We start from the raw sequence: 123519 nt of genomic DNA, 5'->3' as shown, positions 1-123519 counted from the left end.
CCCACACGTCTTTATGCATTCATCTGTCAATGGATAGTTTGCTTCTGTGTCTTGATTCCGTGTCTTGGTTGCATAGGTTGCTTCCATGTCTTGGCAGTTGTAAACAGTGCTGCAATGAACATTGGAGTTCATGTATCTTTTCAAATTACGGTTTCCTCTGGACATATGCCCAGGAGTGGGATTGCAAGATCGTATGGTAGCTCTATTTTCAGTTTTTCAATGAACCTCTATATTGTCCTACATAGTGGCCACATCAATTTACATTCCCACCAACACTGCAGGATGGTTCTTTTTCCTCCACACCCCCTCCAGCATTTATTATCTGTAGACTTTTAATGATGACCATTCTGGCTGGCAAGAGGTAATAACCTCATTATAGTTTTGATTTGCATTTCTCTAATAATTAGTGATGCATTTTTTCATGTGCCCACTGGTCATCTGTACGTCTTCTTTGGAAAAATGTCTGTTTAGATCTGTGCACATTTTTCTTAGGTTGGTTGGTTTTTGACATTGAGCTCCATGAGCTGCACACTTTAGAAAGTGAGCCCTCGTTGGCTGCATTGTTTGCAGATATTTTCTTCCCATCCATAGATCGTCTTTTCATTCTGTTCACAGTCTCCTTTGCTGTGTAAAAACTTTTTAATTCGGCCCCATTTGGTTATTTTTGTTTGTATCCCATTGCTGTAGATGACAGACCCAAAAAGATCTTGCTGTGATTTATGTCAGAGTGTCCTGCCTGCTTTCTAGGAGTTTTATAGTATCCGCTCTTCCCTTTAGTCTTTAATTCATTTTGAGCTTATTTTTGTGTATGGAGTTAGAGAATGTTCTAGCTTCAGTCTTTTACATGTAGCTCTCCTGTTTTCCCAGCGCCAGGCAAGAATTTTAATGTTGCCCTTACCTTCGGAGGTGGATAAGAGCTGAGGCAAGCAACAGATAACCAAAAGCTTAAAAAGAAAATCTAGGGGAAGAGATGTCCATAAGAGTTTTGAAAAGAAATCTAAAATGACACACACACACACACGAACCTGTGTGCCTTCTTGTATAAGACCGAGGCTACCCTGAATGCTTCAGTTCAGTTCAGTTCAGTTCAGTTCAGTCGCTCAGTCGTGTCCGACTCTCCGCGACCCCATGAATCACAGCATGCCAGGCCTCCCTGTCCATCAGCAACTCCCGGAGTTCACTCAAACTCATGTCCACAGAGTCGGTGATGCCATCCAGCCATCTCATTCTCGGTCATCCCCTTCTCCTCCCGCCCCCAACCTTTCCCAGCATCAGAGTCTTTTCCAGTGAGTCAACTCTTCGCATGAGGTGGCCAAAGTATTGGAGTTTCAGCTTTAGCATCAGTCCTTCCAATGAACACCCAAGATCGATCTCCCTTAAAATGGACTGGTTGGATCTCCTTTCAGTCCAAGGACCTATCAAGAGTCTTCTCCAGCACCACAGTTCAAAAGCATCAATTCTTCGGTGATCAGCTTTCTTCACAGTCCAACTCTCACATCCATACATGACCACGGGAAAAACCATAGCCTTGACTAGACGGACCTTGGTTGGCAAAGTAATGTCTCTGCTTTTTAATATATTATCTAGGTTGGTCATAACTTTCCTTCCAAGGAGTAAGCGTCTTTTAATTTCATGGCTGCAGTCAGCATCTGCAGTGATTTTGGAGCCCAAAAAATAAAGTCCGACACTGTTTCCACTGTTTTTCCATCCATTTCCCATGAAGTGATGGGACCAGATGCCATGATCTTTGTTTTCTGAATGTTGAGCTTCAAGCCAACCTTTTCACTCTCCTCGTTCACTTTCATCAAGAGGCTTTTGAGTTCCTCTTCACTTTCTGCCATAAGGGTGGTGTCATCTGCATATCTGAGATTATTGATATTTCTCCCAGCAATCTTGATTCCAGCTTGTGCTTCTTCCAGCCCAGCGTTCCTCATCATGTACACTGCATATAAGTTAAATAAGCAAGGTGACAATATACAGCCTTGACGTACTCCTTTTCCTATTTGAAACCAGTCTGTTGTTTCATGTACAGTTCTGACTGTTGCTTCCTGACCTGCATACAGGTTTCTCAAGAGGCAGGTCAGGTGGTCTGGGATTCCCATCTCTTTCAGAATGTTCCACAGTTTATTGTGATCCACACCGTCAAAGGCTTTGGCATAGTCAATGAAGCAGAAATAGATGCTCTTCTGGAACTCTCTTGCTTTCTCCATGATCCAGCGGATGTTGGCAATTTGATCTCTGGTGCCTCTGCCTTTTCTAAAACCTGCTTGAACATCTGGGAGTTCACGGTTCACATATTGCTGAAGCCTGGCTTGGAGAAGTTTGAGCATGACTTTACTAGCGTGTGAGATGAGTGCAATTGTGCAGTAGTTTGAGCATTCTTTGGCATTGCCTTTCTTTGGGATTGGAATGAAGACTGACCTTTTCCAGTCCTGTGGCCACGGCTGAGTTTTCCAAATTTGCTGGCATATTGAGTGCAGCACTTTCACAGCATCATCTTTCAAGATTTGAAATAGCTCAACTGGAATTCCATCACCACCACTAGCTTTGTTCGTAGTGATGCTTTCTAAGGCCCACTTGACTTCACATTCCAAGATGTCTGGCTCTAGGTCACTGATCACGTTATCGTGACTATATTGGTAGTGAAGATCTTTTTTGTACAGTTCTTCTGTGTATTCTTGCCACCTCTTCTTAATATCTTCTGCTTCTGTTAGGTCCATACCATTTCTGTCCTTTATCGAGCCCATCTTTACATGAAATGTTTCCTTGGAGTCCCTAATTTTCTTGAAGAGATCTCTTGTTTTTCCTTTTCTGTTGTTTTCCTCTATTTCTTTGCATTGATCACTGAGGAAGTCTTTCTTATCTCTCCTTGCTATTCTTTGGAACTCTGCATTCAGATGCTTATAATCTTTGCTTTTCTCCTTTGCTTTTCGCTTCTCTTCTTTTCACAGCTATTTGTAAGGCCTCCTCAGACAGCCATTTTGTTTTTTGCATTTCTTTTCCATGGGGATGGTCTTGGTCCCTGTCTCCCCTGAATTCTTACCTGTACCTAATTTTGAGGCTCTGCACAAACAGGAAGGGAAAGTCAATTTTCAACTGCCAAGCTGCATTTTGAAGATGTGCCCTTATATACACAGCCCTTTGGCCAAGACCGGGGAATTCTTTTGGTCCCAGATGTTTAAAGAAACCTCTGTCCAATTATTAGCTGACTGCTAAGCTAGATGAGTAGAGACTTCACTGGCCACAATGGCAAAAAACACAGACTTTACAGAGCATGTTCAGAAAAGTCACTAAACAACTGGAACAAGCAGCAGTAACAACAGACGGGAGGGGGTGAGTCTGATTTCCAGAATTGCCATGTCGTAATTTTAAAAGCCCAGTTTTCAACAAAAGGTTGAGATATGCCAAGAAACAACATAATACCCCTACCCAAGAAAAATAATCAATAGAAACGATCCTTGAAGAAGCTGAGACATTGGGTTCACTAGACAAAGAAGCTAAATCATTTATTTTAAACATGTTCAAGGAGCTAAAGAAAACCATGTCTGAAGAATTTAAAGGAAGTTTTTTTAAAAAATACCTCACTAAAGAGAGAATAGAGACAATATTTTTAAAAGCAGATGGAATTCTGTATATGGAAATTACAGTAACTTGAATAGAGGGATTCAATGTTGGATTTCAGTAGACAGTAGAATCAGTGAGTGTGACGATAGGTCAGTTCCTAGTCTTGAGGAGAAAAGGGGTAAAAATGAAAAGTGATCATAACCTCAGAGACCTGTGAGATCCCAATAAACACAGCAACAGGCATGCAAGGGAAGTCCCAGAAAGAGAAGAGAAAGAAAAGGAGGCAGAATATTGGAAGAAATAATGGCTGAAACGTAATTTCAAAACTGCTAATCTGCAAACTCAAAAAGCTCAAAGAACCCCAAGAAGAACATAAACTCAAAGAGATCCAGCCTACAGACATTATAATCAAACTGTCTAAAGACAAAACAAGAATCCTGAAAGCAGAAAGAGAGAAGCAATCCATCATGTACAAGAAATCCTAACTAATAACATTAACAGCTGGTTTCTCACCAGAGCTGATGGAGTCAGAAGGCAGGGATGTGGTAGTCAAGGTGCTGAAAGAAAAGTACTGTCCATCAGGAGCATTATATCCAGCACAACTGTCTTTCAGAAATGAAGGACAGATTAAGGTGTTCTATTTATTATTACCTATTTGTTATTAAGAAAAACGAAAACATAAAGAGCAACAGTAATGATAACAGGAAACTAAACTTCAAAAACAGTAATCTACTTTTCGTGAATTTTTATTTCTCATTTAAAAGTCAACTATATAAAGCTATGATTACAAATCTCTGTTGATGGGCACATAATGTGTGAAAATGTGAATTTGTGACAATAATACAAAGGAACAGGGGGAAAGGACCTCCCAGGAGAAAAGATTCCTTATAGTACAGGCAGACCTTGTTTTATTGGGACCTGCTTTATTGCACTTCACAGATACTGCATTTTTTTTTTACAAATTGAAGGTTTGTGGCAATCCTGAATTGGGTAAGTCTATAGGCAGCATATTTCTAACAACATATCCTCACTTTGTATCTGTCGCATTTTGGTATTTGTTTCAAAAATTTCCAATTTCATCATTATATTTGTTACGGTGATCAGTGATCATTGATGTTGCTACTGTAATTATTTGGGGGTGCCACAAACCACACCTATTTAAGATGGCCAGTTTAATATGTGTGTGTTCTGACTGTCCACCATTTATTTCCTCATCTTTTTTCCCTGGGGCCTCCTTCTTCCTGGAAACACAACAATACTGAAATTAGATCAGTTCCTAGCCCTAAAGTGGCCTCTAAGTGTTCAAGTGAAAGGAAGAGTCACACACCTGTTACTTTAAATCAAAAGCTAGAAATGATTCCTCTCAGTGAGGAGGGCATAACAATAGCCCAGAGCAGGCCCACAGCTAGGTCTGTTGATCAAACAGCCAAGCTGTAAATGAATGCAAAAGGAAAGTTTTCAAAGGAGATGAAAAGTGCTGCCCCAGTGAACACATGAATGGTAAGAAAGCAAAAGAGCCCTCTTGCTGATACAGACAAAGTCTGAGTGGTCCAGATAGATGAAAGCGGCCACCACATGCCCTTAAGGCAAAGCCTGATCCAGAGCAAGCCCTTAGCTCTCTTCAGTTTTATGAAGGCTGAGAGAAGTGAGGAAGCTGCAGAAGAAAAGCGGAAGCCAGCAGAGGTTGCTTCCTGAGGTTTAAGGAAAGAAGTCGTCTCTCTGACTCCAAGTGCAAGGCGAAGCAGCATGTGCAGATGTAGAAACCGCAGCAGGTTATCCAGACAATCTAGCTAAGATGGAGTCAGCTATGCTAAACGACAGATTTTCAGTGTAGCTGGGACTGCCTTCTGTTGGAAGGTGATGCCACCTAGGACTTTAATAGCTAGAGAGAAGAACTCAATGCCTGGCTTCAAAGCTTCAAAAAACAGGCTGACTCTAATGTTAGGGGCTAATGCAGCCATGAAATAAAAAGGCACTTACTCCTTGGAAGGAAAATTATGACCAACCTAGACAGGCTATTTAAAAGCAGAGACATTATTTTGCCAACCAAGGTCCATCTAGTCAAGGCTATGGTTTTTCCAGTGGTCATGTATGGCTGTGAGAGTTGGACTATAAAGAAAGCTGAGCACCAAAGAATTGATGCTTTTGAACTGTGGTGTTAGAGAAGACTCTTTGAGAGTCCCTTGGACTGCAAGGAGATCCAACCAACCCATCCTAAAAAGAAATCAGTCCTGAATGTTCATTGGAAGGACTGATGCTGAAGCTGAAACTCCAATCCTTTGGCCACCTGATGCAAAGAACTGACTCATTTGAAAAGACCCTGATGCTGGGAAAGATTGAAGGCAGGAGGAGAAGGGGATGACAGAGGATGAGATGGTTGGTTGGCATCACCAACTCAATGGACATGAGTTTGAGTAAACTCTGGGACTTGGTGATGGACAGGGAGGCTTAGAGTGCTGCAGTCCCTGGCGTCATAAAGAGTTGGACACGACTGAGCAACTGAACTGACTGAATGCAGCTAATGTTGAAGCCAATACTCAGATTCTGAAAACCCTGGGGCCTTTAAAATACGCTATCTACTCTGCCCGTCCTACAGAAATAGAACAAAAAGTCTGGATAACAGCACACTTGTTGATAACATGGCTTACTGAATATTTTAAGCCAACTGTTGAAACCCACTTCTCAGAAGAAGAGTCCTTTTGCGATGAATGCTCACTGACAGGGCACATGGTTGCCCAAGACCTCAGAGGGAAATGTACACTGAGATCCATGCTGCTCCACACTTGCCGACACAACATCCATACTTCAGCACATGGACTAAGGAGTAAATTCAACTTTCGAGACATTATTTAAGAAATACATTTCCTATGGCTATAACTCCCATTAGGAAGCTTCTACAAGCCTCTTATCCTTATCCATTAGAAGGCAGACAGAATGAAAATCACAATCACAGAAAATTAACCAAACTGATCACATGGATAACAGCCTTGTAACTCAATGAAACTATAAGCCATGCCATGTAGGGCCACCCAAGATGGACAGGTCATGGTGGAGAGTTCTGACAAAACGTGGTCCTTTGAAGAAGGGAATGGCAAACCACTTCAGTATTCTTGCCTTGATAACCCCATGACCAGCATGAAAATACAAAAATACAGGACACTGAAAGATGAACTCCCCAGGTCAGTAGGTGCCCAATATGCTACTGGAGAAGAGTGGAGAAATAACTCCAGAAAGAATGAAGGGATGGAGCCAAAGTGAAAACAATACCCAGTTGTGGATGTGACTGGTGATAGAAGCAAGGTCCGATGCTGTAACGAGCAATATTGCATAGGAACCTGGAATGTTAGGTCCATGAATCAAGGTAAATTGGAAGTGGTCAAACAGGAGATGGCAAGAGTGAACATCGACATTTTAGGAATCAGTGAAATAAAATGGACCAAAATGGGTGTATTTAACTCAGATGACCATTATTTCTAATTCTATGGGCAAGAACCCCATTAAAAGAAATGGAGTAGCCATCATAGTTAACAAAAGAGTCCAAAATGCAGTACTTGGGTGCAGTCTCAAACACAACAGAATGATCTCTGCTTGTTTCCAAGGAAACCCATTCAATATCACAGTAATCCAAGTCTATGCCCCAACCAAAAAAAGTTGAAGTTCAATGGTTCTAAGAAGACCTAGAAGACCTTCTAGAACTAACACCAAAAAAAGATGTCCTTTTCATCATAGGGGTCTAGAATGCAAAAGTAAAGAGATACCTGGAGTAACAGGCAAGTTTGGCCTTGAAATACAAAATGAAGCAGGGCAAAGGCTAACAGAGTTTTGCAAAGAGAATGCACTGGTCATAGCAAACACCCTCTTCCAACAACACAAGAGACAACTCCACACATGAACATCACCAGATGGTCAATACCGAAATCAGATAGATGATATTCTTTGCAGCCAAAGATGGAGCCGCTCTATACAGTCAACAAAAACAAGACCTGGAGCTGACTGTGATCAGATCATGACCTCTTTATTACAAAATTCAGACTTAAATGAAGAAAGTAGAGAAAACCACTAGACCATTCAGGTATGACCTAAATCAAACCCCTTACGATTATACAGTGGAAGTGACAAACAGATTCAAGGGATTGACCTGATAGACAGAGTGCCTGAAGAACTATGGAGGGAAGTTCATGACATTGTACAAGAGGCGGTGATCAAAACCATCCCAAGAAAAAGAAATGCAAGAAGGCAAAATGGCTGTCTGAGGAGGCCTTACAAATAGCTGTTAAAACAAGTGAAAGGGAAAGGAGAAAAGGAAAGATATACCCATCTGAATGCAGAGTTCCAAAGGATAGCAAGGAGAGATAAGGAAGCCTTCCTCAGTGATCAATGGAACGAAATAGAGGAAAACAATAGAATGGGAAAGACTAGAGCTCTCTTCAAGAAAATTAGAGACACCAAGGGAACATTTCATGTAAAGATGGGCTCGATAAAGGACAGAAACGGTAGGGACCTAACAGAAACAGAAGATGTTAAGAAAAGGTGGCAAGAATACACAGAAGAACTGTACAAAAAAGATCTTCATGACCCAGATAATCACGATGGTGTGATCACTCACCTGGAGCCAGACATCCTAAATGTGAAGTCAAGTGGGCCTTAGGAAGCATCACTCCGAACAAAGTTAGTGGAGGTGATGGAATTCCAGCTAAGCTATTTCAAATCCTAAAAGATGATGCTGTGAAAGTGCTACACTCAATATGCCAGCAAATTTGGAAAGCTCAGAAGTGGCCACAGGACTGGAAAAGGTGAGTTTTCATTCCAATCCCAATGAAAGGCAAAGCCAAAGAATACTCAAACTACCACACAATTGCACTCATCTCACATGCTAGCAAAGTGATGCTCAAAATTCTCCAAACTAGGCTCCAACAGTATGTAAACCAAGAACTTGCAGATGTTCAAGCTGGATTTAGAAAAGGTAGAGGAACCAGAGATCAAATTGCCAACATCTGTTGGACCATAGAAAAAGCAAAATAGTTTTAGAAAAACATCTGCTTTACTGACTATGCCAAAGCCTTTGACTGTGTGGGTCACAACAAACTCTGGAAAATTCTTCAAGAGATGGGAATACCAGACCACCTTACCTGCCTCCTGAGAAATCTGTATGTAGGTCAGGAAGCAACAGTTAGAACCAGACATGAAACAATGGACTAGTTCCAAATTGGGAAACGAGTACATCAAGGCTGTATAGTGTCACCCTGCTTATTTAACTTATATGCAGAGGACATCATGTAAAATGCCAGGCTGGATGAAGCACAAGCTGGAATCAAGATTGTCAGGAGAAATAGCAATAACCTCAGATATGGAGATGACACCACCCTTATGGCAGAAAATGAAGAGGAACTAAAGAGCCTCTTGATGAAAGTGAAAGAGGAGAGTGGAAAAAGCTGGCTTACAACTCAACATACAAAAAACTCAGATCATGGCATCTGGTCCCATCACTTCATGGCAAATAGATGGGGAAACAATGGAAACAGTGACAGACTAAAATCATGGTCCCTTCAGTGTTGGGATTGGATGGATGCCATGATTTTAGTCTTTTGAATGACGAGTTTCAAGCCAGGTTTTTCACTCTCCTGTTTTACCTTCATCAAGAAGTTCTTTAGCTCCCATTTGCTTTCTGCCATTAGGGTGGTGTCATCTGCATATCTGAGGTTATTGGTATTTCTCCCTGCAATCTTGATTCCAGCCCGTGATTCATCCAGCCTGGCATTTCACATGATGTACTCTGCATATAAGTTAAATAAGCAGGGTGACAATATACAGCCTTGACGTATTCCTTTCCCAGTTTTGAACCAGTCCCTTGTTCCATGTCCGGTTTTAACTGTTGCTTTTTGACCTGCATACAGGTTTCTGAGGAGGCAGGTAGGGTGGTCTGGTATTCCCATCTCTTTAAGAACTTTCCACAGTTTGTTGTTATCCACACAGTCAAAGGCGTAATCAATGTTTTTCTGGAATACTCTTGCTTTTTTGATGATCCAACGGATGTTGGCAATTTGATCTCTGGTTCCTCTGCCTTTTCTAAACTCAGCTTGTACATCTGGAATTTTTTGGTTCCCGTACTGTTGAAGCCTAGCTTGAAGGATTTTGAAGACTAACTTGCTTCCAAGTGAAATGAGTGCAATTGTGTGGTAGTTTGAACATTCTTTGGCATTGCCCTTCTTTTGGATTTGAATGAAAGCTGACTTTTTCCAGTCATGTGGCCAGTGCTGTGTTTTCCAAATTTGATGGCATATTGATTAATGAAAGCAAAAATATAACATTTCATTTCACTGTGGTGAAAGCAGTGCTTAGAAGGAAATTTAGCTGAAAACATAGTAAAAAGGGAGAAAGGTCTCAAATCTATAATCTTCCAGTTTAAGATATTAGACAAAAGGAGTGCAGACAGAACCCAAAGCAGGCAGAAGAAAACAGTAGAAGTTAGGGCAAAAATAAATGTAGGCATTCAAGAAAAAAGAAAAACCAACAAAACAATCCCTTTACAGAAATCTGAAAAAGCTGACAAACGTGTAGCTAGATCGATCCAGAAAAAAAGATAGAAAGTGGGGAATGAAGAAGGGGAGTTCTAATAACCTCACAGAAAGAAAATGAAGTTATAAGAGAGCACTACGAATAATTACATACCAACAAACCTACTAATCGAAATGAACAAATTCCTAGGAAGATAAACTATCAAAGCTGTTTCAAGAGGCAGTAGTACAGAAAAGTCTGAGTAGGCTTATGCTATATAAAGACATTGAATTTGTTAAAAAAAAAAAACTCCCCATGAAGAAAAGCTCAGGACCAGGTGACTTCACTGGTGAATTCTACAAAACGTTTCAAGAAGTAACACCAGTCTTTCACAAACTCTTTTAAAAAACAGAAGAGAGGAAAACATTTCCACCTCGCTCTCCGAGGTATTAACCTCACACCAAAACCAGACAAAGGCATCTTAAGACCACTACAGAACTATTATCTTTCATGAACACAGAGGATAAAGTTATCAACAAAATAGCATCAAACCAAATCCATCACCATCTAGAAACCCTTATACACCATGAATATCCCTTATGAATACAGACTCAAAAAGGCATCAAAAAAAAAAAAATACTGTCAACTCAAATATATCAATGCTGAAAAAGTATCATATAGGAACTTCCCTGGCGGTCTAATGGTAAACAATCTGCCTGCCAATTCAGAGGACACAGGGCAATCCCTGGTCTGGGAATTAAGATCCCACAATTTGCTGGGCAACCAAGCCCATGCACCCAGATCCCATGCTCTGGAACAAGAGAACCCACCCCAGTGAGAAGCCCGCTCACTGCAAGGAGAGCAGCCCCACTCACCACAACTAGAGACAGCCCGCGGGCAGCAGCAAAGACCCCGCGCAGCCAACAATAAACGTTACACACTGTGATGAAGTGGGGTTTATCCCGGGGACGCAAGCTGTTTCCAACATATAAAAACAAGTCCATGTAATACTCTATAACAATAAAAGCGGTAAACAATTATCACTGTTAATGGAGAAAAAGAATTTTGATGATAAAAACACTAAACACTAGGAGTAGAATTCTGGAAGCTTCAACTGTGAAAAGCCCACAGCTGACATACTTAACGATGAATGAATGAAAGCTTTACCCTAAGATCAGAAATGAGGCAAGGATGTTCAGCCTCACCTCATCAACTCAACATTGTACTAGAGATTCCAGACAAAACAATTAGGTGGGAGGAAAAAAAAAAGGTATTTATACAAAAGGAAAAAGTTAGTCTATTTGTAGATGATATGATCTTGTTTATTTCAGTTGCTCAGTTATGTCGACTCTTTGCGACCCCATGGACTGCAGCACGCCAGGCCTCCCTGTCCATCACCGTCTCCCGGAGCTCGCTCAAACTCATGTCCATTGAGTCGGTGAGGCCATCCAACCATCTCATCTTCTGTCGTCCCCTTCTCCTCCTGCCTTCAATCTTTCCCAGCATCAGGGGCTTTTCTAATGTCAGTTGTCGGCAAAGTAATGTCTCTGCTTTTTAATATGCTGTCTAGGTTTGTCATAGCTTTTCTTCCAAGAAGCAAGTGTCTTTTGATAGAGAAAACCCTAAAAACTCCACCAGAAAATTATTAGTGCTGTGAAGTTCAGCAAGGTTGCTAGATTCAAGATCAATATAAAAAATCAATTATTTTTATACGCTTGCAATTAACGATTTAAAATGAATTTAAAAGAACAATTCCATTTATTATAGCATCCTCCAAAATACTTGGGAATAAAAATAAAAGGAATATAAAATTTGTACACTAAAAATGACTAACCCTGTGTTCATGAATTGGAAAACAATATTATTAAAATGGCATCACTCCCCAAATTATAGATTTAATGCAATATCTATCAAAATTCCACTGATTTAGTGACAAAAATCGACAAGGTGACCCCAAAAAGTTCATAAAGAACTTGAAAGGATCCAAAATGGCCAAAACAATTTTAAGGAAGAACAGAGAGGGCTCCTGCTCCCCAGTCTAAAACCTCACTGCGACGGCGGTGGAATAAGGTCAAGTGTGGGGCCCACTTAAGAACAGACACACAGATCCGGGGAGCTGCACCGAGTCTGGAAATAATCCTGTTCATTGACGGTCAGTAGACTTCAGTAATGGAGAAGGCAATGGCAAGCCACTCCAGTACTATTGCCTAGAAAATCCCATGGATGGAGGAGCCTGGTAGGCTGCAGTCCTTGGGGTCGCTAAGGGTCGGACACGACTGAGCGACTTCACTTTCACTTTTCACTTTCACACATTGGAGAAGGAAATGGCAACCCACTCCAGTGTTCTTGCCTGGAGAATCCCAGGGACGGGGGAGCCTGGTGGGCTTCCGTCTGTGGGGTCACACAGAGTCGGACACGACTGAAGTGACTCAGCAGCAGCAGCAGACTTCAGTAAAGGCACCAAGATAATGCAAAGGGTAAAAAGCAACCTCTTTCAACAAACGGTGCTGGGACAGCTGGATGCTCACTTGCCAAAGAATGAGTTTGGAGCCCTGCCTCACAACATACACAAAAACTAACTTCCGTGGATCACAGATCTAAATATAAGAGCTTACGCTATAAAACATTTAGAAGAGAACAGCTCTACGTCTGCGCCCTTGGATTAGGGATGACACCTAAAGCGCCAGCAACAAGAAAAAAGCAGGTAAGTTAGATTTCACCTTAAAAATTTCATCACCAAATTAAAAACTTTTGTATACCGAAACCAACATCAAAAAGTGAAAAGACAGCCAACAAACGGAGAAAATATTTGCAGATCACTTAACTGGTAAGGGTCTAGTATTCAAAACAGAGAACTCCTACAACTAAATAATAAAAAGAAAATTCAGTTTTTTAAGTGGGCATAAGATTTTATCTTTTTCAGACTTCTTATTTTGCACTGGGGTAGAGCCGGTTAACACTGATGTGTCAGCTTCAAGGGAACAGCGAAGGAATTCAGCCACACTCACACGGGAATGAAATGACGCCATGCGCCGCGACACAGGTGGACCTGGAGGCTGTCACACTGCGTGCAGCCAGTCAGACAGGGGAGAACTGTTATAGGACATCCCTTACATGTGGAATCTGAAAAGAAAAGATATGAACGAACCTACAAAACAGGAAGAGACTCACCAACGTAGAGAACAAACTTATAGTTGCCAGCAAGGAGGGGGAGAAGGGGTAGTTTGGGAGTGTGGGATGGACATGTACACACGGCTGAATTTAAAACGGACCATCACAAGGGCCTACTGTACAGCACGGGAGCTCTGCTCAGTGTTACGTGGTAGCCTGGATGGGAGGGGAGTTTGGGGGAGAATGGAGGCATACAATTTTAATCATTTCTTCCAAGAAGATATGTAAGGGGCTGATGAGCACTTGGAAAAATCTTCAGGGCTTCCCTGGTGGCTCAGTGGTGAGGAGTCCACCTGCCGGGGCAGGAAGCACACGTTGGACCCCTGGTCCGGGAGGATCCCACATGCCGCAGAGCAACGAGGCCCGAGCGCCACCCGGAACCGCGGCTTCTGAGCCCACGCTCTGCAGCTCCTGAGGGCAGAGAGCTCACGGCTCTGCAATGAGAGAAGCCGCTGCAGCAGCTCACACACTGCAACGAGGAGCAGCCCCCGCTCGTTGCAGCTAGAGTGAAGCCCAGGCAACATCGAAGACCCGGCACAGCCACAAACCAATACATAAAACTATTCATCAAGAAAAGAAAGGTACGTATCATTATTTGCCACGAGAGAAACAAAATCACACCCACAATGAGAAACCACAGCCATTGGGACGGCTGTGATTTTAACAGACAATAACAAGCACGGGCAAGAATGTGAAATGAATACTCAAAAACTGCTAATAGGGCAGTAAAATGATGGAGTCCCTTTGGAAAACACTCTTGCTGCTGCTGCAGCTAAGTCGCTTCAGTCATGTCCGACTCTGTGCGACCCCATAGACGGCAGCCCACCAGGCTCTGCCGTCCCTGGGATTCTCCAGGCAAGAACACTGGAGGGGGTTGCCATTTCCTTCTCCAATGTGTGAAAGTGAAAAGTGAAAGTGAAGTCGCTCAGTCGTGTCCTACTCTTCACGACCCCATGGACTGCAGCCCACCAGGCTCCTCCGTCCATGGGATTTTCCAGGCAAGAGTACTGGAGTGGGGTGCCATTGCCTTCTCCGGAACAGTCTTGACAGTTCCTGAAATATTAAACACCACCATATGACCCAGCAATTCCTCTCCTAGGAGTATACACAAGGAGCTGAAAACACATGTGCGCAAATATAAACTTGTGCATGAATGTTCATAGCAGCATTATTCCTAATAGCCAAAAGTGGAAGCCACCTGAAGTCCACTTACTTATGAACAAATGTGATGTATCTCTTCAGTGAAATGTGATTCAACCATAAAAAGGAAGACCTTGCACGTGGGGACACAAGCATAAACCTTGAAAACAATACACCAGGGGGAGGAAGGCAGGAACAAAAGGCCACCTAGTGTATGATTCCATTTATAGAAAATGTTCAGAATGGACAAATCCGCAGAGGTAGGGAGTGTGTTAGTGACTGCCGTGGGGGGTGGGCGTGACTGCTGGTGGGCACAGCGTCTCATTCAGGGGTGAGAGTGCTGAGTGGGCTGCCTCTGGGTCCCAGGTGGGGCTCTCTCAGCGGGGTGGTGGGCAGGCCCTCCTCTTGAGAGGCCAAGGCGGGCGCTGGGACAGACAGGCTGCCAGGAGGCCGTGGCTGTGCCTTCCCTAAGACGGGACTTCTTCAGTTCAGTGCTGCCTCTCACTTCCTCTTGGAGGAAAACCGCAGACAGGCCCAGCTGCACCTCCCTGAGAAATCGCACGGACTGGCCACTTCCCCCGAGCCCGATTCCACCAGAAGTACCCCTGGGGCATCCCGCCTCTGCTGTGGTCCAGATCGCTGTTTGCTTCCTGAGTTTCAGGATCGCAGTTCACAAAAGCACGTCACAACCATGAGTCACGACTGCATTTGTTTCTTTTTTATCTTGAAAATGATTTACTCTGCTCATTTCCCCTACCCTCCGCTTTGCTCTGCCATCTGGCAACTGCTTTTCATCGTGGAAGTCCCCCCTCATTTCTGCTTTGTTTGCAATTCGTCCTGAATCCTCGGTAGATAGTAGCTCGGGAAAAGTTCTCGGTGCTCTGCTCACAGGAGCAGAAGGTGCATCCAGCAGGTGCCTCAGAAACGTCTACTGGTGAAGGAGCTGCACCACGCCTGCATGTAGGCCTGGCCTGTCTCTCTCGGGCTGATCTGAATCATCTTGGCAAGAAGCAAGATATGCATTTCTGAGATGATTTCTACTTCCCTGGGGCAGCGGCCGTGGCCACATCCGGAGCCACGAGGCACCGCCAGCTCACCCCTCCCGGGTCTGCGCCAGCATCTGGTGGGAGAGGTCCCCGTTCCATTCCAGGGGGACCTCCCAGGTTTCCTCGGGAATCCTGATTTGTGTCTGCAAATTCCCTGAAGGCCGGCCTGACTCATTCCAGGCCTTTGCAAGCAGGCAGTGAGTCAGTGGGTCTTCGCTTCTTTCCCACGTGAATGATTCAACACACATTCCACACATAAGAAAACCGGTGCAACAAGTTCAAATAAATAGGCGAGGTCTGCTTGGGGGAGAGTAAACCAGGAGGCCAAGAAAGCAACGGCCAGTCTGACTCTAGGATCTGTGCTCTTTATTATCCTGCCTGAAAGCCAGAGAAGGGTCCGGAAGGCCACACTTTGGGAGATGGGCAAAGAATCTCATTTTTTGCTTTGAATGATTATAACAACAATTAGTTGTATATTATATGTATATATCCATATACTGCTTTAAAACACCTAATTTATCACGGAGATGAAACCAGCTACACATTGAAGAGGCAAATCACAGAAAGCTAACTATCCGTTTTCTTTTAAAAAAAAAACAAACATCCATTTTCCACTTTAAAAATGATCTGAGATCATTACTAGGCATAGAGTCGAAAATGCTGGACGCAAGGAAGACCGAAAAAAGCTGCCTGAAAACCGTCTGCACACACTGCATACGGTCTTGCATCTGCAGTTCACTCTGTGGGGGGCCCTGCTCTGTCTGTGGTGGGCTCTCCAAAGACACCTGTCCGGTGAGTGGACAGTCTGCACGCACCAGCCCCAGGCCTCCCTGGCCACCCGTCTGCAAGGAGAAGGCCCTGCCCTGGACTGGGGATAAGTTCACAGCGTTGCTCCATCCCTCACAGCTGGGCAGCCAGAAGGCGCTCGTCCAGAGCCCGCGTGATTTATTGACGTGCCTGGAATCCCTGATGAGACACGCCGTGCCCAGGAATCCTATTACTCATCTGTTCCCATCGCTGCCCGCTCTTCGGCACTTTTTCCAGCCTCTCTCTCTCCGGGGCATGGCCCTCTGTCTTTCCAGTTATGCTGAGGCCTGCCTGACACATTCCAATCACTGGAAGAAAGGCAGATTTGAGAAAAGCTTCCCCTCTGTTTTTAAAAGCTGCTTCAGGCTCCACATTGCTGAGGCCGCTGGTGGCTCTGGCATGGTCAAAATTCTGGCCACCAGCAGGGAACAGCCCCCATGGCAGCCAGTCTAGGGCAGCTTTTGCTTTGAGTGTTCCTACCCTCGATAATGTTTGAGGCTTGTGAAATACCCGTATATCCTGGGTGTCACTTGATCAACAAGAAACACACGCAACATAGAGAACTAGCCGTCCTGTGGACACGTGAGATTTGAACTGACATTTATTTTTGTTTGAGCTCTTAGAACAATTGTGTGATGAAAGATCTGCTGGAGGAAGAAATGGCTTGAAACATAGAAACGAGAGCATAAAATGCCAGAAAATATCTCACCAATTTCCACCTAAGAGGGAAAGACCCTGGCGCAACCTGTCTCCCTACCTCCTCCCATGCCTCCCAGGATGGGCTCTGGGGCAAAGAGGTGGTCCCACTGCTGTGAGCTTCAGCCTGTGCCAGTGTGTATATGTGGCGGGGGCGTTTCCCACAGCCCCGAGTCCTTCTCATACAACCGCCCATAGAGAGCTGCCGTCACCAGCCCAGACGACAGGCCCCTCTTCTTCAGGAAATAATGATCACTCTCCCAGCCCAGCTGGTCAGGGGTTTCCAGGGTCATCCCCGAGGTCAGAAGCATTGGGAAGATATAAGGAGTACTGAAGTTCCCCCACAGGCGAAACTCGAACATGCCCGTGGCCTCTGTGATCTCCTGCCCACACGTGTCAAAGCTGAGACCCCCACACTTGACCAAGGCACAGACCTGGACATAGTAGGTGCCATGCACGGTGTGAAGACCATCGAAGACCCCCAGGGCATACAGCTCCTGGGACACGGTGGGCCTCTGATAAAGCAAATGACAGCACAGGCCATTTGCACAGACGCGGAGGTGGCCTTCCCTCCCCAACACAGGAACCAGGGTGAAATTGTCATACATCATCTCAGAGTTAAACGTGGGAGAGGCATTCGTGGTTGATTTGGGGGCTCTATCACAATGGACATCCTGGGCATCCTTCTCAGAATAGGGATCCCCTGCCAAGAGTTCTAAAAACTTCCTATGGGATGGGTCCGTTTTCCCTGTGGTGTTCCCTGTACTGATGAGACCCAGTGGATTTTTGGCTACCTCGGCAATTATGAGGTGACCTTCAGGGCTTTCCATGTTGTGGTGCCAAAAGGACTTCAGAGGGGTGTGTATGCCACTTCCCGTCATCCCCAGAGATGGGTGGTGGATGTTCGCAGCCAGAAAGTTGATGCCAAAGGCGATGGCGAAAGCTCTCTGAATCTGAATGGCTGCCAAGAGTGGGAGCTGGTTCATCCAGGCAGTCGGATACACAACATGCTTCACCTCAGAATCTCTGAGGAGCCGGACGGCAGGGTCAAAGAATAATATGTCAAAGCAAGTGAAGACGCCGAACTTGCCCGCGAAGGGGGTGTCGAAGACGATGTGATCCACCTCCAGAGGGGTGTCGAACGCTGCCTCAAAATAGAGGTTATGTTTGCGGTAGCGGTCAACCAGGGTTCCATTACTGCTGAACACAACGTTCGTGTTAAACTGGTATCTACCATCACTCGGGCACCCTGGGTCACTGCTATGACAAGGCTGCTTTGTCCCAAGATTGGCCACCAGGAACATCTCTCCCGTCCTAGCCATACAACTCAGGCGCTGGAGGACCTAAGGGGGAAATAAAAGTGTGAGCAAAGGAAGTTTTAAACCCTGCCTTCTTCTTATAATTTTAGAATAGTACCTGTATTATGTCCATAATATAGAAGCAGCTATCATAAATCAACAAGAGTAACCACCAGTGAAAGCACGCAGAGAACATGAACAGGTGGGTTAGAGATGAACAAATGTAAATGGCCAACAGACGTCTGAGGAGACGCTCGGCCTCTTTAGCAGTGAGGACACACATTAAAATGATAATGAGGTGCCATTTCTCACCTCCACAAGACTGGCAAAAATTAAAGACTATTCTGTCTCTCACTGACCAAAGGATGGGCAAACAGACACTCACTCATGTGCTATTACTGGGGATGCAAAGTGCAACAAAATCCTTTAAAGGGAAAACACAGTGCTCTTGAAAAAATTATTTTAAAAGTGTTTATCCTGGGGGGTGGAAGGGTCCAATCAATGTGGTAGAATAAGGGGATGTGGAGTTCACCTCCTCCCACATACACATCAAAATACACCTCCATCTGGAATAATTCTCACAAAATACCCGCTGGATGCTGGCAGACCATCTCAAACACCCAAAATCGTAAGAGAAACCTCCACACACCGGGTAGAACGAAAGAAAAAAAAAAAAAGTGGCAGGGAGGATTGGGACAGGACTTGCACCCCTGAGAAGTAGCTGTGAAAGAGGAAAGGGTCCCGCACCCTGGGCAGCCCCTTCACCAGCAGGGAGCTCAGTCGAAGACAGAAAGGGAGCTTCAGGGGCCCAGAGGCGAGCCGAGCCACCAGCCTGGGCAGACAGAGCAGAGAGGCCTGCATGGACGGTCCAGCCACCAGCCTGCGCTAGAGACGCGTCCACCGATGTCTGCAGCGGGGCTGGGTGCTGAAACTCAGGCTTCAGAGGACAGCCTGAGGGGCAGGACTGTGGTGGGCTGCACGCAGACAGCCTGAGGGGGCTGAGCACGGTGAGGGGGCAGGGGTGTGCGCGGAAGAAGCCCGGGCCGCCACAGAAGTGAAGAGCCTTTGTTAACCAGCGTGCAAGGCGAGGGCGGGCCTGCCGCAGGAGCCTCAGTCTTGGCACACCATGGCAGGCTTGCACCGCCATGGAAACCCCACTGTTAATGCACATGGCCCAAACAGAGGGGTGGGTCCACCACAGCAAGCTCTGTTTCCACGGGCGCTGATGACAGCACTGCCTCTGCGAGTGCTGGGGGAGCACCCGTGGGTTGCCCGCGTGCAGAGGCAGGAATCTGAGCCCTCCCCCTGCCACTGTGCAGGGCCACCCCACCACTGCCCACTCTGCAAGCTCAGCGCCCCTGGGACATCCAGTGGGCAGCTCCCGGGCCTGGGACAGGTCTGGCTTTAGGGTTAGGGTTAGGGTTAGCTGTGTGCTTGTGGGGACATGCACATGGGGGCCACACAGGGTGCGGCTTTTCCGCAGGTCCCACAGCAGATCCAGGTGTGCGACTACTGTGCTCGGGATGCCTGACTTCAGCGAAGCTGCGCTGGCCTTGTGAAAATGCCACCCGAGGGACACCAGAGCAGGCTGCCGCTGTTCCCGTGGTTGAGAAGGGACCGAGAGCAGTGCCAAGAGCAGAAGGCTTTGTACGCCTGCGCGACAGGTGACACCACAGAGCACACTCCGGGGAGGACGGTGCTGGCAGAGGAACACTTAGTGGCTCTCTCCCAGCAGGAGTGCTCCAACCCCACCTCAGCTCCCTCACACCCCAGCTCAGAAATGGGTCTGGGGGCTTCTGCTCCAACAGTTCGGGAGCAGATCTGGCCCCCAGTGGGCAGTGACAACCACTGAGCAAAGAGGAGGCCCTGCTCAACGTCCAGTGCAGGCTCTGGTCACCACGACACCTGTCATACCTCCTATCCAGGGGATAATGACCAATATAGACCGAAGAAGGAGCATCAGACATCTATCCTAAAGACAGCCCTCAATCAAAAATACTAAACCCACACAGGCGACCCAGGGATGCTACCCCATAAAGCTAAACTGGACCTCCAAGACTTCAGTAGATCACTGTTTCTCCTAAACTCACAGAGTTTACGAGAAATGTAAGTGAAAGACAGCGGAGGAACCATTCCCAATTAAAAGATCAAGAGAATCCCCCTAAAAGAACAAACAATGAAACAGACTTCATCAGCCTAATACACACTGGATTCAAGAAGGAGATAATGAAAATACAGAAGGAATTAAGAAGAGCGATTGATAAAAATGCAAATTACCATAAAAAGGAACTAGAAGCTATAAAGAGGAGCCAAGAAAAATTAGAAAACTCACTTGTCCAGACAAAAGCTGAGCTAAAGGCAATGAACAGCAGATTAAATAATGCAGAAGAATGAACAAATACCTGGAAGATAGAATAATGGAAACCACCCAATCAGAAGGGCAGACAGAAAGTCAAATGAAAAGAAAACAGAAAGCAATGTAAGAGAGTATGGGATCATATGGGCTTCCCAGGCGGCGCGAGTGGTAAAGAGCAATGCTGGAGACACGAGAGCCATGGGCTCAATCCCTGGTTGACAAGATCCCCTGGAGGAGGGCCTGGCAGCCCACTCCAGTATTCCTGCCTGTAGAATCCCATGGACAGAGGAGCCTGGCGGGCTACAGTCCACGGGGTTGCAAAGAGTCAGACACGACTGAGCGACTTAGCACATGTGTACACATGGGATAATATAAAGTGTGCCCATCAAAACACAACAGAGATTCCAGATGGAGCAGAAAGACAAAACGGGATCAAAAATTCCTCTGAAGAAATTATGGCTGAAAACTTCCAAAAACGAAAGAAACAAATACCCAGATACAGGAAGCAGAGAGAGTCCCAAACAAGGTGAACGGAAACAGACCTACACCAAGACATTCTATAATTAAAATGACAAAAGTTAAAGATAAAGAGAGGATTCTAAAGGCAGCAAGGGAAAAAAAAGAATTAATTACAAGGGAACCCCCTAAGGCTATCAGCTGATTTCTCTACAGAAATGGGCTTCCCTGGTGGCTTAGAGGGTAAAGCGTCTGCCTGCAATGCGGGAGACCTGGGTTCGATCCCTGGGTTGGGAAGATCCCCTGGACAAGGGATAGGGATAGGCTACTACCCTTATGGCAGAAAGTGAAGAGGAACTCAAAAGCCTCTTGATGAAAGTGAAAGAGGAGAGTGAAAAGTTTGGCTTGAAGCTCAACATTCAGAAAACAAAGATCATGGCATCTGGTCCCATCACTTCATGGGAAATAGATGGAAAAACAGTGGAAACAGTGTCAGACTTTATTTTTTTGGGCTCCAAAATCACTGCAGATGGTGATTGCAGCCATGAAATTAAAAGACGGTTACTCCTTGGAAGGAAAGTTATGACCAACCTTGATAATATATTAAAAAGCAGAGACATTACTTTGCCAACCAAGGTCCGTCTAGTCAAGGCTATGGTTTTTCCCGTGGTCATGTATGGATGTGAGAGTTGGACTGTGAAGAAAGCTGGTCGCCGAAGAATTGATGCTTTTGAACTGTGGTGTTGGAGAAGACTCCTGAGAGTCCCTTGTACCGCAAGGAGATCCAATCAGTCCATTCTAAGGGAGATCGATCCTGGGTATTCATTGGAAGGACTGATGCTGAAGCTGAAACTGCAATACTTTGGCCACCTCATGCGACGAGTTGACTCACTGGAAAAGACTCTGATGCTGGGAAAGGTTGGGGGCGGGAGGAGAAGGGGACGACCGAGAATGAGATGGCTGGATGGCATCACCGACTCTGTGGACATGAGTTTGAGTGAACTCCGGGAGTTGGTGATGGACAGGGAGGCCTGGCGTGCTGTGATTCATGGGGTCGCGGAGAGTCGGACACGACTGAGCGACTTTCACTTTCACTTTTCACTGGATAGTCTACCCAGCAAGATTATCATTTAGAATAGGAGAGATAAAGAATCTCTCAGACAAGCAAAAAACTAAGAGAATACAGCAATACTAAACCTACCCTAAAGGAAATATTGAAAGGTCTTCCGTAGATAGAAAAGAAGCAACAATCTATGGGAAAGAGACAATCAAATTGGAAAGCAAATCACTTCAATAAACTATTACACAGATTTTTTTTAAAACATCAAAAATTTTGTGAAGGCAACGAACAGCAAAAGAATAAACGTGAAGATGTAAAAGAGGACATGAAAATCATAAAATGTTGGGGAGGAGAGTAAGAAAAAGCAGATTTTTTTTCTCTGAATGTGTCTCAGCCTATGTGACTGTGAGTCTAATGCAAGTAAATGCAGGAAGGGGTTAACATACTTAACAGGGTGACCACAAATCACAAACATACAACAGAGTCACAGAAAAACAAAAGGAGAACAGAGTATAAGACAAAAAGAACACCACCACATCACAAGAAGAAGAAAAAGGAACAAAAAGGAAATTAAAAAGTCAACTAGAAAACAAAGTCTACAATGGCCATGAATACATATCTATCAATAATTACCTTAAATGTCAACGGACTAAATGCTCCAATCAAAAGAAAGAGTGGCAGATTGGGTTTTTTAGAAAGTGCTTACAATATGCTGCCTACTAGAGACTCACTTCAGGACGAAGGACATATACAGATTGAAAGTGGGGGGTGGGGACTTGCCTGGTGGTCCCAGTGGCTAAGACTCCATGCTCCCAGTGCAGGGGCCCCAGGTTTGGTCAATGGTCAGGGAGCTAGATCCTGCATGCTGTAACTTAGACCCAGCACAGCCAAATAAAGATAAATTAAAAAAAAAAAAAACTGAGGGGATGGAAAAATATATTTTACACATATGGAAATGACAAGAAAATGAGGGTCACAACATTCATAGCAGACAAAATAGATTTTAAAACAAGGACCATAAAGAAAGATAAAGAAGGACACTATATAATGAGAAAACAAATCAGTACAAGAAGAGGATATTACACTCGTCAATATATATGTACCCAATATAGGATCACCCAAATGTTTAATACATAAAACAAATACACACATAAAAGGAGAAATTGACAGGAATCCAATAGTAGTAGGATGCTAACACCTCACTCACATCAATGACAGATCTTCCAGACAGAAAGTCAATAAGGCACAGACATCCCAAATGATACAGTAGAACAGCTAAACTTAATTGATATGTTTAGGACCTTACATTTTTAAAAAAAATTCTTCCTAAATGCACATTGAACATTCTCTAGGATTGACCACATACTAGGGCACAAAATAAGCCTCAAGAAATGTAAGAAGACATAAATTATTTCAAGCGTCTTTTCTGACCACAACAGCATGAGATTAGAAATCAACCACAGAAAAAGAAATGAGGAAAAAAAGTGGTTATGTGGAGACTAAACAACATGCTATTATAAACCAAAGGGTCAATCAATTATGAAATCAAGGAAGAATCTTAAAAAATACCTTGAAGCAAATGACAATGAAAACACAGCCACAGAAAACCTATGGGATGCGGCAGAAGCAGTCCTCAGAGGGAAGTTCATAGTGATACAGGCCTTCCTCAAAAAACAAGAACAAGCTCAAATAAACAATATAACCCATCACCTAAAAGAACGGAAAAAGAACAAACACCTAAAGTCAGAGGCTCCCCTGGTGGCTCAGGGATAGGGAGTTCACCTCCCTGGTTCAGAGAGGATCCCACATCCGTGGAGCAACTGGGCCTGTGGGCCACAACGATTAAGCCTGCACCCCAGAGCCTGAGAACCGCAACGACTGAGCCATGCACCACAGCTGCTGAAGGCTGCACACCCTAGAGCGCAGGCTCCACAGTGAGAGAAGTCTCTGCAGTGAGAAGCCTGCACACTGCAGTCAGAGAGGAGCCCCTGCTCACGACAACTAGAGAAAAACCCACAGCAATGGGACCCAGCACACCAAAAATAAATAAATAAAATTATATATATATATATATGCCCTAAAGTCATTCAGTTCAGCTCAGTTCAGTCGCTCAGTCATGTCCAACTCTCTGCGACCCCATGAATCACAGCACGCCAGGCCTCCCTGTCTATCACCAACTCCCAGAGTTCACTCAAACTCATGTCCGTTGAGTCAGTGATGCCATCCAGCCATCTCATCCTCTGTCGTCCCCTTCTCCTCCCACCCCCAATCCCTCCCAGCATCAGAGTCTTTTCCAGTGAGTCAACTCTTCACAGAGGTGGCCAAAGTATTGGAGTTTCAGCTTCAGCATCAGTCCTTCCAAAGAACATTCAGGACTGATTTCCTTTAGGATGGACTGGTTGGATCTCCTTGCAGTCCAAGGGACTCTCAAGAGTCTTCTCTAGCACCACAGTTCAAAAGCATCAATTCTTCGGCGCTCAGCTTTCTTCACAGTCCAACTCTCACATCCATACATGACCACTGGAAAAACCATAGCCTTGACTAGACAGACCTTTGTTGGCAAAGTAATGTCGCTACTAAAGTCATTAGAAGGAAGGAAATAATAAAGATGAGAGAGGAAATAAATAAAGATTAAAACAACAACAGAAAAAAATCAATAAAACCGAGAGCTGGTCTTTTGAAAGGCCGAACAAAATCAACAAATCTCAGGCTCAACAAAAAAAAGAGAGAGTAAGAGAGGACCCCAAACAAACAAAAGGAGGGAAAAGAAGAGATAACAACTGATACCACAGAAATATAAAAGACCGTGAGAAAATACTATGAACAATTACGTGCTAACCATTTAGACAACTTAGATGAAACGGACGAGTTTCTGGAAACATACAGCCCACCACAACCGAAGCTAAAAGAAATAGATAATTGGAACAGACCAATAACAACAAGTGAAATAGAATCTATCATTTAAAAAAAGGAACTTCCTACAAACAAAAGCCCAGGACCAGATGGTTTCACTGGGGAATTCTCCCAAACACATGAAGAATAACTTATACCGACCCTCCTCAAGTTATTCTGACAGACTGAAGAGGAGGGGCCACTGCCAAAGACACTCTAGGAAGTCACCATCACCCTGATACGAAAACCAAAGACGCCACCGAAAAACAAAAGCACACGCCAATAAATCTGATGAATATAGACGGAAAAGTTTTCAACAAAATATTAGCAAAGATCATATACCACAACTGGGCTACTCATCCTAGGGTCACACCCCAGGTCACAAGGATGGTTCAGCGTATGCAAATCAACACGTGATCAGTTCAGTTCAGTCGCTCAGTCGTGTCCGACTCTCCGCGACCCCATGAATCACAGCACACCAGGCCTCCCTGTCCATCACCAACTCCCGGAGTTCACTCAAACTCATGTCCACAGAGTCGGTGATGCCATCCAGCCATCTCATTCTCTGTCGTCCCCTTCTCCTCCCGCCCCCAACCTTTCCCAGCATCAGAGTCTTTTCCAGTGAGTCAACTCGTCTCATGAGGTGGCCAAAGTATTGCAGTTTCAGCTTCAGCATCAGTCCTTCCAATGAACACCCAGGATCGATCTCCTTTAGAATGGACTGGTTGGATCTCCTTGCGTTACAAGGGACTCTCAAGAGTCTTCTCCAACACCACAGTTCAAAAGCATCAATTCTTCGGCGATCAGCTTTCTTCACAGTCCAACTCTCACATCCATACATGACCATGGGAAAAACCATAGCCTTGACTAGATGGGCCTTGGTTGGCAAAATAATGTCTCTGCTTTTTAATATATTATCAAGGTTGGTCATAACTTTCCTTCCAAGGAGTAAGTGTCTTTTAATTTCATGGCTGCAGTCAGCATCTGCAGTGATTTTGGAGCCCAAAAAAATAAAGTCTGACACTGTTTCCACTGTTTTTCCATCTATTTCCCATGAAGTGATGGGACCAGATGCCATGATCTTTGTTTTCTGAATGTTGAGCTTCAAGCCAACCTTCTCACTCTCCTCTTTCACTTTCATCAAGAGGCTTTTTAGTTCCTCTTCACTTTCTGCCATAAGGGTAGTGTCATCTGCATATCTGAGGTTATTGATATTTCTCCCAGCAATCTTGATTCCAGCTTCTGCTTCTTCCAGCCCAGCGTTCCTCATGATGTACTCTGCATAGAAGTTAAATAAGCAAGGTGACAATATACAGCCTTGACGCACTCCTTTTCCTATTTGGAACCAGTCTGTTGTTCCATGTCCAGTTCTGACTGTTGCTTCCTGACCTGCATACAGGTTTCTCAAGAGGCAAGTCAGGTGGTCTGGGATTCCCATCTCTTTCAGAATTTTCCACAGTTTATTGTGATCCACACAGTCAAAGGCTTTGGCATAGTCAATGAAGAAGAAATAGATGGTCTTCTGGAACTCTCTTGTTTTCTCCATGATCCAGCGGATGTTGGCAATTTGATCTCTGGTTCCTCTGCCTTTTCTAAAACCTGCTTGAACATCTGGGAGTTCACGGTTCACATATTGCTGAAGCCTGGCTTGGAGAATTTTGAGCATCACTTTACTAGCGTGTGAGATGAGTGCAATTGTGCGGTAGTTTGAGCATTCTTTGGCATTGCCTTTCTTTGGGATTGGAATGAAGACTGACCTTTTCCAGTCCTGTGGCCACGGCTGAGTTTTCCAAATTTGCTGGCATATTGAGTGCAGCACTTTCACAGCATCATCTTTCAAGATTTGAAATAGCTCAACTGGAATTCCATCACCACCACTAGCTTTGTTCATAGTGATGCTTTCTAAAGCCCACTTGACTTCACATTCTAAGATATCTGGCTCTAGATCAGTGATCACATTATCGTGACTATCTTGGTCATGAAGATCTTTTTTGTACAGTTCTTCTGTGTATTCTTGCCACCTCTTCTTAATATCTTCTGCTTCTGTTAGGTCCATACCATTTCTGTCCTTTATCGAGCCCAATCTCTTGGAATCTCTAATTTTCTTGAAAAGATCTCTTGTTTTTCCTATTCTGTTGTTTTCGTCTATTTCTTTGCATTGATCACTGAGGAAGGCTTTCTTATCTCTCCTTCCTATTCTTTGGAACTCTGCATTCAGATGCTTATATCTTTCCTTTTCTCCTTTGCTTTTCGCTTCTCTTCTTTTCACAGCTATTTGTAAGGCCTCCTCAGACAGCCATTTTGCTTTTTTGCATTTCTTTTCCATGGGGATGGTCTTGGTCCCTGTCTCCTGTACAATGTCACGAACCTCCGTCCAGAGTTCATCAGCCACTCTATCTATCAGATCTAGTCCCTTAAATCTATTCCTCACTTCCACTGTATAATCATAAGGGATTTGATTTTGATACTGTCACACCAAGCAGAGACAGAAACCACACGATCATCCTGATAGACGCAGAAAGAGCTTGTGATAAAATCCAACATCCATCCATGAAGAAAAGCTCTCACCAAAGTGGGTAGAAAGGGAACACATCTCCACATAATAGAAGCTACTTATGACAAACCCACGGCCCATGTAACACTCAACTGAGTGTGAAGAGCTGACAGCCTTCTCGCTAAAATCTGGAACAAGACAAGAATGCCCACTCTCACCACTTGTATTCAACATAGTACTGGAAAGTCCTAGTCCCAGCAATGACAAGGGAAACAAACACGAGGCATCCACATTGGAAGGGAAGAGGTGAAACTGTAACTATACGCAGAAGACACGACACTGGACACGGGAGTGGGCAGCCATTCTCCGCCCAGGGGTCTTCCCGGCCCAGGAATCAAACCTAGGTCTCCTGTGTTGCAGGCAGATTCTTTACCTCTGGGCCACCAGGGACGCCCAATACTATATAAAAAAAACGCTAAAGATCCACACAAAAACTGCTAGAACTGATAAGTGACTTCAGTCTGTTAGCAGGAAACAAGATTAACATACAGAACTCAGTCGCATTTCTCTACACTGAAAGTAAATCATCAAAAAGGGAATGTGGAAAAAAAAACGCTTTTAAAATTGTTTCAATAAAATAAAAATACTTAGGAATAAGCCTGACCAAGGAGGTGAAAGACTTATATACTGAGAATTATAAAACATTAAGAAAGAAAACTGGAGATGATTTAAAGAAATGGAAAGATACTCCATGCACTTAGATTAGAAGAATTAATGTTGTTAAAATGCCCATACTACCCAAAGCACTCTACAGATTTAATGTGATCCCTATCAAATTATTCACGACATTTTTCACAGAACTTGGACAAATAATCCTAAAATTTATATAGAACCATAAAAGACCTAGAATTGTCGAAGCAACGCTGAAGAAAAAGAATAAAGCAGGAGGCATAACCCTCCCACACTTTAGACAAGACTACAAAGTTACAGTAATTAAAACAGTGTGGTCTTAGCACAAACACAAACGTGGATCAGTGGAACACAAGAGAGAGCCCAGAAATAAACCCACATACCTGTGGTCAACTAATCTTCAATAAGGGGGGCAAAATTATATGACAGAGAAAAGACAGTCTCTTCAGGAAGCGGTGGTGCTAGGAAAGTTAGACAGCCGCATGTAAATAAATCAGTGACCTTCACACCATACAGAAAGATAACTGAAAATGGCTTAAAGACTTAAATATAAGACATGACACCATAAAACTCCTAGAAGAGAATGGAGGCAAAATATTTTGGACATGAATTGTACCAATGCTGTCTTAGGTCAGACTCTCAAGCTAAGGGGAAAAAAAGCAAAATCAAACAAATGGGACCTAATCAAACAGCTTTTCCACAGCCAAGGACACAATACAAAAAGTCAACCTATGGACCAGGAGAAAATATTGCAAATGATGTGACAGACGATGGTTCAATTTCCAAAATATACCAACAGCTCATACAATGGAACAACAACAAAAACCTGATTGACAAATGGCCAGAAGACCTAAACAGACATTTCTCTAAAAAACACACATACAGATGGCCAACAGGCACATGGAAAGATGTCCAACATCGCTAGTTATTAGAGAAATGCAAGTCAAAACTACAGTGAAGTGGTACCTCATTGCAGTCAGAATGACCATCATTAAAAAGTCGACCAACGACAGCTGCTGGAGAGGGCATGGAGAAAGGAGAGCTCGCCGGCGCTGTGGGTGGGAATGTAAATCGGCATGGCCACTGTGGGAGACAGTACGGAGGGTCCTCAAAAAAACTAAAGGGATTTCCCCAGTTGTCCAGTGGTTAAGACTCTGCCTTGCAACGCAGGGAATGTGGGTTCGATCCCTGGTCGGGGAACTAGGACTCCACATGCCATGGAGCAACTAGTGTGCCATGACTAGTGAGCCCATGAGCTGCAACTGGAGAGTCTCTGTGCTGCAAGGAAAGGCCCCACAGGACACAACAAAGAGGCCATGTGCAGCAGCCAAGACCCTGCACAGCCAGACGACCCAACAAGCCCACTCCTGGGTGTGTACCCGGAGATGAATCCAGAAAGATACACGCTCGCCGATGTTCACAGCAGCACTACTCACCACAGCCAAGACACGGAAGCAGCCTAAGCGCCTGCTGACTGACAGGCGGATAAAGATGTGGCGCACACACACAATGGGAGGTCGCTCGGCCGTGAGAATGGAATGATGTACGTGCAGCAATAGGGACGGACTTACGAGGCCGTCAGGGTGAGTGAGTGAGTCAGAAAGAAGAAAGCAAATACCATCTGCTATCACTTTGATGTGGAATGTAAAACAGGACACAAACGGACTTATCCATGAAACAGGGCTTCCCGGGTGGCTCAGACAGTGAAGCGTCTGCCTGCAATGCGGGAGACAAGGGTTCGATCCCTGGGTCTGGAAGATCCCCTGGAGAAGGAAATGGCAATGCACTTCAGTGTTCTTGCCTGGAAAATCCCACAGATGGAGGAGCCTGGTAGGCTACAGCCCAAGGGGTCACAAACAGTCGGACACGACTGAGCAACTTCACTGGATGAAACAGAAGCAGACTCGTAGACACGAAGAACAGACTTGCAGGGGCCGGGGAGGTGGGTGCGGGCTGCGGGAGAGATGGATTGGGAATTTGAGATTAGCAGACGCAAACTACTGTCTATAAAATAGACAGATGAGGTCCTACTATATAGCACAGGGAACCATATTCAATATCCTGTGATAAACCAAAATGAGAAAGAACATAAAAAACAATGTACGTGTAAATGAACCACTTTGCTGTACAGCAGAAATTAACACATTGTAAATCAACTGTACATCAACGAAAAGACTCTTTTAAATAAAAATGACGTCAGTATCTGCTGGATGCATCAGTTCAGTTCAGTTCAGTTCAGTCGCTCAGTCGTGTCCGACTCTCCGCGACCCCATGAATCACAGCACGCCAGGCCTCCCTGTCCATCACCAACTCCCGGAGTTCACTCAAACTCATGTCCACAGAGTCGGTGATGCCATCCAGCCATCTCATTCTCCGTCGTCCCTTCTCCTCCCGCCCCCAACCTTTCCCAGCATCAGAGTCTTTTCCAGTGAGTCAACTCGTTGCATGAGGTGGCCAAAGTATTGCAGCTTCAGCTTTAGCATCAGTCCCTCCAATGAACATCCAGGATTGATCTCCTCTAGAATGGACTGGTTGGATCTCCTTGCAGTATAAGGGACTCTCAAGAGTCTTCTCCAACACCACAGTTCAAAAGCATCGATTCTTCGGCGATCAGCTTTCTTCACAGTCCAACTCTCACATCCATACATGACCACGGGAAAAACCATTGCCTTGACTAGATGGACCTTGGTTGCATAGACAATATATTAGTAGTTGGAGGTGCATCCAATCATTTACCGTTTTCTCTAGAAAAGAGGGTAGGATGGGGGATGGGGTGTGCTGAAGTGGACTTTCATTTTTTTAAGTTTTTACAATAATTTTATTTATTGAATTTTGATCGTGCCGGGTCTTTGTTCTTGAGAGGCCTTCTCTCCAGCCGCGGTGAGAGCGGGCTACTCTCTCTGGCGGGGGTGTCGGGCTTCTCATTGCGGGGGCTTCTCTTGCTGTGAAGAGGGGGCTCCAGGGGGCTTGACCTTCGGTAGCCGCGGTCCCCGGGCTCCGGAGCACAGGCTCACCGGCGGAGCCGCTCCGCAGCACGTGGGGTCTTCCTGGACCGGGGATCGAGCTTGCCCTGCAGCTGGATCCTTTACCTCTAAGCCACCGGAGAAGCCCCGCTTCTTTAACTTCTGTTTGAGCTGTTGTTCTAGCATATATTCATGCACTCCTTGGGGATTGAAAACCAGAATGAGGTGACTAAAGGCCTCATAGCAGGCGTCACCAGTGGGGCACAGGGAGCTTGGGCTCGGTTTTCAGGACCCGAAGGGCTCCCGTCGGTCTCACTCCGCACGTCTTGGCTCCCGGCCCCTGGCCTGGCCCAGCTCCGTGCGCCTCCTGCCCCCTTAGGAGGGAGGCCAGGCCCCTCACTTACCTCCGTGTCACTGAAGCGGTGGGGCTCCAGGCACGGGTTCCACTTGACCGAGTGGGGAGACGGCATAAAGTCCAGGAACGGGTAAATGGATGTCCTTGTAAAGTTGAATCCGTGGATGCCGTCTTCTGGAAACACTATGATCTGTGCTCCCTGTAGGTCAGAACATCAGAGGACAGTCTGTCAGCAGATACCGGGAACAGCCCGCATGCCTCAGACAGCCTCCCGCAGCTGCTCGGAACCAGGAATCTGAGCCTTGGGGGGAACGGCTCACTGGGTCTGACTCTGAGGGAACCGAGACAGCGGCCTCCCGGAACCAGGGACGTGCCTGGGGCTGGTTGGGGGTGGAGGGGACGGGTGCGCCTGGCCGGAGGGAGAGGGGTCAGGAGCCGGGGCGGTGCCCTGGGGGCTGCAGTGGAAACTACAACAGGCCCTGAATGCCGTGCTCAGCACGCATGCTACCAACAGTCCAGGGGTTTTCAGCCTTCGCTGCACTTCTCCGTCAGGCAGGGGAGCTTCTGAAAACACACTGGCTGTTTACGGGTGATCGGGGGACCATCCCTAGAGTCTGCCTCTGTCAGCTGTGAGCAGGGTCCTGGGGAAGTTTGTCTACCGGTCCCTGGGTGACTCTGACGCGCAGCCGAGGTAGGGCCCCCCTGGGCTGGGGAGTCAGAGCTGAGCTGATTTCAGCATAGGAACCAGGCCTTGGCTCTAACTTGCATTTCTCTTCCTGGGAGTTAGGAGACTCCGCTTAGAGCCCTGGGCCCCTTACCGGCATCGTCACACCTGGGGCAGCGCGGGGGTTAAGCAGGCACCTGAGCCAGCCCGAACCAACGGCCCGGGCCCTTCGCGGCCGGTCTCCGCTTACTGGGCTGAAGGTGCCAAGCCTGGAGCCTCAGCCACGGCAAGCGGTGGCGGAGGGCGGCCGGGCAGGCACGAGTCATCCATCTGAGTCACTGATTTCCGGAACGCGCTGCACACCCTTATAACTTTTTCCTGGCTATATAAAACCCATGAACGCTTATTTGTAGAACGTTTGGAAAACAGAAATTATAAAGGAAGAATTCCTAAGCCTGTATCATGAAGATAGGAATTGCTAACATCCTGACTGATTTCATTTTCCCCTCTCCGTCTGTGTGTGTGTGTAATTGAGACAATAATAAACATACAGTTTTCTATCTTGATGCTCTCACTACAGAACCAGCAAGACTACAAAGATGGCGGGACTTTCCTGGAGGTACAGTGGGTAAGACTCCGCCTGCCAGTGCAGGGGACACGGGTTCAGTCCCCTGGCCGGCGAGGATTCCCCGAGCTGCAGAGCAGCAGAGCCCCGGCACCGTGACGGCTGAGCGCATGCTCTCTGGAGCCTGCCAGCGCCGAGGACCCAGCGCGAGTAACCAGTACACCAGCGCCTACAGCCCACGCTCCGCAACAGGAGAAGCCACCACGATGAGAAGCCCGCACACCCGCGACAAAGGGTCGGCGCTGCTCACCACATTCAGAGATAGCCTGTGTGCAGCAGTGACAGTCCAGTGCAGCCAGAAGGAAATAAACAAAATTATTAAAAAAAAAAAAAAAAAAACACAAAGACACCTTCAGAAACATCACTTGTATTAGACGCTGGATAATATTTAGGGAGACACCACAGTTTATCCTCTGCTGCTGGGCATTTGAATTGCTCCCAACTTTTTGTAATAAAGAGACAACTGTGGTGACCATCTGCCTACAGGTACTCAAAACACTTTCTGGATGAGCACCATACACAAATATTTGATTGGAACTCTGGTTATTTCTTTATAAATAAAGCTTTATAAGCATAAAGCTTTATAAGTGAAAATACTGAGTGTCAAACATAGGAAAAAAATTTAAATTCTTAACGTATGTTGCCAAATAGCCTTCCAGAAAGATCATAGCAAAATTCATCCCCTCCAGCAGAAAATGCATTTGGTCATCTTACTGCACATTAGAAAGGAAAATTATGGCAAACTTGGAAATAAACAAGATGAAGATCATCTGTCTACATTCTATGTCTATGGATGTTTTCACGATACAGCAGAGTACTGACTGACAAGCACACTCGAGGATCATTTATCTAGTGAATGTACCATTGTTTGCCTTTTCTTTTTAACAAAACTTCACCCTAAAGATGATGTTTTATTGCCCTGTAGGACTAAAGAATCCGCCTGCAATGTGGGAAACCTGGGTTCAATCCCTGGGTCGGGAAGGTCCCCTGGAGGAGGGCATGGCAACCCACTCCAGTATCCTTGCCTGGAGAATCCCCATGGACAGAGGAGCCTGGCGGGCTACCATGGGGTTGCAGAGAGTTGGACACGACTGAGCGACTAAGCACGGCGCAGCACAGGACAGCATCAGCCAGTTTTGTGTCTATTAGCAGATTCATTTCAACACTCATTTGACTGATGGATACACTCACATCTCTTCCTCGAATTCTCTTTGGAGCCAGCTTTACCACCTTACTGGTTCCTTGGTTAATTAATGAGTTAAATAAAAGCTTTGACACATGTCCATTCTTCTCTATGTGTAAGAGTCATGTTTCTAACTTTTTGCAAATTATACTTGGACAAATGCTTTCCTTTATTAAAAACTAAAGCTTTGAAATCACTGAATGGTTACCTGTGCAAAGTGACAGTTATGTACCCTTACTAACATTAAATTGCATTTCCTAACTACACGCCTGCCAGGAATGGGGACTGGAGCAGAGGCAGAACTTGGGGTCTGACACCTTCTAGGAAGCACTCTGCACGCCTGACAAAGGGCTTGAGCAATTTTCTGATAGACCAGTGAGCCCAAGAATCCTGAGGAATTTGGAGTGCCAACCCAGGTGAACTCCCAGCCTGACATCTTTAAGCATGACTCCTTTTCTTCGCTGTAAATGCCTTTGTCAAGAGAGGACTCTTTCAGTTGGCCTGCCCTTGTAGCATGTGTGATTCAAAACGTTGACACACACTGGCATCAACCTGTCTTGGAGGTGACTTTAACACATATATCCATGTAGGGGAGCTAAGATGTCTGTAAGCCCTAAAAATGACCAGATTAACAGCTTTATCTCTGCTCCTGGACCACAAATAGAGATGGAATGATGTCAGGAGCCAGTATGGTGGTGGTGGTTTGGTCACTAAGTTTTGTCTGACTCTTTGCGACCCCATGGACTGTAGCCGACCATGCTCCCCCATCCCTGGGATTCTCCAGGCAAGAATACTGGAATGGGTTGCCATTTCCTTCTCCAGGGGATCTTCCTGACCCAGGAATCAAACCCGGGTCTCCTGCATTGCAGCAGATGATTTACCAACTGAGCTATGAGGGAAGTGTACATTTAACAAAAACATGTTCATGTTTCATTTGGGGGCAGGTGATGAATACTGCAGTCACAGTCTCTGGGTTTCAGTGTGGCATCTGCCAAATGTCTCCGCGTGGTTTTGCGGACAGGATGGAGGGAAAGGGGGTGACATTTCAGCACCGTGCAAGCCAACGCCTGCGTGTAGAGAGTGGATCTGTGTCAGGAGAAGGCCTGAGTCAGGGCAGACGCAAACAAGGTGTGTCCGGGAGGTGTGGATGACGTGACGGTAACTGATACACAGAATGCCTGTTCAGATCCCCAAATAGCCCAACAGGCTGGAACGATGAAGTTTAATGGCATAAACGGGAGGCGTTGCTATCAGGTTAAATCAGTTAACCTTACGAGGATGGCAGGGCCTTGGTAGAGTGTATGTGTGAAAAGGGCTCGGGGGCTGTGACTGACAGCAAGAGCCTGGCGAGCCCACAGCGAGATGTAACTGTGAAAAGCTTTTTGTCTAGGGACAACACTTAGACTGAGAACGGTGACAGGTTTGCTCTGTCCTGCCTTGACAGAGCTGTGTGCCGTCCAGGGTATGGGGTAACCCAGAAAGCCTTGGGGGAAGGGCTGGAACCGCCTCTCTCCAGGAGCTGTGGATGGGCCTGGGGCAGATCCCAGATGGGCCTGGGCAGAGATCCCAATGGGCCTGGGAACAGATCCCGATGGGCCTGGGCAGAGATCGCGATGGGCCTGGGGCAGATCCCCTATGGGCCTGGGACAGATCCCAGATAGGCCTGGGGAGAGATCCCGATGGGCCTGGGGCAGATCCTCGATGGGCCTGGGACAGATCCCCGATGGGCCTGGGGGAGATCCCGGTCATGACAGCCAGGCTGCGATGTGGGGAAGGCAGTGTGGGTGGGGAGGGGGGTTCAGTCTGTCCTGTTGGGCTCTGGGCAGCAGTGGCAAGGAGGCTGACTGTTGCTCATGGAAAGAAAGATCTTTCCCAGGAGTTCCCACCGTCCTCAAGGACGGTGAACCCTGGGCCCTGGAGGCGTCCAGGGCTGAGCATCAGGTTGGGAACAGAGGGGGAGGGTCACCCATCAGAAGCAGGAGGACGCGGCCTTTAGAGGTCCTTCCAACATCAGTGTGCTCCACGTACCTGCGCTATAGGCCACGTGTCAGAACGCAGCGAGGGCCAGTGCCTGGCCGGGCAGGGGCAGGGGGCTGCTTGGGCAGGTGGTGTGCCCCAGACCTCACAGGCACGAGGCTCTGCCCCCAGGGGGTCCCCGGCTGTCCCCGGGAGCGGGGCGTCCTTCAGCAGCCCAGCTGGTCCTACCCGCCCGGCCCTCCCTCCAGTCGGTACCCCCCTCCTTCCCCAGCACACAGGCGGCGCCGGCCCACTCTGTCCGCTGGGCTCGGTTCTGTCTGGACCGGGCCCTCAGGCTGCTCGGGGTCCAGCACGGGGACCAGCAATGAGCCCCCTGCGTCGTTGGGAGGCAGCAAACCCGCTCCGGGCAGCTCCCTGCTCCAGTTAGACTCTGAAGGCTTCTGAGAGCAGGAGCGGCCGGGCGGCTTTGTGGTGTTTCTGCGCCGTCTTCTTACCAGGGGTGCCTTAAAGAGAGCCAAGGCCCCTGCCTGCACCCTGGCCCACTCTGTGGGCATGGGAGCCGCCAGACACCCAGTTGGTTTAGCAGCCCCCACGTGTGAGAACCAGGGGCCTGGCCCGGCACTTCCCGCCCTGACTGGAGGGGAAGCATCAGCTGAGGATCTTGCAAATCTAGCTCCCTAATGAGGCTCAGTCCTGAGTATTCTTTGGAAGGACTGATGCTGAAGCTGAAACTCCAATACTTGGGCCACCTGATGCAAAGAGCTGACTCACTGGAAAAGACCCTGATGCTGGGAAAGAATGAAGGCGGGAGGAGAAGGGGACGACAGAGGATGAGATGGTTGGATGGCATCACCGACTCAACGGACATGGGTTTGGGTAGGCTCAGGGGGGTGGTGATGGACAGGGAGGCCTGGCGTGCTGCAGTCCATGGGGTCGCAAAGAGTCGGAGACGACTGAGCGACTGGACTGAACTGAGCCACCTGATTCCTTCAGCTCAGCGCTCTGGGTCTGACTTCCCAGAGGGGCTGCGGGGGACCACCGACCCGGGGCCAGCCCGCCCTGTTGAGCACGCCTTGCCTTTCGGGCCGCAGTCGTCACTTGCTGCTCATAGACGTCAAGGTTCCGATTCATGAGCTCCAAGGCCTGCTTGCGGCTGGTGAGGGCCAGTGGGTCGGGACTCAGGAAGGATCGGTGCTCGTACACAGCGGCCACGTAGCGGGCGGCCTGATGGGGCTCAGCTGGACAGCCCTCCTCGGCCGGGCCCCCTGGGACGGCCGCAGCCATGCACCAGCCGCACAGGAGAAGGGCCAGCTGCCGGCCGGCTCCGGACATGGCACCGCTGGTCAGTCTAGAAGGGGAAGGGGCGAGGAGAGGACAGCTGAGTCAGGATCCTGCCAGGACCGGGACTTCCACAGACGCGATTTATTATTCCCGGCAACTAGACATACCCGCCGGGACGCTGTAGTTCAAAGGGTTTGCTTCACGTTCCTAATAAAAGGGTGTGTGTTTCTCTCCAAACATGGAGCAAGGGCCCTTTAATAAAATGGCTCACTGTGTTAACCGTCTAGTTCAGAACATTTCCAAAATAGACCCAGTGTTCGCCGCGATTGTGTCCCCAGCAGGACTCTTCTAGCTGCAGGCTTCAGATTCAGGCAATAATAACTATTCTGATGGTTTTACATAATTCGGTGATGTACCCCCACACCCCACAGCCTGCCCTCCATACGCACACACACGCTGCAGGGCAGCCATCCACACCGGCTGTGATGGTCGTGATCCTCAAAGTACAGCTCAGCTACCCTACCCATAACACCTGAGGCATCGCAGCTCTCCCTGCCTTTCTTTGGTTAGTAGGGAATATTTATACACTCATATAAAGGCGTATATATAAGCCTCCCCTTAGCCAGCGCAACAGTCTTTAACTTGGTGCAGAGAAACTGGCGACTTCTACTTAAAACGTCAGCTTACAGACGGGCTAAAAGAAGTCTGCCATCACAGCATGACGCCCCCACCCCTCCCTGAACTTGAGAATTGCCATCATACACTGCGACTTTTTCTACTTCTGTCTCTGGGATTTCCAAAACGCCTGGTTTAAAAAAAAAAAAAAAAGGATAGTCATTTGGAAATTAAAATCCTTCAGCAGTAATAAAATGTAACTTTTTGAAAATAAACGAGAATTTTCTGGAAGGGAAACTCAGCTTTCTAGCTCTTACTGTAAGAGATTAGAAGTAAATCATATCACTTACAATGACACTTCTGTGTGTGCCTTTTCCCCCCAAGAACAGGAATTTTAATGTTTAATAGTTATGTGTCACTGGGTGTTTTTACACACAATTCTGACTTGAAAATTGACCTGGCCTTGCAGCCAAAGGCCCTCCCCTGGCACACAGATTTGCCGGCTGGTGCCAAGGCTGGGCCCCGTGCTCTGTGGAGATGTGCCCAGGCTGACCCAGGAATCCAGCTAAACATCAAGACAGCAGAAACGGATCAAGAAACCATATTCTGCTCCTTAATGAGAAAATGACGTCCCGCCCAAGTCTGACTCAGAGCTCCTGTGCTTTCATTCCAAAACCAGACTCTCCAGGCACTGCAAAGTTCTTTTTCTTGCAAAAGTTCCAAAAACAAAAGCAACCGTAACTATTTTCAGCAGCGGGCCCCAGGCTCCGGGTGCTCGGTCAGAACCCCCATGGACTCAGAGACTTCTCCAGCTGGGCGGTGCACCTTCCCTGCCCTGCCCGACCCGGCCCCTCGCAAACTGCCCCTTCTTCTCCGGGGAATAAAGGGTCCACCCAAACGCCAGGCCCTGGCACGCGCTGCCGTGTAGGGAGATCAGAACAAGGGGCCTTTGAGCCCTCGGTCAGGAGCTTTTGAGCCTGTGGTCAGGAGCTTTTGAGCACAAACAGAGTGCAATTGATAAGCTTTCTTATTTGAATTTTGTTTCTGAAGACCAGCAAGAAATAATTTTTAAAGTCTCAAAATCTGTTTAACATTCCAGCTCTGGTTTCAGAATGATGATAATGGAGAGTGGTTTGCGGGGGTGGGGGGGGATACTTTCATATTCAAAGTCACATTCTCAATGTAAGGCCATGGCCTCCCTGAGTGAGTGAGTGAAAGTCGCTTAGTCGTGTCCGACTCTTTGTGACCCCGTGGACTATACCGTCCCTGGAATTCTCCAGGCCAGAATACTGGAGTGGGTAGCCTTTCCCTTCTCCAGGGGATCTTCCCAACCCACGGATCAAACCCAGGTCTCTCCCTAAGAGGGAGGGAAATGAGGCCCGTGATGGGGGTGGGTGGGGGTCAGATGACCCGGGGCCGGGTGGGGGCAGGTCAGGAGGCCCTGGAGCAGGGTGCTGTCTGCAGGGCCCTCCTTTTTCAGCTAAGAGCTGCCCACCACCGATGTGGGGACGCAGAACCTTTGTTTACATCTCAGGGACTGCAATCCAGTAAAGCAAGGAACTCGCGGAACCAGCACAGTATCACCTTTCTTTGTATTTTGAGAAAATAAATTTAGATTCTTTACAAAAGGAGCCATCATTTCTGCATGAACAGAGGTCAGTCAGGAATGAGCGGTTAGGCAGATTCAGCCAGGTAGTCACGCTCCAAAGGAAGGAAGCCTAATGAGGCGGCAGAGCATGAGTCATTCCAGTAAAAATAGGCACCACAGTGTGTCCCTGCTGAAGAGCGGGGCCACCGCAGACATTGTAACCGAGTTCTTTATGTGGAGGGAGCTCTGAAAGGCAGGGCTGGGGGCGGCCAGGATGCAAGGTGGCCTGGAGTTGGCTGGCGAGCCAGGCCCGTGGCTGAGGGGTGGGGGGCTCCCCGGGAATACCAGGGCCCTAGGAGTCAGGAGGTTTCTGGCGGCCCAGCAGCCAACCCCCCTGCAGAGCTGGGCAGGGCCTGGACCCGAACACAGAGGTGGCTGGAGGCCTGTGTTCAGTCTGAAGAGATAGCTACGAGCCTCCTTCCGTCGTAGGCGTTTGACGTGAGATGAGAGGCCGGGAAGGGCCCGGCGTGGGGGCGTCACTGGAGTGACACCTAGCTCCCGCCCCGCTTCCCGCGCCCCCTGAGCCGGCGGGGAAACGGCAGGGCCGGCGGCGTCCGGTGGCGCCCGTGCCAGACGCGGGCGCTGGCCTCAAGGACCCGGGGGCGAAGGCGCCCAGCCCTTCCGAGTGAACCACCCCCCACCACGTGTCTGCCACAGCTCACAGAGGGTCCCTAACTCGTGACTTTATGATGCTGCGAAAGCCGGATGCTTTCAGCAGAAACCGTGCTCGGGATTCAGAATGGGGGCCTGCCTAGCGCCCCTCCCTCTCACCCTGCGCGGGGCAGACGCGACCCTGAGGTCACGAGGCTGAACGACCCGCACTCTGACAACCATCTGCGCCCACACCTCGTGCTGTTCCTCCCTTCCAGTAGGTGTTCCAGAAATCCCGTGAGACGCTCGGCCCTTTAGGACAAACCAGGCCTGGGGTTAGAGGGCGTGGACTCAGACTCCCGTGAGTGCTCTGGGCACTGCACTTTCTACCTTCAGATCTTTTCAACTGATGGCGAGTTTATTGGGCCGTTAATCCCATCGCCAAAGCGCTGGCTGCACTTCATGCAGCAGTTGGCAATAAGCAGGAAGGAAAGAGAGAGACAGGGGAGAGGGCAGGGAGGCCCGGGGTGGGGGCGGGGGCAGGTTTTAGACCAGGAAGGGCTCAGAGGCCCTGGTATCTGCAGAAGGTGCGAGAGGAGGGCTGTGGACCCCTGGCGGGGAGAGGGCTCCAGGCAGAGGGCTGCTTGGTGAAATGGGCCAAGCGGGGGCTTCGGGGGTGGCTCGAGAAACAACCGGAGAGCAGAGGGCTGGGAGGTGGCGGAAAATGAAGTCAGAGGGCGGCCACGGGCAGCTCCCGCAGTGGTCCCCCCTCCTCCGTGGAGATCCAGGTGGAGCCCGAGCGGCTCAGAGCTGCTCCTCTGCTCAGAATCTCCCGGTGACTCCCCGGCGCCCCCACAGGGAGAGCCACAGCGCTCACAGTCCCGACAGGAAACGGCGGCCAGGGTGGAGGGACTCCTGCAGGCCAGCATCCTCACCTGCCCACTGCCCACAGAAGCCTCTGCTGCTCATTTCATGAGGAAGCACGCTCCCCGGATGCTCATTCTGCTCGGGAAAGTTCCTGCGATCCATGAGGGAAAGCAATCAAAGCCTTAAATCATTACGTGGAAATCGATTTTGTGGAAATTTGGTGACACGTCAATCACGAGATATTTTTACACACAAGGAACTTGGATTTTCCATCTTGCTACATGAGTCACTTTGATAATTAGCTGTGTTTCCTTCCTAGCCTTGCTATTACAGTAGTGTCTTTTGCAATAAAATGAAAGGATTATTATGAAGGTATTCTTAATAAGATAATTTCAGAGGCGGGTATATACCTTTAAAATTTTATATATAGATGTCCTAATTGCTTTAATAAAAGAGCTTGTCACTTTTCATTTGCTGGGGAGAATAATAGCCCCCTTACTGGGAAAGAGGCGGGAAGAGTTGGCAGAGGAAATGCTACATCCCATGGAACAAAGCGGGACCAGCTAAGTCATTAGGAATGACCGGAATACACCTCTACATGTGTCCGACAGGACTCCAAGAAAAACACTGTGAAGCTCTAAATAGTTTTAAACCCATTCTCATGAATTTTGTGATTTCCCTAAGTCCTTTCACATAAGTAAGTACAAGCATCTCGTAAGTCAGACAGAGGAGAAATATGACATCCCTTATATGCAAAATCTAAAAGGAAATGATACAAATGAATTTATTTACAAAACAGAAACATACTCACAAAAACTATGAGAACTCATGGTTGCGGGGAATGGGAGCAGGAGGATGGAGGGAAGGAACAGTTAGGGAGTCGGGGATGGACATGGACACGCTGCTGTATTTTAAATGCAGAACCAACAAGGACCTGCTGTACAGCACAGGGAACACTGCTCCATGTTATGTGGCAGCCTGGATGGGAGGGGAGTTTGGGAGACAAGGGATACATGTATGTGTAAGTCTGAGTCCCTTTGCTGTCCACCTGAAACCATCACCACATTGCTAATCAGCTATATTCCAATAGAAAATTTAAAAAAAATTTTTTTAAAGAAATAATACCTATGGCTGATTCATGTTGAAGTTTGACAGAAAACAGCAAAATTCTGTAAAGCAATTATCCCTCCATTAAAAAAATAAAAAAAGAAAGAATGCCCATCTCCATCTAATTTATATAATCTGAATTTAAAGAAACCCCAAAGAGAACTTCGTTATCTGGAAAGCCTCCTCTTCTCGAGATGGCCCCTGACAGGCCTTGGAGCAATGTAAAGCCCCACAGTGATGTAGCTCAGTTTCCTGCAAATTTCCACCACCAAGACTGATGCCTTGGGGGGCCGCTGAGGGTGGTACTGGGGTTCAAGGCTGAATTCTCACGGGACAGTGAGTAAATTACCAGGAACTTCGGGCTGACCTGGTAGGTCATGATTTCTCCTAAAAAACAGTCCAGCTATTCTCACCAAACAAGAGAAGGACACACAGAAGTGTGCCCACGGGCCAGGCCGTGGACTGGCACCTCTTTCTGCCCACTGCAGTCATTTCCCATGGAACACCCAATGAGCAGTCACAGATCACTTGACCTGAAATAGGGCCACCTTTCTTTTCCTCAAATGGGATATTATCTCTATAATTGAAGACAAAACCGCCCCCTGGAACGCGTGGGTGTTGAATGAACGGAAGAAGGCTTTTTTTTCCCCACTCTCCGGTGGACAGAGAAGAGGGCCCTGAGGCTGAGCCTCCGGGTCTGCAGCTGCCACCCTGTGGACAAACTGGGTACCACCTTCAGCGCGAATCCCACGAGAGTGGGTCCTTCTTAAGAAGTAAATGGGTATTTTTCCCCCCTCCTTTCCTTCTCCCTTTCATTTCTAACATTTCACCTATCTCATTTACAGTGAAAAACTAGAAAGCATTTGATTTTCCAAGACTGGGGTCTCATGAAAGCTATTTTTTTTAACTGTCATGTTCCTAGGACCTATTGCCTCTTCTTATTCACAGGTGCTAAGTTAGCTGTGATTTCTAACAGCTGTGAGTGGGTACACACAGCAACACAGCCCACTGCAGAGGCACAGGGCTGTTCACAGGGAAATCTGGTCGAGGTAAAGCTCTACAGGGGCTCTTTTATACGGACGCCACCTTGCATTTCACATTGCATGCTAACGTTTTCAAACCACTTTAACATCCACTGTTTCATTTTATCTTCCTGTCACACAAAGCAAGAAAAGCGGATGGTAAAATTCCACTTTCCTGGTGAGGGAGTCCTCCAGGACCAGTTAGTGGTAGAGAAAGCAGCTCTCCTGGCTCTTGGTCCAGCCCTCCCAGTGCACATTCAAGACAAGGGTAATGTATCGTCAAAGACCACGGTAGTGTCTTCAAGGCAGCTGCAGCAGAATTCGACAGAAATTCACAGCACCCTCCCATGAGAGAGTCTGGGTGGTCAGACCAGAGCAGGGGTTCTCAAACGTGGGCCTGATGCTGGGACACCCACAGGGCTTGAACACGGAGCTCCGGGGGCCCTATTCCTGGGTTTTAACTCAGCAGCTCTGGGGTAGGGCCTGAGAATATGCATTTTCTAAGTTCCTGGGTGACGGTGGTGCTTACGCTCCTTGCCTGGGTGGCCTGGAAAACCACTGGGCTGGAGCGTAAAGGCAGGTCCATTATGCCTCTGTCTTCCGCTGATGTCAAGGAAAAATGTGAGCCAGAACCGTCACCTTTATTTCTCAGGTACCTCTCCAACAGGCTGAGAGAATGTGGGCAGATTTCAGAGTGTTTCCACCATATTATTGAAAATGAGCAGCAAAGTAAACAATCAAATTGGAGGGCGGCAGGGGGCGGGGGAAGTCCCCAAAACAACTGATCCGGGTCAGTTAAAGGATTCAGTCCTTGTCTTTGCCTCAGCAGGAGAGCCAGATTGTTGCTGGTTTTCACAGGTTTAAAGTTCCCGATTTTAGAAGAATAAAGCAAGGGTAATAGATAGCTATTCCATTCCGTAATTTCATAAGATGAATAAAGAAATATGTAGAAATACAATAAAATAAATAATATATTTATAATTTTTAAATTTAAAAATTTATAAGTAGTATATATTACATTTATAAATAAATAGATAATCTGAAAAATCTTCCACCTATATTCTGCAAAAATATACCAGATTTCTTTTCAAAAACTTATCTGAAATCTTCGGGAGCCAAAAATGAATTGCTGAGAAGTCTTCAACTGTGGTTCACAGACTTTGGCCAAGGGAGCAGGGCGAGCTCGGAGCAGCTGAGCGTCCTCACTCTCCGTAGGTCTTGGGACAGAGGAACAGTGCGGGCGCTTGTACCAACCCTGCTTTTCTGGGACATCTATGACTTCCGGCTGGGCTTCACCTTCCCAGCCCTCCAGAACTGTCATCAAGGTCTCTGAAATAAGCCTCCCTGGTATCAGCAAAGAACTGTCTTTCAAAGCCCTTGAGAAACGCCACCCCTCCACCCATTTCTGTGTTGGACTACCTTCAGTCAGAGTGGTCAGAAGAAGCACCTTTTAGAGCATGAGGCCCTGAAGGCTGGACGTGGAGAAACACAAGCAGTGGACAGAAAGCACAATGCTCTAGAACTACAGGTCAAATACTCAGGGAAGATGTGCTCAGAAGTGGGCACAATGGAATGGTCCTTTGTACGGTGGACACGATATCCCTAAGGGCAAGAGAGGCCAAAGATCAGGACATGAAGGACTGTGCCAGGGAGGGAGACACCCACATCACAGGACCGACAGGATGGTGAGGATGGCCTGGGTGCAGACAGCGGAGAACAATGGGAACCATGGTCCCCAAGTCAAAAGAACAATCCCTGATAGGACAGTCCAGAAACACTGAGAATGAACGACAGTAGGAAGAGCAAATGAAACAACAAAAAAGCTAAAGCAAAACAAAGCACTGGAGAAAACCTGCCAAAGGCCACCTTCTCCTACGGAGGGTGCATGAAGTGTACACGGGAGAGACACAGCTGAGCTCCCCAAGAGAGGAACAGCCAAAAGCAGGCAAGTGGGTCCAGATGCTGCCAGTCCTGAGTGCTGGTGGAGGATGCTCTCGGCACAAGCGTGGTGGCGAGATGTAGGTGACCCGCCGCCAAGCAGAGCGCAGCACACGATCCTGGGTGAGAGTGACCGTCTCACGTGCGTGGCAGACAACTGGTTACCATCTCTGCTTTTGTTCTCCTGGAGGCGCTGAGCATGCCCTGCTTTGGATAGACTGGGAATTTTGTGTGTGCCTTTTTCCCTCTGGCAAGGGTCCCAGCTCAGCCATGACTACATCCTGGTTAATAACACAAGTCCCATTGCCCTGGGCCATCCAGAGCATCTGAGGGCAGACATCTGGCTGACTGCTGCAGTTTTCCCAGTTGGAGAACTTTGGCCCAAGTTCCCCAAGCTCGTTGGTGCTACATTCCTCAGCACTCAGGGCAAAGCAGTGGAAAACAGTCTGGCTCTTTTTGGGAAAGAGGTTACTCCTAAACTTGAAAGGGACCAATATCTAGAACCAGGATTTAATACAAATTAATTCTGTCCAAATGCCTACATTCTTTTTATGCCACTACACTCAGAATAACAAGAGGAAAAGTTTGACTGAATAACAATTTGGAAATAAGTTTAAACATCTTACACCATACACAAAAACAAACCCAAAGTCAGGAGTTAAATATTAAATGTTAGGAAAACTAGAATAAATTATAATTGGGTATCAGAGGTTTGATGGAACAACGGTCTAAAATCTGAAGCAGTTAAAACAATAAAAGAAACAGATCAATAAATTAAAGTTTACATGCAAAGTTAAACATCAAGACAACACTTACAAATAGGCAAGGAACAAGAACAGATTTAAAGAAGAAAACAAATCATAAACAAATACTCTGAAAGACTTTGAACTTATGAACAAACTAAACGTTAACTTGTACTATTTTGGACATGAGTTTGAGTGAACTCCGGGAGTTGGTGATGGACAGGGAGACCTGGCGTGCTGTGATTCATGGGGTCGCGGAGAGTCGGACATGACTGAGCGACTGAACTGAACTGACTGAACTGAACTGTACTATTTTAAAATACTAAATTTGGACAAATAAACTAGTAAAGTGATAGTAAATAGAAATTTCTTATTGGGAAAAAAAAGTTTGACGATTTGTATTATAAATCACAAAAAGTATACTTCTGGATTTTATCTTAGGAAGTCATTTAAATAAGAAGAAACTCAGTTGAAATGACAGCATACCATGCAAGTAAAGAATATGGGCTTTTGTGTTTTAAAATATCTGATTTGAAATACTGGCTCTGGGACCTCCCTAGTGGTCCAGCGGTTAGGACTCTGCGCTTTCACTGCTGAGGAGCCCAGGTTTAATCCCTGGTGGGGGCATTAAGATTCCACAAGCCATGCAATGCAGCCAAAATAAAGTAATTAAATTCTTTAAAAAAGACCCTATAAGAAAAACAAACTAAATTATTCGCTAGAAAGTTGCCACAAAGCACATAAAAGAAAGAGATGGGAATACCAGACCACCTGACCTGCCTCCTGAGAAACCTGTATGCAGGTCAGGAAGTAACAGTTAGAACTAGACATGGAACAATAGACTGGTTCCAAATAGGAAAAGGAGTACGTCAAGGTTGTATATTGTCACCCTGCTTATTTAACTTATATGCAGAGTACATCATGAGGAACGCTGGGCTGGAAGAAGCACAAGCTGGAATCAAGATTGCCGGGAGAAATATCAATAACCTCAGATATGCTGATGACACCACCCTTATGGCAGAAAGTGAAGAGGAACTAAAGAGTCTCTTGATGAAAGTGAAAGAGGAGAGTGCAAAAGTTGGCTTGAGGCTCAACATTCAGAAAACAAAGATCATGGCATCTGGTCCCATCATTTCATGGGAAATAGATGGGGAAACAGTGGAAACAGTGTCAGACTTTATTTTTTGGGGCTCCAAAATCATTGCAGATGCTGATTGCAGTCAGGAAATTAAAAGACGCTTACTCCTTGGAAGGAACGTTATGACCAACCTAGATAGCATATTAAAAAGCAGAGACATTACTTTGCCTACCAAGGTCCGTCTAGTCAAGGCTATGGTTTTTCCATTGGTCATGTATGGATGTGAGAGTTGGACTGTGAAGAAAGCTGAGTGCCGAAGAATTGATGCTTTTGAACTGTGGTGCTGGAGAAGACTCTTGAGAGTCCCCTGGACTGCAAGGAGATCCAACCAGTCCATCCTAAAGGAGATCAATCCTGGGTGTTCATTGGAAGGACTGATGCTAAAGCTGAAACTGCAATACTTTGGCCACCTCATGCGACGAGTTGACTCACTGGAAGAGACTCTGATGCTGGGAAAGGTTGGGGGCAGGAGGAGAAGGGGACAACAGAGAATGAGATGGCTGGATGGCATCACTGACTCAATGGACATGAGTTTGAGTGAACTCTGGGAGTTGGTGATGGACAGGGAGGCCTGGCGTGCTGTGGTTCATGGGGTCGCGGAGAGTCAGACACGACTGAGTGACTGAACTGAACTGAACTGAAGAGTGAAGCAGGAGAAAAAAAAACCATCACAGAAACTAAGGCACACCTCCAGTTACAAAATAAGTCTTGGGATGTAATGTACAGCATGGTGACAATAGTTAATAACACTGTATTGCATATCTGAATGTTGCTAAGAAAATAAATCTTAAAAATTCTCATCATTTCCCTTTTTAGAGAAGCTTTTTAAGGCAGCTTTGACTCTGTTGAGCCTCTCAATTTTATCTTTATTGCATTAATACCTGGTATGTATTAGTTGTTTTCTTTTCTTTATGATTATTCTGTTTATTTTGCTAACTTCTTAAACTGGCTGTATACTTGTATACTCATTGCTTTTCCTTTTTATGTAAAGTCTACTACATTTAAGGCCTCAGTGGATAAAGTTTTCCATATCCCATAGATTTTACGACTTCGTATTTTTGTTATCTTTCTGTAATGATGCTGTTTTTAAATGCCATGTACTCAGTGAGTGATATAAACACATTGTAAATTTCAGTTTTTTAATAACAAATTTTGAAAATTAAAAAAAAATTCTCATCATAAAAAATGCTTTTAACTATGTGTGGTGACAAGGTTGACTAGACTTTGATCACTGTGGTGATCATTTAGTAATGCACACAAATATCAAGTCGTGATGCTGTACACCTGAAACTTACATAATTTTACATGTCAGTTACACCTCAATTTTTAAAATGAACTTAAATTTTTGGAAAAAAAAAAAAGCAAGTACAGAACAGCACAAAGGAATCTGATGATGCTGTAAATAATATACGTGACAAGGGGTCAGGAATGAGAAACTGAGCAACGTGAATGGAAATGTAGAATTGAAAAGGAGTCTAGAGGAAACGATAGACAGGGAGGGCTGGTGAATGAGAGCCAACATATACATAATTGGGAAATCCATAAAAGAAAAGGGAAATAATGTGCGGTGGAGATACCCTTCCCTTGAATGCAGGCAGAAACTATGCTTTGCTTCCAGTCAACAGAATGTGACAAAGGTGAATGGGTTTCACATGTAATAAAATCTCAAATCAGCTAATTCTGAGTTATTTAAGAGATTTTCCTGAGTGGGCCTGACCTAATCAGGTAAAGGACTTTAAAAAAGGAACTGGTGTCTTCCCTGGAGTCAGACACTTTCTCTTCTCCTGTCCTTGAAGAGGAAAACTACCAGGAGTTCTACCATTGCAAGGAAATTATTCTTCTAAACACCAGTTGAGCTCAGAAGAGGACTCAGCCTTGCATGAGACTGTGAACCCAGCTGACATCTTCACTGTAGCCTTGGGAGGTCCTGCTCATAGGGTGCAGTTAAGCTTGCTCAGACGCCTTGACCACTGAAACTGTGAGATAATAAATATGCTGTGCTTTAAGTTACTAAATGTGTGGTAATTTGTTACACATAGATAATACATAATGATACAATCATAGATAATAGATAATGGAAGAGGAACATTATTTAAAGATGTAATTGAAGAAAACTTTCCAGAAAGAAAAGCAGATTTGAATGTACATATTGAAAGGACACAGCAAAACTCAGGAAAGAAACAGAATGTCAACACCAGTACATCATCGAGTAAAATTCCTGACCTTCAAAGACAAAGTGGGAATCACTTGGAAAGACAAGTAAAATGATCAAGGGCATTTATACGGGCACAAAATCAGGCGCTCCTCAGGCTTCGCCACAATAACATCAATGCTAGTAAACCCTACAGAGTCCTTTTGAAGAAGAAAATATGAACCAGGAGTTTTCTTCTATGTCAAACTGTGTTTGAAGTATAGAAATAAGAGACAATAGACTGGACAATGCAAGAACTCAGGGAATATTATTTTTATCAGTCTTTCTTGAAAAAATACATATAGGATAAACTGCCAACCAAGAGGTGATTTTAAAAATACGGCAAATAAACAGACAATAATCCTTTAATATGACAGCTGGATCCAGAGACTAGATTGAACTCAGGTTCTATCCTTTTGGGATGACTATGCATGGTAGTATGTTCTTTCAGCATGACACTTGTGTCTGACTCTCTTTTTATGATCTTAGAACAAACCATCAATCCTTAATGCCTTTTTCTATTCATTTGGAATTGCAATGCTGGTAGTCTATCATTTCATTTTCCTTCATTAATTGTGCTTTTTATAAAGAGACATTTTATCTATTATTTGGTTATCCAATGGTACAGTTCATATAGCAAAGACAGGATAAAGGCTAGATTCTCTCTCTCATTCTTTTTAAAATCAGTTTTCAAGGTAAGTAACTTATTATCTGAAGGTGACCAATTTTTTAAAAATACTATGAATTCAAGGATTTAAACATATTTCATGGGTTTTTTCCATTGCAATTATTATCATTATAGAAACTCATCCTTGACTCATAGTAGCCTTTTTGAGTCAGCCCTTGATTCCTGTTGACATCACTCTAATAGTTTTTGATACCTTCTTTGTAATTTAACACTAAAGATGTCCCAAGCTTATTGTATACATTTCCTGGCTCAGAGTTGGAACTGGCCACTTCTCCAGGAAGTCTTGGGTACAGAAACTGATTCTTTGAAAGGACTAATGAAATAAGCAAGACTCCACCAAGACGGATCAAGGAGGAAAGTGACAAATGCACACACGTACATGTACATGAAAAAACTAGAAGGGAACATACTTGTGACGACAGCGAAGAATTTACAACTGATTACTGGACGCTCTGGTGCAAACATATGTTAAAAGGATATCTGGATGAAAATGCAGATTTTTTTAGGAAAATAAAGCTTGCCAAAACCAAGTTCAAAAAGGATAGGAAAATGAAGCAGACCAATTTCCCAAGAAAAATTAAACTATCAAAGACTCTCTCTAAAAGCACCAATCCTGGTATATTTTTCAGTAGAATTCTCCCAAACATCCAAGTAAAGATACATACTGTATCTTTTTTATACAAACATATTTAAACATACATATTATATACAAACTCTTCTAAAACTTTTTAAAGGACAGTATAACCTTGATATCCAAGCTAGATAAGGATAGTTCAAGAAAGGAAAATAATGGTTGACTCTCATTCTTAAACATAAATGCAGGAAGCCTAAATAAAAATAATAGCAAACTTAATTAAGCAATGTTTAAGAAGAAAATCATCATGACCAAGTAGGATTTATCACAAGAATGATGAATCATTTGATACAAGAAAGCATATCAACTCAATTCACCACATTAATACATTAAAGGAAATTAAAATGTCACATATCAGTGCTTCTTATCTATACTGTACTGGAGGTCTTAGCCAGTGCAATAAGATAAGAAAAAGAAGAAGTATATGTGCAAAGGAGAAATGCAGATGGTCAACAGACACCTGAAAAGATGTTCAACATCACTAAGCATCAGGAAAATGCAAATCAAAACCGCAGTAAGATATCACCTCATACTTCTCAGAATGGCTAGCATCAAAAAGAATACAGATAACAAACGTTGGCGAGAATGTGGAGAAAAGGAACCCTTGCAGATTGCTGATGGGAATGTAAACTGGTGCAGCCACTGAGGAAAACAGTAGGGAGGTTCCTCAAAAAATAAAAATAAAACTAGCAAGTGATCCAGCAGTTTCACTCCTGGCTTCATATATAATGCTAATTCGAAAAGACACATGCACCCTATGTTTACAGCAGCACTATTTACAACTGCTCAGATTTGGAACCGACCTAAGTATCCGTCAATAGATGAATGGGTAGAGAAGACATACGCAGAGGAATACTCCTCAGCCACGTAGAAGAATGAAATACCCGATATGTGCAATCCAAAAACATAAAAACTAGCAAATATAAAACAGAAGCAGACTCACAGAGACAGAGAACACACTGATGGTTACCGGTGGAGACAGTGAAGAAGGAGGCAGCACTAACTGGTACAAACTGTTAAGTACAAAGTAAGTTTCAAGGACACATTGTACAGCAGAGGGGAACATAGCTAACATTTTATAATAACTATAAATGGAATATAACCTTTAAAAATATTTTAAAATAATTTAGGAATGCTAAAAAATACAAAGTATAAAAGATATAAGAATAAAAAAAAGAACCAGAACTTTCATGAATATGATATGATTATCAACAAAGAAACCCAAGAGAATCTATAAGCAAATTAAAATTAATAAGAAAATACAGTAGAGATCAGTACATGTAAATTAGTTGCATTCTAATACACTGACCCCCCAAAAAAAACTAGAAAATGCAAATAACCAAATAGTAAGATACTTAAAAATAAATATAAAAAGATTTTTATTAAGGATTAAGGAAAAATAAATGGAGAGATATACATCAAGCTTATGTCAAAACAGACTCAATATAAAGATACTGTTCTATCCAACTTAATTTATGAACAATGTAATTCCAATTAGAATCACAGAGTATTTCATGGAATTCAATAAACTGATTTTATAATTTGCACAAAAGAGAAAAACACCAAGAATAAACCTAGTGGCAGATGATGGCCCCACAAAGACATCCCAATCCCTAGAACCTGTGAATATGTTAGGTTACATGGAAAGGGGGAATTAAGTTTGCTGATAAACTGACTCTGAAATAGGGAGATTATCCTGGATTGTCAGGTGAACTCAGCGTAGTCACACAGCCCTTAGGAACAGAGAAGCAGGAGAACCAGAGTGAGTAGGACTTGGCCTGATACTGCTCACTTTGGAGATGGAGCCAAGAATGTGAGAGGCCTCCCGAGGCTGCAAGGAGAAAGGTGTAGATTCTCTCCTAGAGCCTCCAGAAAGGAATGCAGTCCTGCCAACACCTTGATGTTATCCCAGTGAACCCTGTGTCAGATTTCTTAGCTACAGAACTGTTAAAATAATAAATTTATGTTGTTTTAAGCCATTCAGTTTTGTTACTGCAGTAATAGGAAACTAATTACATTAGGTGAGATGGTTTGAAAACAACAAAGTAGAAGAACTTATCCTACCAACATAAAGGCTTATTTCAAAAATGTAGAAATTAAGATAGGATAGGACTGGCACTGGGGTAGGAAAAGAACCGAGAGTCTAGAGACAGGCCACAGGTACATGGCAACTTGATAAATAACCTATGGATCACTGGGGAAAGAATGAAGTACACTATCAAAGACGCTTGGACAACAGGTGTTTTAGTAAAATGACTACAAAAATGACTAGACGGAGAAGGCAACGGCAAGCCACTCCAGTTCTCTTGCCTAGAAAATCCCATGGATGGAGGAACCTGGTGGGCTGCAGTCCGTGGGGTCGCTAAGGGTCAGACACGACTGAGCGACTTAACTTTCACTTTTCACTTTCACACATTGGAGAAGGAAATGGCAACCCACTCCAGTGTTCTTGCCTGGAGAATCCCAGGGATGGGGGAGCCTGGTGGGCTTCCGTCTATGGGGTCACACAGAGTCGGACACGACTGAAGTGACTTAGCAGCAGCAGCAGCAGCAACCACTGGACTGCCAAGGAAGTCCCTGTTAAGCAAACTGTTTTTAAATAAGCTGAGTTTCAATTAATTTTTAAATTAAATTGGTCAAGTATTTGTGCCTTGGTGAAGTAGTTTCCTTATCTGCTGAAGAAATTGCCTTTTTGATCTTTATCCTGTTTAGTCCTATAATTTTATTACTTTTATTATTTGAGTCATACATTTTAAAAATGTTGTGAATCAATTTTTAAAAAAAAAAAAAATGACTAGAAATTCTTCTCTCTGTGTTCATGTTCCTTTATCATGAAACATTAATGCCATCTCACTCAGAGTCTTACCTCCACCTTTGGCTAATGGGATGTTAGCAAACACAGGTACACAAAGGCTTTCGCCGTGGGCTTTGTCCCCTTTTGCAAACTGCTGCCAAACAAAGAAGCCCAGGGAAGCTTACTGAAAGATGAAAGATACATGTGCTGTGGGGATAAGCCTGCCAACCCTGGGGATATGCAGTCAACCTCCAGGGGCAGAGTGACCTCGCTAACTAGCAACTGACCACAGATAATGAAGAAGCCCAGCTGAGCCCAGCCTCACAAGATTACAAATTAAATGGTGGTTGTTTTAAGTCACTGAGTTTTAGAATGGTTAATAACACAGCAAAATCTAATTGATATAGACATATTATGTATCATTTGGGGAAAAAATACTGAATTGCTACTTGTCATCATATATAAAAATCAATTTCAGGTAGACCATGAAGCTTAAATACATATATACATATTTATAATATTCATAAAATACAAATATATATGTAAATACATTTATATATATAAAACCTAAACTTTCAAATAAAAATACAAAAAAAAAATTCCTTACAACTTTAGTTTGCTGCTGCTGCAGCTAAGTCACTTCAGTCGTGTCCGACTCTGTGTGACCCCATAGACAGAAGCCCACCAGGCTCCCCCATCCCTGGGATTCTCCAGGCAAGAACACTGGAGTGGGTTGCCATTTCCTTCTCCAATGCGTGAACGTGAAAAGTGAAAGTGAAGTCACTCAGTCTTGTCTGACTCGTAGCGACCCCATGGACTGCAGCCTACCAGGCTCCTCCGTCCATGGGATTTTCCAGGCAAGAGTACTGGAGTGGCTTGCCATTGCCTTCTCCGAGGCAGTGTCTTTCTCAAGCAAGATACAAAGAGTATAAAACATAAAGGAAAGGAATTGGCAGTTGTGGGAATTCCCTGGTGGCCCAGTGCTTAGGACGTCACACTTCCACTACAGGGGATGTGGGTTCAATCCCTCGTTAGGGAACTAAGAACCCGTAAGCGGTGCAACTAGGCCAAAAACAAACAAAGGGGGAAAAAAAAAGAAGAATTATTAGTTGTGACCACACACCAAAAAAAAACACAAAATTCTGTACCTCAAAAGTAACTGTGTGCTATGTGCTAAGTCACTTCAGTCCTGTCTGACTCTTTGCGAACCCATGGAATGTACCCTGCTTTCTCTGTCCATGGAATGCTCCAGGCAAGAATACTGGAGTGGGCTGCCATATCCTTATCCAAAAGGAACTATAAACAAAGTTAAAAGACAAAGAATAAGTATCCAGAATATATAAAGAACATCTATAAAATAAATAGGAAAAAGATAAACAATAAAGAACAGGACAAAAGATATAAGCAGGAAATTCACAGAAGAAAACCCAAGGATAAATCCAAATACATAACTATGTTAGGTAGTTAGAATAGGAAAAATGAATTCAGAATGGCGGTGGCCAAAAGACAAGGAAGAGAAAAGCCCGCAAAAATAGAACAAAGGAAGGTCCGAGGACCTGCGTGAGGACCTCAGGTAGAACAAACAGCACTCCAGGCCAGCCCAGTTTACACAGGGCAGGCCCAGGGGGAGGAAAACATATAAGGACAGGAGCCAAAGGGCAGGGGGTCTCCCTCTCTCGCTCTTTGCGTCTTTTGGGTCGGCATGCCCTCACGCCTTGAAGGTGTATTTTCCTTTATTTTCTAAATAAAACTGAACTGTAACACAGTCTGTCCAAGGGCTTTAATGTCTATCACTTCAAATTTTTGTTGTGACAAGACAGAACCGAGGAAATTACACACTCCCCTGACATTGATGGTGCTGTGACTCGGATGTAACCTGGCAGAAACAACCTCGGCGCGGCCCCCGCAAGGAAGAGGCCAAGCACAGCAGGAGCCCAACTTGGCAAAAGCTCCCGTGGTGGAAGCTGAACAGGAAGAAAACCCAGCGCAGGGGAAGTGACAAGAGGCCCATCATGCTGGAAACCGGGACAGTGAAAAATGAACTCAGCAGAAAGCTCACACGGCTCAGTCTCAGACTCCTGAAAACCTCCGGTTAAGGTAAGAGGTCCTCACTCCAATGACTGGAGGGACATATGCCTAACAAAATCTTAATTCCTTTACAATTTCTTGTTTCCTAGAACCCCCTGCAAACAGGTGGGCAGCAGTGGGCGCAATTGAGGGACTCTGGAGAGGCTACTCCTCAGTGTGTCCCAAAGGCTCCACTATCTGATGAGCCCCAGTAGCTGTTACCCAAGCCGGTGGGGGTTCTTCTGTCCTTAATCTTCTTTGTGCCAAGGATCAGGCCAATGAAAACTGTGAGCACAGGTCAGGTATTTGGCAGATTTTCCAGCAGGCTATGAAGGGGATTCCTTGGCACATTTATCCCACTGCTTTTTCCTCCTGTCCTCCCTCCTGGAACTTGAGCCCATCCAAAACCCATGATGCCTGGCTTCAGGACCTAATGAAGCTCAGGTTCTGATGTCTCATTGCAAAAATTCAGTCAGAGACACAGCGATAGGTAAGAGGTGGATTTGTTAGGATTCAGAGAGAAGCACTCTTCAGGGTGTGGGCCACTGCAGAGGGCAAATGTTTCTGCCATGCAATATGGTGTGGCTAGGTTTTGCAAGCTGGGTGGATCCATGTGCTAGTGAGTGGGAGGATCATCCCAGCCACTGGGGAACCACCCACTCCTCTGTCTTTTGACAGTGCCTTGGAGCTGTCCTGCCACCTCTGGGACTGTCACTGGGCTTACATGTTGGGGATTAGGTTTACTTGGATTTGACTTTTCATCTTCAGTTCAGTTCAGTCGCTCAGTCGTGTCCGACTCTCTGCGACCCCATGAATCACGGCACGCCAGGCCTCCCTGCCCATCACCAACTCCTGGAATCTACCCAAACCCATGTCCATCGAGTCAGTGATGCCATCCAACCACCTCATCCTCTGTTGTCCCCTTCTCCTCCTGCCGCCAATCCTTCCCAGGATTAGGGTCTTTTCTAATGAGTCAACTCTTTGCATGAGGGAGCCAAAGATTGGAGTTTCAGCTTCAACATCCAGTGAACACCCAGGACTGATCTCCTTTAGGATGGACTTGCTGGACCTCCTTGCAGTCCAAGGGACTCTCAAGAGTCTTATCCAGCACCACAGTTCAAAAGCATCAATTCTTCAGCACTCAGCTTTCTTCACCATCTAACTCTCACATTCATACATGACCACTGGAAAATACCATAGCCTTGACTAGATGGACCTATGTTGACAAAGTAATGTCTCTGCTTTTCAATATGCTGTCTAGGTTGGTCATAACTTTCCTTCAAGGGAGTAAGCATCTTTTAATTTCATGGCTGCAATCAGCATCCACAGTGATTTTGGAGCCCCCAAAATAAAGTGTAACACTGTTTCCCCATTTATTTCCTATGAAGTGATGGGACCAGATGCCATGATCTTAGTTTTCTCAATGTTGAGCTTTAAGCCAACTTTTTCACTCTCCTCTTTCACTTTCATCAAGAGTCAGATTTTGAGTTCCTCTTCACTTTCGGCCATAAGGGCGGTGTCATCTGCATATTGAGGTTATTGATATTCCTCCTGGCAATCTTGATTCCAGCTTGTGCTTCTTCCAGCCCAGCGTTCCTCATGATATACTCTGCATAGAAGTTAAATAAGCAGGGTGACAATATACAGCCTTGATGTACTCCTTTTCTTATTTGGAACCAGTCTGTTGTTCCATGTCCAGTTCTAACTGTTGCTTCCTGACCTGCATACAGGTTCCTCAAGAGGCAGGTCAGGTGGTCTGGTATTCCCATCTCTTTCAGAATGTTCCACAGTTTATTGTGATCCACACAGTCAAAGGCTTTGGCATAGTCAGTAAAGCAGAAATAGATGTTTTTCTGGAACTCTCTTGCTTTTTCGGTGATCCACTGCATGTTTACAATTTGATTTCTGGTTCTTAAGTCTTTTCTAAAACCAGCTTGAACATCTGGAATTTCATAGTTCACGTGTTGCTGAAGCCTGGCTTGGAGAATTTTGAACATTACTAGCGTGTGAGATTGTGTGGTAGTTCGAGCATTCTTTGACATTGCCTTTCTTTGGGATTGGAATGAAAACTGACCTTTTCCAGTCCTGTGGCCACTGCTTAGTTTTCCAAATTTGCTGGCATATTGAGTGAAGCACTTTCACGGTATCATCTTTCAGGATTTGAAATAGCTCAACTGGAATTCCATCACCTCCACTAGCTTTGTTCGTAGTGATGCTTTCTAAAGCCCACTTGACTTCACGTCCCAGGATGGCTGGTTCTAGGTGAGTGATCACACCATCGTGCTTATCTGGGTCATGAAGATCTTTTTTGTATATTTCTTCTGTGTATTCTTGCCACCTCTTCTTAATATCATCTGCTTCTGTTAGGTCCATACCATTTCTGTCCTTTAACGAGCCCATCTTTGCATGAAATGTTCCCTTGGTATCTCTAATTTTCTTGGCAAAATCTCCAGTCTTTTCCCATTCTGTTGTTTTCCTCTATTTCTTTGCACTGATCGCTGAAGAAGGATTTCTTGTCTCTCCTTCCTATACTTTGGAACTCTGCATTCAGATGCTTATATCTTTCCTTTTCTCCTTTGCTTTTCGCTTCTCTTCTTTTCACAGCTATTTGTAAGGCCTCCTCAGACAGCCATTTTGCTTTGTTGCATTTCTTTTCCATGGGGATGGTCTTGGGTCCCTGTCTCCTGTACAATGTCACGAACCTCCGTCCAGAGTTCATCAGGCACTCTGTGTATCAGATCTAGTCCCTTAAATCTATTTCTCACTTCCACTGTATAATCATAAGGGATTTGATTTAGGTCATATCTGAATGGTCTAGTGGTTTTCCCTACTATCTTCAGTTTAAGTCTGAATTTGGCAATAAGGAGTTCATGATCTGAGCCACAGTCAGTTCCTGGTCTTGTTTTTGCTAACTGTATAAAGCTTCTCCATCTTTGGCTGCAAAGAATATAATCAATCTGATTTCAGTGTTGATCATCTGGTGATGTCCATGTGTAGAGTCTTCTCTCGTGTTGTTGGAAGAGGGTGTTTGCTATGACCAGTGCCTTCTCTTGACAAAACTCTATTAGCCTTTGCCCTGCTTCATTCTGTACTCCAAGGCCAAATTGGCCTGTTACTCCAGGTGTTTCCTGACTTCCTACTTTTGCATTCCAGTCCCCTATAATGAAAAGGACATCTTTTTTTGGGGTGTTAGTTTTAAAAGGTCTTGTAGGTCTTCATAGAACTGTTCAACTTCAGCTTCTTCATTACTGGTTGGGGCATAGGCTTGGATTACTGTAATATTGAATGGTTTGCCGTGGAAACGAACAGAGATCATTCTGTCATTTTTGAGATTGCACCCAAGTACTGCATTTCGGACTTTTTTGTTGATCATGATGGCTACTCCATTTCTTCTATGGGATTCCTGCCCACAGTAGTAGATATAATGGTCATCTGAGTTAAATTCACCCATTCCAGTCCATCTTAGTTCGCTGATTCCTAGAATGTCTATGTTCACTCTTGCCATCTCCTGTTTGACCACTTCCAATTTGCCTTGATTCATGGACCTAACATTCCAGGTTCCTATGCAATATTGCTCTTTACAGCATCGGACCTTGCTTCTGTCACCGGTCACAGCCACAACTGGGCATTGGTTTTGCTTTGGCTCCATCGCTTCATTCTTTCTGGAGTTATTTCTCCACTGATCTCCAGTAGCATATTGGGCACCTACCCACCTGGGGAGTTCATCTTTCAGTGTCCTATCTTTTTACCTTTTCATATTGTTCATGGGGGTCTCAAAGCAAGAATACTGAAGTGGTTTGCCATTCCCTTCTCCAGTGGACCACATTCTGTCAGACCTCTCCACCACGACCATTCCATCTTGGGTGGCCCCACACGGCATGGTTTAGTTTCATTGAGTTAGAAGAGGCTGTGGTCCATGTGATCAGCTTGGCTAGTTTTCTGTGATTATGGCTTCAGTGTGTCTGCCCTCTGATGCCCTGTCACAACACCTGTCGTCTCACTTGGGTTTCTCTTACCTTGGACGTGGGTTATCTCTTCACGGCTGCTCCAGAAAAGCGCAGCCGCTGCTCCTTACATTGGACGAGGGGTATCTCCTCTTGGCCGCCCCTCCTGACCTTGAACGTGGAGTCATCTTGGACCCAATTAATTTTAATCGGTTTATGTTATGCCCTTAAGCTATGTCATCCTTTCAAAAGTTGTGCCTGGCCCCTTCCCTCCTGTTTCATACTATTCCTGAGCTCCGTCCAGGCCCACAATGTTGCCTCTACAATATTCTGGAGGGACAACCAGAAAATAGCAGGCTCTTTGGAGCGAAATACTGTATAATATCCAATCCCTTTAGATATTCAGGCCTTCATCTTCCATGTCTCCTACAACTTATGCAACATCAGCATCTCTCAGTGACCCTGACAGGGAGGGAGACAGGCACACAGTGCCTGCTAGAAGTCCATCTGTTGGCATCCCTTCAGAGGCAATTGGGCTTCCAGGGATAATGTTTGTCACTTTGTGAGTTAGCCCTGCAGGCCGTTTGGGCCCAAACCCTTACCACCCTTCTCCTAAAGTTACAAACATACCCCCTGATCAAATCTCCACTCCACTTTCAGGGAACATCTGGTCTGTTGCCTGTTACCAATTTGTTCTTAAGCCAATTACTAACTCCTACGACCAGTACCCTGCCCCCTTGTAGGCAACATTGCTCCACCTAGCCTAGTATTAAAATACTTTAATCCCCCTAACAGGGCCAGATAACCGACTCCTTTGTCATTACTTCTGTTATTACCTAAAGTGGGTCTATGACAATGAAAAGTTTACCATTGGAGACACCCTAACCTGCTCTTATGGAGGACTAGGGGAGGAAATCAGTGACTTACAATTCCTTAGAGCAGTAAGAGGATAAGGCTTATGACTGTTTCACTGTTTCCCAGTCTCAGGGCATAGGCTTGGATTGCTTTACATCAGGGTATCTATTCCCATCTGCGGTGAACAAACTGGCAATGAGTTAAAACTACAACCCCTTAATCCTACCCAGCACTGGTCACGCTGGAGACCTTGGGGGTGCCCAACTCCAGTCCAGGGGTCCCAGGAGGTCAACCTGCCTTGACCTGCCTGGGGATCTGGTCCTCAAAAGGTTGTCACGCCTCAACCGGCTCGGGGCTCCACCAGTCCAGGGGTCCCAGGAGGTCATCACACCTTGACCTGCCCAGGGACCCAATTCTCAGGAAGCCAACCTGCCTCGACCTGCCTGGTGATTCGATCTCCAGGAGGCTGTCACGCCTCAGCCTGCCTGGGGATCTACACCCTGACCCGGGGACGCCTGGCTCTCAGGTTGCAACAGTACTTGGTACAATAAGCTTCAGAAAGACTCACTCCTAAGGAAGCCCACCCATGGAAATAGAAGGAAGCCTATTATTTGTGGGACTGTGTCCAGTCTCAGCAATAACTCAGGAGCCCAACAAGAACCCCATTGCCTTTCTGGAAAGGCTAAAAGAGGCCCTCCTAAAGTTTACCAATCTGGACTTAGACTCTTACAAGGGACAGGTGATTTTAAAGAACAAATTCCTGTCCCAATGTGCATCAGACATCAGAATAAAGTTACAACAGTTACAGCAGCAGGACCCTGCTGCCTCTTTAGCAGAGATGGTCCAGACAGCCACCAATACCTTTAATAACAGAGAACAGGAGAAGGAGGCCAAGGCCTAGAAAAGGGAGAAAATGAAAGAAACTAGGCATGCCCAGGTGCTGGCCACCCTTCAGGGAAGCCCTACGGCAAACCCCAAGTCCCTGAAGGACAAGGCACGAGGCAAATGCCTAATCTGTAGACAGGCGGGGCACTGGGCCAAAGAGTGTCCAAACCGTGCTGCTGCTAAGTTGCTTCAGTCGTGTCCGACTCTGTGAGACCCCATAGACGGCAGCCCACCAGGCTCCGCCGTGCCTGGGATTCTCCAGGCAAGAACACTGAAGTGGGTGTCATTTCATTCTCCAATGCATGAAAGTGAAGTCGCTCAGTCAGGTCTGACTCTTAGCGACCCCACAGACTGCAGCCTACCAGGCTCCTCTGTCCATGGGATTTTCCAGGCAAGAGTACTGAAGTGGGTTGCTATTTGCCTTCCAAACCGTGACAAGTCTCCTAAAATGGCTTGCTACAAATGCCATCAACTGGGACACTGGACAGCACTCTGCCCTTGGGACCCAAGAGCCTCAAGGTCAAGCGCCAAGCCTTCCCTCACGATGGTTCAACAGGACTGAAGCAGCCTGCTCCAGCCAGCCCGCCTATCACAGATAACCATCACGGGGCTGGAGTCAAGGGTGCAACTGGATGTGGGAAGTAGGCCCGAGAATTTCTTGCTTGACACGGGGGCTACATACTGTCCTGACCTCCTACTCCGGAGCCCTTCTCCCAAACCTGTACCATTTTCAGTGCTACAGGAAAAACAATTACAAAAAGATTCACCTGAGCATTTTGTTGCTGGAATGGACAAATATTTTCCCATCAGTTTCTAGTGGTCCTGACTGTCCTCCTCCCTTATTGGGAAGAAATCTCTCCCTGCCTTCGAAACCTTGCAGCTCTTGCTGGAAGTCCTGATAGAAGATGCTTTAAAACTCTCTTTTGGGGGCAAACTAACCATTTTTACCAGCCACCAAGTAAAACAACTCCTGGATGGGAGAGGCCGTTTATGGATGTCTGATCAAAGGATCCGCAGATATCAAGTAGTGTTGATGGAAAATCCAGGCCTCACTGTACCCTCTTGTGAGGTTCTTAACCCAGCCACCCTCCTGCCTACCCTCAAGGGCTCTCTCGCCTTTCACTCTTGACTAGAAACCTTGGACCACTGGACAAAACCCCGAGAGGGATTGTCAGAAGATCCTCTGACCAATCCTGAGGAAATCTGGTACACTGATGGAAGCAGCTTTGTCTTGGATGGAAAAAGAAGAGCTGGATATGTAATAGTCTCCAATTTTGAGACCATAGAGGCTAAACCTTTGCCACCAGGTACTTCAGCCCAATTAGCTGAGCTCATAGCCCTGACTCGAGCTTTAGAGCTGGGAAAAGGAAAAAGAGTAGCCATTGACAGTGACTCCAAAGGTGATACATGCACATGCGGCTATTTGGAAAGAAAGGGGCCACTTGACCACTCAAGGGTTCCCAATCAAATATGGTGATCAAACCCTTAGGCTCTTGGAGGCAGTCCATCTGCCCACTGAGATTTCAGTCTCCCACTGTAAAGGACACCAGAAGGGGAGCATGGAAGTGGCACGAGGGAACCTAGCAGCTGATCAGGCAGCTAAGAGAGCAGCATTACAGAACAATGACCTAATAGGGGTTGCCACCTTAGTTCCACAGAGTAATTTGCCAGAAACTCCTTCAAATACTGAAGATGAGACTCTTAAAGCTAAGAGTGAGGGCTTTCAAGAAGATCATATGGGGTGGTTCCAAAAGGAGGGACTCCTTTTTCTGCCTGGGAACCTCTAGTGGAGGTTGGTTAACTCCTTACATGTCACCACACATTTAGGGGAGAAGGCCCTCCAAAGATGACTAGAAAGGTCCTTCAGAGGAACAGGCCTCCAAACGACTATTAGGCAAGTGGTATCCTCTTGTCCCACTTGCCAATTAAACAACCCCCAAGGAGCTTGAAGACCCCAGCTAGCCCAGCCTGTCCAACAACGTGGAACCTACCCAGGAGAGGACTGGCAGATGGACTTCACTCAGATGCCAGTTTCTCAAGGGTATAAATACCTATTAGTCATGACAGATACATTCACAGGATGGATTGAAGGCTTTCCCACTCAGACTGAGAAGGCTGAGGAGGTGGTAAAACTACTCCGTGAAATCATTCTGAGATTTAGTCTGCTTAGGTCATTACAAAGTGATGATTCAGTTCAGTTCAGTCGCCCAGTCATGTCCGACTCTTTGCGACCCCATGAACCACAGCACGCCAGGCCTCCCTGTCTATCACCAACTCCCGGAGTTTGCCCAAACCCATGTCCACTGAGTCAATGATGCCATCCAACCATCTCATCCTCTGTTGTCCCCTTCTCCTCCTGCCCTCAATCTTTCCCAGCATCAGGGTCTTTTCAAATGAGTAAGCTCTTCGCATCAGGTGGCCAAAGTATTGGAGTTTCAGCTTCAGCATCAGTCCTTCCAGTTAACACCCAGGACTGATCTCCTTTAGGATGGACTGGTTGGACCTCCTTGCAGTCCAAGGGACTCTCAAGAGTCTTCTCCAACACCACATTCAAAAGCATCAATTCTTCGGTGCCCAGCCTTCTTTATAGTCCAACTCTCACATCCATACATAACAAAGTGACAATGGGATATCAATTACTTCAAAGGTCACCCAAGGGGTCTCTAAAACATTGGGCATTACTTGTTATCTCTATTGTGCCTGAAGGCCTCAGTCTTCAGGAAAAGTAGAAAAAGTCAACCAATTCTTAAAATCAGCAATAAAAAAGATAACCCAGGAGACCTCCCTGGGATGGAAGGAGGCTTTACCAGGAGCCCTCCTCCACACCCGTATTGCCCCTAAGGAACAGGTCGGTCTTAGTCCTTATGAGATGCTACATGGGAGACCTTTTGTTTATGTCAACGACCTCTTCCTTGATCTAGAGGCTCAGACCTTCCAGTCTTATACCATGGCGATTGGTCAGTTCCAACAGGATATATGCTTGTGGGGTGTCAACCAGGACCCAAAAGATTCTAAAGAGCCACCACTCTATGCTCCAGGGACTCAAGTCCTAATTAAAGTCTGGAAAGATGGGTCCCCAAAGGCTCACCTCCAGCCCACATGGAAGGGCCCCTACCCTGTAATACTTTCTACCCCCACAGCAGTCAAGGTACCAGGATATGACTCCTGGATTCACTACTCATGAGTCAAGCCATGGAAGAAAACACAAGAGGACACTCAATACACCTGTGAGACCCTGGGAGATCTCAGATACCTATTCAGAACTACAAATGAGTGCCACTCTAATGAACACCCCCAAAATCTAGTTTCTGGGGATACGATTTCTCAGGACAGCTCTCAAGAGCCAACAGGGCTTGGCAGGGGTGGTGCTCCGAAACAGACAGGAGACAGATCTTCTGACCCCTGAACAAGGAGGGACCTGAGCCACCCTGTGATGGGAGTTTGGAGCTGGCTGATGCTCCTGCGAGTCCTTGTCATGCCACACTGATGCTGCTTGTGACTGCTCCCTGCATTGTCAACTGTCTAACCCGTTTGTCTCTGCCCAGGTCAACAAGCTGCAACATGCAGCGCCAGTTCAACAAGGATATATAAAACTATAGCCGACCACGGAAAATATCACTCACCCTCAGATGGACAACACTATAAGGACTCTGAGGCCTGAGACTAGCAAGAGGGGGAGGCCCAATGCCCCTCGCCATCCCAGTTCAGCAGGAAGTAGCCAGAAAGACCTCGACGCCCCTATTCCCAAAGAACTGGGTTTCCCATCTCTTAAGGGGGGAATGTTAGGAGGTTAGAATAGGAGAAAGGAGTCCAGAATGGCAGTGGCTAAAAGACAAGCAAAGGAAAATCCTGCGAAAATACAACAAAGGAAGGTCCGAGGACCAGAGTGAGGACCTCGGGTAGAACAAACAGCACTCCTGGCTAGCCCAGTTTACATAGGGCAGGCCCAGGGGGAGGAAAAAACATATAAAAAGAGGAGCCAAAGGGCCGGGAGTCTCTCTCCCATGGGTGCTCGCTCTCTCTCTTTCTCTTCTCTTCACGTCTTTTAGGTCAGCAAACCCTCACACCTCGAGGATGTATTTTCCTTTATTTTCTAAACAAAACTGAGCTGTAACATGGAGCTGTAACACTGTACGAGAGCTGTGACGCGCTGAGGGCTTTAACTTCCATTGCTTCAAATTTTTGTTGTGATGAGATGAGACAGAACTGGGGAAATCACACACTCCCTTGACAGGATGCTCCAGGCAAGAATACTGGAGTGGGTTGCCATATCCTTATCCAAAGTAACTATAAGCAAAGTTAAAAGACAATAAGTATCCAGAATATATAAAAACATCTATAAAATAATAAGGAAAAGATACACAATCAATAAAGAACAGGACAAAAGACATAAACAGGTAAATCACAGAAGAAAACCCAAGGATAAGTCCAAATATATAACTATGTAATCTATATCTGTGTGTGCGTGTGTGTATGTGTTAGTTGCTTAGTGTGTCCGACTCTGTGCAACCCCATAGATGATAGCTCACCAGGCCCCTCCGTCCATGGGATTCTTCAGGCAAGAACACTGGAGTGGGTTGCCATTTCCTTCTCCAAAAGGAACTATAGAAAGAAAGAAAGCGAAGTCGCTCAGTCGTGTCAGACTCTTTGCAAACCCATGGACTAGCCTACCAGGCTCCTCCATCCATGGAATTTCCCAGGCAAGAGTATTGGAGTGGGAATCTATATCTAGATATCTTCATTAGCAGTCAGGGAAATGGAAATGAAAATCCATTTCACAACTGTAAAATTGGGAAAAATTTTTTTAATTCTACAATTGAGGATGTAGAGAAAGAGGAGTTCTTATATAAGTTTAGAGACCAATTTTTCTAGTAAAACTGATGATGACCTGCCCAAGTTAAAGCAGTCAGCTAGCTAGATGTTGAGCAAAGAGTGGGGACCATGGGTCACATGGCAGGAAACCACACATCTTGTAAATAATGGGGGGTCCTTGGGCAGACAAAGAAAAGCAGGAAGCTCCAGACTAACAGGAAACTACACATGTTGGGGGTGTTAAGTGTCCTGGAGGCAGACAAAGAAAGGTGGGAAAAGGCAAGAATCGCCAGTGTCTGAATGTAACCTTTTGTTCACTATGCCCTCATTACAGTAAAATTAGCCTTGCAAATAAGATATTCCCATCATGCACCATGACATTTCTGATTAAGGCTAAATAAAGACAGAAATCCCTCCTCCCTAGGGAAGACAGAGCTAGAAAGAAAATCAGGGAATAAGACGATCCCCAAACCCCTGCCTCCCCACTGAATATTCTACCCCTTCATTTCTACACTCCACAAACTAGCCTGTCAAAGAAACTCAGTGCAGTTACTCACCTGAGACTGCCTGCTCTTGCCTTGAGAGCATCCTTTCCCTTAAATAAATCCTCACTTTGCTTTCATGACCTCCCTAGCTCATCTCTGAATTCCTTCTGCAATGAAACAAGAACCTTCCTTCTGATAACACCGCTAGATACATATGCATAAAAGTTCACTCATACACACAAGGAGACATGCAAGAACGTTCAGAGAAAAATGCTTATAACACCAAAAAGCTTAAAACAACCCAAATGCCGTTGCCTAAAGAATGGACTGGAGAAGGAAACGGCAACCCACTCCAGTGTTCTTGCCTGGAGAATCCCAGGGACAGGGGAGCCTGGTGGGCTTCCGTCTATGGGGTCGCACAGAGTCGGATACGACTGAAGTGATTTAGCAGCAAAGAATGGACATGTGGGAACGATAAACACTGAAGTCAAGGTAGTGGTAACCACTAGGGCACAGGGCGGGAGACGTGATGTGGGAGGAAACACAGGGGGCTTTGTTCTGTTTGTAATGTATTTCTTAAACTAGGGCTGGGTACCTGGGCGTCTATTAATCTCTGTTCTTATTCATGTGTCTGAAAGATGTCATAAATGACATTAAGTATGTATAAATATATAAAACATATAAAATCAAAAATATAAATTACAACTGTAAACAAAAGAAAGTGAATAAAACAACACATCACAGCTAAGCTCTGAAGAGAAACTCAAAGGTCACGATGCAGAAAAAAGTTTAAGGGCTTGCGTTCCTCATCATGACGATGTCCCTCACCTCCGGTTATACCTCAGTTCAACTCCAAACCCTGGGAATCATTCAGAGTTTACCCTGGAGCTGACACAGACTAGATTAGAAGCAAAACTGAACAATACAGGGACTTCCCTGGTGGTCCAGGGGCTAAGACTCTGTGCTCCCAATGCAGAGCGCCTGGGTTCAATGCTTGGTCAGGAACCAGACACCGCGTGCTGCAGGAAGATCAAAGATCCCATGCGGCACAGCTAAGTCCTGGCACAGTCAAATGAACAAATGAAACAAAAGCTTTACAAAATACAGTACCACATAAAAAGCTAAAGGAAGGGGCTCAAATCAAGTTCGGTGGTAAAACAGAAGAAACAAATGAAAACCGAAAACATTTAAACACTGATGACCATGTTTCATAGGTGATGGCTGCTGAAACCCTAGCCCACAGACCACTCCCGACTGTGGAGTTCTAGCATATGGAGACATTCTATATTATGACTTCTAAGCCATTTGAAATAAATCACATATGTCCTCACAGCATGACCTATAGTTGTCACCGTTTCTGGTGCATTTTCCGCAAAACAGACACCTTATCAGTGATCTAATAATTGCTGATGTCAAACCCCATATTTGCTTTAAAAAACAAAACCAAAAAGCACACAGCGGACGAAAACAAAGCTAAAACAGAAACAAAGCTCCTTCAGTTTCTGCCCCAGAGTGCTTCCACTCCAGTTCTGGGTCTTGCTGAGTCTCATTGGCATTAAAAAGCAAAGCAAAGGTGAAGAGCCTGCAGACAAAGGGCAGGGATCCAACCATTCTCTAGGTCACACAGTAACTGGGAAAAACTCCCAGTCCCTGTCTGCCAGTAACAGCCATTAAATCTGGCCCTGCTGGTTCAATAATGAAGTTGCTTCTCACTGGCTTCACTTCAGACCTATTTCTGAAATTCCATACAGTTCGTAAGCTTAATGAGAAGCAAACAAAATTAATTTAACCTGCTTTATTCAAAGAACCATTTGCTGTACAGTTTTCAAGTTTGGTTTAAAAAATAGTGTTCTACATAGAATTCCTTTTGGGTTGTTGTTGCTTTTGTTTGTATTTAAGATAGTCAGTTTCAGTTTTCTCCTCTGTTTCAGTCCATTTTACTTTATTTTCAGCCATTCTATAATGCATCATAAATAATCCCAATTCATTTCTTCACATAATAACCAAACACTTCACATTTTGATAAAATATGCCTATGAGACTATCTCTTACAGGTTCAGTTAGTGTTATGCTTTCAAATAATCACATGGATTTTCAGTGTCCTTGTTAGTTTACTGAAGTTAAAACACAATATCATAATTCTGGGACCTAAGAAGTTACTGGGCTTCCCCGGTGGCTCAGTGGTAAAGAAGCCACCTGCAATGTAGGATCTCAGGTCTAGAACTCACAAATAGAGTAACCAGTATGAAAACTCTGATGACTGACCCTGCTCTTTGGAGAGCATACTATCATTACTCCAGCCTTTTCTTTTAAAAAACAAACAAACTAGACTTACTCTTCCTTTGGCCTCCTTCCACCAATAAACAAGGCAAAACAAACAAAATTTCAATAAAATATCCAAAAGATAAAATTCCATGCCTACCACCAATTTAAATAACAAAGAACGTGGTTAATGCTTACAGTGTCTGCATAAAGGCTTTGGATAAGTTACTAAAGAATCCTGGAATCCGCTCACTGCCATTGGATTGAAGGCAGTTGCTCCAAGTGCCTGCAAATCTTGGAGGGAGACTCTCAGTACTTGTGCTGAATCATCAGACCCGAGTTCACCGTGGAACGTACGCCCTGTGCTCAAAGGTGGAACGGTGAAACAAGTTCCAACAGTCTCATCGACTTCTCCCCCAGCTAAAGGGCAGAGTCTAGTTAGTTGAGAATTTATCCTTTTGCACAACATGTTAATCTGAATTCAGGGGATTTGTTCCAATTCCTAGTTCAGTTTTCACACTATATACTGAGTGATTCTGTCAGTGATTCTTTTGGGACACCAGTGAACCCAAGTCCCCATAAACTGACTAACCACCACCTACACATTCTGTGCTATTAATGTCAAACTAGCCTTGAACCCATAAATACAAATTAAGCACCAGTATTTGATAACAGGCAAGCACACATTTAATTATTAACTCATGCGTCCAGCATGAGTATGGAGCTGGTGCTTCTCAAGTCAGGCTGCAAATCAAATTTAGATAGCAGCTTTAAAAACAACACAGGTGCCTAATTTGTCCTAAGATGCTGATTCAGAAGATGTGGGGTAGGCCCAAGCAACAGTATATTTAAAAAACTCTCCAGGAACTTCCCTTGTGGTATTGTAGCCACGTGTTTTGGGAAACAAACTCACTCAGAAGGACAATGCAGAGAGTGGAGTGCAGTTTATCACACCGGCGGGCCCAAGGCAGAGTCTCCTCTTAGTCAAGGACCTCGACCAGCATTTGTGAAAATCTTTTATACCCCATGCGTATGTGTCTGAACCCACCACTCCAAATTCCTTGAGACGTACATAAACCAAGGAAAATACAACCCCAGTAACCCCATCATTCACGTGCTATGTGCTCAGACAGTCAAACAGCCAATAATCAATAAGCCCAAGGTTACACTCCGATAGATACAGAAAAATTTACGGCCTATCTGGAGGAAGGGGTGATTAGTGTATGTTTTCTCTTAGGCGATAAGTAACCTAGATACGATCTTCAAGGTTCCCCTGTCTGGAGGGGGTCTTATCCTTTGGTTGTAGTTTCCATAGGCACTAAGCAAGAGTTCAGAGTCCATTGGAAAGGTGGCTGAGCATGATTAGCATGAACAGGCCTAAGATGGAGTCCAGGCCCTATGAATTCCTTCTTCAGTGGTCCAGTGATTAAGAATACTTCCTGGTAGGGGAACTAACATCCTACATGCTTGACTGTGTGCTATGTCGCTTCAGTTGTGTCCGACTCTTTGTAACCCCATGGACTATAGCCCGCCAGACTCCTCTGTCCACGGGATTCTCCAGGCAAGAAAACTGGAGTGAGTTGCCATGCCCTCCTCCAGGGGATCTTCCTGACCCAGGGATTGAACCCGGATCTCTTACATTCCCTCATTGGCAATCAGGTTCTTTACCACTAGCCCCACCTGGGAAGCCCAAGATTCCACATGCTGCTTGGCAACTAAGCCCTCAAGACACAATTCCTGAGCCCTCCTGCTGTAACTAGAGAGAAGCCCACACGCCCACAACAAGACTTCATGCCGCAACTAAGACCTGACACAGCCAAAAATAAATAAGCATTTTTCAAAAATAAAAGGCTTTCCAAGCAATTCTGATGCTTGAGGGTAGAAGCTGTCACATATGAACTGACAGAAACAATCCCACATGGTAGAGAAATGAAGGGTCTGTGCTTCTCAAACAGGGGCAGGGGACATTGTGCCAAGGATTATTCAAAAACAAACAACACTTTGTGTTCAAAGCTGGCATCTTTCCAGAATGCCAACTTTCACGGGTATTTTAAAACATCACTTGTATTTTGGTGGCCACAAGTGTCAAAACTCATTTAAGATCTGTACATTTAAGTGTATGTTTACCTCAACTAAAAAGATCACTTTCATATTAAAACATGGACAGATTCTGGCATACAAGGCAAGATCTGCTTTTATTTTTTAGATGAACTCTAAAACTTCAAAGAAATCTCCCTGTTAGATGGGCTATATTAGGCTAGGTCCCCATACCCAAAGAGGCAGCCATTTTCATTCCTTTGCTTAGAATGGGAGTTAGGACTTGAAATGCGAGGGGAAACCTTTTTGGAAGGGCTCAGTGAGTTTAGGAATTCATTCATTTCCACAGTTTTTCATTCATTTCACTACCCAGGACCCACTCTCCTCACTTCCGGCTTCTTTGCCTGTTTTAAGTCACTCAGTTGTGTCCAACTCTTTGCGACCTCATGGACTGTAGCCCACCAGGATCCTCTGTCCATGGGGCTTCTCCAGGTAAGAATACTGGAGTGTATTGCCCTGCCCTCCTCCAGGGGATCTTCCCCACCCAGGCATCAAACCCCTCTCTTCTGTCTTCTGCATGAGCAAGTGGTTCTTTACCACTAGTGCCACCTGGGAAGCTGCTCTGGTTTCTTTCCTTGCCACATATTACTAGTCTTTCTGCTTTAAAACACTTCAAATCCTCAAAAACTTAAAAGTTCCACTCTTCCTCACGATCTGAGAAGTTCTGTTTGCTACAAAGCAGGTAGTCTAATGCGCCTGAGGCCCTGGCATCATGAACCACACACTGTAAAGACATTTTCACTCAAAAATGCATTTTAAAAGGTTCTCTTCCTGTGATAAACCATGATAGAAGAGTATGAAAAAGAAGTGTGTACGTAGAGGCAGAACTGAATCACTTCGCTGTACAGCAGAAATTAACACTGTAAATCAATTAATACTTCAACACTTTTTTTTTTTTACAAAAAGGTTCTCAGCTGCAGGAGCTGGTTATGATGAGAGGCTGTTCTGAAGACTCACACCACTCCCCACCATTTCCTGACTTCACTGTAAAGGTAGGGTGAAGGGTTTTTAGCAAGGATTACAGAAAATAACCGTCAGAAGTAACTAGGCTCGAGTGGCCCTTCTTATCTCCTGTGGCGAAAGGGCGGAAGGGTGAAGGGAGTACAAGACTTCTGGTCCAATGGCTCTGGGCAAGTTACTTCAGCTGTCGCTGGGAGATTCGGTGTCCTCGTCTAAGCTAAAGAGTACACATCCCCTTACGGATTTAATTAGTTGGCATTTTTCTTCACGGACTGCAAAGTTACGAACGTATCCATCAAATAAGCGTGTACGTTAAAGCCTAGAATACAAGGGGACGCGGGGACACGACCACACATCGCAAAAAAGAGAGCCGCCTCGACCAACATCTGGCGCCATCCCACCGCTCGCCTCCCAGCAAAACCCGCGCTCAGCCCCGGAGCCACGCCCACTTCTGCCGCGGCCCCGCCCCTGCCCCTTCCGCCCAGCTCTGCGCAGGCGCCACCTGCCCTCCCGGCTCCGAAAAGTCTCCGGGCGGCGGGCGGAGGCCCCAGACCCCGCCGCGGGCCCGCCTCTCGCGCTTGGCGGAGGCCTCCGCCACCTCCTGCCGCTCCCTGGGTCCCGTGAGGGGCGGGCCGGGGAAAGGCCGGCCCTGACCGGAGAGGGAGCGTGTGCCGGCGCCTCAGCGCCCGTGGGCTGCCGCGCCCCGCTCCGCCCTATTTAGAGGCACCGGTCGCCCCTCCGCCCTCAGAGCAGCGGCCTCACGGTTGGCGGCCTCAGGGCTGGACTCACTGGGCGACTCCGCGCCGGCCTGCTCTCCGCTGCGGCGGGATGGCGGAAAGTAACCTGGCGGCGCGCGGTGACGCGCTCGAGGGGCAGGCGTCCGGGGCGCGAGTCATCGCCCAGGCCCTGAAAGCCCAGGTGAGGGGCCGGCCCGCCGCGGGAGCTACGGAAGCCGACTGCGCCGCCGCGTCGTCCTGGAAACGGGGACGCGGCGGGACGGGGCGGCGAGCAGAAGCGGGGTGCGCGGGAGGTTTTCTTTTTACCGCCTCGGAAGGGCGGGCTGGCGTGCCGGCCTCATTGCTCTGCTCTTGGCCGCCCCCCAGGACGTGAATTACATGTTCGGCGTCGTGGGCATCCCGGTGACCGAAATCGCCCTTGCTGCGCAGGAGGCGGGCATCAGATACGTCGGGATGAGGAATGAACAGGCAGTAAGTATGGACTCAGCCCAGCGCGTTCTCGGGGGTGAGTAACAGTGATGGCGGATAGTTCACTGCAGACAGTCGCTGCTTAACGCTCACGCCTCTAATACTTCACGCTGATCAATCACAACGCTCCTGGGAGGCAAGACCGACTGTTGATCTTCACTGCAGATGAGAACGGTGAGGCTCCAGTTAAAAATAAATGTAAAGTAAAATTGTTAAAACACACACACACACACACAGAAGTGAAGAAACTTGCTCACGGAGACAGCTGGTATTGGCGGAACCAGGATTTGAACCCAGGTATTCTCGCTCTGGAGTCCTTGCTCTTACAGCTACACAGTGTGGAACTCTGCCAAGTCTACAGAGTATCAGAATCGGAAGGGACAGTTAACCTGGTCTGAATCCTGGCCCCCTGTGCTTCAGTCCTATAAGGAGCTATTGTTGTGTGTCTGTTTCTGTGTATTTTTTGCCTCGCCTGACTTCCCTATTAGGCTGTGAGTTCCGGGGGGTCACAAATACTTATTTCTTCTTCGCACATCCGTGTCCCCAGTTTATCCGTGGGGCCTGTCCATGATAGTACCTGCAACATGAATGGGGCAAGGTCCCGTCTCAGGGTGTGTAGTAGGTGGCTCTGCAGGGTGGCGCATCACAAATGGTAAAGCCGTGACTGAACTCCAGCGATGTCCCAAGACCCAGGCCAGTGCTCATGCCACGTCATCACGTTGCCACCCTTCTTGGAAGGAAGCCCGAGAAAGGAAGTTAGGACGTTTTGTCAGCCCCGTCTCATTTCTTCCTAAAGGGCATTTAGCATTTTCCCAGGTTATCTTGTGTTTAGCACCTTCGCCCTCTTTCTGTAATTGGCTGAAGTGCAGTTTAAAAATAAAAACTAACCATGCTAAGTCACTTCTGTCGTGTCTCTGTGCGACCTCATAGACGGCAGCTCACCAGGCTCCTTCCCTGGGATTCTACGGGCAAGAACACTGGGGTTGGTTGCCATTTCCTTTTCCAGTGCATGAAACTGAAAAGTGAAAGTGAAGTCGCTCAGTCGTGTCTGACTCTTCGCGACCCCATGGACTGCAGCCTACCAGGCTCCTCCACCCATGGGATTTTCCAGGCAACAGTACTAGAGTGGGTTGCCATTGCCTTCTCCAAAAACTAACCGTATGAAGGCCATAAAGGAAATTTCAATCCATCTCCAAGCAGGGATTGAAAATATACAGTATGTGTGCCTGGACCATGTGGAAATAAACTGGAATTTAACAACAGGAAGATGGAAAATCCCCAAACATTTGAAAATTCAATACATTATAAATATTTGAAAAGATTAATTAAAATCAATAAACTTCACAGCAGATTGATTAAGAATAAAAGAGGGAAAAAATACAGATTACCAGTATCAGGGATGAAAAGGGAGATGTCACCATGGAGCCTAACTAACCAGTGGGGTGAAGAAGAAATCCCAATGGAAAATGGAAAACATTTTGAATTGAATGATGATGAGAAAATGAGATCTCAAACATGTGAGCTACAGCTAAGGTGTTCTTAGAGGAAATAGTTTAAATCTCTTAGTAAAGAAGATCAAAAGTCAGTGCTCTGAACATGCATTTTAAGAAGCTAGAAAAAGGAAACCAAAGTAAACCCCAACTGAAAGTAGTAAAATGATAACCACAAGGGTGGAAATCAGTGGAGGAGAAAATGAACAGAGGAAAAGCCACAAATCCAAAAATTGTTTCTTTGAAAAGAATTTGGTAAATCTCTAGCAAGACTGATAAAGAGTAAAACATAAAAAGCACAGATTATCAATGTTAGGAATAAAAAAGGGCATTCCTATTGATCCTGCAGATGTTTAAGCAATTATAAGATAATGTCATGAATAAACTAGATAATATGGACAAATTCCTTGAAAAACTAAATATCAGATTTAGATACTTAAGTGATTATCTGAAATGTACAGATAGATTACTTATTAAAATGAAGAATATTCCATTTTCCCATTATTGAGAGTAAGTTATTACATACATGCTTTATATGTATAATACTTATTGCTTAATATGATTTAATACTATGAAAGTTCCAAAAGGCTTAAGTCCCAGTGTTTTTTCTTTGTAGGCTTGCTATGCTGCCTCTGCAGTTGGATATCTGACAGGCAGGTAAGCTCAAGTCTGTTTTATTTCAGCTTCTTTTTTAAACTTGACTTGTAATTAACATATAGTATTAAATTGGTTTTAGGTGTCCAACATGGTGATTTGATATTTGTGTGCATTATGAAACGGTAACCACAGTAAAACCAGCTCCCATCTGTTACCATGCAAAGTTGTTACATGCAGTGTTACTGGCTGTGTCCCCCATGCTGTACATCTCATCCCAGTGACTTACCTGTTTTGTAGCTGGCAGTTTGTACCTCTTAATCCCTTCACCTGTCTTTTCCATTTCTCTACCCACCTTCCCTCCAGCAGCCACCAGCTTTTTCTCTGTGTCCATGAGCCTGTTTCTGTTTTGTCTGTTCGTTGTTTTGTTTTTGAGAGTCCACATATAAGTGAAATCATATGGTATTGATTTTCTCTTATTAGTGACTTATTTCACTAAGCATGATATCCTCCAAGTTTATCCATGTTGCCACAAAGATTTCATTCATAAGATTTCATTCCTTTTTATTGCTGATATTTCATTGTGTGTGTGTATGTATATGTATACGTGTATACACCGCATCGTCTTTATCCATTCATCCATGGAAGGACAGTGATGTTGCTTCTGTATATTGACTATAGTGCTGCCGGAGAAGGCAATGGCAAGCCACTCCAGTACTCTTGCCTAGAAAAATCCCATGAACAGAGGAGCCTGGTGGGCCACAGTCCATGGGGTCGCTACTAGTCGGACAAGACTGAGCGACTTCACTTTCACTTTTCACTTTCACACATTGGAGAAGGAAATGGCAACCCACTCCAGTGTTCTTGCCTGGAGAATCCCAGGGACGGGGAAGCCTGGTGGGCTGCCGTCTATGGGGTCGCACAGAGTCGAACACGACTGAAGTGACTTAGCAGCAGCAGCAGCAGATAGTGCTGCATGAACCTAGGTACATGTATCTTTGGGAATTAGTGTTTTTGTTTTCTTTTGATAAATACCCAGGATGGAATTGCTGGATTGTATGATACTTGTTTTTAGTTTTTTGAGGAACCTCCACATTGTTCTTCATAGTGGCTGCACCAATTTAAAGGCTGTCTTAAATAGAGGTTCCTAAGAAGTTACTTTATAAATTGAAAATGGTAAGCTGAATTGTATGGAGATACCATTTTCTTCAGTGCTTTAAGCTTAGAAAGTCATCTAGGGTAAAGCATTTAAGTTCAACTTAAAATATTGGAGCAGAACACTGCATTTCAGAATTACTTTCTGTCAAAGACCAATTTACATTATATATTTACTTGTTAAGAAATTTTTAAAATCCACTTTTTTTTACGTACGAAAGTACACTCAGTAGTCAAAAATTTGCTTCTGTATGCAATCACCTTGATTTAGCCCAAATATAGCAGGAGCAAAATATGGAAAGTTTAGTGAAATACAGTGTGAGGATGGTAAATACCTTATTTCTTGCCGGAAGACTGATATCATCTTTTTTTTTTAAACTAATTCAAAAATATGCTAATAATTGTTTTACAGCTGTAGCAAAGACCTATGTATCCTTCCTTTGAAGTCCAAGAAGATTGCATTTCACCCTAAAGTGGTATGAATCAAGTACTGCATTTGACCTGCTTTTAATATAATTAACTCTGTTTTGCTTTTAGGCCAGGAGTCTGCCTTGTTGTTTCTGGCCCAGGTCTCATCCACAGTTTGGGCGGTATGGCAAATGCAAACATGAACTGTTGGTAATTAGATCATTATTACTGAAAACATTTTCTTGAAAATATCAACACGTGATTTTATCCAATGGGGAACCACTGCTCTGTGGTGGGAAGACGGGGGGTCAAATGCTTGAGGAAATGACTTAGTGAAAAATTAGGAAGAAAATAAAAAAACATCGATAATTCTTTTACCTGGAGAAAAACACTTAATATTTTGGGATGAATATGTGTATATTCCATATCTGTATATGTAAGTGAATGTGTGTGTAAGTCTCTTTAAGTGAAGAATTCTTTATTAAAGATCTCAGCTCAGTATGCAAGAAGGTATTCAACTTGTCACCTTGTCTTGCATAACCAGCAGGACAGCTGAAATCATATTTATTGAGTTGGTTTTATAAACAGATTAGTTGCTCTTGCCCTTAATCCTGGTTCTTAATCTCTGATTCTTTACCAGTACAGTCATGTTAAAGGGGGCTGTGTCTTTTTCTTTCTTAGTAATTTGATTTGTATTTATTTGGTTTTGGCTCTGTTGGGTCTTTGTTGCTGTGTGGGGTTCTCTCTAGTTGTGGCGAGCAGGGGCTACTCTCCAGTTGCGGTGGGTGAGCTTCTCATTGCTTTAGCGTCTCTTGTTGGGGAGTACAGGCTCTAGGGCACGTGGATTCGGTAGTTGCAGCACATCTGCTCAAGAGCTGGGGCTCCCGGGCTCTAGAGCACAGGCTCAGAGCCTGTTGTGGCACACAGGCTTAGCTGCTTCGCAGCATGTGGGATCTTCCTAGGTCAGGGATCACACCTGCGTCTCCTGCATTGGCAGGAGGATTCTTTACCACTGAGCCACCAGGGAAGCCCAAGGGGGCTGTATTCTGTTCAGTTCACGCAGTGTTTAAATTTCCCAGGGGGAGGGCATTACTTACCATGTGTTTCTTTCAGGTCCTTCTTTGCTTTCTTCCTACACTTTTATCGACTTTAGTGTCTCGTAATTTTTAAGTAACTTTAGCTTTGCTATCTTTTATTTCTCCCTGAGAATTTTATTGCTGAGGAATTTTTCTCATCATTCTGCCATTTCCAAATAGACTTAGTTAGGAAAGTGTGGGAAAAAAATGTTTCCTTCTCTTAATCTCGAGAATAATAGGAACAGCATAACAATTCATTTTACATCATCACCACCCAGAGGTTTTAGCATCAGTATCCAGAAGAGGCAAGGGAGAGAGGCGTATGGAGAAAAACTATTTACTATAAATTTCAGATTTTTCTGAAATTGAGGAAGCGTTTTCTCAGACCAAGATGTTTCCTAAATCTTTTTAAATTGACTGTTTTTTAACAGAAAATGTAATTCTCTTTCTTTTTTTAACATTCACTGGGTGTTTTCTATTCTCTGGGCACTTGTTGTAATTCTCTTTTAACAAATTAATATTTCAGGCCCTTGATTGTGATTGGTGGTTCCTCTGAAAGAAGTCAGGAAACAATGGGAGCCTTCCAGGAGTTTCCTCAGGTACCCGTCTCTAAGAACTTCCCTCTGTAGTATAATTATACTCCATTAAGATTTATGGAAAAGAAATTAAAACTCCTATCTGCAAAATAAACACATAAAATAGAAATACCTGAGATAACTTAAAAGTGATTTTCCTCAACTACAGGAAACTCTCAGTGTGAGTGTTAAGAAAGCTTAGGCTCTACTTAGCAATCTTCCAAGAAAGATAACCTTTTTGACAGAAATTTAAACTCTGAAAATAAGTTCTTTAAAGAATCAAGAAAATGCAGGAATAAAAATGATTTGGGACTGTCAGACTTTGAGGAAGAGAAAAGTTGAAAGGAAAAGTCCTGCTCACACCTGCGGGACTTAAAACTACCAACTGTTTGGTATAGATTTTATACCAAAAAGTAATAAGAGAAACAGCTTCTATATGATGCTTCAAAGTACACTGAACAGTGAAAAATGAGCAATACTGAATTTATGCCAAACAGCATAGCAACAAAGCATGTACCTGGAAAACTGGCAGCAATGTAAAAATAGATTATTATTATAGTGAGATGTAACAGATAAAGTTGTGTATCCCTGGATGTAGAATTTCTGCGTCCAAGGATATTCTTACTTACATTTTTAGGAGATATTGTCAACTTCCCTCCCCATTTATTTTCTCACCACAGTTTATGAGTGTTATTACCTAACTTTTTCATTTTTGCCCGTCTGAGAAATGAAAATGGTGTCTTGTTTTGATTTTCTTCCTGAATTGTACCAAGGCAGATTTTTGGTTGTACTTTGCATAGGCTTTAAGAAACAATCCAGATAATGCATTTTTCTCCATCTTGCCTCTGAACATAATAGAATATAGTGACTTAACATTTCGTCTTCTTTCAGAAGAGTAATATGATATATGTGCTTATTTTAAGTGATTTTCTTTTCATGTATAGGTTGAAGCTTGTAGATTATATAGCAAGTTCTCTGCCCGGCCAAGTAGCATAGAAGCTATTCCCTCTATTATTGAAAAGGTACAGTATTTAATTACAAGCTCTCCAGGTCCACTGGTTTTTCTCAGTTGCTTATACCTGTGTTACTTTTATTCTCAATAGAGAGAGTAAAAATTTGGAATATATCAGGCAGTTAACAATGATATTGATAAATAGCTACATATATTTTAATATTCACCATCCTTAATTTAATAAAAGAACCGGATAAAATAAATTTTTTGGAAGAATTTTTTCCTATACTTTAGTTTTTAATTTTTTTTAATTATGGAAAAGTAAAAAGAAGGATATAGTGAAACCCTGAGTGCCCTTTCTCTTATACTTCTGTAAGATTACTTTTGGAAAATTAGTACTAATGCATATAAGATAATTTCTTAGTTGATTAAGCAGTGTATTAATAAATTGTGTGATTTTCATTTAAGTTGTTTCAAAAGCTGTGTGTAAATAGAAACCATTTAACACATGTTAAAGCATCACAGTTTCTGAAATCTTTGGCAAATCATTAAGATTAGAAAGCAGGTGAAAGTACATGTTACAGAAACTTGGCAGGCAGAACCTAGTAGATAATTTCTAGGACTAAAGTGTAGTGAAAAATCAGTTTTAAAGCCCTAAGTGAGTACTTTCTTATCTCTCCCCTTTGAAACAAAAATATAGAATCAATAGAGTGCATTTCAATTTTAATTAAAATTGCTTATTTCTAAGGATGTTGCATCAACTAAGGATGTCGAGAAAAATTTAAATATTACTTATTTCACAATTCTAAATTCCCTTTGAGTAGGATGTGATAATGAGGATGGAGATTTTTCACATGTTCCCTGCATTTGTAATGATCTTAGGCGGTGAGAAGCAGCATTTATGGTCGTCCAGGTGCTTGCTATGTCGACATACCTGCAGACTTCGTGAACCTCCAGGTGAATGGGAATTCTATAAAGTGAGTAATATTTAATTGCAGTTCTTTCTCAATTATGTTGCCACAGGCTTACCTTTTTAAAAGAATTTACCTAGCAGCTTATAAATTACAATTTTCACTTGTCTTCACTTTTGCAGTTTTGGTGATTAAACTGAATCCTGGCCAAAGGGCTTAATTCTCTTAATTAAAATTGTATTATTTAAGAATTACCTTGGGGTTTAAATACTAACTTGGAGCTTCCCAAACTCCTCATTTGAAATTATTCTTCCAGTAACCATAAAAATTTAATCCTCATGTAGTATGGTTATTTAGAGTCTTTATGGTTGGTGTAAATCAAGAGATGAAGAGACTATCGAAAAATTGCTATAACAGCATAAAAAATTTTAATCTGTCTCTGTGATTTAAAACTAGTTCAGTTTGCCACGTCCCCTTATTCCGTAATAAGCACTCAGTGGACAATAAGTGCCACAAGCTGGTAAACGAGTCACCCCTGGGGAGGTCGGCTGCTTGGGTTAATGCGTCGCCCTGAGCACATCGAGCGCGTTTCTGCCGTCAGGGGCTCGGTGGTCCTCCAGTGACGGCAGGCATTTCTGTTCACTCAGGACACCAGGGACTGGTTTCCATCCGGGAGAGTCAGACAGAAAGGGTGCCTATTTCTTGTCATTCCTGAACGTGAAGATCAAAATAAGATTATTGGGTTTGCAATTTGTGTAAGGACTTGACTGTCCTTTTTTGGTATTATATGCCCAAGGTTTGTACAGTATGATGTTTATTGATTAAGGTAAATGAAATAAAACACTGAGGATTTGGTGTCTAGGAATAACTATGACCGTTTTAATATTTCTTTTACTAATGCATATCGTAGTACTAAAATGTGGACTTAGTGAGTGGTAATATAGTGACGTAGGTAAAGCATGGACTTCGGAGACAGAGCAGCTTACTTCAGCCTAGTTGCCACGTGCCATCCAGGGACCCTGGGCAACTTACTTACTTTCTAAGGAGTTGTTTTTTTCCCCCCACAGCAGTGAAATGGATGTAGTGATACTACCTAATCTTATTATTTTGAAAATTAAATGAAAATACATGGCACATAGTATTAAATATTGAATTAGTATGTTTTTTATTATTTCAACCACAATAACTACTACTTCATTGCAAAGTCATTAGCTCTGTTTTCCTGTTAATGAATTGCTTATTTGGCTATTAGATGATCTTAGAGAATAAATGTTGATTTACCAGATTTTATAGATATAATGGTTATATAGGGAAGAGTGTTTATCTTTTAGTTTTTAAATCTTGCTTCTATAATCTACCTTAAGATGGCTTAGGAAGAAATGTATATGTGTGTTTATGTGCGTACATGTGAAGCAAATGTAAAATATTAGTAGTGGCATCTACAGAGTGGGTATATGCAGTTTGTTATACTATTTTTTTCTACTTTTTTTGTATTTGATATTTTCACAATAAAAAAGTTTAAAAATTGGCCTCCTTTAACTAACAGAGCTCTTTATTTCCAGGTATGTGGAGTGCTGTATGCCACCTCCTGTTAGCATGGCAGAAACCTCTGCTGTGTGCAGGGCAGCATCTGTTATTAGGAATGCCAAGCAGCCCCTTGTCATCATTGGGAAAGGTAGCGTTGAGTGGAACTCTAAATCTTGCTAGACTTTCAAAAGAATGCCGATTCTGTTTAGAACTTGTCGTCATTATTTGCTTCCCTGACGTCTCAGACGGTAAAGAATCCGCCTGCAATGCAGGAGACCTGGGTTCGATCCCTGGGTTGGGAAGGCCCCCTGGAGAAGGAAATGGCAGCCCACTCCAGTATTCCGGCCTGGAGAATCCCATGACAGAGAAGGCTGGTGGGTTACAGTCCCTGGGGTCACAAGAGTCGGAGACAACTCAGTGACAGCAGCTGGTGGACAGACCTGATCATCAGTAAGTGTGGTGTGTGCAGAGAACTGAGGTGGGTTCCGGGAGACAGCAACAACGTTCTTGTGTGGTGACGTGGACAAACAGTTGAGAAGAGATGAGGCTGTAGCTGCCCGGTGGAAAAAGACATGGGTAACTGGTCATGGAGTGAACACAGAGAACCCAGGCAGCCCAGGAAGAGGAGCTGAATGGACCGAGATACTGAGCGAGAAGGCGGATCCAAGGAGGGTTCTGGGTTTTAAAAAGGGCAGTGTTCCTCATCCTGCATGGGTGAGAAAAGATTCATAGGGGTGAGCATTGCATTGACTCTGAATGTACTACACTGTTTGCTTGGATTCAGCAGAGGGTTATAAATTCTGGATGTGGAGTAATATTTCCTAACTGAGAAAGAGCACAAAGTTAAATAGCTAAAATAACGGCCTTGGTAACATGAAAAACTAAATCATTTCTGTATCCAAATAGTGAGTTGTTTCCAGTGCTGTTGAGGGTATGAGACATGGTTATTCCTGCAGACACATAGCTGTTAATAAACAAATGGTGGACCGCCTCGGCTCTAGTCCTGTTCCAGTCAGTGGATTATGGAACCTATGAGGTGATCTACAGAGCTGTAGAAACTCAGGCCACTTGTTAGAATTTCCATACGTAGGTGAGATGATGTGCAGTCCTGGTTGGCTGGTGGTGGGGAGCAGCGTGTGAGGCTGCTTTTACCTGTCGGAGCAAAGCCGTTGCTTTCCCACCTGCGCCTCCCAGTCTGTGTGTTCAGGTAGTTGTTGGTAGTAATTCAGTAGGAACATAGCACAGAACCAGCAGTTAAGAACAGCAGGAAAAAAAAAAAAAGAGAAAAAAAAGAACAGCAGGAGTGGAAGGTGCAACTTTTGTTTGTGGGTAGACGTACTTCAGGATAATTGAAACTATTACTTGGCTGGGAGGAGGGAGGAATTAGAACAGTTGCCTTCTTAAACATTTTAAAATACCAAAGGTAAAATACCCTAAGTCACCATTTGTTTTAAGCTCTGAGCAGGAGAATCTTTGAGAAGTTCTAAGAGCCATCTCACATGAACTCTTGTAAGTGTCTGCAGCTTGACTGCGTTGCCCAATACATTTGGATTTGTTGTAGGTGCCGCTTATGCCCAGGCAGAGGAGAGCATCAGGAAGTTGGTGGAGCGGTGTCAATTGCCATTTCTGCCCACCCCCATGGGAAAGGGTGTTATCCGTGACAACCATCCAAACTGTGTAGCTGCTGCCAGATCCAGGTATGGGACAACTCCAGATTTTAAATGCAATAGCTTGGCAGATTTCAGCCTCATTTAAATTAGTTTGTGGCTTGAATGAATCTAGTAGAAGTTCTGAAAGAATCATGTGTTTTTAAGCATACCTGTTTCTTTTTAGACTTTTCAGCACTTTTAACGCTGTTCTCTGTCTTCTAACCCCTGTGATTTCAGATGAGAAGTTGGTAGTCATTTGCATCTCTGTTCCCCTCTGTGTAACATTCTCTTGTTTTTCTGAGGCTGCGTTCACAATGTTTTTTATCTTTGGTTTTCAGCAGTTTGATTATGATGTGTTTGGACATGTGTGTGTTTGTTTTTTTAATTTATCCTGTTTGAGATTTTCTAATCTTATTAAATCTATACATTGATGTCTTCACCAGATTTGAAAAGTTTTGACCATTATTTCTTCAAATATGTTTTTCTGGGCCAATCTTTTTTTCTGGAGTAACACAAATATTGTGGATATTGTCCCAGAGGTCCTGAATAACTGTTTCATTCTTCTTAATCCCTTTATCTTTTTTATATTTCCTCTTTCTCTGCTGAGAACTTTAAAAAGTTATTTATTTGCTCATTCACTCATTGATTTGTTTTCGGCTGATCTGGGTCTTTGTTGCCGCACACAGGCTTTCTCTAGTTGCACCAGCCGGGGCTGCTGTCTGCTTGTGGTGCGTGGGCTTCTTTTGTTGGGGAGCACAGGCAGTGTGGCTTGCAGGCTTCAGGAGGTGGGGTGTTTGGGCTGAGTAGTTGTGGGGCATGGCTTAGTTCCATGGCATGCGGAATCTTCCCAGACCAGGGATTGAAGCCGTGTCTCCTGCATTGGCACGTGGGTTCTTAACCACGGGACCTCCAGGAAAAGTCCTCTCTGCAGAGAACTTTTATCTTCCCACTTATTTAAAAAGTATTTTTGTTTACCTTATGGAACATAGTCATAATAGCTGATTCAAAATATGTTTACTAATTCTAACATCTGAGTCATCAGTACAATTGGTATCTATTCCTTATATTTTCTTCTGAAATTGGTTATCTTTTGTGGGTGCGTGTTGAGTAGTTTTTGATTGTATCCTAGAATTTTGAATACTATGTTGTGAGATTCTAGATCGTATAGAAATCCTCTGTAGAAGGTTGATTTTGTTTGTGTGTTTAACAGGCAGTTCGCTCGGTTGGGTTCAGACTGCTGGTCCTGTCTCACTCACTGTGGGCATAGTCCCAGGGTCAGTTAATCTCCAGGGCGTCTGTGGTTCTCCTTTGAGGCTGCCCATTCGTGCCCAGCCCAGGGGTGAGCCGCAGCCCCCGTTCTGGATGTGAACGTGCTGGTTCCTATCCAGAACAAGGGAGTTCCTTTCTCTCTTAGGACACAGCCGACACCCTACTCCCGTTTTCCAGAGTCCCTGTTCCTTCCCCTTGCTGATACCTTATAGTACCATACAACGGGTGCTGCCTTTGAGGCAATGTTGGAGAAGGAAATGGCAACCCACTCCAGTGTTCTTGCCTGGAGAATCCCAGGGACGGGGGAGCCTGGTGGGCTTCCGTCTATGGGGTCACACAGAGTCGGACACGACTGACGTGACTTAGCAGCAGCAGCAGCAGAAAAGAAAAGATGTAAAAAAGGGCATGCCCCCATACTTTCCACACCACAGGGGCCTCTTTTCCCAGTTCCTCTTGCCTGAGAAACGAAGTTTCTCTTGGGAATTTAGCTGCTTAGGACTGTGGTCCAGTGGTTGATAAGACTGTGTACTTCCAAGCGGGAGGCCTGGGTCCAGTCCCTGATGAGGGAAGGCTGCGCATGCTCTGCGGTGTGGCTGAAGAAACGAAGCCAGAGGACTTAACCGCGGTGCAACTGCGCTGCCCTCAGAGCACAGCTGGGAGAGAGACAGAGAAAAAGAAAATTGCAGAGCTCTTCTTCCACACTGTCAGGCATTCCGGGTCCCTGTTCGTGAGTTTCTGGCCAAAACACACTTTCTGATAAACCACGTTGTTTTTTTTTTCTTTTAATTTATTTATTTTGAAATATTGTAAATATACAAATGAGAGAGTGATTTAGTGAACACTATGTCACCACCACTCCACTTCATCTAATGTTAAGTATGTTGTTGCTCAAGGTTATTTCTGAGAAACAAAATATGACAGATTTGTTGGTAGTCCCTGCGTGTCTTACCGGATCCCATCCACAGTTCACCGTTGTGCTACACTTGGTAATTTTCATGTTGTTATGCACACACACAGTTAGCTTTGAGGATTTTTAAAATGTAATGTTTGCTGTTCAGCCTTTAGTGTTACTCACTTAATGCTATCTGGTATAATATTTTTCGAAAGCAGTTTGGGAAAGTGAATCAATCATCGTAAAAATACCTGCTTCTAGGAATCAATACGAAGTGGTCAAATAAAGATATGCAGCCCAGACTATTAATAACAAAGAAAATATTCAGCAGTTGAGAAGAGGTGAAAAAAATTTGTGTCCAACAAAATGTGTAGCTTTTAAAATTTGTATTTAAGAATAACTTAATAAGAAAGGAAAGCATATGGTAAGCAGAAGTGCATGAGACAGTATTATATAAGCTCAACTATATAAAAATATACACGCGTTAAAAAAAAGTGAAAGTGAAAGTCACTCAGTCATGTCCGACTCTTGCGACCCCACGGACTGTACAGTCATTGGGATTCTCCAGGCCAGAACACTGGAGTGGGGAGCCTTCCTCTTCTCCAGGGGATCTTCTCAACCCAGGGATGGAACCCAGGTCTCCCGCATTGCAGACAGATTAAAGACTAATGAAAATATGCCAGGATATTAATAACAGTTTATAAGTTGATAGTAATATTGGGTAATTTTGGCTTTTTCCTTATACTTTCCTGATTTTTCTTGATTATCTACAGTAGATTTGTGTAATTTTTCTAATGATGAAAAAGTAATAAATGCTGTAGACTATGGTAGTATTTTCTGCTTATGTCAACTTTTAGATTACCATTTAAATAAGATGACTTCATAAATTATTTCAATTTGAAAGATCAAATTTACCATTTAAGCCCATTCTGAAGAGCAGGGAAAACTCCAAATTATTTAGATTTTTCCAAGTACTTTAGAAATTAATTTTAGAATAATTCAAATAAGAATGTAGATATACTTTTTGTTATATCAGATTTTTCTTTTTAATAGGGCCTTGCAATTTGCTGATGTAATTGTGTTGCTTGGTGCCAGATTGAACTGGATTTTGCATTTTGGACTGCCTCCAAGGTATCAGCCAGATGTGAAGTTTATCCAGGTACTCAGAAGAGATTTAAAGTCAAAGCTACATGTCCTTTATTGTTCTCTCAGCATTACCAGCTCTGCTTTCTTCTTGACTTTTACAAAGAACCACTTCTCTTTTTACTTAGGTAGAATTTTATAAATTGTCTAGCATAATTGCAGGTACCAAAGTGAGCCTGTGAAACGTAATGTTTCACTTTTGCTTCTAAACAGAAAAACTTTCAAAATCAAGTTTTAAATAGTTTGAAAAGCACAGTTTACCTCTTCTTCAGAGTTCCGATATATTTAAAGGTAGACAGAAGAGTTAAGTAGGAGGTAGATTGGAACACAACATTCAGCACTACCAGGAATTGGGCTGTTTCTTCAGATTCCCAAACTTTCAAACACCCTTTGGTTAGAAACCTCTAAACAACGGTGCAACTATGTCATTAAACAGTATTTGGAATATGCCTTTGTGCCTTTATGACCTTCTTTATAAACCGGTTTCCCTACTGGTAGAAAAACCAGTGCTAGTGTGTGTACAAACCTATGTGTTGCCCTGCATAGACTGTGTGAAGGTGTTTTAAAGACCTTGCTGCAAGGCTGTCTTCTCCCTGTGTACCTTTTACTTCATAAGTCAGCTTCTAGCAGGAACCATTGAAAACTGAAGCCCCAGACAAGCAAGACCTGGGTTGTACTGGTAGATGCTGCCCACCTCTTGATTACAGAATAGAGTCCATCCTGAGTTACTTCTCCTCAGGAGGCTGTCTTCACTGACGCATGGCCATCCAGAACTGGAGCAGAATTCTGAGTAAATAGGGCTTAGTCGTGCTTTTCCTGGATTGTTGTTCAGCCGCTCAGTCGTGTCTGACTCTTTGTGACCCCATGGACTGCAGCAGGCCAGGCTTCCCTGTCCTTCACTGTCTGCTGGAATCTGGTCAGACTCGTGTGCATTGAGTTGGTGATGCTTCCCAACCATCTCATCCTCTGTCACCCCCTCCTCCTCCTGCCCTCAGCCTTTCGCAACCTTTTCCAATGAGTGGCTCTCAAAATGTGGTTCCTGGACCAGCAGTTTCAGCACCACTGTAAAGTCTGTTAGAAATGCACATTTTGGGACCCCACCCTAGACCTCTTGAGAGAAGAAACTCTGAGGTGGATTCTTGCAGTCTCTGGTTTAACAAGCCTACCAGGTTGTTGTGATACATGTTCAAATTTGAGAACACCTGCTCTGAATGGGAATTCTAGTGTAATTAAGTATAACCTTATTATTCAAAACTGTAATTGATCAACTCAAATGTATTCCTGTTAGTATGGTGGAGTAATACCAAAGTTCTACAGAGTAGATTTTAAAATGAGGGCAGTCAGTGAGTTTTCCATACTAGCCATGATACTCATATAGTTCATGGATTTTTACTTTTATTAAGGAACTTCTTGAATATCAAATCTTAATCATATGCTTATGTGTAATATGCAGAGTCCATTTATTCAGTCTTGATTCTTCAATGATTTTTAAGAATAAACATGGCTTGTTCTTTAGCCTTGTCTCTCTTTTAGGTTGATATCTGTGCAGAAGAATTGGGGAATAATGTAAGACCTGCTGTGACCCTGCTTGGAGACATAAATGCTGTCACTAAACAGGTGAGAGCTTTCGCCCAGGTTCTAGTTTATGTGGCTCGGTCTTAACAGAAGTCACTTCTTGAAAATGTTCCACTTGGTAACAGGTATTTTAATATCTAAAATAAAATTTATGATAGAAAGCTATTCTTAAATATAACCAGAAAACTTGGTAAATCCAACTCCTTATATATAGATCATTTATATGTGAGTAAGTTAAGCATTTTTTAAATGATTGAAAACTTAAAGGCATTTGTTTGGCAAACTGAAAGATTATTATAATATATAACTGAAACATTATTATAATCTATCTGAAAGATTATTATACAACTTCCAGAGGAACTGAACTTAGAGCCAAGAAATGGCTTTACCTACTTGAAAAAATTCTAGCCTTGTGTTTCTTTTGCCTGGAGAAGGAAATGGCAACCCACTCCAGTTTTCTTGCCCGGAGAATCCCAGGGATGGGAGCCTGGTGGGCTGCCGTCTATGGGGTCGCACAGAGTTGGACACGACTGAAGCGACTTAGCAGTGTTTCTTTTGGCAATAAAGATATTTTTTCTCTTCAAGCTGTTACCAGTGACTTATCCAGATTCTTATGATTTGTATATAATTTATACATTTCACTGTGACAGGAGATAAAATATAGCACATTTATCACTTGACTTTGGATATAAATTAGTATCTAGTCATCGTTACAGAAAATTAGTGTGTGATCCCCAACCACATGTTAAAACACTGGAGCGTTTGGTCTGTATCATGGGAATCCCTAGGTATTAGGGCCTTGAACTTTCTTGCCCAGGTTGTTTGATTTTTCTTCTAGTGTCAAACGCAGAGGAGGGCTTATGAACGCCCCTGCCTGTGATGTGTGCTTGGGGTATCACTTCTGTTCTGTCTTATGGGATCCCAGCTTCTGGCGGAGGTTGTCGCTGAGCTAAGCAGAGGCTTTCTGTGGTACCTGTTTATCTTCTGTCAGTTGTTTACTGCCGAGAGGAAAAACAGAATATGAGTGATGTGAAGGGTTGTGTAGTTATATTGTCTTCTTTAGAAGAGATTTTTATGCTAATATGATTTAAGCTTATTTTCAAAAAGGAAGGAAAAAGTTTCTTTTTTTTTTTTTTTTTAGCTTTTAGAACAATTTGATAAAACACCATGGCAGTATCCTCCTGAGAGCGAGTGGTGGAAAGTTCTAAGAGAAAAAATGAAGAGCAATGACGCTTTATCCAAGGTAATACGGGACCCACTGAGATTCAGGAACGCTGCAGGTCCATGGCTGTTAGTTCTGTCATAGCATGCATACATATGCATCCCTAAAATCACCATGCATAAGACACAGACACACATACATTCATATATGTATTACAGTGAATACAGCCCCTGAGTCTCTTGTGAAAGTGCGCACTGGAAGGGTTACAGCTTGCAAGTTACCGCGAAGTGGTGGAAAGCAGGGATGTGACACTGGACAAAGTGGTAAGAGTCAGTGTGGATGGCTGTGGTTCCTTATCCTCAGTTTGACCTTGGTACCAAATCACAGGAGATCGTTTGGAACCTTAAATCCTGGGGCATGTTGGGGCATGTTTTTCTGCCTTTAAGGTGGTGAGTTCTTTAAGGCATTCATTTAAATAAGTGTTTAATCAAAATTGAAAATTTGATTTAATGTATAGCCACCTTTTTTTTTTTAATTTCAATTTTATTAAGGTATAAAATTATAAAGTAAAGTATATCATGGTACTTTGGTTTACTCACGCACTGTGAGAGAATTTTCCCTATCTAGTTAATTAACACATCCATCCTCTCACTTTTGTTACCTTACGGTGTGTTATGCTGCTGTGTTCGGTTCTGTTCTGTCAGTAAGACCATTTGTAGCCTTCTTTTTCAACTAAAACTTTTGTATCACTGCTAGAAATTCTTTGGCAACTTCCTCATCTGTGCTCATGGCCTTACCTGGTAGCTGAAGGCTTTGGAAATTGTAGTAACATATGAAGTTACCAAACCATCCAAAGTTAGCCCAAAAATGTACCACTTCTGCCCGACTCTTCAGTTTCTGTTTAAAGTCTTTACTTAGGGATAGCGTTTTCTCTTTGACTGTGGGAAAGGTGGTTCCTGATTTCCCCCCACTGTTCTGTGTATTCCTCTGCATCTTGGTACAGCTGGGTGCAGTTTTCTTTGTTTGTGTAGTGTTTCTAACTGATAGAATAAGCAAATATGAAATTTTTCATATTTTCATAAGCAAATATGAAATTATTAAATATGAAATTCCAGCTATACTCATATTGTTGCCTAATATGTCAATTGTCTTGAAATAAATTTGCATTTTCCAAACAAGTAGAGTTGATTATACATGATTCTTTCTTTCTTTGGAGTTTAATCAGTGTCTGTTTCTCCTATCAAGAGTCAGTCACACTTTTTTTTCCCAAATGATACTGTGATTAATTCCTTCTTTTCTGTAGGAATCACCTTGGTTTAAGATGGAAGGATCTTGCCTCTCTTCTCTGGTGCAGGAGTATAGGAGGGTCCCTCATCCATCTTGGGTATAATCTCCAGCAAATGAAAGTGGTCCAGGTGAAGAAGCAGTGTTGGGACCAGATGGGGCTCTGCTGCTGATACTCTTAAAGGCATTTGGCCAGACAAGGACCTTGACTTTGCTGTCTCCTCCTCCATTCAGAGACCCTCCAGAGTAGTGGGTGGAGCATAGCCCCTTTCCAGTGCTGTGTGTAGGGAAGGACTAGACTTTCAGATTTTCTAAAACCCCAATTTCACTTTTTATTTTTAGTATAAGGCCATATTTTAGATGAAAATCTTCTAGAATAAAACCTTCACTTTTTTTCTAAGGCAATGTTTTCCTGAAAGGGCTCAAATAAGACTGTTTAGCTTTGCTTAACCCAGTGTTTTTAGCTGTCTTTACTATGGGATGTCTTGGTCTTTAATGTGCTACTGTGCATTGTGGATCTTCAGGAAGAGGGATATTTCCTGGCTTACTTGTTTGTGTCCCAAATTGGGACTGGGACCTGTTTTGCTTGCCTTATTCCCTAGAACTGTATACAAGTCAGATAGCTTCTCAGAGTGGTCATCTGATGGCCATTTGGGAATTTCATAGCTTACATTAGGTTGGTGAAAAAGTAATTGTGGTTTCGAGCCATAAATTTTAAATCATTATAACTAGGCTCAAACACATCTTTATTAATCAAAATATGACCTGTTACAATTAACACATTTTTGCCAACAAGAAATAAGTTTGTTTATGCTATAGCATAAAAATCCATGCTTTGGGATTCAGTGAACTCTTGGAAACCATTTTCTACCTCCTGCTGGTTATGGAAGCATTTTCCCTGCGAAAAGTTGTCAAGATGCTTGAAGATGTGGTCATTGGTTGGCAAGAAGTCAGGTGAACATGGCGGGTGAAGCAAAACTTCATAGCCCAATTTGTTCAACTGGACCCATGGGTTGTGTGACGTGGTCGGACCTTGTCGTGGAGAAGAATTAGGCCCATTCTGTTGATCAATACCAGTTGCAGTGTTGCAGTTTTCAGTGCATCTCATCAATTTGCTGAGCATACTTCTCAGATGTAATGGTTTTACTGGGATTCAGAAAGCTGTAGTGGATCAGATGGGCAGCAGACCACCAGACAGTGACCATGACCTTTTTTTTGGTGCAAGTTTGGCTTTGGGAAGAGTTTTGGAGCTTCTCGGTCCAACTACTGAGCTGGTCATTGCTGGTTGCCATATAAAATCTACTTTTTGTCTCACATCACAGTCCAATCAAAATATAGTTCGTTGTTGTTGCATAGAATAAGAAAGGACAACACTTCAAAATGACAGTTTTTTTGGGTTTTGGTCACCTCATGAGGCACCCACTTACTGAGGTTTCTCGCCTTTCCAGTTTGCTTCCAGTGTTGAACGACTGTAGCGTGGTCGACACTGAGCTTTTGGACAGCTTCTTGTTTAAGAGATCAGCTTACAGTCAGCTTCGATGATTGCTCTCCGTTGGTCACTGTCAGCTTCCGATGTCCTCCTCATCTTCAAGGCTCTTGTCTCCTTTGCAAAACTTCCTGTACCACCACTGCTGTGTACATTTGTTAGCAGCTCCTGGGCCAAATGCATTGATGTCGCGAGTTGTCTCTGCTGCTTTATGACCCATTTTGAACTCGAATAAGAAAATTGCTCAGATTTGCTTTTTGTCTTAACATCATTTGCCTAGTGTAAAATAAATATAAAATAAACAGCAAGTAATGTCATAAGCAAAAAAACATAAAGTGAGAAGTGTACATTTAAATGATGTATAACATAACCACATTTATTTAAGAATGTATTCCAGTATCAAACAGCAGAGTTCAACAGTACAAAACCGCAGTTACTTTTGCACCGACCTAAACAAAAGAGTCCAAAATGCAGTACTTGGATGCAGTCTTAAAAACGACAGAATGAATGGTTTCCAAGGCAAACCATTCAATATTACAGTAATCCAAGTCTGTGCCCCAACCAGTAATGCTGAAGAAGCTGAAGTTGAATGGTTCTATGAAGACCTACAAGACCTTTTAGAACTAACACCCAAAAAAGATGTCCTTTTCATTATAGGGGACTAGAATGCAAAAGTAGGAAGTCAAGAAACACCTGGAGTAACAGGCCAATTTGGCCTTGGAGCACGAAATGAAGCAGGGCAAAGCCTAATAGAGTTTTGCCAAGAGAACGCACTGGTCATAGCAAACACCCTCTTCCAACAACACAAGAGAAGACTCTACACTTGGACATCACCAGACGGTCAACACCGAAATCAGATTGATTATATTCTTTGCAGCCAAAGATGGAGAAGCTCTATACAGTTAGCAAAAACAAGACCAGGAGCTGACTGTGGCTCAGATCACGAACTCCTTATTGCCAAATTCAGACTTAAATTGAAGAAAGTAGGGAAAACCACTAGACCATTCAGGTATGACATAAATCAAATCCCTTATGATTATACAGTAGAAGTGAGAAACAGATTTAAGGGACTAGATCTGATAGATAGAGTACCTGATGAGCTCTGGATGGAGGTTTGTGACACTGTACAGGAGACAGGGACCACGACCATCCCCATGGAAAAGAAATGCAAAAAAGTAAAATGGCTGTCTGAGGAGGCCTTACAAATAGCTGTGAAAAGAAGAGAAGCGAAAAGCAAAGGAGAAAAGGAAAGATATAAGCATCTGAATGCAGAGTTCCAAAGAATAACAAGGAGAGATAAGAAAGCCTTCCTCAGCAATCAATGCAAAGAAATAGAGGGAAACAACAGAATAGGAAAAACAAGAGATCTTTTCAAGAAAATTAGAGATATCAAGGGAACATTTCATGCAAAGATGGGCTCGATAAAGGACAGAAATGGTATGGACCTAACAGAAGCAGAAGATATTAAGAAGAGGTGGCAAGAATACACAGAAGAACTGTACAAAAAAGATCTTCATGACCCAGATAATCACGATGGTGTGATCACTCACCTGGAGCCAGACATCTTGGAATGTGAAGTCAAGTGGGCCTTAGAGAGCATCACTATGAACAAAGCTAGTGGAGGTGATGGAATTCCAATTGAGCTATTTCAAATCCTGAAAGATGCTGTGAAAGTGGTGCACTCAATATGCCAGCAAATTTGGAAAATTAAGCAGTGGCCACAGGACTGGAAAAGGTCAGTCTTCATTCCAATCCCAAAGAAAGGCAATGCCAAAGAATGTTCATACTACCGCACAGTTGCACTCATCTCACACGCTAGTAAAGTCGTGCTCAAAATTCTCCAAGCCAGGCTTCAGCAGTATGTGAACCGTGAACTTCCAGATGTTCAAGCAGGTTTTAGAAAAGGCAGAGGAACCAGAGATCAAATTGCCAACATCCGCTGGATCATGGAGAAAGCAAGAGAGTTCCAGAAGGACATCTATTTCTGCTTCATTGACTATGCCAAAGCCTTTGACTGTGTGGATCACAATAAACTGTGGAACATTCTGAAAGAGATGGGAATACCAGACAACCTGACCTGCATCTTGAGAAACCTGTATGCAGGTCAGGAAGCAACAGTTAGAACTGTACATGGAACAACAGACTGGTTCCAAATAGGAAAAGGAATACGTCAAGGTTGTATATTGTCACCCTGCTTATTTAACTTCTATGCAGAGTACATGATGAGGAACGCTGGGCTGGAAGAAGCACAAGCTGGACTCAAGATTGCCGGGAGAAATATCAATAACCTCAGATATGCAGATGACACCACCCTTATGGCAGAAAGTGAAGAGGAACTCAAAACCCTCTTGATGAAAGTGAAAGAGGAGAGTGAAAAGTTTGGCTTGAAGCTCAACATTCAGAAGACGAAGATCATGGCATCTGGTCCCATCACTTCATGGGAAATAGATGGGGAAACAGTGGAAACAGTGTCAGACTTTATTTTTTTTGGCTCCAAAATCACTGAGGATGCTGATTGCAGCCAGGAAATTAAAAGACGTTTACTCCTTGGAAGGAAAGTTATGACCAACCTAGATAGCATATTAAAAAGCAGAGACATTACTTTGCCAACAAAGGTCCGTCTAGTCAAGGCTATGGTTTTTCCCGTGGTCATGTATGGATGTGCGAGTTGGACTGTGAAGAAAGCTGACCGCCGAAGAATTGATGCTTTTGAACTGTGGTGCTGGAGAAGACTCTTGAGAGTCCCTTGGACTGCAAGGAGGTCCAACCAGTCCATTCCAAAGGAGATCAATCCTGGGTGTTCATTGGAAGGACTGATGCTAAAGCTGAAACTCCAATACTTTGGCCACCTCATGCGACGAGTTGACTCACTGGAAGAGACTCTAATGCTGGGAGGGATTGGGGGTGGGAGGAGACGGGGGCGACAGAGAATGAGATGGCTGGATGGCATCACCGACTTGATGGACATGGGTTTGAGTGAACTCTGGGAGTTGGTGATGGACAGGGAGGCCTGTCGTGCTGTGATTCATGGGGTCGCAAAGAGTCGGACATGACTGAGCGACTGAACTGAACTGAACTGAAATAGTTGTTGCAAATCAGTTCGAAAGTAGCTTATTGATGATTTTTATTCTCATTGTATCCTAATCTAATTTGATTATATTTCCCTCTAATATCTTAGGAATTGGCTTCCAAAAAATCTCTGCCTATGAACTATTACACAGTATTCTACCATGTTCAAGAACAGCTACCCAGAGACTGTATTGTGGTGAGTGAAGGAGCAAATACTATGGATATTGGACGCACTGTGCTTCAAAACTACCTTCCTCGCCACAGGTAAGGCTTCCAAAAAAGGAGTTATAATGAATTATATAATGTGTTAAATTAGAAACGATAAAACGCAAATTAATAAAAACATTTGAGAATTCTCTGTGGCCATAAGGACATACTTCATGAATGTATTTTTAGGTGAGGTTTTGGAGCATTTCTATGCTTGGTATGAGACTGACGAGCTGCCTGTTGCACTAAAGAGGCAACTTAAAAAACACTTGCTCCTTAGAAGTAAAACTATGACAAACCTATAGCATGTTAAAAAGCAGAGAGATCACTTTGTCAACAAAGATGTGTATAGTCAAAGCTATGATTTTTCCAGTAGTTACGTATGGATGTGAGAGTTGGACCATAAAGAAGGCTGAGTGCCCAAAAATTGATGCTTTCAAATTGTGGTGCTGGAGAAGACTCTGAGTCCCTTGGACTGCCAGGAGATCCAACCAGTCAATCTTAGGGAAATTCAACCCTGCATATTCATTGGAAGGACTGATGCTGAAGCTGCAATACTTTGGGCACCAGATGCAAAGAACCAACTCACTGGAAAAGACACTGATGCTGGCAAAGACTGAAGGCAAAAGGGGAAGGGACTGGCAGAGGATAAGATGGTTAGATAACATCACTGACTCGATGGACATGAATTTGAGCAAACTCCAGAAAATAGCAGAGAACCAGAGAGCCTGGCATTCTGCAGTCCATAGGGTCAAACACAACTTAGTGACTGAACAGCAATGCTTGGTGTGTCCTGAGGTCATGTGGTAATTTGTGTACTCGGTGTTCTGAGGATATATTCACAGTCTCCCAAGCAAGCATAGGTGATTTTTCCCATTCATTCTGCTTATCCGTAACAAGTTAGTTTCTCACAGTCTTAAAACTTAATACGAAGGAGAATGTTTTTATTGTTCTTTATTGTTCCATGAGCCATATGGATATGACTAGATTTGTGCCAACCCCACCATCTGTGACATGCCCAGAGAGTTTCATTTTAGCTCTGTTCCCCAACAGACTTGATGCCGGTACTTTTGGAACAATGGGAGTCGGTTTGGGATTTGCCATTGCAGCTGCTATAGTGGCTAAAGATAGAAACCCAGGGCAGCGGGTCATCTGTGTGGAAGGAGACAGCGCATTTGGATTTTCTGGCATGGAAGTAGAAACCATCTGCAGGTAAACAAGCATCCTGAGTCAGGGCATTTCTTTCTCTGAAATATGAAAAATTATACCCAAGACCCACTTGCGTAATGCAAAACAGGGGAGTAGTTTTTAGGTCACTGAAAAAAAAGTTCTGGTCTGAGAAAATCTTGATTTCTTTGCGGAGATAGCAGAGCTTGGTGGTTAAGAGCACAGCCTCTGGGTCAGATGGCCTGGATTATTTAAATGCTGACTGTTCCACCAAGACCCAAAATAAGTCTCTTAACCAAACTTCAGTCTCCTCTAAAATAGGAATAGGAACCATACTAGTTCCTACCTTAAAGGACAGTTGTGAGGAACAGTTGAAGTAATCTAGGTGCTTCAGAGGGGATTAAATATGGAACGTGTCATTCTTGTAAGCGCCCAGAGCTGTGAAAACCAAGGTTCAGAAAACTCAGTGATTTGCCTGAGGTTCACAGCTGCATAGTGGTAGGACCAGTCTGCCAACCACTAACCTTTCATTCTTTCTACTGCTGCGTGCTATTTCTGTTAATAATTTCATAATCTTTATTAGGGTTTCCCTGATAGCTCAGAGGGTAAAGAGTCTGCCTGCAGTGCAGGAGACTGGGGTTCCATCCCTGGGTCGGAAAGATCCCCTGGAGAAAGGCATGGCAGCCCCCTCCAGTCTTCTTGCCTGGAGAACCCCATGGACAGAGGAGCCCAGCAGGCTACAGTCCATGGAGTCGCAAAGAGTCAGACACAGCTGAGCGACTTTCACTTGCACTAGGATAACAAATGCTTAATTTTTAGTCTTACCCTAATACTACGAAAAAGCTTCTGGAAAACTATCCATTTTCAAGTTAAAATTTTAATCCAATAAAAAGAAATTGCCTTAGAATGGAAAATGATTTCCTTTATATTTTGCTCTCAATTTTAGGTACAACTTGCCAATTGTACTTTTGGTGGTGAATAATAATGGAATTTATCAAGGTTTTGATACAGATAGTTGGAAGGAAATGTTAAAATTTGGAGATGCTACTACAGTGTAAGTAACCCAGAATAGCATATATTTACTTTTCTCATCTAGTTTAATCTCTGTTTAAAAGCCTGCTGTACTGGAATGTGCTTGCATGGTGTATTACTTCTTTTCATGGCCAGAGCTGCTCTACAGGGCAAAAACTCTTATCTGCATGGTTCCTTTTTGCTCAACCATCCTTGATTGGCACTTCAATGAGCAGTTTATGGTCAGGGAGCCCCTGAAGTCTCAGGTGAATGAGTTTGATATCTAAGCCTTGTTAACAAAAAAGCTTATTGCAAAATGCTCCTAGTCCTACTCTTCCTGCTGTACAGTACAGGCATATTGATGTTTACACATCATTTGTGATACAGAGGTCTTCCTTCCTTCTGCCACGCTAAATTTTGGTCGTCTGATGCCAGAGTCACACTGAGACAGTGCTGTTGTGGGCTGTGGAATGTGAGAGATGTGAGTCTGGCAGCAGGGCATGGGTGTGTTTCTTAAGCCTTGCTGGCTTTGTTGTTTTGTTGTGATTTGCTGCTCTGTAGTAATCATTCCTTTTTTCTTCTTTTTTATGAGGAGAGGGATTCATAACAGTTGATGGTATAGCTTACACTGTCCAGCAAGATAGCTACTAGCCGCATATGGCTGTTTAAGTTTAAATTAAAAATTCAGTTCCTCTTTTTAACCAGTCACATTCAAAGTGCTCAGAGCAGCAGATCACTAGTAGCTACTGTATTGGACAGAACAGATATAAAAATTTCCATCATCATGGAAAGTTCATTAGACGTTGTCACATAGACAATAAAAAATGTATGGAAAGTTTAATGTACAGGCATCTTAGTTTACATAGAAGTATGCCTTTCAGTTTAGCTGAAATTTTCCCACAAATTATTTCAGACAATCTTTTCTATTGACTATGACCTTCTTTTTCAGGGCCCCTCCAATGTGTCTTCTGCCCCACTCACATTATGAGCACGTCATGACTGCGTTTGGAGGCAAAGGGTATTTTGTACAAACACCAGAAGAACTCCAGAAATCCCTGAGGCAGAGCCTGGCAGACACAACTAATCCCTCCCTTATCAACATAATGATTGAGCCACAAGCCACGCGGAAAGCCCAGGTAAAGGCAGTTGCTAAGCAAAAAGCAGAAATGCATCTCTCAGCCCACCCCCAAAAGTATCTACCAAATAGAACACCCTCTTATTTACAGAGTTCTGTGTAAACCATTTCAGAGTTTGTCACTGTCATCTGTTTGTTCAATGAGTATTTGTTAAGATAGGTGTTAGATGTGCTATGTCAGGTGCTAAGAATAGCTTAGTGAGCAAAACTAGACTCGGTTCTCACCTCATGGAGTTTATTGTCCAGTCAGAAAGTCCAGTCTGTCACCTCTCAACAAAAATGTATCACAGTTCAGTTCAGTTCAGTCGCTCAGTCGTGTCCGACTCTCCGCGACCCCATGAATCACAGCACGCCAGGCCTCCCTGTCCATCACCAACTGCCGGAGTTCACTCAAACTCATGTCCACAAAGTCGGTGATGCCATCCAGCCATCTCATTCTCGGTCGTCCCCTTCTCCTCCCGCCCCCAACCTTTCCCAGCATCAGAGTCTTTTCCAGTGAGTGAGGCAATTCCTCTGAAGGAAAGAAACCCAGTTCTGAATAAACATAAAGGAATCCAGGAAGTTGTGGAGGAAAGGGAACCTTCCTACACTATTGATGGTGGTGTAAAGTGGTGCAGCCACTGTGGAAAACAGTATGGGTGTTCCTCATAAAAAGTAAAAATAGAGTTGCCATATGATCCAGCAATCCTGCTCCAGGACATATATCTGATGAAAACCACAATTTGAAAAATACATGCACCCCAGTGTCCACTGCAGCATTATTTGGAATAATGAAGACGTGGAAGCAACCTCAACGTCCATCGAGAGATGAGTAGATAAAAATGTAGTATTGTATACAATGAAACATTACTCAGCTGTAAAAGGAACAAAATTATGCCATTTACAGCAACATGGGTGGACCTAGAGATTATCATATTAAGTGAAGTAAGTCAGAAAGGGAAAGACAAATACTGTCTGGTATCGTTTGTAGGTGGAATCTAAAATTTGACACAAATGAACTTAACCTGTGAAACAGAAGCAGACTGATACAGAGAACATATTTGTGGTTGCCACAGTGGAGGGCTAGAGGGAAGGGATGGATTGGGAGTTTAGAATCAGCAGGTACAAACTATTATATATAAAATGGTCGGCAGCAGAGTCCTACTGTATAACACAGGGAACTATGTTCAAAAGTCTATTATAAACCATAATGGAAAAGAATATGAAAAAGGATATCTATATACATGTGTAGTGGAATCACTTTGCTATTCAGCAGAAATTAACACAACATTGTAAATCAACTAAGTATACTTAAATAAATTTGAAAACAAACAAAAAACCCACAAAGGAATTCAGTTTATACTGGAGTCACCAGGAAGTCTTCTCGGAAGTGATGCTTAAACTGAGAGCTGAAGGATAAGTAGGGAAGTGGGACATGCTCAGCAAAGAAGCGAGAAGAATGCTGTGCAGGCTGTGGAGCAGGACAGAGCATGGCACGTCCAGGGAGCTGAAAGAAGGCCAAAGTGGCTGGAAGGCAGAGAGTGGATATGGTCTCAGTAGGATATGAGATTATATAATAGGGTAATTTGGGCAATTATATTCAAAGTTAGTTATTTTAGCCTCTAAAGCAAAACTGCAGTATAGACTGTAGCAGTAAAATAAATGATAAAGTTTATAGTATGTTCCTCTTCCATTCCAGATTAAGTTGCTTTTCATACTTTGTACTTTGATCCTGGTCCAGCTACTTTTGCTTTCTCTTATATACCTGTCCTTAAAGCTTACACCTTGCATATCAGCTGTTATTTTCAATGTTTTGTATATTTTTTCAAGTAGTTTTTGTCTTTTGATTCTTTATACATCTGCTGTTAAATTTTTTTCTGTTTTGAACAAGGCAGTGGACAAATGGGCAAAATGGACACCTGGTAGTAAATGAAATGTAAATTAACTTATTTGAAATCTATGAAATATATAGAATTGTACTGAAATTCTGTTTTTATAAAAAACAGATATCAAGGTCTTCGGTAAAAGGAATAAAGGGGAACTATAAAACGGCCAGAAAAGAACAAAATGTCAATAAGTACATACCTATCAGTAATTACTTTAAATATTAACGTATTAAGTTCTTGAATCAAAATAAATAGAGTGGCTGAATGGATAAAAGATACATCTCTGTGCTGCCTATAAGAGACTCACTTCAGTTATAAGAACACACACAGACTGAAAATAAAGAGATGGGAAAAAATAATTCATGCAAATAAAACCAGATGAAAGCTAGAGTAGCTGTACTTAGATAAAATAGACTTCAAAACAAAGACTGTAATAGAAAAAGAAGGGCATTATTTAATGATAAAGGAGTCAATCCAACAAAAAGACATAACATTTATAAATTTGCATACAACATAGGAAAATACACATATACACATGGATATAAAGCAAATATTTACAGCACTAAAGAGAGAGAGACATCAATATAACAATATTCAGGAACTTAAACATCCACTTACATTAGTGATAGCTTATCCAGGTACAAAACCAGTTAGGAAACATCAGCCTTAAATGATGAATTTGAACAGATGGACTTAACTTACTGACTGAAAACATTCAATATACACTTACATGACAAATCATCGGCCACAGGCGTTAGTTTCTGCAAAAACTCCCCAGTCAATACCGTATGTATTCAGAACATTCCTTTCAAAAACAGCAGTATACACATCCTTTTCAAGTGCTCATGAAACATTCTCCAGGATAGATCATATGTTAGGACACAAAACAAATCTTTATAAATTTAAGAACAAAATCATACAAAGCATCTTTTTTAGCCACCATAGTGTGAAACTTGAAATCGATTACAAAAGAAAACTAGAAATGTGGAACTGAAACAACATGATACTGAGCAGCAAAGGGGTCGAAGAAAAAATTTAAAAATTTTTTTGAATGTCTGAGACAAATGAAAATGGAAATTAAATAAATAAAAATTTATGGGATGCAGCAAAAACAGGTCTTAGAAGTTCATAGCAATAAAAGCCTACCTCAAAAAACAAGAAAAATTTCAAACAACCCGACTTTACACTTGAAGAAACTAGGAGGGTGGAAAAGCCCAAAGTTGCTGGAAGGAAGGAAATAACAAAGATCAGTGCACATATAAATGAAATAGAGTCTAAAAACACAGTAGAAAAGACTGATGTAACTTAACGCTGGTTCTTTGAATAGTTAAAATTGACACAACTTTAGCTAGAATCAGCAAGAATAAAGGGATAGGACTCAATCAGAAATGAAAGATGAACCATTACAACTGATACTGTGGAAATGTGAAAATTCATAGAGACTACTATGAACAAATATATACCAATAAATTTGACAACCTAAAATATATGGATAAATTCCTAGAAACATGTAAACTACCAAGACTGAATCATGAAGAAATAGAAAATTTGAACAGATTGACTCGTAGTTAGAAAATTGAATCAGTAATCAAAATCTCTGAAACAAAAGGCCAGGACCAGGTGGCTTCATTGGTGAATTCTACCAAACATTCAAACAGAATTAATATCAGTTCTTCTCAAATTCTTCCAGAAGATAAAGGAGGAAGGAACACTTGTGAAGTCATTTTTTTAAGGCCAAGTTTACCTCGATAACCAAGACCAGACAAGGATACCACAGGAAAAGAAAATTATTCTTGAAGAACATAGATGTAAAATCCTTAATAAAATATTAGCAAACCAAATTCAACAATACATTAAAAAATTATATAGTATGATGAACTAGGGTTTATTCCAGGTATTTAAAAACAGTTGCTATCTACAAATCAGTCATTGTGGTACGCTACATTCAGAAAATGAAGGATAAAAGTAATATGATCATCTCAATAGATGTTTTGTAGTTCAGTCGCTCAGTTCTGTTCAACTCTTTGCAACCCCATGGACTTCCCTGTCCTTCACCATCTCCTGGAGCTTGCTCACACTCATGTCCATTAAGTCAGTGATGCCATCCAACCATTTCATCTCTGTCACCCTCTTCTCCTCCTGCCTTCAGTCTTTTCCAGCTTCAGGATCTTTTCTAATAAGTCAGCTCTTTGCATCAGGTGGCCAAAATATTGGAGCTTCAGCATTAGTCCTTCCAATGAATATTCAGGACTGATTTCCTTTAGGATTGACTGGTTTGATCTTGCAGTCCAAGGGACTTTCAAGAGTCTTTTCTAGCACCAAGTTCAAAAGCATCAATTCTTTGGCTCTCAGCTTTCTTTATGGTCCGATTCTCACATCCGTACATGACTACTGGAAAAACTGTAGCTTTGACATAGATGGACCTTTGTCAGCAAAGTAATGTCTCTGCTTTTTAATATGCTGTCTAGGTTTATCATAGCTTTTCTTTCAAGGAGCAAGCCTCTTTTAATTTCATGGCTGTGGTCACTATCTGCAGTGATTTTGGAGCCCAGGAAAATAAAGTCTGTCACTGTTTCTATTGTTTCCCCATCTATTTGCCATGAACTGCTGGGAAAGATTGAGGGCAGGAGGAGAAGGGGACGACAGAGGATGAGGTGGTTGGATGGCATCACTGACTCAATGGACATGAGTTTGAGTAAACTCCGGGAGTTGGTGATGGACAGGGAGGCCTGGCGTGCTGTGGTTCATGGGGTCACAAATAGTCGGACATGACTGAGCAACTGAACTGAATTGAACTGAACCAATGGGACTGGATGCCATAATCTTAGTTTTTTGAATGTTGAGTTTGAAGCCAGCTTTTTCTCTCTCCTCTTTCACCTTCATCAAGAGACTCCTTAGTTCCTCTTCGCTTTCTGCCATAACGGTGGTGTCATCTGCATATCTGAGGTTATTGATATTTCTCCTGGCAGTCTTGATTCCAGCTTGTGCTTCATCTAGTCCGGTATTTCACATGATATTCTCTGCATATAAGTTGAATAAGCAGGGTGACAGTATACAGCCTTGATATACTGCTTTCCCAATTTGAAACCAGTAATCCATTGTTCCATGTCCAATTCTAACTGTTGCTCATTGACCTGCATACAGATTTCTCAGGAGGTAGGTAAGCTGGTCTGGTATTCCCATCTCCTTAAGGATGTTTCACAGTTTGTTGTGATCCACACAGTCAAAGGGTTTAGCGTAGTCAATAAAACAGAAGTAGATGATTTTCTGAAATTCGCTTGCTTTTTCTATGATCCAGCGGATGTTGACAATTCAATCTCTGGTTCCTCTGCCTTTTCCAAATCCAGCTTGAACATCTGGATTCTCGATTCACATACTGTTGAAGCCTGGCTTGGAGAATTTTGAGCATGATTTTGCTAGCATGTGAAATGAATGCAACTGTGTGATAGTTTGAACATTTCTTGCATTGCCCTTCTTTGGTACTAGAATGAAAACTGACCTTTTCTACTCCTGTGGCCCCCGCTGAGTTTTCCAAATTTGCTAGACTGTTGAGTGCTGTACTTTCACAGCATCATCTTTTAGGATTTGAAATAGCTCAACTGGAAATCTATCACCTCCACTAGCTTTGTTCGTAGTGATGCTCTCTAAGGCCTACTTGACTTCACACTCCAAGATGTCTGGTTCAAGGTGAGTGATCACACCTTCGTGGTTATCTGGATCACGAAGATCTTTTTTGTATAGTTCTTCTGTGTAGTCTCACCACCTCTTCTTAATATCTTCTGCTTCTGTTAGGTCCATATCGTTTCTGTCTTTTGTTGTGCCTGTCTTTGCATGAAATGTTCCCTTGGTATCTCTAATTTTCTCGAAGAGATTAGTCTTTCTCAGTCTATTGTTTTCCTCTATTTCTTTGCACTGATCACTTAGGAAGCTTTTCTTATCTCTCCTTGCTATTGTTTGGAACTCTGCATTCAGATGATTTTATCTTTCCTTTTCTCTTTTCTTCTTTTCTCCACTATTTGTAAGGCCTCCTCAGACAACTATTTTGCCTTCTTGCATTTCTTTTTCTTGGGGATGATTTTGATCACCATCTCTTATACAGTGTTATTAACCTCCATCCATAGTTCTTTAGGCACTCTATCAGATCTAATTCCTTGAATCTATTTGTCACGTCCACTGTATAATCATAAGGGGTTTGATTTAGGTCATACCTGAATGGCCTAGTAGTTTTCCCTACTTCAGTTTAAGTCTGAATTTTGCAATAAGGAATTCATGATCTGAGTCACAGCTCCTGGTCTTGTTGTTGCTGACTGTATAGAGCTTATCCGTCTTCGGCTGCAAAGAATATAATCAATCTGCTTTTGGTATTGACCATTTGGTGATGTCCATGTGTAGAGTCTTCTCTTATGTTGTTGGAAGAGGGTGTTTGCTATGACCAGTGCATTCTCTTGGCAAAACTCTGTTGGCCTTTGCCCTGCTTCATTTTGTACTCAAGGCCAAACTTGCCTGTTACACCAGGTATCTCTTGACTTCTTACTTTTGCCTTCCAGTCCCCTAAAATGAAAAGGACATCTTTTGGGGGGCATTAGTTCTAGAAGGTCTTGTAGGTCTTCATATCTCCGTTCAGACTTCAGCTTCTTTAGCATTAGTGGTTTGGGCATAGACTTGGATTACTGTGATGTTGCAGGTTTGCCTTGGAAACAAACAGAGATCATTCTGTGATTTTTGAGATTGTATCCAAGTATTGTATTTCAGACTCTTTTGTTGCCTATGAGGGCTACTCCATTTCTTCTAAGGAATTCTTGCCCACAGTAGTGGACATATTGTCTATCTGAGTTAAGTTCACTCATTCCAGTCCATGTTAGCTCAGTGACTCCTGAAATGGTTTGTAAATATACACAGTGGGTTCTTATTTAGTCATAAAAAGGATGGAGTCTTAGCACTGCAACAACATGGGTCGGCCTTGAATGCATTGTGCTGAGTGACTCAAGTCAGACAGAGAAAGACAAGTGTCGTATGACCTCACTTACAGAGCTTAAAGCAAACAAGAAACCCCAGCTCATAGGTACAGAAAACGGGTTGGTGGTTGCCAGAGTTGGTGGGTGGGGAGTGGGCAAAATGGCCTGTGGGGGTCAAAAGGTACAAACTTCCAGTTATAAATATAAGTCTTTGGAGATGTAATGAACAACGTGATAACTGTAGTTAATAATACTGTATTGCATATTTAAAAGTTGCTAACCCAACAGCTATGGAAAGTTCTCATTACAGTGAACTTTTTTGTGACTGTATATAGTGATGGATGTTTTCTAGATTTGTTGTGATCATTTTTTGATGTGTACAAATATCAGGTCATTATGTTGTATACCTGAAATGAGTATAACGTGTGTGTGTGTCAGTTGCTCAGTGTGTCAGACTCTGCAATCCCATGGACGTAGCCTGCTGGGCTCCTCTGTCTATGGAATTCTCCAGACACAAATACCGGAGTGGGTTGCCATTTTCTCCTCCAGGGAATCTTTCTGACCCAGGGATCGAACCCACGTCTCTTATGTCTCCTGCATTGGCAGGCAGGTTGTTTACCACTGACGCCACCTAGGAAGCCCCTGAAATGAATGTAATGTTGTAAGTCAATTACAGGGCCTTCCCAGTGGCTCAGCGGTAAAGAATCCACCTGCAGTTCAGGGGCCACGGGAGGTACAGGTTCGATCCCTGGGTCAGGAAGATCCCCTGGAGGAATGTATGGCATCCCACTCCGGTATTCCTGTCTGGAGAATTCCATGGACAGAGAAGCCTGGTGGGCCACAGTCCTTGGGGTCGCAGAGAGTGGAGCATGACTGAAGCGACTTAGCATGCACGCGTGTCAATTATGCTTCAATTAAAATTTAAAAGCAGGGAGAGAAGGCTCTGGCATAGCCTCTCATTGACTCTTCTCATAGCAGAGAGGAGAGGTGCTTGAGAAGTAGCACGGTGGTGGGATGGTGAGCATGGAGACCAGGCCAGAAAGACGGTGAGCCAGGCAGGGTCAGAGCCGACACGGCGCGAGCAGCCAGACTGTTGAAGGTGGGGTTTCAACTCGGAATCTGCTCAGTACCTTCGTGGGTTTATTGGTTGCCTTAGAAGGAAACTCTTTGTTCAAATAATTCCGACTAGCTAGACACCCAGTTGATAGGTTTTAAAATCCCGTGTCCTTTTGTCTAGCTGAGCACCCACTTTCCAGTAGCTGGGGTGTTAGTGTTGCAGCCAAGAGCCCCTCCTCCTGGCATCAGAGCATCCTAGTCCTAAGGGCTAAAGCCCTGGGAAGCATGGTCAGAGCACACAGGCAGAACAGACTGCTGTCAGTCACAGGAGGGCCCTACCTGAATGTCCTTTCTCAGCTCCTATGGCCAGCTTTCTAAACGGTCTGCTTCTAGTGGGCTGTTCTGGGTTCTCTATGAACTCGGAGGGTATTGCTGGAGAAATAGAGCCTCCTGCTTCCTCTTTTATAATCCCACAAGGGTTATCCTTGTATTTTTTTGCATCTACCACTTCTACATATTGATCTTCATTCCAGTAGAATTCCACCTATATTACAGTTTCTAAGCTATTTACTTTTCATTGACTAATTATGTGTCCATTGCCATTTGTCATTTTTTAAAAATAAAGTACAGTTGATTTGCAGTACCATGTCAGTTTTAGGTATACAACATAGTGATTTTTATAGATTACACTCCATTTAAAGTTATTATAAAATATTGGCTATATTCCCTATGCTGTGCAATATATCCTTGTAGCTTACTTACTTTATACAGAGTAATTTGTGTCTCTGAATCTCATACCCCATCTCGTCCCTCCACCTGTCCTTCTCCCCACTGGTGACCACTAGTTTGTTTCTATATGTTTAAGTCTGAAAAGATAACATGCACCCCAGTGTTCAGAGCAACATTATTTACAATAGCTAAGATACGGGAGTAACCTAAGTGTCCATCAGCCATTAAATGGATGAAGCAGATTCTAGTATGGGCTTCCCCGGTGATTCATTGGTAAAGAACCTGCCTGCCAATGCAGGAAACATGGGTTCAGTCCCTGATCTGGGAAGACTGGACATGCCATGGAGCAGTGAAGCCCATAAGCCACAACCATGGGAGCCTGGGAGCTGCAACTACTGAGCCTGCAGGCTGTGACTGCTGAAGCCCGTGCGCATCAGAGCCCGTGCTCTTCAGTGAGAGGAGCCACTATAACGAGAGGCCCACACTCCGCAACTAGAGAGGCGCCCTCGTTTGCTGCATCCAGAGAAAGGCCCGTGCAGCAGTGAAGACCCAGCACAGCCAGAAATAAATAAATAAATGTTTTAAAAGATGTGATATACCTGTACAAGAGAATACTATTCAACCATAAAAAAGGAGATCCCGTGATCTGCAACAATGTGGATGGACCTAGAGGATATTATTCTTCGTGACATAAGTCAGACAGAGAAAGGAAAGCACTGTGTATTGTCACTTGTTAATGTGGAATCTGAAATAAAATGAATGAATGTAACAGAAGAGAAGCAGACTCCGATACAGAGAACAGACCGGTGGCCGCCGTTTATACCGACTCATGGGGTAGCAGGCTGCTTCCTCGACGGGGAGGACCTGACCTCTGCATGGCCGGTGTCCAGGCTCTGTGGGTAGCATAGCTTCTGTCCTGGGAGAGGCCTCCACGCACGGCTCTTTCTGCCGAAGCTCTGCTTAGATGCGGGAGCCTGGTCCTCTTTCTTCCTCCATCTCCTCTCCTTTTTTGAATTCATCTTTATTGGGGGACAGCTGGTTTACAGTGTTGTGGTGGTCTCTGCCGTTCAGCGAAATTAATCAGTTACACAAATATCCACTCTGTTTTAGAGTCTCTTCCCGTGTAGGTCATTGCATAATATGGGTAGAGTCCGCTGTGCCATACAGTAGGTTCTCACTAGTGACCCGTTTTATACATGGCGGCGTGTGTGTGTCAGTCCCTATCTCCCAGTTTCTCCCCTCCCCCTCCCCGCCTTTTTCCCCTTGGTAACCATAAGTTGGCAAGAATACACAGAAGAACTATACAAAAAAGGCCTTAATGACCTGGATAACCATGGAAGTGTGATCACTCACCTAGAGCCAGACATCCTGGAGTGTGAAGTCAAGTGGGCCTTAGGAAGCATCACTATGAACAAAGCTAGTGGAGGTGATGGAATTCCAGTTGAGCTATTTCAAATCTTGAAAGATGATGCTGTGAAAGTGCTGCACTCAATATGCCAGCAAATTTGGAAAACTCCGCAGTGGCCACAGGATTGGAAAAGGTCAGTTTTCATTCTAAACCCAAAGAAGGGCAATGCCAAAGAATGCTCAAACTATCGCACAGTTGCACTCATTTCACAAGCTAGCAAATTAATGCTCAAAATCCTTCCAGCTATGCTTCAACAGTATGTGAACCGAAAAACTCCACATGCACTAGCTGGATTTGGAAAAGGCAGATAATCAAATTGCCAACATCCATTGGGTGATAGAAAAAGCAAGGGAATTCCAAAAAAACATCTACCGCTGCTTCACTGACTGTGCTAAAGCCTTTGACTGTGGATCACAACAAACTGTGGAAAATTCTTAAATAGATGGGAATACCAGACTACCTAACCTGCCTCCTGAGAAACATGTATGCAGGTCAAGAAGCAACAGTTAGAACCAGGCATGGAATAACAAACTGTTTCAAAATTGGGAAGGGAGTGTGTCAAGGCTTGTCACCCTGTTTATTTAACTTCTATGCAGAGTACATCATGCAAAATGCTGGGCTGGATGAAGCACAAGCTGGAATCAAGATTGCTGGGAGATATATCAATAACCTCAGATATGCAGATGACACCACCCTTATGGCACAAAGTGAAGAGGAACTAAAGAGCCTCTTGATGAAAGTGAAAGAGGAGAGGGAAAAAGTTGGCTTAAAGCTCAACATTCAGAAAACTAAGATCATGGCATCCGGTCCCATCACTTCATGGCAAATAGATGCAAAACAATAGAAACCGTGACAGACTTTATTTTCTTGGACTGCAAAATCACTGTGGATGGTGACTGCAGCTATTAAATTAAAAGACACTTGCTCCTGGGAACAAAAGCTATGACAAAGCATATTAAAAAGCAGAGACATTACCTTGTTGACAAAGGTCCATCTAGTCAAAGCTATGGTTTTTCCAGTAGTCATGTGCAGATGTGAGAGTTGGACCTTAAAGTTGAGTGCCAAAGAATTGATGCTTTTGAACTGTGGTGCTAGAGAAGACTCTTGAGAGTCCCTTGGACTGCAAGGAGATCCAACCAGTCCATCCTAAAGGAGATCAGTCTTGAAGATTCATTGGAAGGACTGATACTGAAGCTGAAGCTCCAATACTTTGGCCACCTCATGTGAAGAGCTGACTCACTGGAATAGACCCTGATGCTGGGAAAGACTGAAGACAGGAAGAGATGGGGACGACAGAGGATGAGGTGGTTGGATGGCATCACTGACTCGGTGGATGTGAGTGTGAGCCAGCTCCGGGAAACGGTGATGGACAGGGAGGCCTGGCGTGCTGCCGTCCGTGGGGTCGCAGAGTTGGATGCAACTGAACAATGACAAAGCATAAGTCTGTTTTCTGCATATTTCTGTTTTGTGGTATTTCTCTTCTTTTGCATGTGTTTCTGCTTCTTTCATACTCTATAGTTTTTTTGTGTGTGCCCTGATTACTATTAATGGGGCAAGATTCAGAAAGTGATATTAGGTTGTTTTGTAGGAAGAGACAGAAGATTCACTAATAGATTTTTACCTCCTTTTGAGGAAAAGCTGTAGATGAAAGACAAACTTCCTTTACCCCCACTCTGGCTGCTGCTGCTGCTAAGTCACTTCAGTCGTGTTCGACTCTGTGTGACCCCATAGACGGAAGCCCACCAGGCTCCCCCGTCCCTGGGATTCTCCAGGCAAGAACACTGGAGTGGGTTGCCATTTCCTTCTCCAGTGTGTGAAAGTGAAAAGTGAAAGTGAAGTCGCTCAGTCGTGTTCGACCCTTAGCAACCCCACGGACCGCAGCCCACCAGGCTCCTCCATCCATGGGATTTTCTAGGCAAGAGTACTGTAGTGGCTTGCCATTGCCTTCTCCCCCACTGTGGCTAGTGTCAGTATAATGGGACTTTTGGATTTTAGAGCAAGCAAAATTGGATATAGGTTGACATAGTTATTTCTTTTGACTGAATATTTGTTGTCTTTTCTTTTTCTAGGATTTTCACTGGCTGACCCGGTCTAGTCTATAAATAAAGATGCCAATGAGTGACTTGAAGAGTTTTCTCTTTCCTATAAGATGGAATTTTATTTTTCACAGCAAAACTACTATAATGTTAAAATTGTCATGCAAAAATTAAATAAAACATTTCTAAACGACATTTTATAGTATAGGAATTGATTAAAAATATAAAAAGTTACCAGAATCCTACCACAGAAATAACCATTTACAGATGGAAGAAGGGGTTAATTACATTGTATTGTGACTACCTAACTGTTGAATTACACATCAGTATTCTTTTAAATAAATCCCCTCTTAACGTCACATATCTTTTAGAAAGCTCTTCAGACAAAAAAAAGCTTCAAGAACTGTACACCGAGGGGCGTGTTCAGTGAGTTGGAGTACCTGGACTATTTCTGCCTCGTGGATTATCCACGGAGCACTTCGTACGTTAGTCTGCCAGTGTTTGATGGGGCTTGTTTTACACTGTAAGTTGTGTGTTTGTTTTCTTTTTCTGGAGAGAACTTATCAAGCCAAAGGAGAAGTCACATCACACCCAAACTAATAATTTCAGGGTGTATTTGGATTATCAACCTCAGTGTGTGTGTACCACATTGAGAGCAACAGTCAACAGCCTTAATATATCAAGAACTCTCATCAATGAGAAAACTGCTAATGTACTAGTCAAAAAATGGGCAAAGGGCATGAATGTGTAATTAATAGAAAAAAGCAAGTGATCAATCAAAGTGAGTATCAATACAAATGAGTATGTAAGTTAAACTTAAAAACCTCTTTTATACCCCAGCTTCTTGGCAAAGCACTTTTTAAATTACAATAATTTAAAATGTTCAGCATTTGGTGAGGGTGAAATGAGGGGCCTGCCGTGCTGAAATTGGTACAAATTTCACTGCGGAATTCCAGCAGCGTTTGTATTCACAATCATAAAATGTTCATACACCATAGCTTTTGACCCAGTGGGCCTATTTCAAGAATGTATTTTAAAGAAATAATAAAATATTTGGTCAAATATTTATTTGTAAGCCCATTCAGCATGGTTTTATTTAGGAACAACTCCAATGTTTAATAACAAGACATTAGTTATATAAGTTACGGTTTTTCAACATCATAAAATAAAAATTGTGTTGAAGAGAATGTTTATTAATGGAGAAATAAATGGCAACCCACTAGAGTATTCTTGCCTGGAAAATCCCATGGACAGAGGAGCCTGGTGGGGGTCCATGGGGTCACAAAGAGTCGGATGCGACTGCATAATCCCAGCTACAAAAATGGATGGGTTCAGGTTAGGATATACATCTTTACTCAGTCACAGGCAATCTACATAGAGAAGAAAGGTGGGCACGAAGGAAACCAAAATTGTGATATATCTTGGTGATGATATTTAAGGAATTTTTATTTTTTGTATGTTTTTTCCTACTTGTATAAGATTTTAAAATGAAAATAATTATGTAATTGTATTCTCAGGAACAGATATTATTTCAAGAAAATACCAGAAATGGAAAGTATCACTTATTTTCAGAGTCATTTATTATTATCTTTAGTTTTATATGTGAATTGGGGTATAGGACTTTATATCTAAGTTCAGCTAGTTTGACTGTGTTATACACATCAGACTTGTATCCATCCCTTGGCTTGTTAGGGGCCTAAGTGACCTCCGCAATGCGGTGGCCTCCAGCGTTGAGGTATGACCCGAGGAGATGCTTGCAGGGAGATGTGGTTTCACCTGACAAGCCCCCGAGATCAGGTGCCCCCCACCCCCTGCCCCAGCAGTCCCCTTATGGAGCTCTGTGATGCTCACGGCAGAGCCTGGGCTGCAGAGGAGCAGAGAGAGGACGGAGAGTGGGTGGCCCCTGTCCTCCCACCAGATGTCCTGTGGTCCCCATGGACGCTGGCCTCGGGGGCCACGTGCAATACAAGGTTTCCCTAAAGGTGCAGGGCTTGAAGAATATGTGTGAGCTGAACTGTATAAATTGGGATACTTGATGTCATTCAGGGGTGCGTTTTCTAGTCATATTATCTCAAGAGAGAAAAAGGTTGGCAGGCTAATAGACTGATCACTGGAGGTCAGTCTGAACAAAGACCAGATTAGTCCAGGAGCACTGTCCACTGACTGCCTGTTGTATAAATCGGATCTTGAAATCGGTTTCCTCATTGGGATCTTTGCTTAGAAGGATGAGGTACTCACCAAGCCCCTCTAAAATGAATCTGTTGATCGATAGTCAAAGTTCACCTGGTAAAACGTTTTTCTATCCCCTGGTTTAATAAGGAGCATTCTTAGGTGACCTTAGCACGTTGAATACTCCAGTGCCGCATAAAAACTGAACCTTGAAAAACTATGGTTGTTTCCTCAGAATTCAGGCCCAGAAATGACGTATCAGATTAGTTCCTCTACTAATTTTGTTGTTTTGGTCACTAAGTCATGTCCAACTCTTTTGCTGTTGAGAGTATTCTTTCCCAAACCTTTCATATTTCATGGGGTTGTCTAGGGGTTCAAAGAATTATCCAGAAGCCCAGTGCCTGGCATATCGAAGACACTCAATAAATGCCATTGTGTTTTAGGAAGATGTAACTTTAGAAAACAGGTGAACACTGGCTGGAATTGTGTCCTATTTAGCAGTGTGGTTTCACTTTGCAAGTAAGTGGTCTTATTTCCCAAACGGATGAGTCGTTTTCTGGAAATCAGGGGCTGTGTGTTTTTGCTTCCTTACACAGCCACCTACTCATTGGCTGATAGTTGACTGAGAATTCATCGTGTTTGGAAACAGCTCAGTGGACATTTTCTGTGGTTCTCTCGTGTGTGCACCGCTGGAATAGCTCAGCTTATTCTGTGACTGGAGTGTGTTTTCTGTACAGAAAAAAGTCTCAATTACAAAGAAATAACAGAATTTTGAACATCAAAGGAACATAAAAATAATATTGCTTCCAGAAATGTATTTGTTCTTTTATTACTTCTAATTTAGTTATAAGTACCATACAATATTGTATTAGTTTCAAATGTATAATATAGTGATTTGGTATTTTTATACATTATCACCATGGTAACACCAATTACTATCTTTGACCATGCAAAGCCGTTACAATATCATGTTGCCTATTGTATGTTATGCTCATGAGTTATTTATCTTACAGCTGGAAGTCTTTACCTTTTAAACTCTCCCCTCTTTTATCTGTCCTTCACCCCACTTTCTTCTGGCAACCACTAGTTGGTTCTCTGTACCTGTGAATCTGTCGTATTTTGTTTGTTCATTTGTTTTTCAGTTTTCAGATTCCATATGTAAGTGAAATCATGTACTTATCTTTTCTCTGTTTGACTGCACTTAGCACACCACCCTCCAGGTCAGTCCTTGTTGCTGCAAATGGCAAGCCCTCATTCTCTAAATGGCTAAGGAGTAGTATATTAATACCACGTCGTCTTTATCCGATCATCCATGAATGGACATTGAGGTTGTCTCTGTATCTTGGCTATTGTAAATAATGCTGCAGTGACCGTAGGGGTGCATGTATCTGTTGAATTAGTGTTTTTATTTTCTTTGGATAAATACTCGGAAGTGTAATTGCTGGGTTCTACTGTAGTTCTATTTTTAGATTTTTGCGGAACCTCCATATGTTGTTTTCCATAGTGGCCGCGCCAATTTCCTTCACTGGTTTTAAGACATTTCTCTAGGCAACGGGGAAATAGTACACTGCCATGAAGAAGTAAATGTAGATTTAAGAGTGACTGTGATGAAGTTTCATATGAATGTATGAAGAAAGTTGGAAACCAGTTAAATTCCAGGTGGGAATTATGACTGAGAAACCCTAATAAAACAAACTGTGCTGACTGCTGTGGACAGTGAAATGTATACAGATGCAGTTTGAATCATCTGGTGTTTCCTGGTTGCATTTGTTGGCTGCTAATCTGAATAACAGGGGCAACCCAGGTGGCTCAGTGAAGAATCTGCCTGTGAGTGCGGGAGTCGCAAGAGATGCAGGTTTGATCCCGGGTGGTGGGAAAGATCCATTGTATAGGAGATGGCAGTGCACTCCAGTATTGTTGACTGAAAAAATTCCGTGGGCAGAGGAGCCTCACAGGCTACCGTCCATGGAGTCTCCAAGAGTCAGACAAGACTGACTGAGTACACACACATATGCACTCTCGCAATCTGAATAATGAAGTCATGTGGGTAAAGGAAATTGAAAATCCTATGACATCCTCCCGAAGATAAGATGCAGATTAAGGAACACCTTGGATTCAGATCTGACAGGCAGGGATGCTTATGCCTCTGGTTTTCATTGGATTATTTCAGATCATCCCTCTCCTCCAAGCCCTTTCCTTCCGGGAGAGAGGCTGGCTAGCTGGTCAGTGAACCCATGGTGGACCAGTTGTGTGGTTACCCCTGCAGTTAGGGAGCAGAGAAAAAAGGCCCAGCTAAAAACACTTGGATCTCCAGTTTCAAAGTTTGAAGGGAACACTTTAAATTGTGATTCAGGCCTGGAAATACCCAGAGACAGCATCATCCACCATCTCCTTCCCAGGTGTCACTGGAGCCGGCTCTGCCATTACTCTGTAGCTAGCAGGTTTGTCCCGAGCCTCACTCTCCGGTCCCAGCGTATTCCCAGGAGCTGGCTCCTTGCGGCTCAGGGAGAGATGAGGAAATCAGACCGTGTCACCTCAGTCTGAGCTCTGCCATGCCATTCCCACTCCAGTGAGCGCTCTGTGTGCTGTCCCCCACTTGCCGAGCAGTGTCAGCCCTATCGTCTTCCATGAAGCCGTCCACTCTCCCAGCCCTCCTACAGCACCTCGTTCGCTACTCACGTTATACGGTGAAATGAATCTCCATCTCCCTTCCCACCTTGGCTGAGTCCCTGTGCACCCAGATGTTGCCCACCCTCTTCTTCCGGGGCCCACATCTGCTTGCTGTCTTTGGCAAGTTCCTCTGAGGGCTCCCCATGAAGAATCTACTCCCACAGGTCATGTAGTGATATATATATCATGGACGTCACGGACATTTTCTTGCAAGGGTGGAGACCCAGGAGGAGCTTATGTCACAAAAGCTGCAGCAGACAACTCTGACGGTGCAGTGTGGAGAGGGTGAGCCATTGGGGATCAAAGGCCAGCCCTGGGGCCTGGGTTAGACAAGCCCCACCACCCTTAGCAAGGAGAGATAAGAAAGCCTTCCTCAGTGATCAGTGTAAATAGAGGAAAACAGAATGGGTGAGACTAGAGAGCTCTTCAAGAAAACGAGAGATACCAACGGAACATTTCATGCAAAGATGGGCTCGATAAAGGACAGAGATGGTGTGGACCGTTTAACAGAAGCAGAAGATGTTAAGAAGAGGTGGCAAGAATACACAGAAGAACTATACCAAAAAGATCTTCATGACCCAGATAACCACAATGGTGTGATCACCTACCTAGAGCCGGACATCCTGGAATGTGAAGTCAAGTGGGCCTTAGAAAGCATCACTATGAACAAAGCTAGTGGAGGTGATGGATTTCCAGCTGAGCTATTTCAAATCCTAAAAGATGATGCTGTGAAAGTGGTGCACTCAATATGCCAGCAAATTTGGAAAACTCAACAGTGGCCACAGGACTGGAAAAGGTCGGTTTTCATTCCAACCCCAAAGGGCAATGCCAAAGAATGCTCAAACTACTGCAGAATTGCACTCATCTCACACGCTAGCAAAGTCGTGCTCAAAATTCTCCAAGCCACGCTTCAACAGTATGTGAACCGTGAACTTCCAGATGTTCAAGCTGTTTTTAGAAAAGGCAGAGGAACCAGAAATCAACATCCATTGGATCATCGAAAAAGCAAGAGAGTTCCAGAGAAACATCTATTTCAGCTTTATTGATTATGCCAACCTTTCGACTGTGTGGATCACAACGAACTATGGAAAATTCTTAAAGAGATGGGAACACCAGACCACCTGACCTGCCTCTTGAGAAACCTGTATGCAGGTCAGGAAGCAACAGTTAGAACTGGACATAGAACAACAGACTAGTTCCAAATAGGAAAGGGAGTCCGTCAAGGCTGTATATTGTCACCCTGCTTATTTAACTTATATGCAGAGTACATCATGAGGAACGCTGGGCTGGAAGAAGCACAAGCTGGAATCAAGATTTATGGGAGAAATATCAATAACCTCATATATGCAGATGACACCACCCTTATGGCAGAAAGCAAAGAGAAACTAAAGAGCCTCTTGATGAAAGTGAAAGAGGAGAGTGAAAAAGTTGGCTTAAAGTTCAACATTCAGAAAACTAAGATCATGGCATCCATCCCATCACTTCATGGCAAATAGATGGGGAAACAGTGGAAACAGTGACAGACTTTATTTCGGGAGTTCCAAAATCACTGCAGATGTTGATTGCAGTCATGAAATTAAAAGACGCTTACTCCTTGGAAGGAAAGTTATGACCAATCTAGATAGCATATTAAAAAGCAGAGACATTACTTTGCCAACAAAGGTCCATCTAGTCAAAGCTATGGTTTTTCCAGTGGTCATGTATGGATGTGAGAGTTGGACTGTGAAGAAAGCTGAGCGCCGAAGAATTGATGCTTTTGAACTGTGGTGTTGGAGAAGACTGTTGAGGGTCCCTTGGACTGCAAGGAGATCCAACCAATCCATCCTGAAGGAAATCAGTCCTGAATATTCATTGGAAGGACTGATGCTGAAACCCCAATACTTTGTCCACCTGACGCAAAGAGCTGAGTCATTTGAAAAGAGCCTGATGCTGGGAAAGATTGAGGGCAGGAGGAGAAGGGGACGACAGAGGATGCGATGCTTAGATGGCATCACCAGCTCAATAGACATGAGTTTGGGCAGACTCCAGGAGTTTGTGATGGACTGGCAGGCCTGCCGTGCTGTGGTTCATGGGGTCAAAAAGAGTCCCACACGACTGAAGGACTGAACTGAACCATCCTTAGAGCCGCGTAGGGGTGGGGATGGGCCACAAGAACCCCGACAGGACTGGGCCAAATTCCTCCCTTGGCAAAATGAAGGTCAAAAGTAAAGCTGAGTTCCTGTAAATACATACTTCTTTCACATGTCAGTCCTGTGGGCTGATCCATCGCCGCACTCCTGACTCCCTCTCCTAACTCAGCGCCCTGACTGCCCCCACTCCCACCGTTCCAGCTGTGTGTCCTCTCCCCACCACCCTGCCTCCATCATTCTTCGGAGTTTACAGGCTTTTTCTCCATTTCATTATTCCGTGTTAAGTCTAGTATCACCAAAAGCTAGTGTTTCCATTGGAGTCTATTTTAAAACTCAGTGCGTTAATAGAAAAACTGCTGATGACAGCAAGGCCAACAGGTAAGGGTGTTTCTTGCTCACAGTTCGGGAGAGGCGGCCGGGAGGCGGTGGGGGTGGGCTCCGAGAAAGAGGGGACGCACGGTGGCGGCCTTTCCCGTTCCGTCCTTTGCTTGGGAAGAAAGAGGTGAGGCAGAGAAAGCAGTTTAGGCTTGGCCGGCTTGAACAATATCCATGGGCTCCAGGGTGCCCCGGGCATCTGGACCCCGCGGTGATTAGGGCTGCGGAGAGAAAGCCTGGAGTGTGAGCGCCCAATGCAGAGTGTGATAGAGGGAGGTCGAGATGACCGGCTCAGGATGGACTTGCATGGAAAAAGAGTTGTTTGCTCACCGGAACTCGTTAACCTGGGAGGGGCAGTCCCTGGGGCCAGCGAGACCCGGATGTCAAAGCGTCAGAATTACAGAAAATAAGCTGATGCAGTTAACACAGAGTGGCAGTAAATGGATACTTATTAGATATTCTTTTAAATATTAAATCTGAAGTGAATATTTGGATTAGTGAGTTTTAAAATATTATGTCTGTTTAAGAATAAGGCATCTTTGAATTTATTAGTGTATTTTTTCTGTCCCTCGGTGGAGTTTAAAATTCTTAGTCTTGGCACTATGCAACCTTTGTTAAACTGGTTCCTAGACCAGACTCTTCAATCGGTGAAGAGTCTGCCTGCAATGCAGGAGACCCGGGTTCGATTCCTGCATCAGGAAGATCCCCTGGAGAAGGAAATGGCAACCTGCTCCAGTATTTTTGCCTGGGAAATCCCATGGACGGTGGAGCCTGGCAGGCTATAGTCTATGGGGTCGCAAGAGTCGGATACGACTGAGTGACGAAGCACACAGACGTTAATCTGTTTTGTCACTATTGTAAATAAGTTCTTATCTTCCACTCTATTTATACTTGGCTGCTTTGCATATTTTGTGTATTATTTCCACACATTACTGAATTCCCTCAAACCTCTTCTTCTTTCTGTCATCTGGTGGCACTGGCTAGTACTTCCAGAACAATGCTAAATGATCCTGGTGACTGTTGGCATGGACCACTTTCCTCCCAGGTGCTTAGAATCAGGATGTCCTTTCTTCCTTCAGGAGGAGCAAACGATGGCAAGCAATCTCCCCACCAGGAGTGACTGAGGCTGGAGGGCTTGAATATCTTCCCCAAGGGACAAAACAAGATGGAAAAAGAGTCCCAGCTTTTTATGCTTGTGTTCGCTGGTGAGAAAAACTGACTTCTTGGCAATCGACTTAGACTCGTGGGAGTGCTGGTCAGTTACTCGTCATCTTGACTTTCCTCCTTCACGGCACAGAGACCAGGGATGCAGGCAACGGACTTCCTCTGTCATCTGTGCCTTCACAATCTCAGGCCAAGGGCCCCAGGTGAATCAGCAGGAGGCGGCCTCCTTTGCGGCCTCCTTCCTCCTGTGTATGCAAGGTCGGGGCCCCAGCGGGGAGAGACTTTGCTTTTTAGTCCCGGAGCTCCGAGAACCAGATGCCATTAAGCATGCGAGAATCTGATTACGGAAAACGTCTGTGTGAGAGAAAACAGGAGGGGCTGGGAGGGCCATCAGATGCGATGCAGACCAGACCCCAGGAAAGGAGAGAGGCGGGAAGGCTGGGTGGGAGTTCCCTGGCCGCCGCAGTGCCAGGAAGCGTTGGGCGCAGCCCTTGGAGGGGAACAGCACGCATGCTGCAGACACTGTCCGTCGGTGCAGCCGCCACGGGCCGCCTCTGGTGGTCTCTCCCCTGCAGACTGCTTGAGCTGAATAATAAGGGGGCCAAAGTTCATTCAGCAGGACCTAAAAATCTGCGGATCTGACCCAGGTCTCTGAGCAGCTCGTTTTCCAGGTTTGGACCAGGACTGTCCTCTTGGGTAGAGCGTGAGTTTGCACCCTCCTCTGCGTTGGCAGTTATACCCCTCTGAGCCTCAGTTTCCACATCTCTGTAATGGGGGGAGGCAATGGAACAGCTAACTCAGAGTTGCCTGGAGCATGTGTGTTTACAGATACCCTTCGCAGGAAGCCATGCTCAAGGGTGCACTCTGATCACCAGTAGCCCGTCTCCCTTCATACCCTCTTTTGCCTCTGGCCCCCAAACCTACATGGAGCCCTGCCCCCACTGCGGTAAGAAATGTCCCCTGTCCATGCAGTGACTCCTGTGCCTCTGACAGCTTGTCTGTCCCCCTTGGGAAGCTGGGCCGCGGCCAGCGTTTGACTCGCCTGCTTCCTTCCACACCTCAGCACAGGCCTGGGCTGTTCGTGCAAAACTAGGAAAAAGCGCATTCATTTGAGCCAAACTGAATTAGCCAGGCCAGTCGGTGGCTGGGAAGTCATGTGCTGCTTTCCCAAACCAAACAAATTATTTTTAGATTATTCATTATCCTTGCCCCAGCTCCATCCTGTTAGAGCGCATCGGAGAAGACCAACTGCAGCCAATTAATGCACAGGTTGCAGCCATTGGTTTGCACTGACCTCATTTGTGGAAAGTGGTGGAAACTGACCCCTAGTTCTCAATCTTGGTAGCATCCTGCCATCACCTGGGGAGCTTTTATTTTTTCTTAACTTTTTTAAAATTGAAGCATTTTACAGCTTTGTGTTACTTTCCTGTTGCTGCTGTTCACTTACTCAGGCGTGTCCGACTCTGCGACACCATGGACTGCAGCACGTCAGTCCTCCCTGTCCTTCACTAACTCCTGGAGCTCACTCAAACTCATGTCCATTGAATTGGTGATGCCATCAGCCATCTCATCCTCTGTTGCCCCCTTCTCCTCCTGCCTTATCTTTCCCAGCATCTGGGGCTTTTCCAATGAGTCGGCTGTTTTCATCAAGTGGCCAAAGTATTAGAGTTTCAGCCTCAGCATCTGTCCCTCCATTGACTATTCAGGACTGATTTCCTTTAAGAGTGACTGGTTTGATCTTCTTGCTGTTCAAGAGACTCTCAAGAGTCTTCTCCAACACCACAGTTCAAAAGCATCAGTTCTTCGGTGCTCAGCTTTCTTTATAGTCCAACTCTCACATCCATACATGACCACGGGAAAAACCATAGCCTTGACTAGACGAACCTTTGTTGGCAAAGTAATGTCTCTGCTTTTTAATATGCTATCTAGGTTGGTCATAACTTTCCTTCCAAGGAGTAAGCGTCTTTTAATTTCATGGCTGCAGTCACCATCTGCAGTGATTTTGGAGCCCCCAAAAATAAACTCTGACACTGTTTCCACTGTATCCCCATCTATTTGCCATGAAATGATGGGACCAGATGCCATGATCTTAGTTTTTTGAATGTTGAGTTTCAAGCCAACTCTTTGACTCTCCTTTTTCACTTTCATCAAGAGGTTCTTTAGTTCCTCTTCACTTTCTGCCATAAGGGTGGTGTCATCAGCATATCTGAGATTATTGATATTTCTCCCATAAATCTTGATTCCATCTTGTGCTTCCTCCAGCCCAGTGTTTCTCATGATGTACTCTGAATATAAGTTAAATAAGCAGGGTGACAACATACAGCCTTGACGTACTCCTTTTCCTATTTGGAACCAGTCTGTTGTTCCATGTCCAGTTCTAACTGTTGCTTCCTGACCTGCATACAGATTGCTCAGGAGGCAGGTAAGGTGGTCTGGTATTCCCATCTCTTTCAGAATTTTCCACAGTTTGTTGTGACCCACACAGTCAAAGGCTTTAGTACAGTCGGTGAAGCAGAAGTAGATGTTTTTCTGGAACTCTCTTGCTTTTTCGATGACCCAGTGGATACTGGCAATTTGATCTCTGGTTCCTCTGCTTTTTCTAATCCAGCTTGAACATCTGGAAGTTCTTGGTTCACATACTGTTGAAGACTAGCTTGGAGAATTTTGAGCATGACCTTGCTAGCATATGAGATGAGTGCAATTGTGTGGTAATTTGAACATTCTTTGGCATTGCCCTTCTTTGGTATTGGAATGAAAACTGGCCTGCAGTCCTGTGGCCACTGCTGAGTTTTCCAAATTTGCTGACACATTGAGTGCAGCACTTTGACAGCATCATCCTTTAAGATTTGAAATAGCTCAGGTGGAATTCCATCACCTCCATCAGCTTTGCTTGTAGTGATGCTTCCTAAGGTCCACTTGACTTCATATCCCAGGATGTCTGGATCTAGGTGAGTGATCACACCATCGTGGTTATCCAGGTCATTAAGATCTTTTTTGTATATTTCTTCTGTGTATTCCTGCCACCTCTTCTTAATATCTTCTGCCTCTGTTTGGTCACACCATTTCTGTCCTTTATTATGCCTGTCTTTGCATACTTTCTGATGTTTAGCAAAGTGATTTTTTTCAATTTTTTATTATGGTTTATTATAGGATATTGAATATAATTCCCTGTGCTACACAGTAGGCCCTTGTTGCTTATTTTATATACGGTAGCTTGTATCTGTTAATCCCAAATCCCTAATTTATCCCACCCCACTCCCCTTCCCCTTTGGTATCTGTATATGTGTTTTCTAGGTCTTCAAGTCTGTTTATGTTTTATAAATAAGTGTATTTGCATCATATTTTAGATTCCATAAAAGAGTGATATCACGAGATACTTCTCTTTCTCTTTCTGACTTACTTCATTTAGCTCCATGCGTGTCGCTACACATGGTATATTTCACTCCTTTTCATGGCTGCGTGGTATTCTAGGGTACAGGTATTACATCTTCTTTATCCTTTTGTTTGTCAGTGGACATTTAGGTTGCTTCCATGTCTTGGCTGTTGTAAAGAGTGTAAATGACTGAGTGGATCGCAACAAACTGTGGAAAATTCTTCAAGCGATGGGAATCCCAGACCACCTTACGTGCCTCCTGAGAAACCTGTATGCAGAACAAGAAGCAACAGCCAGTACCAAACATGGAGCAGCAGACTGGTTCAGAATTGGGAAAGGAGTTAATCAAGATTGTATACTATCCCTGCTTGTTTAACTTGGATGCAGAGTATACCATGCAAAATGCTGGGCTAGGTAACTCATAAGCCGGAATCAAGATTTCTGGGAGAAATATCAACAACCTCAGATATGCAGATGACAGCACCCTCATGGCAGAAATCAAGGAGGAATAAGGAGCCTCTTGAGGAAGGTGAAAAAGGACAGTGTAAAAGCTGGCTTAAAATTCAGCATTCAAAAAAACTAAGATCATGGCATCCATTCCCATCAGTCATGGCAAATAGATGGGGAAACAGTGACAGACTTTATTTTCTTCGGTTCCAAAATCACTGTGGCCAGTGACTGCATCCATGAAATTAAAAGATGCTTGCTCCTTGGAAGAAAAGCTACGACAAACCTAGACAGCATATTAAAATCAGAAGCATCACTTTGCCGGCAAAGGTCCATGTAGTCAGAGCTATGATCTTTCCAGTCGTCCTGTATGGATGTGAGAGTTGGACTGATCACTGAAGAATTGATGCTTTTGATCTGTGGTGTTGGAGATGACTTTTGAGAGTTCCTTGGACAGCAGGGAGATCAAACCAGTCCATCCTAAAGGAAATCAACCATGAATATTCATTGGAAGGACTGATGCTGAAGTTGAAGCTCCAATACTTTGACCACATGATGTGAAGAACTGACTCATTAGAAAAGACCCTTACACTCAGAAAGATTGAGAGCAAGACGAGAAGGAGACGGAAGATGAGATGGTTGGGT

At 44.1% G+C, this 123519-nt stretch overlaps 2 protein-coding genes across 3 annotated transcripts; one reads left to right on the top strand and one right to left on the bottom strand.

Moving 5' to 3' along the window:
- Positions 1 to 16806: 16806 nt before the first annotated feature.
- BTD (biotinidase) lies at positions 16807 to 72691 on the bottom strand. The gene is made up of 4 exons (XM_088829092.1): positions 72672 to 72691; positions 72346 to 72499; positions 31533 to 31682; positions 16807 to 18262 (listed from the first exon to the last, which is right to left on the bottom strand). The coding sequence occupies exons 1-4, from the start codon at positions 72689 to 72691 to the stop codon at positions 17042 to 17044; spliced, it is 1545 nt and encodes a 514-aa protein (XP_088685218.1). The 3' UTR covers positions 16807 to 17041.
- HACL1 (2-hydroxyacyl-CoA lyase 1) lies at positions 72064 to 110742 on the top strand. 2 transcript variants are annotated; one of them, XM_055416747.2, is made up of 17 exons: positions 72064 to 72474; positions 72660 to 72764; positions 74868 to 74908; positions 76538 to 76618; positions 78011 to 78083; positions 79004 to 79081; positions 79894 to 79988; positions 81485 to 81597; positions 83011 to 83146; positions 86313 to 86418; positions 87936 to 88019; positions 89119 to 89220; positions 95088 to 95242; positions 96239 to 96397; positions 97299 to 97406; positions 98313 to 98499; positions 110581 to 110742. In XM_055416747.2, the coding sequence occupies exons 1-17, from the start codon at positions 72385 to 72387 to the stop codon at positions 110611 to 110613; spliced, it is 1746 nt and encodes a 581-aa protein (XP_055272722.2). In that variant the 5' UTR covers positions 72064 to 72384; the 3' UTR covers positions 110614 to 110742. The 2 variants fall into 2 exon arrangements, with proteins under 2 accessions (XP_055272722.2, XP_055272741.2); XM_055416766.2 differs by lacking the exons at positions 72064 to 72474; positions 72660 to 72764 and adding an exon at positions 72784 to 72935.
- The last annotated feature ends 12777 nt before the right edge of the window (positions 110743 to 123519 follow it).

Source organism: Moschus berezovskii, chromosome 1 (genome assembly GCF_049115385.1).
Source record: "Moschus berezovskii isolate FMDL1 chromosome 1, NW_MosBer_1.0, whole genome shotgun sequence".
In the NCBI taxonomy this organism is placed as follows: Eukaryota; Metazoa; Chordata; class Mammalia; order Artiodactyla; family Moschidae; genus Moschus; species Moschus berezovskii.
Note: the sequence above shows the minus strand (reverse complement) of the source record. Positions and strands in the feature narration are given on the sequence as shown.

Bases quoted from the DNA above. Each gene is read 5' to 3' on its own strand.
- BTD (XM_088829092.1), bottom strand. From the start codon at position 72,691: ATGCCCACGACGCCGAACAT. The intron at 72,500-72,671 runs GTAATTCACGTC...CGGCTTCCGTAG, and splicing joins ATGCCCACGACGCCGAACAT to CTCCCGCGGCGGGCCGGCCC. The intron at 31,683-72,345 runs GTGAGTCCAGCC...TCTGACCTACAG, and splicing joins GGCCGGCGCGGAGTCGCCCA to GGAGCACAGATCATAGTGTT.
- HACL1 (XM_055416747.2), top strand. From the start codon at position 72,385: ATGGCGGAAAGTAACCTGGCGGCGCGCGGTGACGCGCTCGAGGGGCAG. The intron at 95,243-96,238 runs GTAAGGCTTCCA...GTTCCCCAACAG, and splicing joins AACTACCTTCCTCGCCACAG to ACTTGATGCCGGTACTTTTG. The intron at 96,398-97,298 runs GTAAACAAGCAT...TCTCAATTTTAG, and splicing joins GAAGTAGAAACCATCTGCAG to GTACAACTTGCCAATTGTAC.